Source organism: Marmota monax, unplaced genomic scaffold (assembly GCF_021218885.2).
Source record: "Marmota monax isolate L192 unplaced genomic scaffold, Marmota_monax_Labrador192_F-V1.1 WCK01_AAM20220418_F8-fsc00109, whole genome shotgun sequence".
NCBI classification, from domain to species: Eukaryota; Metazoa; Chordata; class Mammalia; order Rodentia; family Sciuridae; genus Marmota; species Marmota monax.
In genome coordinates, this window is record NW_026695229.1 from 2,045,695 (window position 1) to 2,168,646 (window position 122,952).

Sequence of the window (122,952 nt, forward strand, 5' to 3'; positions counted from 1 at the left end):
CATAAGGGAAAGTTTCTCTGGGGAGCTGGCCCTAAAGAACAAAGGAGAAGTCAGCACAAGAGACCCTGTTCATTCTGCCTCAGAGAAGCTGTGTGTTTGCAGGGAGTTGCAGGCAGGTTTATGGGAGAGACCAAAGTGGCCACACAGTATCCAGGTATTCCCAGCACTGGCAACTCTGTCACCCCCACCTCTTCCGCAACTTCTGCCCCACTACTCCTGCGAAAGGACATTTTGTGCCTGCTCCTTTCTAAATGGTGCTTTAATTGATTACTATGTACATTTAGGAAAATTTTATTTACTGGAAAAAAATCTGCCTTCATGAAATCTTCCCTCTAAAATCATTGGATTATTTGGCAGCTTTTCAGATATTAGAAGAAACTTTTTAAAAAAATTTTTCTTATGCTTTCATTTTAATTTGTCCTAAGAATTTTGGTTTATTTTCGTTTTGAAACAGGACTCACTATGTTTCCCAAGCTAGTCTTGAACTTCTGGGTTCAAGTGATCCTCCAGCCTTAATAGGAGTCCTGAGTAGTCAGGACTGTAGACATAGATGACATTGCCCAGCAAACATTGTTGTCATCCCCCACCACCACTGACCTAAACCCTAACCCCTCTTATATATCTTTATGTTGTAATTATGGTTTACACAGTCATGCCACACATAACAACATTTTAAGTTAAGGACAGATTGCATATTTGATGGTGATCCCATGAATCTATGTCACCCAGTGACATTGTAGCATTTTAGTTTGTGTAAGTGCATTCTGTAATGTTGGCACAATTAAATCTTCTAATGACACATTTCTTAGAATGTGTCTGTTGACCCAAGGCTGTATAGGATTTTTGCATCTTTATTTTTTCACATCAGCATAAACCTTTTCCTTCTTATAAACATTATCTGTAACCCTCATAGCATAAATACTTGAAAGATTTATTTACAAGGATGTTTGATATTATGATCTTGAAAAATTAGACACAAATTATATTCAATGATTCAAGGAGGTTTTTAAACATTTTATTTTTTTTCATTTTATTGGTACATTATACATTGTTACAAATTCATACATGCACACAATATATCAGTATAATTTGGTCAATTTCATTCCCCAGTCCCTTTGCTCCCCTTCTATTTTCAGGAGATCCCTCCCCAATATTTTTTCTTTTTTCTTTTTCTCTCTAGCTTCCACATATGAGAGAAAACAAGATCTGTGGCTTTCTGAATTTTTTTTTTTATAAATCAATTAGCTTGTATTTAGACACTTAAAATTTTGCTGCTATAAACAGAAATGACAAGTATGGTATCTTCTACAATATAGCCCGTAAGTTTGCATAAGGATTTACAGTTTCTAGTGGTGGACAGAGAGAGAAGGGGTGGTAGGATGTGATGTTTATGAGGTAGGATGTAAGAATATAGATGTATTGAAATATAAGATGAGTATGAGGGGAATCAAAAGAAGCTGGCTCTTAGCAGTAAGAAAAAAAATAAATGGGGGGCAACCTCATGCAAGTTCCCTATTGCCTCCACAGACTTTCTGAATTTGGTTTATTTCACTTAGCATAATATTCTTCAATTCCATCCATTTATAAGCAAATAACATAATTTCATTCATTATGGCTGAATAAAACTCAATGGTGTATATACGGCACATTTTCTTTATCCATTCATTCATTGACAGACATCTGGGATGATTCATAATTTGACTAAATTGTATTGCTATAAACATGATATACATGTATCACTCTAGTATGATGACTTTAATTATTTATGATAAATACAGAAGAATGGAATAGCTGGATCATATGGTGGTTTCATTCCTAGTCTTTTGAGGAACCTCCATATTGATTTCCATAGCGGATGCTAATTTAAAATACCCAAAAGAGTGTTCCTTATCCTCCAAATCTCTCCAGCATTTATTGTTGTTTGTGTTCTTGATTGCTGCCCTTTTAACTGGAGTGACATGATTCGTGTAGTTTTGATTTCATCTCCCTAATTGCTAGTGGTGTTGAACATTTTTTTCATACATTTGTTGGCCTTTGTACTTTTTAAAAAATATTTGTTTTAGTTGTAGGTGGACACAATAACCTTTATTTTATTTTTATGTGGTGCCGAGGATTGAACCCAGAGCCTCATTGTGCTAGATGAGCACTTTACCACTGAGTCACAATACACCTGGTACTTTTTTTTTTTTAAAGAGAGAGTGAGAGAGGAGAGAGAGAGAGAGAGAGAGAGAGAGAGAAAATTTTTTAATATTTATTTTTTAGTTATCGGCGGATACAACATCTTTGTTTTGTATGTGGTGCTGAGGATCGAACCCGGGCCGCACGCATGCCAGGCAAGTGCACTACCACTTGAGCCACATCCTCAGCCCCCTTTTTTTTTTTTTTGAAGAGTGTCTTTTTAATTCATTTACCCATTTATTGATTAGGTTATTTGTAGATTTTTTGTTTTGTTTGTTTGTTTTTATTTTTATTTATTTATTTAATGTTTGGTGTTAAGTTTTTTGAGTTCTTTATATATTCTGGAAGTTAATCCTCTGTCAGCTAACAAAGATTTCCCCCCATTCTGTATGTTCTCTCTTCACACACTTTTTTCCTTTGTTGTGCAAAAGCTTTTTAATTTGATGTCATACCAGTTATTAATTCTTGATATTATTTCTGGAGCTTTAGAGTTCCTATTTGAAGAAGTTACTACCTCTACCTATATGTTGGAGTATTAGCCCTACCTTTTCTTCTAACAAATTTACAAAGTTTCTAGTCTAATTCCTAGGTCTTTGATCCACTTTGAGTTGATTTTTGTATAGAGTGAGAGATAAAAACCTAGTTTCATTCTTCTACACATGGATATTCAGTTTTCCCAGTACCATTTGTTAAAAATACCACCTTTTCTGCTGAGTAGGGTGCACGCCTGTAATCATCGATTTCAGAGGCTGAGACACAAAGATCGCGAATTCAAAGCCAGCCACAGCAAAGGCAAGGTGCTAAGCAACTCAGTGAGACCGTGTCTCTAAATAAAATACAAAATAGGGCTGGGGATGTGGCTTAGTGGTTGAGTGCCCCTGAGTTCAATTCCCAGTACCAAAAAAAAAAAAAAAAAAAGCTATATTTTCTCCAACATATGTTTTTGCCACCTTTGTCAAGGATCAGATGACTATATTTATGTGGGTTTTCCTCTGAATCTTCTATTTGGTACCATTGGTCTGTGGGTCTATTTTTATGACAGTATCATGCAGTTTTTGTTATTATAGCTCTGTAGTATAATTTGAAGTCTGGTACTGTGATGCCTCTAACATTGCTTTTTTGTCTTACAATTGCTTTGGCTATTCTGAATCTTTTATTCTCCTAAATGAATTTTAGGACTGTTCTTTCTAGTTCTGGGACGAGCATCATTGGTATTTGGATGGGAATTGCATTGAATTTATAGATTGCTTTTGGTAATATGGTCATTTTGACAATATTTTTTTCTGCCTGTCCATGTGTATAGGAGGTCTTTTCATCATCTGGTGTCTTCTTCAGTTTCTTTAGTGTTCTATAATTTTTATTGTAGAGGTCTTTTTATTATAGAAGTCTTTCACCTCCTTGGTTAGATTTATTCCTAAGTTTGTTTGTTTGTTTGAAGCTATTGTGAATGGAATTTTTTCCTGATTTCCTTTTCAGCAAATTTATTATTGGTATGTAGGAAAGCCACTGATTTTTGTGTGTTGATTTGTATCCTTGAGATGTTTTTATTATGTTTGTACTCTATGCCTGACACTATTTTCAGTGCTGAAAAAATGACAGTGAGTAAAACTGAAATCTTCACTGTTTATGGAGCTTATGTTAGGAAGCTAATAATTACCCTCTAGTAGGTAATAGTTAAATGGAACACACTAATGGGTCTCTACTTTGGTTTGAATATAGGTAGTGTCCCCCAAAGGTGTTAAGGACTTGGTCAATATTGGGACATTGGGAGGTGCTGTGGAATGGACCTTTAAGAGGTGGAACCTAGTGGACAGTCCTTAGCTGGGGTTGGTGGCGAGGACCTTTAAGAGAATTGTGACATTCCAGTCTCTCAATCTCTTTCTCCTTTCTGATTCATGATGTCAGCAGTTTGTCCCATCATGTGCTCTGGGAACAGGAGGAGATTTTCCAGGAATTCAGGTGCCACCTCTTTTTGCTTCTTTTATGGTTCTTTCTGGTCATTGTCATGGCAATTGTCAAGTTTCGTGGCGCTGGGGTATGTCATTTATCAGATAGATGGAATTCTAACAAAGGCAGAAGTTTCTGGGTTACTCTGGCAGTCATTTTAAATCTAACCAGTTTCAGGGAGCCCACCTGAAGAGAAACTTCTTGTCTTGAGGCATCCTATCCTCAAAGATAAGCAAGATTAGGGCAGGGTAACAATGTGATGCTCAAGAGAAGACAAAGAAGCCTCCAAATGGAAGTTCCAGCCAGAAATGTCCAATCTGAATCTGATCATGAGGAAACAAATCCTAACAGAGTCTCAGTCCCAGAACTGGCCCAGACTGGAAATATCAGGCCTAGGGGACTGGTCCAGATGAGAGGAGTGTAGAGATAGTGTTGCCAAAAGCTCAGTCCTTGTCCTTCATGCCAATAATGAGGACATGGTTTTTGAGAAAAAGGAAAAAGAAGGTTTTTTGCTTTGCTGGCAAAGGAGAAACACAGGGGACTCCCATCCCAAAGGCTGTGATTCTGCATGAAAGGAAAGTGAGGAACCAGGAGACGGGCAAGTGAAAAATGAAAGACAGAGACCAGGCAGTGATACACACAAGAGTTATTTGTTAGAGATGACAAATAAAGGCCATCTCTCTACAGGAGACAGAGGCAACACAGGCTTGGGGTTTGAGACTTTTATGAGGAAGGCTCAGGGATTAGAGCCGGGTAGGTCCTAATGTGGGCTGTTAAGGGTTGCATTGGTATGAGGGAGTGGTGAGCCTTTCTCAGAAAGGCCCTTGGGCAGGAGAGTGAAGAAACTTTTTCTTAAGATGGTAGTTGTCACTTAAGATGGCCATCCAGATGCTAAGAAAGGACCTTACACTGAGCATCAGCAGGAACAGGGGCCTTTATTGAGGTGATTCAAAGGCTACATTCCGTGTATTTTCTGGAGTTATAATCCACTTGTTAATTTGGGAGACGTTCATTTCTGAGATCTTCTGGTGCCATCCCCAAAATCTGGATTACTTCATTACTATGGATGGTGTGCACTCAGGGACAGATAATGCTGTCTAGGATAGAGAAGAAAGGTAATCCTGTTTCCTCTGAGATTAGGGAGTGGAAGAGATTAGGAAGGAGCAAGGAGAGAGGAAGAGAAAGAAACATGTCCATTTTAAAAATCAGTTGCAGTGGCAGAGCATCAAGGGTAAGATTCAAAGCATAAAGTGGACCACTATTATAGTCACTTGACATAGAATGGGTACAGCGCAGTGGGGGAGGCACCGGGTACCACACCAGAGTCCCCTAGGCATAGTTCTGTTTTTGCAAGGATTGTGGAGGTTTTCTCAAAGTTATTTATGGAAAAGCAGTCCTCATTTTAACTCCTCAGATATCTCTGTCTTCTGACAGTTTCTGCACCCCTTCTCTCTTCTGCTTCCCTGTAGTCTGGCTCCACCTCCCCTGGAGGCCAAGGTTATGCCTCTATTCAACACTTTCATCTTCTCTCCTGCTAACTGGCTCAGTCTTTCCATGCTTCTTAAAGTTCTGAGAGAATCAGTGATTAGCTGGTTTCAGCTACTCTGTGGTCATCCACAGCCAGTGGTGAGGAGGAGAGAGGCAGACAGTGGACATGGGGATAGTCCACATGCACACCCATGGTACAAGGTAAGAAGTCAGGGGAAGCTGAAGGTGGCATTTGGAATGCTTTGTCTCATTCACCTTGTCACCTGAACTTGGGACCAGTGAAGTAGCTCCTAGCTGGCCTCCTGTTGCCTCCCTTCCTCTACACTTACTTCCTGTACAGATGGTTGAAGACCTGATTGCCTGTCACTGAAAGTCACTTACTGCCTTCATGGGGTCCACTGGGACCCAGCCTCTTTGGAAGATGTACCCTAAGCTTCACCCAGGTCCTACCTAGGCTTCCTCCTAGGAACTGTCTAGGCCCCCCTGCACAGGTTCCACTCATTCCCCACCCAGGCATGGCCCTAGTTCCACCAGGGCACCCTCAGTCTCTTCAAGTCCCACGCAGGACCTGCTCCAAACCTTATCCAGCACACCAGCCAAACTCTGCCCCAAGCCCCACCCAGGTCCTGTACTAAACCCACCTCCTCACCCACTCCCCTCACCAAAGTCTCAGACAGCCCTGTTCAATCCCCACCCCAGTCTTCCTGAGGCCCTGCCCAGGCTCCTACCCAGGCTGGGCACAAGGCTTCAACCCAGGCACCTCCAGTATAAGCTAAAGGTATCAGAATTTTTAAAATAGCGTTTATTAGTCGCATGGTGGCATACGTCTATAATCCTAGCCTCTCGGGAGGTTGAGGCAGGGTCGCAAGTTCAAGGCCTAGCTCAGCAATTTAGCAAGACCATAAACAACTGAATGAGACCCTGTGTCAAAATTAGAAACAACAACAACACATAATAAAGGTGTAGCTCAGTAGTAAAGCATCCCTGGGTTCAATCCCCAGTACCAAATATACATATGGAACTTTTATTTTTTTCTTCTTTGTCAAAAAAGTAATACATGTTCACTGTGAAAAACAAGTATATGGGGGCTGGGGCTGGGGCTCAGTAGTAAAGCACTTGCCTGGCATATGTGAGGCACTGGGTTTGATCCTCAGCATCACATAATAAACAAAATAAAGATATTGTGCCCATCTTCAACTAAAACAATATATTTATGAAAAAAACAAGTATATGAAATAAAATAACATTTACTACACTCTGTCTCTTTGCTGTTTGGACTGTATTTGTGTGTTCTTTTGATATTCCATGGGGAATATTCCTACAGCACTAGAACCCATTGCCTGCATTTATACAAATGGAACTGGCTCAGCACCATCAACCACAAGCTCCACCTGAGCCACTCACCCACTCCACCCATGGTGCCCTTCAAGTTTCCACCAGCAGGCCCCATCACTGTGGCCCCAAACTGGTGCTTCTTCATGTACTTCCAAACCTTCCAAAACCCAGGTTAGGCAAGAGGCCAGATGAGGACAAAAGTTAGCTATGCCCCAAACCCTGATGGCTGGTCACAGAGGTATGAAGGAATTTCAACCACAGCTTTCCGAATGCCATCAACTCCTGGATTAGTTCCTGGAAGGAGCCATAGCTGAATGAAATGCCGCTTCCCAGCACCATGAGGCAAGCAGCTCTGCCCTCTTCCTAGCCACTGGGCCTCCCATGGCCATGACCTCGCATGGCCTTCAGCCCTGGCCCTTCCTGGTGCCAAATGCACACTCTTGCTCCTGTGTACTCAGTCAGTGAAATTGGGCAGGAGAGGGGAGACGAGACCATGTGCATGCAGCTTAGTTCCTAAACATTCCTGTAATGCACCTGCAAGGTGAGGACATGCGGTGGAAGATGTATTCCTGTTTGCCAATTAAAATTTGTGTTATTTTCTAACATTTACTTCTAAGCCCTATTAACTCCTCCCTCTCCACAATAGACATCAACGCACAGGGTTGCATTGGGACAAGCACTCAGTTCTGTTCCCTGATTTCAATTTACCTTCCTGACTGACTTCAAGGGAGCCAGCCCCATATGCCATGACTGGGTGAATTGATTCCTTTACAGTTGTGGTCTGGGAAGAGACCACAACTCTTACCTCCTGTATCCACTTCATGGATGACCTTGCCCCTGATTTCTTGAAGATATACAGGTGATGCCGAGAATGTCTCCAGGTGCCCCACCACCCTGCCCCCAGCTGCCCCTGCACCAAGGTGCTTTGCTCACTGTGCTACAGCTCCCACCCCCAGATGTTGTTCCAGGTAGTAGGCTGAATGGTGGCCCCCAAAAAGTATGTCCACATGCTAATTCCCAGAACTTGTGAATATCACTTAAACAGCAAAAGATGTGACTAAGTGAAGAATCCCAAGAGGAGGAGCTGGTCCTGGATGATCCAGGTGGCCCCAATTGCACCCACATATGTCATCATAAGGGTGTGGATGAGGGAGTTTAGAGACAGATACAGACAGAGGTCATGTGAATTTGGGGCAGAGACTGGAGGTATGCAGCCAAAATCACATGATAGGTGGAGCCACCCAGAAGCCAAAGAGGCAGGAGGGGACAGGAGCACTCACAGATGCTTGGCCTGCCTGCCCTTTGATTTCAATCTTTTGGCCCAGAACTGGAAGACAATAAATGTCTATTGTTTTCTTTTTTAATTTAATTTTATTTTTTAATTGTTTTTATTTTTTAAATACATGACAGCAGAATGCATCACAATTCTTATTACACATATAGAACACAATTTTTCATATCTCTATATATAAAGTATGTTCACACCAATTCATGTCTTCATACATGTACTTTGGATAATGATGTCCATCACATTCCACCATCATTGCTAACCCCTGCTGCCTCCCTGCCCCTCCCACCCCTCTGCTCTATCTAGAGTTCGTCTATTCCTCCCATGCTCCCTCTCCCTACCCCACTATGAGTCAGTCACCTTATATGAGAGAAAACATTCGACAATTGTTTTTTGGAGATTGGCTAACTTCACTTAGCATTATCTTCTCCAACTCCATCCATTTTCCTGAAAATGCCATGATTTTATTCTCTTTTATTGCTGAGTAATATTCCAATGGGTATATATGCCACATTTTTTAATCCATTCATCTACTGAAGGGTATCTAGGTTGGCTCCACAGCTATTGTGAATTGTGAGGCTATAAACATTGATGTGGCTGTGTCCCTGTAGTATGCTATTTTTAAGTCCTTTGGGTATAGACTGAGGAGAGGAATAGCTGGGTCAAATGGTGGTTCTATTCCAGGTTTTCTGAGGAATCGCCATACTGCTTTCCATATTGGCTGCACCAATTTGCAGTCCCACCAGCAATGTATGAGTATGTCTTTTCCCCCACATCCTCACCAACAATTTTTGTTATTTTTCTTCATAATAGCTGCCATTCTGACTGGAGTGAGATGGTATCTTAGTTTTGATTTGCATTTCTCTAATTGCTAGAGATGATGAGCATTTTCTCATATATTTGTTAATTGATTCTATATCCTCTTCTGAGAGGTGTCTGTTCATATCCTTGGCCCGTTTATTGATCGGGTTATTTGGTTTTTTGATGTTTAGCTTTTTGAGTTCTTTATATACCCTAGAGATTAGTGCTCTATCTGATGTATGAGGGGTAGAATAAATGTCTGTTGTTGAAGCTACCCCGGGTTGTGGTCATTTGTTACAGTCATTTGTTACAGGACTCTGGTACACTCTTGAAATCTCTCCAGAAATCTCTCCATCTGGTTCCTGTGACATTAAATGTTTCTTCTCTTGTGACACATCATCAGCGTCTCTCACATAAACCTACTTCTCCTTTGGTCCACTTCCTCATTTTCTTGTCCCCTCAGGAGTTGTCTATCACTGTCCCTTTACCTGTCCCCGCCACCCCACCAAACACCTCCAGTCAGCCTGTGCCTGTCAAGGGCAATGAAGACAGATTGTGGCCACTATACCAGAGACCTACCTATAGCCCAACTCCAGGCTCCACTCTGTGCTTCTCCTCCTCGCCTTCTCCACAAGACATGGAGTACCCAGGCTCTATTCTCAGGGGTAGCCTCTTCTCCACACTTGTTCCCAGGGACTCCTGTGGTCCTATGGTGTGGGAGACCGACCTTGCACGTGACTGGGTTACACTCCCCGGCTGGGTGCTGAGGCGCTCAGTCCCAGAAATGTGGCAGAGTTTTCCCCACCCTTCTTGGGTGTGATGGTCGGTGTCTTGTGCATGGGTGTGACTTGCTACAGCCCCATGGGTGAAGCTACGCTCACCTGTTCCTTTGTAATATAACCCCTTGCCCTGTTTAGGATAGAATCTTCCATGGAAGCATCTTGTGTGTGTCTCCTTCTCTTACTGAGCCCTTGGGTGTGGCCTACCCAAATGTCAGTCAACCTGCTGACAGTGGACATCATTAAGATAGACTCAGCCCCCTGAGACCTGACCCCTTGCCTCATTTGAATAGCTTCTCAATAAAAGGGGTCAGCGCGTGCTCTCTATCTCTCTCTCTCTCTTTCTGCGGACCCTTAAGGTCAGAGGAGCCGTCATAGCAACCCCAAAGAAAAAGGTATTTGTGTCTCTTGTGTGGTTATTTCATGCAGCCCAGTTAGCCCAGTTTAACTGGAGTGACCCCTGAGCCTTTTAGTAGCAAGAACAGAAACCCAGCACTATGGCTTAGACACATCTTCATGAAAATGACTTGCACAAGAGCCATCCTCCCTTTCCTGAAGGTCTGGCCTGTATGTTCATCTGCTTACCTGACTAGTCCTCTATTTCTGATGCAAATCTCAGCATGTCCAAAATGGAACTCTGGCAGCTCATCTAGCTCCTGTTATGCCAGCTCCTTTGATGTCTCCCTATGAAGCCAGCTGCAACACTGTCCTTGCAGCTGCTAGAATGACAACAGGACACTGCTCTCCTCCCTCACCCATTGCTGTTCCAAATCCCAACACCTATCACCACCCCATCCTGTGCCCTTGCCTTAGCTCTCCGCAGCTTGCTCTTTTTGTTCTTAAAACAAAACAAAACAAACAAACAAACATAAAAAAAACACTCTTTTTTCCCCCACAGTACCAATTATTGAAGCCAGGGCACTCTACCTCTGAGTTATAAAAATGTAAAATTTTTAAAATTGTTATTTCCAGACAGGATCCCACTAAGTTGCCAAGGCTGATCTTGAACTTGCTCTCCTCCCGCTTCAGCCTCCTGAATCACTGTGATTACAGGTGTGGGCCACCATGCCCAGCTCTTTTTAGTCTTACTAACAGCTGGAGTGAGATATAACTCACATTCCATGTAATTCACCTATATAAAGTAATGTTACATATCTTCACAGGGTTGTACAATTTGAGAGCATTTTCATGACTGCCAAGAGGAATCCAGTAGCCACTAGGGGTCACATCCCAGTCTTTCTGCCCTTACCCTTGACAAACAATACCTACTTTTTCTATGGATGTGCCTATTTCATATATTGTATATGGAATCATACAATATATGGGTAGCTTTTTGTTGTTTGTTTTGTTTCAATACTCAGGATTGAACCCAGGTGCGCTCTACCACTAAGCTACATCCGAGTCCCTCTTATTTGGCGACAGGGTCTTCCTTAGTCTCTTAGGCTGCCCTTGAACTTGCAATCCTTCTGCCTCACTTAAGCCTCCTGAGTAGCTGAGATTATAGGCGTACACACTTGACCAATATGTGTTCATTTATATCTGGCTTCTTCACTGAGTGTAATATATCAAAATTCTTCTGTTTTATAGCATGGGTCAATGCTTTATTCTTTTTTATAGTTGAATAATTATATAAACATGCCACATTCTGTTTATTTGTTCATCTTTTGGGGACATCTGGAATATTTTTGCTTTCTAACTACTGTGAATAACGCTGTCATGAACATTTATACACAAGTTTCTATGTGGACATGTTTTCATTTCTCTGAGCATGTCCCTGACAGTGACATTGCTAGGTCATACAGTAACTCTGTTTAACCTTTAGAGAAACTGCCAGACCCTTTCCATAGCAGCTGCCCTATTTTACATTCCTACCATCAGGGCATGAGATTTTCCATTTTTCTTCATGCTGTGTCCCTCCCCAACCCCCAGTACAGAACTATGTCCCAAGACCTTTTTTTCTAATTTTAATTTTGAAAATGGGTCTTGCTAAATTGCTCAAACTGACCTCAAACTTGTGATCCTTCTGCCTCTGTTCCCCCAGTAGCTGGGATTGTAGGCATGAACCTCTTGCCTGGCTCCTACATGGCTCTTTGTTGTCTTTCTTCAAGACTGTTTTGGCTATTCTAGGTTACCTGGATTTTTTAAAACAACTTTATTTTTAATTGATACATAACCACTGTATGTATTAGGGTACAATGTGATGTCATGATATATGTATATATTTTGGAGTGATTAAATCAAACTATATCCATCAGCTCACACTTATTACTTTTTTATGTTAAGAACATGTAAAGTCTACTCTTATACTTTTGAAATATACATACATTATGTTAATGTACATTACATTATGTTAACTATAGTCACAATGCAACTTATTCCTCTGTCTAAGGAATAAGATGTTGGTCAAAGGGTACAAGTGGAAGGGGTTCCCTGTCCACCATTTCTACACTCCAGATTCTGGTACCCTCCATTCTACTCTTTGCTTCTATAAAATTTTATTTTTTTGGATTCTACATGTAATGAGGGCATGCAGTGTTTGCCTTTCTGTGCCTGGCTTATTTCATTTAATCATCCACGTTGCCACAAATGACAGATTTCCCTTTTATAAAATGTTGAATAATATTCCAGTGTGTGTATATATGTATATATGTATATATGATATAATATGTGATATAATATACATATTATATAATATATCTATATGTCTATATCACATTTTCCTTATCCATTCACCCACTGATGGACACTTAGGTTGACTTCATTGCCGCAGTCCGGCTGCAGCAAAATAACCAGGGGGTGACGAACAACTTGTGTAGAGTGATACAGCAGGAGTAGGAGCCGTTTATTGTAGAACTGGAGCGGTATATATACATTCCACACAGCTTATCTTAATTAACATAAACTCGATACAGCAGTCAACCAATAAGGAATCTCCACACTTAATGGCTCTCTGGAGTTACTTCACAAACCACTTCCTCTGGCATTTTGCCAGGTGCCATCCTGACTTGTTTACAGACTCTAACAATTCTCTGGCAAAATGCCAGGCACCATCTTGACTTGTTTACAGACTCTAACACTTCATATCTTGGGTATTATGAATGGTGCTGCAATAAACATAGGAGTGCAGATGTCTCTTTGACATATTGATTTCAGTTTCTTTAGATATATACCTAGAAACAGGATAACTGCATATTATGGCAGTTCTATTTTTTGAGGAAACTCCATACCCTTTTCTAAAATGACTGTACTAATTTATATTCCCACTAACAGTGTACAAGAGTCCCTCTTTACACATCATTGGAAAAAATTACCATTTATCTTGATGATAATATCCATTCTGAAAGATGTGAAGTGACCTAATCTTTTTTTGGCTTTAATTTTCATTTCCCTGGTGATTAGTGATGTTGAATACTTTTTTGTATCATTGAGCATCTGTATGTCTTCTTTTGAGAAATGTATATTCAGGTCCATTTCCTATTTTAAAATCAGCTTTTTTGTTTTCTTGTTATTGTGTTATTTGAATTCCACTGAGCTATAATCCCAGCCAGTAATTTCATCTTAATGATATCAAGTCATTTGACCTATGAACATGGGTCTCTTTCCATTTATTTAGATATTTAATTTTTTAAATAAGAGCTTAGAGTTTTCCAAGTATAAATTTTGTACTTTTTTGATAAATTATTCCTAAGTATTTTATTCTTTTTGATGTTATTGTGAATAAATTTTTTTCTTAATTTCCTTTTCAGTTTGTTTATTGTCATTGTGCAGAAATACAATTCATATATATATTGTGTGTGTGTGTGTATGTATATGTATATATATATATATATATATATATATATATATATATATATATATATATATTTTGTACTAGGAATTGAACTCAGGGAACTCAACCATTGAGCACATCCCCAGCACTTTTTTGTATTTTATTTAGAGACAGGGTATTACTGAGTTGCTTAGTGCCTCACTTTTGCTGAGGCTGGCCTCCTGCCTCAACCTCCAGAGCCACTGGGATTACAGGCATGCACCACCACACTTAGTCTTGTATATTGTTCTTATATCCTGCAACCTAGCTGATCTAAATTACTAATTCTAAGAGATTTTGTGGTGGGTTCCTTCGTTTTTTCTATATAAAAATTAGGTCATCTGCAAACAAAGCTCATTTTAGTTCTTTCTTTATAGTCTGGATACCTTTTATTTCATTTTCTTGTTTAATTGCCCTGGCTAGTATCTCTAGTACAATGTTGAATAGAAGCAATGAGTTGGGATTGGCCTATCTCTGCCCTTACCTTAAATTCAGCAACCAAAAGAGCCCTTTCAAAAACAAGAGTGTGATGTTCCTCTTCTGAGAAGAGGAACTGCCTGGTGCAGTGGCACATGCCTGTAGTCCCAGCAGTTTGGGAGCCTGAGGCAGGAGGATCGTGAATTCAAAGCTAGCCTCAGCAACTCAGCGAGGTGCTAAGCAACTCAGTGAGACTCTGTCTCTAAGCAAAATACGAAAAAGGGCTGGGGATGCGGCTCAGTGGTTAAGTGCCCCTAAGTTCAATCTTTAGTACCAAAAAAAAAGTCAGTGTAATGAGCTGGGTGTGGAGGTGTGTGCTTGTAATGCCAGCTTGGGAGGCTGAAGCAGGTAATCACAACTTTGAGACCAGCCTGAGCAACTTAGCAAGACCCCATCTCAAGATAAAGAAGGGCTGGGATGTAGCAGCCTGGGTTCAATCCGGACTACTGCAACCAACAATAAAAACATGGTAAAAACATGGTTTCCCATTGTGCTCCTGGTAAGATGAATCCCAAATCCTTATAGGTTCTCACATTGGCTCCCTACACTCACTGGGCTCCAGCCACACTGATTGACTTGTTAACTCCCAGCCCCATCACACTACTACATCCTGTACTCTTCCCTGTGTTACTCCTTTCCTGGATTTCTATATGAGATGTTGTCTCGTTTGTACCCACTGTATCTTAATTTTTTGGAAGCAACTGAGTGACAACACAGAGAGGTAAATGCAATTAAAAGAAAAAAGTAACGTTATAGTTTTCTAGAAATATGAGTCATAGCATATCATGCAAGGCCACGTGGGGAAGCACCAGAATGGCTCAGGAGGCAGGAGCAGGAGCCAGGGGAACTACTAGGCCCACGCTTTTAGTAGGAGTTTTTGTATGTAAAGTGAAGCAGCAGGACAGGGTCAGCAGCTGAGGGTTGGCTAGTTTGAACAATTCTGGTGAATTTGGGGCATAAAAGCTGTCTTAGACTTCCACACTCAGCCAGATTTAATGTGGCTGTCTTTCCCCTCTCTGCCAGGGTGGTGTGAGAAAACCCTTAGTGGAGTCAAGACTCTGACTACCCCTCAAGTGTTGATACTACCCCATACTCCTGAAATATCAGTGGAGGTCACATGGGGTACTGTTACCGTCTAGGGGTGCTGGGTTCATTGTCCCTGTTCAGCAAAAAATTGAAGAACAGGACACAGATAACAAAAAAAATTAGGTTTATTGAAAAAAGATTGAGATACAGAGACAGACTTCTCTGAAGAGAAGGAATCCCAGAGCTGGGAATCTGGTGGGGGAGTTTGGGCCTGAACTTTTTATATCTCGGAATTTCCTCCTTTGCTTATCTTCTCCACCCACTCCTCACTATTATTGATTGGCGTCTCCTCTGTCCATGTGTTTATTTGAGTTTTTCTGTTGGATCCCCTGCTTAGGAACATGAATACAGAAGTGTCTGTTTGATTGAATCCCCTGCTTGTGTCCACGAGCACTTCTATCAAGCAGGAAGTTGACCTCATCGGAAGACCCTTTGCATGCTCCTTTATTCTGGCCCTGCCCTGGACTTCTTCACCTGCCATCTTGCCCAGACTGCCTAAGCCCTTCTATATCTCCCTCAGTACCATAGCAAGATGCTCAGATCCAGTCAGGGAGATGTTATGTGGAGGCTTAGCATGAAGCAGGAATTCCCACCCCACCAAGCTGCAACAAAGAAAACTTCCATAGATTCCAAAACTTCCAAAAGCCAGTGAGAAATACCCACCTGGCAGTGCTTAGGAGGCACCCCACCATCTCCTGTTGAAATGGTGGCACAATATCCATTTAAAATACTGTTTAAATAGGATACAGAGTATCATAGCAAAATACTCAAAATGTTGGGTTTTCAATTAAAAACCATTTCATATACCCAAACCCAGGTAGATCTCAAACTAAATTTAAGAAGACCATCAACAGGTAACAATGCCAAGATGACAAAGATATTAGAATTATCTGATGAAGATTTTAATTAGCCATCATATAAATGCTTCAACAAGCAGTTATAAACACTCTCGAAAATTTTTAAAAAGAAAAGGAATGGAAATAAAGAAATAGAAAATCTGAAGAAGAACCCAGTGGGCCTGGTATAGCAGTGTATGCCTGTAATCCCAGTGATTTGTGAGGCAGAGGCAGGACAATTGCAAGTTTGAGGCCAGTCTCAGCAACTTAGTAAGACCCTATCTTAAAAACTGAAATTAAGGGCTGGGGTTATGGCTCAGAGGTAGAGTGCTCGCCTACCATGCTTGAGGCACCCAGGTTCGATCCTCAGCACCATATAAAAATAAAATAAAGATATTGTGTCCACCTATAACTTAAAAAATAAATATTTAAAAAAACTGAAATTAAGAAAAAAAAAGTCTGGAGATGTTTTTGCTCAGTGGTAGAGTACCCCTGGGTTCAGTTTTCCAGTACCCTTCCCAAAAGAAGAACCAAATGGAAATTTTAGAATTAAAAAAAATACAATAACTAAAAATTTAAAACTCAGGGGATGGCAGAATAGAGGGGACAGAGGACCAGGGAGTTGGAAGATAGAACAGTAGAAATTTTCCAAACCCAACAACAGAAAGAAAACACATAAACAGAGCCTCAGGGTTACATGGGACTATAATAAAATATCTAATATTTGTGTCATTAGAGTTTTGGAAAGAAAGGAGAAAGAGGGCAACTGAAAAATATATTCAAAGAAACAATGGCTGGAAACTTTCCAAATACCACAAAGATATAAACCTACAGATTCAAGAAATTGAACAAATTCCAAAGAGAATAAGTCCAAAGACATCAACATTAAGAACATCATAACCAAACATCCAAAACCAAAGAGCAGCAGGACTATGGATATCAGAGAGAATTTCCTATCAGAAAGCACAGAGACCAGCAGGCGTGGTGGTTCACGCCTGTAATCCCAGTAGCAATTTAGTGAGTCCCTAAGCAACTCAGAGAGACCCTGTCTCCAAGTAAAATATAAAAAAGGGCTGGGGATGTGGGTCAGTGGTAAAGTGCCCCTGGGTTCAATCCCTGGTGGAAAAGAAAAACAGAAAAAATAAAACATGGAGGCCAGAGGGAAGTGGCGATTTTTTTTTTCAAGGATTGAAAATAAAAGAACTTCAACACAGAATCCTATATACAGCAAAAAACACCCATCAAGAATTAAGGGGGCCGGGAGCGGTGGCGCATGCCTGTAATCCCGTGGCTTGGGAGGCTGAGACAGAGGAATCAAGAGTTCAAAGTCAGCCTCAGCAACTGCGAGGCACTAAGCAACTCAGTGAGACCCTGTCTCTAAATAAAATACAAAATAGGGCTGGGGATGTGGCTCAGTGATCGAGTGCCCCTGAGTTCAATCCCTGCCCGGTATTAAAAAAAAAAAATTAAGGGAAATCAATATCTTCTCAGATGAAAGAAAACTAACATAATTTGTTGCCAGCAGACCTACCTTAAAAGAACAATTAAAGGAAGCTATCTAATAGGAAGGAAGCCGGCATGGTGGTGCACACTTGCGATACCAGAAACTTGAGACCCTAAGGCAGAATTGCAACCAGCATAGGCAATGTAGCAAAGTTGTTATGGTGCATGCCTGTAATTCCAGCAGTTTGGGAGGCTGAGGTAGGAGGATCATGAGATCAAGGCCAGCCCCAGCAAATTATTGAGGTCCTAAGCAACTTAATGAGGACCTGACAAAATAAAAAAGGGCTGGGGACATGACTTAGTGGTTGAGCACCCCTGGGTTCAACCCCCAGTACCAAAAAAATAAATTAAACAAAAAAAGGAAAAAAAAAAAAGCTTAGATATGTAAGTTATTGACGGACTGCCCCGGGTTCAACCCCCAGTATAGGGGAGGGGAAAAAAATCACGATGAAGGAAAAACTTAACAAAGAAAGAGGAAAAAAGTCATTCAATAAACCTTCTTTCTTATCTTGGGTCTTTTAAATTATGTTAGGTAATTGAAAGAAAACTTATATGATGTTTATGTGGATTTAAAGTTTGTAGAGAAAGAAAAATTGTCTTATAAATGAAGCAGGGAAAAGGGATGTAAAAAAAGGTTAACACTTCACTTGAACTGCTAAAATGATGACACAGTAGACTAATGTAATATGTATATATAATGAAATACCTGTAGCAACCACTTGGTATGATATAAAGAAGCCATAGCATAGATGAATATCAATGGTCATGAAGCATCATAGACCCAGTCAGGTACAGTGGTGCATATCTGTAATTCTATCTTCTCCAATGGCTGAGGCAGGAGGATCACAAATTCAATCCTGGCCTGGGCAACTTTGTAAGACCCTGTCTCAAAATTAAAAAAAAAATCAGGGGCAGAGGGAGGAGCTAGGGATGGAACTCAGTGGTAGTCTTTGTCTAGAATGTGCAAGGACCCAAGTGCAATCCCCAGTATGGAGGGGGGGGGGGAGAAGCACCATAGATAAATAAAATGGAATTATAAAAATGTTTAACCCACAGGAAGGCAGAACGGAAAGTACAGAAATGAAAAATAGAACAGAGAACAAACACAAGTGTGAAGAGAACCTACAGAACTGGAGAAAACCTTGCCAGCTACTATTCTGATAGTGAATTGATAACCAGAATATATAAAGAGCTCAAAAAACCTAACACCACACACACACACACACACACACACACAACTAACAATCACTGAATGAATGGACAAACCATCTAAAGAGACATCTTTCAGAAGAAGAAATACAAATGGCCAACAAATATATGAAAAAATGTTCAAATCCTTAGTAATCAGGGACATAAAATTCAAAACAACTCAGAACAGAGCAGGGAGGAAGAGCATGAGAAGAAGATTAACATTAAACAGGGACGAGAGGTGGGAGGGAAAGGGAGAGAGAAGGGAAATTGCATGGAAATGGAAGGAGACTCTCATTGTTACACAAAATTACATATAAGAGGAAGTGAGGGGAAAGGGAAAAAAACAAGGGGAGAAATGAATTACAGTAGATGGGGTAGAGAGAGAAGATGGGAGGGGAGGGGAGGGGAGGGGGGGATAGTAGAGGATAGGAAAGGCAGCAGAATACAACAGACACTAGTATGGCAATATGTAAAACAGTGGATGTGTAACCGATGTGATTCTGCAATCTGTATACGGGGTAAAAATGGGAGTTCATAACCCACTTGAATCAAATGTATGAAATATGATATGTCAAGAACTATGTAATGTTTTGAACAACCAATAATAAAAATTTTTAAAAAAAAAGAATTAATCATGGGAAATACTAATAGAAAGAAGAAAAATGAGATATAAAATAAAGAACTTTCAATAAAGTGTTCATTATCAAGTAAAAATAAAACTACAATGAGATTTCATCTCACCCCATTCAGAAGGTCAATTATCAAGAATACAAGCAACAATAAATGTTAGCAAAGATGTGGGGGGAAAGGTACACTCATATATTGCTGATGGGACTGCAAATTGGTGCAACCATTACAGAAAGCAGTATGGAGATTTCTCAGAAAACTTGGAATGGAACCATCATCTGACCCAGTTATCCCAATCCTCAGCATATACCCAAAGGACTTAAAATCAGCATACTATAGTGATAGGACCACACCAATATTCATAGCAGCTCAATTCACTATAGCTAAGTCATGGAACCCACCGAGATGCCCTTCAACAGATGAATGGATAAAGAAAATGTGGTATATTGACACAGTGGAGTATTACTCAGCCAATAAAGAAGAATGAAATTATGGCATTTGCTAGTAAATGGATGGAACTGAAGACTATCATGCTAAGTGAAATAAACCAATCCCCCAAATCAAAGGCCAAATGTTCTCTCTGATATGCAGATGCTAACACACAATAAGGAGGAGAAGGAAGAATAGAAGTTCATTGGATTAGATAAAGGGAAGATGAAGGGAAGGGAGGGAGGATGAGAATAGGAAAGGCAGTAGAATGAATCAGATATAACTTTCTTATGTTCATATGTGAATACAATACCAGTGTAATTCTACAACATGTACAACCACAAGAATGAGAAGTTATACTCCATGTATGTATAATATACTAAAATAACTCTACTTTCATTTATAACTAAAAAAAAGATAAAAAATAGTGAATGAAAATAAAATATCACCCATGTCAAAAACAAATTGACCAAATTATACTATATGCATGTATAATTATATCATAATGCATTCCAATTTTATATATAACTATAATGCACCAATTAAAACAAACAAACAGAAGGAAGACCAATAGAGAAGAAGGAGATCAGGGAGGGAGTAGGTGAGGAAAAGAGAAATATTAAGGATTGAAATGAAGAAAACTGTTACATGCATTTATGAATATGTCAAAATGAACCCCACTAGCCAGGTATAGCGGTACATGCCTATAATCCCAGCAACTTAGGAGGCTGAGGTAGGAGGATCTCAAGTTCAATGTCAGTCTCTGCAATTTAGCAAGGCTCAATCTCAAAATAAAGAATAAAAAGGAACTGGACATGATAGCACATGCCTGTACTCCCAGCTGCACCGGAATTACAGGAGAGTTAAAGGAGGCAGGAGAATTGTGAGTTCAAAGCCAGCTTCAGCAATTGTAGTGAGGCACTAAGCAACTCAGTGAGACCCTGTCTCTAATAAAATACAAAATAGGGCTAGGAATGTGACTGAGTATTAGAGTGCCCCTGGATTCAATCCCCAATATAGCAACTTTCTTATGTATAACTATAATGCACTGATGAATTAAAAAATTTTTAAAAAGAAAGCATGAGTATTGGAAAGGAAAGAATAAAACCGTCCTTCTTGGAAATGATGTGGTTGGGTATGTAGAAAATCCCAAGGAATCTTTTTTTTTTTTTAAATTAATAGTTAATTCAGTCAGGTTGCTAGATACAAGATCAATGTTCAAAATTGAGTTGTATTTCCATATATAATGAGCAATGAGCATGTAGATACAAAAATTTAAATCATAATGTCAGTTATAATCACTTTTAAAAACCACACAAAATGAGGGGGATAGAAGAAAAAGGATAGGTAGAAAGGAAATTAAGGGAAGGGAAAAGAAACTGTAATTTTAAATCTGAAAGGCTCCATGAGCTTATTTCCCAAGTATGTTTTCCTCCAGGACAGATTCTTTAAAAACCTTTGAATCTTAGGTATTGTGAGTCTAGATGAATCAAACCCACATACACTGCTAGCTTACACAATGTACTTTCTTTACATTACATAAAATCAAGGAAAAAAAAAACATTGTTAGAAACTTAGAAGTGAGTATATTTCAAAAGTTGTCTATTGATTCTTGACATCAACCTAGAGATCTTGAAGGAAACAGACCATGGGACCCACCCTGTGTTCCATGATTAAGAGGACTGAGCCCCTCGGGCAGATGTCACCCACCCCCATGCACTTCTCATGCCCACCATTTTAAAGTTTAAAAGCAGATCCCATGACAGACGTGGTGGTGCATGCCTGTAATCCCAGTGACTCAGGAGGCTGAGGCAGGAGGATCGTGAGTTCAATGCCAGCCTCAGCAATTTAGAGAGGCCCTAGGTAACTCAGTGAGACCCTGACTCTAAATAAAATATAAAAAAGGACTGGGGATGTGGCTCAGTGATTAAGTACCCCTGGGTGCTTAACCCAAGGTGCCAAGCCCAAGACCCCAAAAGCACATTTCACTGTTTAGCCCCCACACACCTTCCTTTGAGTGTATTTCCTCTCTATTGCCTGCTTGCGTTCCTCAAGGAATCTCCTTGCTTTCTTAAATAAATCTATTTGTGCTTCTTTTGACATTTCCTGAAATTCCTTTCTGTGGTATAAGTCAAGAACCTGCCAGGGCTGAGTTGAAGTCACTTTCTCCCTTCTGGGGAACCTTTTTGGACCCCTTTCCTGTGATAAAAATTATTTAAGTGTAAATCTAACAAAACATGTGCCAGACTTGTAAGCTGAAAGCTACAAAATGAAATAAACGAGGTTTTTTTTTTTTTTTAGATACAGAAATGATTACTCTAAAATTTGTGTGGAAAAAACAAAGGTGTTAGAATAGCTAAAATGTTTTTGAAGTAATATACTTTATTACTTTTTAAATAAGAGTTTTGGGTTTGTAGAAAAATTAAGCAGGAAGTACATAGTTTCCATTTACTTCCCTTTTCTTCATGTAATTTCCTCTATTAACATCTTTTATTAGCATGGTCCATTTGTTACAGTTGATGAATCAATATTGATGCATTATTAACTAAAGTTCAGTTTATATTAGGGTTCATCCTTAGGGTTGTACAGCTGTATATGTTTTGAAAAATACATAATCTCATGTATCCGCCACTATAGTATTATACAGGGTAGATTTACTGTCCTAAAAATCCCTCGCTCTCCCTGACTCCTAGTAACAATAGGTGTTTTTACTGTCTTCATAGTTGTGCCTTTTCCAAGATGTCGTGTAGTTGGAGGCAAACAGCATACAGCCTCATAAGATAGGCTTCTTTAACTTAACAGTATACATTTAAGATACTTCTATGTCTTTTTGTGGCTTGATAGCTCATTCTTCTTTATTACTGAAGAGTATTCCATTGTGTGGAATGGTTCACGTGTCCATTCACCTACTGAAAGAGATCTTGCCTGCTTCCAAACTTTCGCAATTATGAACAAAACTGCTATAAACATTCATGTAGGTTTTTTTTTTGTGTGTGTGTGTGTGTGTGTGTTTGTGTGTAGATGTAAGTTTTCAACTCTGAGTGCGATTTCTGGACCGTATTGTAAGAGAAAGCTTCACTTTGTAAGAAAAGTCGATCTCTTTTCCAAGTGGTGGCACGAGTTTGCAGTTCCACCAACAATGAATGAGAGTTGCCATTGCTCCACATCCTCATCAGCATTTTGTCGGTGTTTTGGATTTAGGCCATTCTAACAAGTATGTAATGGTAGCTCATATCTTTCAGCTAAAATAATTTTGGAAAAGATATAGCAAAAAGATTGCTGGGTACCATGGCACATGCCTATAATCCCTGTGGCTGCCGAGGCTGAGCCAGGAGGATCACGAGTTCAAAGCCAACCTCAGCAACATAGCAAGGCTCTAAGCAACTTAGTGAGACCCTGTCTCAAAATAAAAAATAAAAAGGGCTAGGGATGTGGCTCAGTGGTTAAGCGCTCTGGGTTTCATTCCCAGTACTATCAAACTATCTGATTTCAAGATTTATTACAATCAAGGTAGTGTGGACTGCATTCAGTCTCAGTACCATAAAAAAGGTATTGTATTGGTGGAGGGATAAATATAAAAATCAATGAACAGTGGGCTGGGGTTATAGCTCAGTGGTAGAGTGCTTGCCTAGCATGTGTGAGGCTCTGGGTTCGATTCTCAGCACCATATAAAAAATAAATAAATAAAATAAAAGTCCATCGACAACTAAAAATCAATGAACAAAATAGCAAACTTAGAAATAGACCCTCACAAATAGTGCCCAACTGATTTTTTTCCAGTACTGGAGTTTGAACCTGGGGTGCTTTACCATTGACCCCAGCCATTTTTATAAAAAGTATGTATATTTTTAGTTGTAGATAAACACAATACTTTTATTTATTTTTTTATGTGATGCTGAGGATCAAATCCAGTGCCTCACATGTGCTAGGCAAGCACTCTACTCCTGAGCCACAACCTCAGCCTGTTTTTATTTTCAGTTATGGCCTCACTAAATTGTTGAGACTGGCCTCAATCTTGCAATCCTTCAGCTTTAGTCTTCTGAGTAGCTGGGACTACAAGGGTGTATGCCATGGCACATAGTTCCAACTGATTTTTGACAAAGGTACTAAAGCAATTCAAGGAGGAATGATGACTTTTTCATCAAATGGCCCTGGAGCAGATGGGTATCCATGGTTTTAAAAAAAAAAAGAACTTTGACTTAAACCTCACTTCTTACACAAAAATTAACTCAAAATGAGATACAATGGGCTGGGGATATAGCTCAGTTTGCAGAGTGCTTGCCTCGCATGCCTAAGACCCTGGGTGCAATCTCCAGCACCACACACACACAAAAAAAAACAAAATAAAATGAGTCACAAACTTAGTGTAAAATCAAAATTATAATTTTTTTAATAAAAATACAGGAGAAAATGTTTGGACCCTAAGGTTGTATGAAGACTTTTTAGACTTGATGCTAAAAGTACAATTCATAAGAGAAAATATCAATAAATTTGACTTTATCAAAAGTAATAACTTTTGCTCTGTTAAGAGGATGAAAAGTGGTCGCTTTCACAGCAAACATACTAAAACTGGGACAATACAGAGATTAGCATGACTCGAGTGCAAGGATGACATACAAATTCATGAAGCATTCTCTCTCTATATATATATAAATATGCATGGAGGGTATTGGGGATTGAACTCAGGGACACTTGACCACAAGCCACATTCCCAGTCCTATTTTGTATTTTATTTAGAACAGGGTCTCACTGAGTTACTTGGTGCTGTTCCTGAGGCTGGCTTTGAACTCACTATCCTCCTGTCTGAGCCTCCTGAGTGGCTAGAATTACAGGTTTGCACCATGGTGCTCAGCAGCATTCTACATTTATATATATATATATATATATATATATATATATATATATACACACACACACACACACACACACACACACACACACATACAGGAGGATGAAAAGACAAACTACAAACTGGGAGAAGACATTTGCAAAAAAAACAAAAAACAAAAAACTCATTCAATCATGGTTGGTTGGTTGGTTGGTTTTTTTTCTTTGCAGACAAGAGTTTTGATGTTACCCAAACTGAACTCGAATTCCTGATCCTCCTATCTCACCTTCCCAGTGTAGCTGGGATTCCAGGTATGCACATGGTTTCTTAAAAATGTTACTGTGCTATGGAATCTGGAACCACATCATTGCACATTTTGTACTGTTATATCAACAGCCATGTCCTGTCTTGCATTTATATCAACAGCCATGTCCTGTCTTGGATCTATACATACATAATATCACATATTGGTTATTTAGAAGATTGATTTACTGAGTTATAGAAATCTTCCAAAATTTGGAAGTTTCAGTATGTTACACAAAAATTACACAATATCATCACTAAACTAATCAGAAATGTTTTTAAATATAGAGAAACCACTAAGATGGTGGCAGTGATGCAAGTTTTACAAAATTCTCATTTTCTTACAAAAGCTTAATTATTATTCGTAACAAATACTGTTTGTTTTCCTTAAGGTGGCAGCCTCACTTCTCTGATTTTAGATTAAATGTTGGTCACACTCCCTGGGAGTACATAACCAGTTTGTACTTTGGTTGTCCTTTCAGTACACAATGACAGCTGTGAGGTGGCTCTGCTCAGGACTGCAGGAGTACCTTTCTGAGGCAAAATTTGGGCTTTGGTGCCTGGCACGTCCTCGTTCCCTTCTGTCACATGGAACACTGGAAGGATGTGTACTTAAGGATAGAGACTTAATAAAATTAATAATTGTATTGCTCTGTCAAGGACTTTCTGAAGTGAAGATAGAAGGGGTTAATGGATTTAAATTAGGCTCTGTGAGGGCATCTTGGGGCAGGACATGATGGGGATGCCTCAGTTTGGTGTCCTGGGCCAGCAGATTCCACCGGCACTCTTGCCTTTTCAGTATTAGTGCAAAGGTGCACACGGACAAGAAGCAAAGGTCTGTTTTGAAAATCAACTTGATTTTGTTGACCCCTGAACAAGCCACAGGGATTTCCAAGTATTTTCAAGTCACCCTTTGAGAGCCAGTACCTACTCTGGGCCTTTTCTTTACGGTCACCAAATAGGAGAGGCCATCCCTAATCCCCACTGAACACAACCCAGCCAGACCCATGGGAATGTTTAGGCCCCCCAGAGAACAAGTGGGCTAATGGGCACCATGGCTAGCCTATCTAGCCGTGGTCTTTGTATTTTTCTCATCATCTGGGTTATGGAGTTTTTTTTTTTTTTTTTTCTCATCTTCTCTGGACCCTGCCACTCTTTGTCCCTCATGACCTGTCAATTAACTGACCCCAGCACCCCCAGGCAAGCCCCATTCTACAGGGCCTATGTGTAATATTTAATAAGCTTCAGTCCTGGGTCTGTCTTTCCTGGCTTAGTGAAGAGAAACCGGTCATGGCTATGTCCAGCGGGAGCCCACACATCTCCCAGGATAGCACTGGATGCTGCTTCTAATCTACTTTCTCTGGAAGTCATTCTCACTCTCCCCTCCCTCCCTCCTACCCTTTGATCTTTCTTCTTCTTCTTTTTTTTGGTACTGGGAATTGAACTCAGAGGCGCTCAACCACTGAGCCACATCCCCAGCCCTTTTTTGTATTTTGTTTAAAAACAGAGTCTCGCTGAGTTGCTTAGGGCCTCCCCAAGTTGTTGAGGCTGGCTTTGAACTCACGATCCTCCTGCCTCAGCCTCCTGAGCTGCTGGGATTATAGGCATGCACCACCGCATCTGGCTTTTCTTCTCCATTTCCAGGGCTATGCACAATCACTGCTGGCAGTAACATGATCCAAATGTGAACTTTGCCCATGTGTTCCATCCTGAGTCCCCTAATTGTCCCCCTGTCTGATAACATGTGGCTTCTGGCCTAGAGTGCTCCTCATATTCCTCGCCCGCTGCATGGAAATATCTGAAAACCCTCCTTAGGTTAACCCAAGTCACCTGGGCTGAGTCATTGACTACGACCCCCATCCTAACTAACCTGCCTGTGCTGCAGTCAGTGTGGGCCTTCCTGGGAGGCTAGGCCATACCTATCCAACAGGTGCACACAACATAGGTATAGATGTGTGTTGCCTGCCTGGACTCTCTGTGAAGTTTCCAAAGGCAAGGATGTTACTTACTCTCTCTACTTGGCATATCCTCCATTGCCTAACATCTGCCAGCACCCTTGTCAAGACGACCACCAGTTACCTTTGCTAATCAGTGAGTAACTGTTCATTAATTGAAATGCAACATCTCAATCCTAAATCCTGGCTGGGCCATCCTAAGGGGCTTTAAAACAAAGGAAGGAGCAACATTGTCATCCTGCTGCAGAGTCAAAAATGAGCAGAGGGGACCACAGGATGATAGAGGAGAGAAAACCCTTAAGGGTGACCAAGAATTGGGCTCCAGAAAAGTGAGCACTGCATTCATACTCTGGGAGTGTCTGTGGGGAATTGGAAGTGACCAGCCTCTGGGTGATGGAGTTTGGAGGAAAAGGTTCTTAAAACATCCAAAATGAACGTGGTGTTTTGAGTCCCAAGAATAGGTGTCTGGCTCCCTGGTCCTAGAGCATGTCAGGCCTCCCTTTGTTCATGTCCCCCAACACTTATTTCTGTACCCAGCATGTATCAAGGAGGCAGCTTAGTGAAGTGTACTGGATGAGGTGTTGGGAGGATGCTGAGGGAGCCCATCCAGCTTAGGGAAATCTAAGCAGAACCTGGTTTGCTGTGATCCTGCATCTTGGAAGAAGCACAGGACAACTTGCAAATGTGAGGCCAGAGCCCTCTGCCCCTCTTGCACACACTCCTGGCCTCTGCTGTTGTTTCACCCTTGTTAACGGGAAACTCAATAGACAAGCAGTTTCCCTTTATCCTGGAGGCTTGAGGGAGTCCCTGACACATGCTAGGCACACTGCTTATTTGGGAGGACACCAGCCAAGCCAGAGATGGGAGGGAGCAGACTCTGCAGAAAGGGGAAGGGAGGGACCCAGGCAGAGGATGTGAAGAGGCCAGGACATAGTACCAGCTCCTCTCCAGAAATGCAGGATACTGGGCAGCCTGGTACCCTGTGAGAAGGGAGGAGTGAGGGGAAGGAGGGTTCCTTTTGTGATCCACTGGTGGGGAGGTGAGCTGCTGGCTTTCTACAAGTGACATAGAATCTAATTGGACTCCATATGGCCCTGGAGAGACCAGTAGAAGAGGGGCACTTCTAGGCCACTGGTCTGGCTAACAAGTGGATGAAATCTGGGGGTGGGTGGTACCTGTTCTTGTCCTTTTCCTTTTTGCCAGTCTTACCAGTCCCCGGAGCACATGCCTGGCTCTGATCTGACATCTCAAAGCCTCCCTGATATTCCTTCTTGCTTTTCTGCCACCCCTGTGATCTGCCTTTTGGTTTCTTGCAGCAGATTGAGTCAGTCTTCTTGCCGCTTGTCTCCCCTGTACCCGGCTCTACCTACTCCTTTCCAACACCTTGGGTGCAGGTGGCATCTGGTCCCTCAGACCTCAGGGCTTTTGAATGCATAAGATGTTCACAGAGCTCCCTCTTTACCCTCCTACTCTGTTCCTGAGTTAGTTGCTGACTCCAGAATTAAGATAATCTGTCCCTTGATCCATAACCCAGACCTTTCATTGAACTGAAATGCTTAAACCCTGTCCTTAAGGCCAAGAGTCAGCACTTGGGACATTAGAGGTGCCCAAAGAAAATGAGGTAAAGGGCCAGCAAGAAGGGAACAGCCCCAATTGCTGGTGCTTCCCTCAGGTGGCCACACCTGACTGCCTAGACCTCTCCTCAGCAGAACTTTTCCTACCAAGGTGGCTTCCTAGATGGACAGGGCAGAGGTCAGGGCAGGGCAGAAACTCCACTGGGCTGAGGAGCCCTAAGGACAGTCCTGGCCCAGTGGAGCTCCAGCTCTGGGATGTGAGGGTTGGCAAGGAGATGGTTTCTGTAGGTCCCAAGCCTGACAAGCTCCTTGACCCAAGTGGACAGGGTAAGAACACTGGCCAGGGGTTTGGACTTACCTGGGCATTTGGGGAACCTCAGTGGTTACTATGGCTACCTGACGCCAAGGCTGTGGCCCTGAGCCCATAGGCTAGGGTGGCGGGGGGGAACATGAAGAGGTGTGTGAGGAGGGTGAGGCCATAGGGCTTCAGGTAAAGCAACCCCTGCAGATGTGCTGGAGAGGATACCTCATTTGTGGAAGCCTCTGATAATTTGTTTTGGGGATGAAGTAAGCCAGGTATGCTAGTGTGAACACTGGATCTTGCAAAAAGGATACTTGTGTGGAAAATCGCTGGTGGGAAGATCACAGAATCCCTTTTTTTAGGTAGCAGGAGTCAAACTCAGGGTTATGAGGTCACTGAGCCACATCCTCAGTCCTGTTTTGTATTTTATTTAGAGACAGGTCTCACTGAGTTGCTTAGGGCCTAGCTTTTGCTGAGGCTGGCTTTGAACTAGAGATCCTCCTGTCTCAGCCTACTGAGCCACTGGGATTACAGGAGTGTACCACTGTGCCCGGCAATCATCTATTGTCTTTGTACAGTTCAATCCTGATTGAATTCTATTTCAATGGGGAACTTACTATCACCAAAGTTAGTACTACTAAGGAGTACTGAATATTCATTGCAATTGACTGTTTTCACTAAAGGAAAGGAAATTAGGGTGCTAGGCCTCCCAGTCAACTTCGTGGTGCCAGCATCCTTCTTCCTCAACTGTGGACAAACTGGGACAGAGTGAAGCCTAAGCTGTCACTTGGCTGCCCCCAGGCAACTAGGGCTTGGACCACACTTGAATTCATGGAACAAGTGGTGCTCTTCCTCAGCAAGGTGCTAGCTCATCTAACAGGTGTTACACAATGGGGTACTACAAGATCTCTGGCCTGGTTCTGAAGCCCCCGTTCTCACTGAGCAAGCTGATAATCTCACTGACTTGTATCTGGTCCACGTATTAAGGACCTTTGAATCCAGAAAAGAAAAAGGAAGTCATTTCAAGTCTGGACTCTGGTCCTAACAGTGATACAGGTAGGGCAGGTTTTTAGCATCCTTGTCTGCCCTACCCCACTGGCAACAATTCAGGAGCCTTGAGAACACCTCAGAGACTGAGATGAGGCCTCCCTGTACTTTCAGTTCAAGCAAAGGGTGGGTGCAGGTAAGTGGGCATCAGGTCCAGGCAGTGTGTCTGTGCTTTAGCCCCGCACACATAACACCCCTCATGCCTACCCCCACCCTATCTTTTGCTGCACCAAGGCCTTGCCCTGTGTCATACTGTTCTCTTCATAGCACACTTGCACACACAAAAGCCAATACCAGCCCGCATGTCTCATCTAACATGCAGAATGCTTCCAAGACTACATGGAATTTCTTCCTTCTAACAACTGTTCTTTTCCCATTTGGGGGAAGAGGACAATTGAAAACTGAAGCAGAGGACTTGGGGTGTAGCTCTGTGGTAGAGTGCTTGCTTAACATATGCACCCTGTTTGGTCCAGAATGGCAAAAAAGTGAAGCAGAACAAAGTCAACTGGGAACCACCTGATTGGTAATGTTGAGTACTCTGTTCAGCAGTAAAATCCATCAGCAATGGCATCTGACTGTATGGCCTGACAGTCCCCAGTCTCTCCGGAGCTCTTACCAAGTTCTCTTCTTGTGTATTCAGGGCTGCAGACCCACATGTAGAGAACTCATTGAGATTCCCCTGCTTACTCCAGTAATTCCAATTGGAAGGGCCTGTGGTCAGTGATCTAAGGGTCACCACACTGAGCTGCTTCAGTAATCAACCTGAGCCCCTTTCTGAGAAATGTTCTCAGGCCCTCAGAATCAGTCTAGGCTCTGTTCATGTGATGTCTTACATCCCTGCCAGCCTGAAAGGTGAGCCCCACCTTGGCTGTGGCAACTGCCTTAGGCCCAACACCCAGACAGAGGATGGAGTCTGGTGAATGTCATGATCCTCTGTAGGACTCAGGCCAGAAATCTTTCCAGGCCCAGGGCAGCTTATGTACATCTGATCCACCCTTGCCTGTGGACCATGTCAGATACAGGGAGTGTATGATGACCACAGCCAGATGCAAAGGAGTACCCTGACCTTTGTAGCTCTGCAGATAGGGCAGCTGTTCCCATACCAGGAACCTGTTTTTCCTGGTACAGTTGCCAGTCATGCTGTGATTGCAAGATCCTTGAGTCACACTGCAAGAAGATAGCAGGAGAAATAAGATTCTGAAGAGGTGACAGGGCAAGGGTCAGGACAGGTACTACCTAGAGAGCAAGGTGCTGGGTCCAGGACCCCATGACAGGCCAGGGCTTGGCTTGCTTGGTACGGGCTGGAGACTGGGCTCTTTACCAGGTGGAACTCTGAATTTGTGTTGGTATGAGATCTCACCTCCAGGTAGGAAGTGCTGTTTGGGCTAATAACTGTCAATAAGATAAGCCTACCAGGCATACTGGCTGAAACAGATGCCCAGAGCACTTTTTGTTTAGGTGGACCCAAGGAAGAGAAGGCTCAAAGAGGCTGCAATTATCTACACCTTACTCATGTGAGGGGTTGTACAGGGCCACTGGTGCACTGTGAAGCAGAGCAGGTGGTGGCTGGCACTCCCCATCCATTAAGGAGGGGCTGCTACCCAGGTAGGTTAAGAGAGGCTTGGCTGAGCCTGTTCCCTGGGGAGAAGTTGGAGCACACAGAACAGCAGCAGATAGTCCATGGATAACTTAGTTTATGGGTCAAGCCAATACAATGCAAAGTTATTATTTCTTTTTTAACCAAAATAAATAAATCAGATCTGTCCCTGTGAAGGTCAAAGTAAGGAACAAAGGGCAGCTGGCCCCTTGGCCCACCCAGCCCTCACCTATCCCTCTCTCCTGCCTCTGACCTGCTTTGGCACAGAAAAGAAAAGGATGCATTGAAAGTCTCCATTGTGTTTAAGGGAAAGAACAGAAACAAAAGTGGAGTGATTGGGGTGGGGGGTCTGAGAAGGAAGTTGGGGTCAGCAAGACCAATAGCTACAGCCAGTCAGTGCCCTGACTGTGGGACCCAAGAGGGTTACTGGCCCTACAGGGTGTCTGTGGGCTCCAGGGGCTGCCTGGCCCCGGGGCAGCATGGGTGGGGCATGACCCCCATGCACAGCCCAGAACCCTTGAAGGGAAAGGCAGCCGAGATGGTCACTGCACAATTGAACCTAACCCCACTGTGCCAGGTCAGGTCGAGGGCTCCCCCACTTCCCTGTTATCCTCATCTCGCCCCACGGCTGAGGCCTACCATGCCAGCTATGATTCCTCTGGGGCTTCATATATTAGGCCAGGCCCCAGTAAGCAAAGCAACTCCTAGTTCTAGTGCAGGATCTGTGCCTTGTTGGGTGACAAAGACTCCAGCACCCTGGGAAGTCACCTGAGGTCCTGCTTCTGCTTGGGAGATGATATGGTGGGAAGGGGCTTGATTAGAGCTGACCCTCCCCAAGGGTCATCCTGTGGGGCTCCCTTTCCTTCTCCCGTTCCCCCTGCCTCCACGAAAGCTGCTCAGCTTGAGAAGTCTGCACAGGCTGGACAGCATCTGGAGTGGGGGAGGGTCAGCAAAGCACTCAAGGGGGACAACAGTCTAATTCCTATGAGAGCAGGGCTGGGTGGTGGTGTGCAGCACAGCGAGAGGGGCAGAGGTGTGGGCAGCGCTGAGGCACTATTCTTTAGTTGAGAAGCAATGGGCATCATGGATGTGTGGGGGGGGTCTGTGGCCCAAGTAACCCCTGGAGCGTCTAAGAGAATTTTTTGAAGGCATCCAGATCAAAGGCTGTGTCCAGGAAGCGCTGCAGCTCCGTCAGATGGGTTTTCTTGTTGCCAGTAGCTGGAGCAGCTGCTGGATCCCGGCCAGCATACCTGAGAAGGAGCAGTAAGGCAGTGGTCACAGTGGGTACTTTTCTCTCTCCAGCATACTCCCATACTGCCCATCAGCCTGAGGGAAGGTCCTATAGGCCCTTCCTGCTCACCAGACAGGCTTGGCACGGTCGATGGTGGTCCGAAGTCTTGGCTTCACATAGTCGTAGTAGCCTTGGTTCTTGTGTTCTTCCTGGCACCAGGCCAGCTCAGCATTAGGGTACTTCTGCACCTCCTTCAGCAGGAGGTCGAAGGGGAATGGTGACAGCTGGGAGAGAGCAAGGTCAGATCAGATCAAGAAAGGGATGTTCAGAGGGCATGCAGGGTCAGGAGGGAGGCTGGAGGTTCAGAAAGGGCAGTCATTGTTCTAGGTGAGAAAGGTCAAGCACTAAGGATTCCCAACTTCAGTAAATAATATTCTAAAAAGGCACCAGATCCCTGATAGTCCAGAGGGAGGATAATAGCACTCAGATGCCATGTCTCCTGCCCTTACCTGTTCAATCCTTGTAATGGCCACCTGCTCTGCCATGTCCCTTGCCTTGCGCTCTCGGGTGAGGTCATAGTACACCTTGCCAGTGCAGAAGAGAAGCCTCTTGACTTTGTCTGGGGCCTGAGCTGCAGGGCCATCTTCTGGGATCACCCGCTGAAAGTGGGTTCCTATAAGACAATTCCCATGGACAGGGAATTACTGCTATGTGTGAAGGGAGGATCCATGAGATAGGGCTATGCTCATGATGCCCCAGATGGTTTCTGAGGGTTTGAGGTGCTTCCACTTCACCAGCCTCTGATGCCTGGATCTGCTCAGACCATAAGTGCTTTGCAAAACACATTGTGTATAACAAGTATACAGCACACTGGACAAAAATTAAACAACAAATGAACAAACTGAAAAACTAATCATACACAAACAGAAATGTTGGGAAAGATGTGGAGAAATTGAATTCCTCTTGTGCACTGCTGGTGGAAATGCTAAATGGCATAGCCATTGTGGAAGAGTTTGGCAGTTCCTCAAAAATAGAATTACCATATGGTCTAGCAATGCCACTTCTGGGTATGTACCCAAAAGAACTGAAAGCAGAGCTTTAAAGAAATATTTGTATACTCATGTTCAAAGCAGCATTATTCCCAAGAGCTAAAATATGGAAGCAACCCAAGTGTCCACTGATCAATGAATGGATAAACACAATGTGGTTTAGCCACAGAATGGAATATTGTTTACCCTTTAAAAGAAAAGAAATTGTACATGCCCATACTCCCAGTTACTTGGGAGGTGGAAGCAGAAGAATAACAAATTTGAGGTCTAGGCAAATTAGCGAGATCCTATCTTAAAATGAAAAAAATTTAAAAAGGACTTGAGCTGGGTGTGGTGGAGCATGCCTATAATCCCAGTGACTTGAGAGGCCGAGGCAGGAGGATTGAAAGTTTGAGGATAGCCTAAGCAACTTAGTGAGACCCATCTCAAAATAAAAAATAATAAGAGCTGGGGATGTGGCTCAGTGGTTAATTGCCCTTGAGTTAAATCCCCAATACAAAACAATAAAGACTGGTGATTTACCTTAGTGGTAGAGTGCTTGTATTAGTATGTATAACTAAATCTGGATTCAGTATAGTACTAGGAATGAACACACACACAAATACAGGGTAAACATTCCTATCTTTTTTTTTTTTTTGCCTGGGGACTGAAATTAAGGGTGTTCTACCACTGAGCCGCATCCCTAGTTCTTTTTATTTTTTATGCATGGGTCTCACAAAGTCACCCAGACTGGTGTTAAACTTGGGATTTTCTTGCCTCAGCTGCTGGGATTACAGGTACATGCATTGCATTTAGCCCTAATATTTTTTTCTTCTGCTCTGGTACTGGGGATTAAACCCAGGTGCTCGAGAGAGAAGAGGGGAGGGGAGGGGAGGGGAGGGGAGGGGAGGGGAGGGGAGGGGAGGGGGGATAGTAGAGGATAGGAAAGGCAGCAGAATACAACAGACACTAGTATGGCAATATGTAAATCAATGGATGTGTAACTGATGTGATTCTGCAATCTGTATATGGGGTAAAAATGGGAGCTCATAACCCACTTGAATCAAATTGTGAAATATGATATATCAAGAACTATGTAATGTTTTGAACAGCCAACAATAAAAAATTAAAAAAACAAAAAAACAACAACAAAAAAAAAACAAACCCAGGTGCTCTCTACCATTGAGTTGCATCCCCAGCCCTTTGTATTCTGAGCCAGGGCCTTGTAAATTGTCAGGGCTGGTCTTGAACTTGAGATCCTCTTACCTCAGCTTCCTGAGTTGCTGGAATTATAGGTAGGCATCACCATACCTGGAGAATATCCCTAATATTAAAAACTCCAAAATCTGAAAACTAAGTGCTGACATGATGCCCAAAGTGGAAAATCCCACATCTGACCTCATGTGATAGGCTGCAATCAAAATGCAGGTTCACTGAAAGTATTCATAAAAATACCCATAGGCCATGTGTACAGATGAAAGATACAATTCATTTATGAAACATAAATTTCATATTTATACTTGGGTCCCATTCCCGTCTATATTGTCACTGTACTATATGATTCTACTCACATAAGGTAACTTGGTGGCCAGGAGGAGCTGTGAACCCTGGGGATATCTGGACAGCTGCAGGCTGTCAATCCCTGCTTGCCACTGTCCATGAAACCTCAAGCCTTGGCCTCACTTCACACCAGAACTCACAGAACCACCTCCCATGTCTTTTCCTATCCCACAGGGCTTGCTAGGAAACCTGGAATTCTGAGTCTGGGGTGAGCTGCTGGAGGACACCATGGGCAACAGCCCTAACTTATAATAATCTTAGACTCACTTAAGTGTAGTCCTGGGGCACTGGGTCTTGACACCTTGACCAAAACCTCAGGGAGATTCATAAATAAAAGCTTTGCAAGCCCCACAGAATAGCAAAGAACCTTCCCAGGAAATGCCCATTCCCCTCACACCTACCTGGAAGCATCTCATCAAAGTTGGTTCTGGCCTCAGGGTGGCGCAGCAGGGATTTGGGGGTAAAGATGATTAACTGAAAGACAGAATAGGCTCATGATGGACTGGGTCTTAAAGATTCTACAGCAAGCTGAGCATGGTGGTACACACCTATAATCCTAGCAACTTTGGAGGCTGGGGCAGGAGGATTACAAGTTCAAGGCCAGTCTCAGTAACTTAGGCCCTAAAGCAACTTTGCAAGACCTTCTCTCAAAATAAAAATAAAAGACAGGTTGGGGAGGTAGCTCAGTAGTAAAGTGCCCCTGGATTCAATTCTCAGGGGCCCTGCCCCCAAAACGAAAATTCTAGAAGGAAGGTAAAAAGCAAAGGCCACCTAAGCTATGACCTCAAGACGGATAACACAGCCTGCCTTCCCAGTAATAAATAGAGCCTCAATCAGAAGAGGCAGAGGAGGAAAAAGCAGACGACACATTCTCTGTTGTTCACCTCCCCTCAATGGGTGTCCATTCTCTCCAGGGCAGTCTTGACCCAGTCCTGAGCCCTGAGGCTCTCCTTGGTAGTCACAGAGCAATTATACCCTCAGCCCATTTAATGTTATGAGAGGCCAAGCACGAGGCTATCCTGTCCCTTGGGATGCAAGCTGCTGGTGATACATGAGTTGCAAGCCCCCTACACTCCTCACCCTTGCAGTATTCCAGGACAGCAGGGTTCTCCCTGGACCTTTCGTCACACTCCTTCCTCTGCCTGGATCACTTTTCCCACTGGCCCTACTTACCTAGCTCTACTCACCCAGGAACTACTTCCTGGGGTCCCTCTACTCCCTTGGATCCTAAAGGGGCTCATCTCTATTCCAGAACTCAGTACACTACCTATGATGACCTGCTCACACATCTATTCTCTCCAATGTGTTGGGGCCTACACTCTCTTCTGATCTCTGCATGTTGTACTTAGCAGCATGTGAAGACCCAGCTGTGTATATGTATGTGTGTGGGAGATCTGGCTCCCTGACACCACATCATGTCCATAACTCCCTTTATAGGCACCAGCTAACCAATTCAGAGTAAGAGGAGCCCTTCTTCTCTGTGCCAATATAGCAGGGGTAAGGCCCTGGGTCATTCTGAGGCCAGACTTGGTCAAAGTAGGGGGACTCCACCACTGACCGGCTTCCGGAAGGGCAACAGGATCTGCCGTCGAAGCACATGGAAGAAGTTGCCCGGAGTAGAGCAGTTGACAACTACCCAATTGCAGTCATACAGCTGATTGATGTCAAAGTTGGATTCCATAAGGTCCTGCAATTTGGAAGGAATGAGAGGTCAGGCAGCAGCATTGCACATTCTGCTTGGGAGATTGGGACCACATGGGGGCAGAGAGGCCTCATAGCTCCACCCTCAGGTACCTAACTCACCTGGCGGCTCAAGCAGACACTAATGAGTACAGTGGAGCAAGCAAGCTCGCAGGACTATCTCCACATCCTAAGTCTTAGCCCCATTTAACCTTTTGTAGCCACCTGAAGGCCCAGCATGAACTGATGCTATTTTTTTTTTAAAAGGTCTTGGACACAAGACCTTTATTTTGTTTGTTTTTTTTAATGTGGTGCTGGGGATCGACCCACGTACTAGGCAAGCGCTTTACCACTGAGCCACAACCCCAACCCCTGGAACTGATGTTATTTTAGGAGACAATTCTAACATTCCTTTCAATAATTTTCTTTGAGCATTTTTTTTGGAGGGGGTGATGCTAGGGACTGAACCCAGGATCTCATGAATGTTAGGCAAGCACTCTACCACTGTATGTACTCTCAGCCCTTTCTTTGAGCTTTTTTTTAATTTTGGTCAAAATTTTTTTAGATGTAGATGGATACAATGTATGTATGTCTGATTGATTGATTGATTGATTGATTTATCTATTTATCTGTTTATTTATTTATTTGGTACTGAGGATTGAATCCAGTGCTTCCCACATATGAAGCAAGCACTCAACCATTGAGCTACAATCTCAGCCCTTCTTTGAGCTTTTTAATACTATCCCAAAATTTTCCCCTTTGAAGTCTGTCTACATGGCAATTTCTGTGGTTTCAGCAACAGAAGGAGGCAAATGGAAAATAGCTCTTGCATCTTTATTTTCTGTGCCCTTAGAAAGCCACTCATTTCATGGAGACCAGTAGGCATGAGGCCACACTGGTTCACCCACTTAAGCTCCCAGAACAAAGAAGGGACAACCAAACCAAGGTCTGACACCTCAAAACAACCAGATGAACTTTCCTTCCCAAGGTCCCCACCAAATGTCCCAGGAAGCAGGCCTACTCTACTCACTGGTAGGACATCTGGATCGTCATTGCACATTTGCAGGAAACGCTCTGGGCGGGCAGAGGAATGTTCTGGACCCTGGAACCAGACATACAAGTGAGTTTGGAAGTTCTTGCATGCCGATATCTGCTATACTTGCTGTTTCTCTTCCTTTATTAGCTTATTTCTGGTTTTTTCCTCTGCCAAGGGCAGAGTTCATTCAATTCCTCTCCTTCCTACCTACAAGGTGTGAAGGTGGGGGTGGGGGTGGGGGTTATGAGGAAAGCAAGTGTCCCTTGGACGCCTGCATGCATTGGAGGGAAGGGTCTGCATCAATATCACTATTATTCGTTCAGGGACAGACATGCTGCTTGCATCCAGATGAGTTGCTCTTGTCTTTCAAAGTGGCATTTCCAACTAAGATGGATGGAAAATGCCAGGAGAGCACTTGGGTCTTTGGGGTGGGGGTCCTAGGCAAGTCCTTCCCCAGGTCTGGGTCTTGTGAGAAAAAGTAGGGACTTACCATGCCCTCCATGCCATGAGGCAGAAGCAACACAATGCCATTCTGTCGTACCCACTTAGCCTGCCCTGGGCAGATAAACTGATCAATGATACACTGGGCCATGTTGTTGAAGTCACCAAACTGGGCCTCCCAGAGGACCAGCGCATTAGGGCTAGCCATGGCAAAGCCCAGCTCAAAGCCTATAATGCAGACACAAAAGAAAGACACGTCTGAGACATCAGCCACAAGGCAATGAGGACTGTGGATGAGGGGGATGGTGGGCACTCACCCAGGACACCATATTCAGACAGTGAGCTGTTGCACACAGTGTAGGGAGCCTGATTGGGCCAGAGGTGGTTCATGGGGATGCAGGTTCTCTTGTCCACATTCTGGTCATGAAGCACATGGTGGCGGTGGCTGAAGCAGAACATTAGGATTAATAAACAGGAGCAAATGATCTATCAGGCAACTGACAGATGCAGCACCAACAGACTCATCAGCAGCAACCTGGTATCTGCCAGCTACTGCAAGTGGCACCCTGCCTAGTATTTAACAGGAGCATCCATAATATATCAAGGAAAAGGTAAGGCAGCCTAAACAGCCAGGAATCAGTAACTTTTCTGGCAACAATTTTCTTCTGGAAAATAAACACCAGAGCCCCTCCATTCCCTCTGACTTTAAAAGGTAAAAAAGCCTCTAATTGGTACCTGAAGGTGCCCCGCTCCACATCCTGGCCACTCAGCCGGACATGGATGCCCTCCTTCAGGAGTGAACCGAATGCCATGTACTCTGCCAGAGCCCAATCCACAGTCCGGTTTGTCACTAGCTCCTTGCGAGTCTTCAAGATCCGACTCAGCCCTGGAGAGATATAGTATTCACAAAACTTCAGGCTCAGGCCACCTCACTTCCTATGCTCCAGTAAGAAAGGATAGAACCTTCTTTACCCAAAGTGTCAAGGTTTCCTGACTTGCTGAGCAAGTGGTGACTATGCAGTCTCTACTTTGCTACATAGCAAGTGCAGGACTTTGTTGAGAGCAGTGGGAGGATCATACCCCAGAGGCCTTGCATGCTGTGGGTCTCTGTAGGGCACCAGAGGTGTTGGCCTGGGCCAAGTGCAGCACTGTTTACCTCCATGGATGGTGAAGTTCTCCACAGGCACAGAGCTGGCCACATTCCCAATATGGGTCAGAACATCTTCCTCCAGGCCAGTGGAGGGGCAGGACATGCTCCTGGGCTGCCCATCCAGTGTGAAAAAGCCTAAGAGAGCAAGGACAGGCTAAGGCACACCACCTGCTTTAGAAGGGATATCTGTAGAGCAGATCAGAAGTGCTGCTCTCTTCCAGGAAATGAATTATGACAAAAACATGACTATGGAGAGACCCAGAGTGAGAGATAGTGAAGACTGGATGATGTTCCCCAGAGAGCACTCTGGGGCCCACAGGGGGCTTTGCTGCAATGGTAGACACACTGTATATTATGGTCACAGCAGGAGTGGGAGTTTTTTTTGCTGGGAAGAGGTTTCATGGTCCCATCAGATTCTCAAAGGAGTCTATCTGTGATGTTGCCTCCTCACTCACCAGGCCAGGGGGAGTCAAGCCAGTGCTTGATATGCAGTATCTTCTCATCTTTGGATCTGGTAAATGCTTCCTCACAAATCTTGTCATACTTGGAGATTTCCTCCTGCGGGGTCAGGCACAGAAAAATCAAGTGAGCACAGCACACCCCTACTGCACGGGCCCACCACACCCTGTCTGGCATACACTGCACCACTGCCACACAGACCCCTACACCCCCCTGCATATCCTCAGACTCACCGGCCTCCAAGCCAGCTCCTCCACAAAATGCACAGCCTTTTTAAGATCTGTGAGCACCTACAACATTCTATTCTTCTTGCTCCTGATAAGTTTCTTCCCTGTATTTGTTGGCTGAAGATCCTGCTGACTCTAAGCCCCTTATCCTAATTGTTTTTTGCTATTGTTTCTGAGTATTAGGGATTGCTCACAGGATGCTTTAGCACTGAGATATATCCCCAGTCCTTTTTATATTTTTAATTTTGAGACAGGGTCTTGCTAAATTCCCAGGCTGACCTCAGCTTCTGGAGTAGATGGGATTATAGGTGTGTGCCACTAAGCCCAGCTCTGACCCCTACATTCTTAAAATTGGTTCAATTCACACAGTTCCTATGCTGCCCTGAGGGGACTGGGCTCCAGATCTGTGTTGCTAGCAACTGTCCTTTATGGACCCTGGTCTGCTCTACCACCTCACAGTTTCTCATATGTCCTATAGGGGCTTCCTCACTTACTTTGCCAGAATTCCCTGTCCAGATCACATTGGGCCCTTCACCAAACTGAACTATTCACTTGCATCTCACCCACATAATCTGTGTCAACTGAGAAAATTTATTGGACAGTCACTACCTCATCTCTAGAATACCCTTCTCTTCCCCAAAACACTCCTTTGAGGGCTCATCTCCTTTGTAAAGCATTTTGGTAGTTTAGATGCTCTAAGAAGTTATGCACTGAAATGTTACAGTAGTAAATATTTCACATGCTTTCACTTGGGTCCTAGTGTGAGGCCTGCCAGAACACACCTCATATTCAGGCTGGTTGACCACACCCTGGGACACTAGCAGCTCTGCATACTTCTGTAGCACAGGTTTCTGCTTGCGGATCTGCTTGTACATAAGAGGCTGTGTGAACATGGGCTCATCCATCTCGTTGTGGCCGTTGCGCCGGTAACATACCTGGTTAGAGCAGCAAGAGAAGACTTGAGACACCATGCCTAGTCTCAAGAAACAGCGCTACAGGGGCAATTGCCCTATCTTACTATGTAATACCAACATGTCAGGTGTCTACTCTGCCTCAGTGTACTTCCTCTAGAATAGGAACCTTTCCTTCACACAGAAGAGTTGCTCTGACTATCAAATGAGATAAAAGGAAAGTGATTTGGGAGTATGAACTCTTTATTCACCATGCTGTCCCATGAAAGGACCAGATGGGCCCATAAATAGTTCTCTTCATCCCCACAGCTCCTACCTGGAGAGTATTTGGGGATGGGGCTTGGCATGAACATTCTGGAGCTAGATGAAGCCTGGCACTCTAGAGAGCCCTGAGGAGATTCAGATACTAATAGCAAGAGGGTAGGCAATGCTCTCCTTAGACATTCTCACCCTGGCATCACTTACCAGATCAACAACCACATCCTTGTGGAAGGTGCTTCTCCACTCAGCTGCCACCTTGCACACATACATGACAGCTTCAGGGTCATCTGCGTTCACATGGAAAATGGGGGCATTCACCACACGTGCTACATCAGTGGGGTAGGGGGAGGAACGGGCCATCCGAGGGTCTGTGGTGAAGCCAATCTGCAAGGAATACATGACCTGTCAAGAGGGCACCAGGCATGGGTGGCACAGGACCCAGAGGGTGGCAGGTAGTGCTGGATATGGTCTACATTTCCTAGTTGGCTAGTTTGAATGAACCCAAATGGCCATTAACTTTAAGTTGTTTTTCCCTATTGGGATGACAAAATTCATATATGTTCAACCTGAAGAATTTAGAAGACACATTGTAAAATATTAAAGTTACCTATAATTCCATGTTAGAGTATAAATACTTTTTTAAGAAATAACTTTATTTGGGCTGGAGTTGTGGCTCAGTGGTAGAGTGCTTGCCTAGCGAGGCACTGAGTTCTATCCTCAGCACCACACAGGAAAAAAAAAACAAACAAACAACCTTTTATTTTATTTATTTTTTATGTGGTGCGAGGATTGAACCCAGTGCTTCATATTTGTGAGACAAGTGCTCCACCACTGAGCTACAACCTCAGCCCTAGAGTATAAATACTTTTGACATTGTCCTTCCCACATTAACAACATAAGTATACATACATACACACATACACACACACACACACACAATTTTTTAAAAATATTTATTTTTCAGTTTTAGGTAGACACAATATCTTTATTTTTTAAATTTTTATGTGATGCTGAGAATCGAACCCAGTGCTCAGGCATGCCAGGCGAGTGCGCTACCACTTGAGCCACAACCCTAGCCCCCACACACAATTTTTAAAGTGTGGCATCTTGTTTCCATAATTTTGTACTTTATTTAATATTATGAACATTTTTTTTTAAATGCTCATGGTAGCTGCCCTACCTCCTGGCTCCATTTTTTTTTAATACTTTTATTTTTATTTATTTTTATGTGGTGCCGAGGATTGAATTCAGAGCCTTGCATGTGCTAGGTGAGCACTCTACCGCTGAGCCACAACCCCAACCCTGAACATTTTTTCTTTAAAAAAGAAAATATGAAGGCTTCATAATACTACCACTCAGATATATATATATATATTTTTTTCTTCATAATTTTGTAACTACATTTAAATTTTTATTTCAAACATAAAGTTGATAATACTATATTAATAATCCATGAACCTAGCACCCAACATAAATCTTAACAGTTTTGCCATACTGGCTTCTGGGCCTTTGCTCAGGCTGCTGGAGCCTGGACCACAGGACTTTCTCCACTGAAATTAGAGGACATTCCATCAGTTGCTCTTTATATTTCGTATGTCAATAAACAGCACAAAGCATCTTTTTTCACTTGTTGGTAACTGAAATTTTTATTACTTCACTCATGAAAAAACTTAACAGATACTGCAAAGAACCCCCATATACTCTTCATTACATTTGCAAAGTCTACATTTTGCCCTTTGCTTTATTATTCATGCTTTTTCCCTCACACAAATATCCTCCTTTCCCCTGAACCATTTAGGACAAGAACATTCCCTAACCTAGTCAGAAGCTCAGCCTCAAGCAATTTATATTGTATAGTATCATTATTCAAACCAGTCTCATGTGGTATCACATGACCACCATCTGATTCATAGTCCAAACATACATTCCATCATCCCAAATAATGTTTGCAGTATTGCCTTCTTTTCCTCAGTTCAGAGGAAAAAAGATGTATTTAGTTGTCATTTCTCTCTACTCCATGTTAATGTTGAAGGATCCTTTGCTGCCTTTGTTCTTTCATAGCACTGACATTTCTAAAGAGCAGCTGCATTTTTAAAACTATACAAATATAAATTCTTGTTCCTTATAAATGGTATCATACTCTATATATTGTGTAAATCCTTTGCAATTTGCTTTTAGTACAACATATGAGGGCTGGGGTTGTGGCTCAGTGGTAGAGCGCCTGCCTCGCATGTGTGAGACCCTGGGTTCGATCCTCAGCACCGCAAAATAAATAAATAAATAAATAAACAAATAGTACAACATATGTATTTATGATTTGTCCAGGTTGAAACTTAGCTCTATTCCTTTAAAACAGCCTAGTGCCGGGAGTGGTGGTGCATGCCTGTAATCCCAGTGGTTTGGAAGGCTGAGGCAGGAGGATCATGAGTTCAAAGCCAGCCTCAGCAATTCAGTGAGGCCCTCAGCAACTTAGTGAGTCCCTCTCTCTAAATAGAATGTAAAAAAGGGCTAAAGATGTAGCTCAGTGGTTAAGAGCCCCAGGGTTCAATTCCCAGTACCAACAAAACAAAACAAACAAATAACAGCCTACTAGTGAAATGTGGTTACCACAAACAATGTGGCTCTATCACATTTGGGGTAGTACAATTTATGGTTTTGACCAATATTCTTCTACAAGAATACTGAGTGTCTGATCTATAGCTTTTAGAAGAGATTTCTAGAAGGGGAATTACTATATATGTTTTCAGAAAATCAAGAACCTCAGCAAAGCAGCTACTTCCTCTCCTGCTATGGATCTTCCTAATCCCATACAACTCCACAAGCAATGAGTCAAAGCAAGAGAGAGAGAGAGAAAATATTAATGTGCTGGCTGTGGGGGAAGCTCAGGGTAAAGTGTGCATGTGTGAGGTCATGGGTTTAATCTCTAGCACTGCAAAAAGAGAAAAAAGACTATATTAAAACAAAACTGATCTTTAGAAAGGTCTACAGTCATGTCAATTGTTTTTAAATACTCTCCCTTCTCATATTGAATGAAGAAAAGATTAGCAATAGTTACACAGTGACAAGTGCATTAAGAAATGCAAAGAGTCTGGTATGCAAGAGAGCCTGAACAATCTCAGCTGGTACCAGAGCCACCATCGTTCATCTGGGTTTTGGTACTTAGGGAAAGAAGGGCCTATAGCAGGAGAGTTAGTGTCACAATATGCCTTACTTACAGTAGAGAAAACTGCTCTGAGAGGGTGAGAATAAGGGCCCAGAATCCCTTCCCATATCTACCAGTGTTCTGAGCTTCTGTTTTCAAGCATATATATATATATATATACACACATGGATGATACAGGAGTATCCCATGAGCACAGATACAGTAGGTTGCATACATCCAGATAATGAAAGTGTTCTCTAAATACTGCTCTGTCCTTCCTGCCACTACAAGTACATTACTAACACTTCTTAGTATACTTTCGAGGCATGCTGGTAGGAAAATCTTGCTAAGTGGAACTGCTGGTTCTGGACCTGAAAGAACCTTAGAACCAAATGACTTACCCTCTCTCAACCCTAGCTGAAGCTCCACCTGCCTCACCCTGACAACTTGTTCACTAGTTTTCCAACACTTCCAAGGAGGAAGAGAACATTCTCCTATTAAACAGGTTTGACTGCTGAGAGGTTCTTCCTCTCATTCAACTGAAATCTGCTTTGAGGTAACTGCCACCCACTGGCAATGACCTTGTTCATCATATTCTTTACTATATGAATCATTAGTATTTGAGAATAGCTTTCATGTATCTTAGAATTAGGCTACATATGCCCAGCTTCTGTCATTCCCACTTATATAGTTTCTGGATATTATGCCATCCTAAGGTGTGGTCTCAATTATTTCCAACCAAAAGCTATGACTTGCTATCATAAGAAGGTGGACAGCCATTGCTGCTGCCTCTGATTCCACTGCTGCCAGCCTGAGGTTGCCTGGAGGTCTTTTTTCTGGGCTGCTGCAGAAGCCGCTGCCGTGCCCTGAAGTCTTTTCTCTGGGCACAGCCTTGGTTACATCAAATGCAAATTCCGAAGCTACCTCCGTGGTCACTGCTGCTGAACTGGAAGTCTCCTGTCAATCAACCGCCAACCTGCAAGCTACCACCATTGCTGCTGCCTCTGATTCTGCTGTTGCCAGCCTGAGATCGCCTGAAGGTCTTCTTTCTGGGTGCTGCTGCCACAGAAGAAACCACTGCCCCAGATGCAACTGAAGCCAATACTGCTGCTGAACCCCAGAGATCACCTGGTGACGCTGCCCCCACAGCTGCAGTTACAGCTGCCTGCTGCCAACAACCACTGCTACTACCTCTGCTACCACAGCCTAGAGGACTGCTGTGAGGGAGACTCCAGATTTGGTTGCACCCATTTTGGGACGCTAGTCAGGGCCTGGGGCCTTAGTGCCAGCAGGTTTACCACCACAAGAGCCTCTGACTGGGACTCCAGCTGGGACCTGCAGGTCTAGTGTGGGAGTGCTTGCGGGTTTGGAGGAACCTGAGGTCTTCCTGCTGAGAGTGCTGGTGGTCCTGGTCTTGCTGCTGCATCTTGGGGTTGCTCCTTTGCATGAGTGTATCTCCTGGTGGTCTCTCTGCAACTAGGAGCAGCATTGACATCTTGGGACTGCAGTGTGGCCAAGCTTGAGGTATCTAAGCCCAGATCGGTGGGATAGAGACTGGGTTTGCAAGGGCTAATCTGGGTTTGGTGATCCCGAGAGACATCAGAGACAGGGCTGAGAACTGTTGAACACTGACAGAGACAGTTCGACTTTCCAGCAAGATTCATTTTATTTTTTGATTCACTAATCTCTCTACCATACTTGGAATAGGATTTTTTTTTACACATCAGTGTATGGAGGACAATGATACATGAACAGTGTGTTTTGCATTTTTGTTGTATTCTTATGTCTTTAATTTTTTGTCTTTGTATTCTTCCTCTCTTGTCTATTTTCATTCCAACTTTTCTCCAATCAACAGCCAATCTCTGCCAATCTCTGACAGCTCCTCTTCCACTCTTCCTGTGAATTTTTGTTTCTAGCTTCTCTCTTCCTCCCTCATGAATACTGCATACTCCACTACCTCTGTTCTCTCATCTACCATTTGAAATTGAAATCGTTTTAACAAATATTCTGTTTGTACAAGAGATAGTTATTGAATTTTGGTTTAATGCAAGAAAGCAGTAGATGCCTTAGTGGAAGCTATTAAGTTTAAGGCTATATATTGTGTTCACTGGTGCTGTTGATATTGGTCTTACCAATAAAGGCGAAGCTCTGGAGACGTTCAGAGACACTATAGTCTACAGGTTATAATTTATCCTGCCTTAGACCCATACTTTCAGATGGGAAAACACACTAACAACATGAAAAAACAAGGGAATAAAGCGCTCCAAATAAACCAAGATGCTTCAACAACAGAAGCCACTGATAACAAAGTAGAAGAAATGCCCAAGAAGGAGTTCAGATTGTATATAGTTAAATTGATATGTGAAGTAAAGGATAGTATAAGGGGTGAAATCAAAGAAAAAATACAGGAAATGAAAGACCACTTCATAAAAGAGAGATGATGAAAAAACAAAACAAAACAAAACAAAAAAAACCAAGCAGAAATCCTCAAAATGAAAGAATCAGTAAACCAAATTATAAATTCAATAGAAAGCATCACCAACAGACTAGACCACTTGGAAGACAGATCCTCAGACAATGAAGACAAAATATATAATCTTGAAAGTAGAGTTGACCATGCAGAGAAGATGGTAAGGAACCATGAACAGAACATCCAAGAATTATGGGATAACATGAAAAGACCAAATTTGAATAGATGAAGGAGCAGAGATACAAACCAAAGAATGCACAATCTTTCCAATGATATAACAGCAGAGAATTTCCGATACCTAAATAATGGAATGGAAAATCAAATACAAGAGGCTTACAGGATCCCAAATGTACAAAATTACAGCAGACCCACACCAAGACACGTTATAATGAGAATGACTAACACAGAGAATAATGATAAAATCTTGAAGGCTGGGGGAGAAAAAAATCAAATTATGTATGGGGGAAACAGATTTGGATCTCAACTGATTTCTCAGCCAAGGCTCTCAAAGCTAGGAGGTTCTGGAATAATATATTTCAGGCTTTGAAAGAAAAAGGATGCCAACCTAGAATTTTATACCCAGCAAAATTAAGTTTTAGATTTGAAGATGAAACTAAAACGTTCCATGATAAACAAAAATTAAAAGAATTCACAACCAAAAAGCCTACACTACAGCATTCTCAACAAAATATTCCATGAGGATGAAATGGGAAAAAAAAAAAGTGAAAACCAGCAAAGGGAGGATATACACCAAAGGGACATTCAACCAAATGGAGAAACTAAGACAAATAAAAAACCAGAAATAAATCAAAATGACAGGGAATACAAAACATATCTCCATAATAACCTTGGGGGCTGGGGTTGTGACTCAGAGGTAGAGCACTCACCTACCATGCGTGAGGCACTGGGTTCGACCCTCAGCACTACATAAAAATAAAATAAAGATATTGTGTGTTGAGGCTGGGATTGTGGCTCAGCGGTAGAGTACTCGCCTCGCACATGTGAGACCCTGGGTTCAATCCTCAGCACCACATAAAAATAAATAAGTAAAATAAAGGTGTTGTGTCCAACAACAACTAAAAAATAAAATATATTTTAAAAAAAGATATTGTGTGTTCACCTATAACTAAAAAATAAATATTTAAAAAATAATAATAACCTTGAATGTTAATGGCCTAAACTCATCAATCAAAAGACACAGATTGGCAGATTGAATTAAAAAGCAAGACCCAACAACATACTCTCTTCAAGAGATTCACCTCATGGGCAAAGATATCCACAGGCTAAGGTGAAAGGATGGGAAAAAAATTAGTCACTCATGAATTGTGTAAATAAGCAGGGGTTTCCATTCTCATTTCAGACAAAGTAGACTTCAAACCAAAATTAATCAGAAGAGACAAAGAAGGACATTTATACTTCTCAAGGGAAGTATATTTATGCCCCAAACAATGGAGCATTTATGTACATCAAACAAATCCTTTTCAATTTCAAGAGTCAAATAGACCACAACACAATAATACTGGATGACTTTAACACAACTCTCTCAGTACTGGACAGATCTTCCAAACAAAACCTAAATAAGGAAGTTATAGAACTAAATAATCAATAATTTAGACTTAACATATAGAATATTTCATCCATCAATGAGCAAATATACTTTCTTCTCAGCAGCACACAGTTCCTTCTCTAAAACAGACTATATCTTATGCCACAAAGCAACTCTTGGTAAATACAAAAGAAAAAGAGAGAGAGAAAAAAAAAAAAGCATTCTATCAGATCACAATGAAATTAGAAATCAACGATAAAATAAAAAATAGAAGCTAGTATAACAAATGGAGACTAAATAATACACAACTGAATGATGAATGGATAGAAGAAAGCAAGGATGAAATAAAATTTCTTAGAGGTAAATGAGAATTGATACAACATATTAAAATCTCTGGGACACTATGAAGGCAGTACTAAAAGGAAAGTTCATTGCATTGAGTGCATCCATTAAAAGAATAAAAAGTTAACAAATAAATGACCTAACACTACATCTCAAAGCCCTAGAAAAAGAAGAACAAATCAACACAAAAAGTAGAAGACAATAAATAATTAAAATCAGAGCTGAAATCAATGAAATCAAAACAAAAGAAACAACTGAAAAAAATGACAGACAAAATAAATAAAATAGATAAACCCTTGGCCATGCTAACAAAGAGAAAAAGAGAAAACTGAAATTACTAAAATACAAGATGAAGAAGGAAATACCCCAACAGACACACTGGAAATACAGAGGATAATTAGAAACTATTTTGAAAATTTATACTCTAATAAAATAGAAAACATGAAAGACATTGACAAATTTCTAGAGACATATGACCTAACCAAACTGAACGAGGAGGTCATACATGATTAAACAGATCAATAATGAAATGGAAAACATCAAAAGTCTACCAACCAAGAAAAGCCAAGTTGGATTCTCACCCAAGTTCTACAAGACTTTCAAAGAAGAATTAATATCAATACTCCTCAAAGTATTCCATGAAATAGAAAAGGAGAGAACCCTTCCAAAATCATTCTATGAGGCTAATATTACCCTGATACCAAAATGAGACAAAGACACATCAAGGAAAGAAAACTTCAGACCAATATCCCTGATGAACATAGACACAAAAAATTCTCAATAAAAGTCTGGCAAATCACATACAAAAACATCAAAAAAGATAGTGCACCATGATAAAGTGGGATTCATCCCAGGGACTCAGGGTTGGTTCAACATATGGAAATCAATAAACATAATTCATCATATTCACAGACTTAAAAACAAGAATCATATGATCATTGCAATAGATACAGAAAAAGCATTTGACCAAAATACAACACACCTTCATGTTCAAAACACTAGAAAAGCTAGATAGTAGGAATATATCTCAACATTGTAAAAGCTATATATTCTAAATCCAAGGCCAGCATCATTCTAAATAGAGAAAAATTGAAAGCATTTCTGCTAAAAACTGGAACAAGACAAGGATGTTCTCTTTCACCACTTCTATTCAACATCATCCTTGAGCAATTAGACAAAAAAAAAAAAAAAAAAAAAGAAAGAAAAGAAATTAAAGGAATACAAATAGGTAAAGAAGAACTCAAACTATCACTATTTGCTGATGATAAGATCCTATACCTAGAAGATCCAAAAAAATTCCACCAGAAAGCCTTTAGAACTAATAAATGAATTCAGCAAAGTAGCAGGATATAAAACCAACACCCAAAAATCAAATGCATTCCTATACCTCAGCGATGAATCCATTGAAAGAGAAATTAAGAAAATGACTCCATTCACAATAGCCTCAGAATAAATAAAATCCCTGGAATCAATCTAAAAAAAGAGGTGAAAGACCTCTCCAATGAAAACTACTGAAAGAAACTGAAGAAAATCTCAGAAGATGGAAAGTTCTTCCATGCTCCTGGATAGGCAGAATTAATATTGTCAAAATTGCCACACTACCAAAAAGCATTATGCAGATTTAATGCAATTCCTATTAAAATCTCAATGACATTCTTCTTAGAAATACAAAAGGCAATCATAAAATTTATTTGGAAAAATAAGAGATCCATAATAGCTAAAGCAATCCTTAGCAAGAAAAGTGAAGCAGGAGGCATCACAATACCAGACCTTAAACTATATTACAGAGCTATAGTAACACAAATGGCATGGTAGTGGCACCAATACAGACTTGTAGACCAATGGTACAGAATAGAGAACACAAAGAGAAATTCATGTAAATACGGTTAACTCATGTTAGAGAAGGGTGTCAAAAACATTCACTGGAGAAAAGATAGCCTATTCAACAAATGGTGTTGGCAAAACTGGAAATCCTTATATAGCAAAATGAAATTAAACCTTTATCTCTCACCCTGCACAAAAATCAACTCAAAGTGGATCAAAGACACTAGAACAGAGACCCTGAAGCTAATAGAAGAAAAATAGGCCTAAATCTTCATCACATCAGCCTAGGATCTGATTTCTTTAATAAGACTCCTAAGCACAAGAAGTACAATCAAGAATCAATAAATGGGATGGATTCAAATTAAAAAGCTTCTTAGCAAAGGAAACAATTAGTAATGAGAGGAGAGAGCATACAGATTGGGAGAAAATCTTTATCACATGCACCTCCGATAAAGCATTAATATCTAGGATATATAAAGAACACAAAAAACTTAACACTAAAAAAAACAAATAACCCAATAAAAAATGGGCTAAGAAATAGACACTCACTTCACAGAAGAAGAAATACAATAGATCAACAAATATATGAAAAAATATTCAACAACTCTAGCAATTAGACAAATGCAAATCAAAACTACTCAAGATTTCACCTCATTTGTGTCAGAATGGCAATCATCAAGAATACAGGCAACAACAAATGTTGGTGAGGATGTAGTGAAAAGGTACACTCATACATTGCTGGTGGGACTGCAAATTGGTGCAACCATTATGGAAAATAGTATGGCGATTCCTCAGAAAACTGGGAATGGAACCACCATTTGACCCAGCTATCCTACTCCTTGGTTTATACCCAAAGGACTTAAAATCAGCATACCATAGTGACACAGCCATGTCAATGTTTACAGCAGCTCAATTCACAATAGCTAGATTATGGAACCAACCTAGGAGTCTCTCAATAGATGAATGGATAAAGAAAATGTGGTATATATACTCAATGGAATACTATTTAGCTTTTTTTTTAAAAAAAAAAAAAAGTGAAATCATGACATTTGCCAGTAAATGATTGGAATTGGAGAATATCATGCTAAGCAAAATAAGCCAATCCCACAAAACCGAAGGCCGCATATTTTCTTCTAATATGTTGGTGCTAATTCACAATAAGGGGGTGGGGCACATCAGGGAAGAACAGTGTTACCTTAGATTAGGTAGAGGGAAGTGATGGGAAGGGAGGGAAAGGGACGTGGGGATAGGAAAGGTAGTAGAATAAAACAGACATTATTACTGTATGCATATATGTGACTACATGACCAATATAATTTTGCAACATGTATACTCAGATAAATGAGAAATTATATCCCATCTATGTATGATATATCAAAGTGCATAAATGCATTCTACTGTCATGTATAACTAATTAAAGCAATTTTAAAAAATTAAAAAGAGGGCTGGGGCTATAGCTCAGTGGCAGAGCGCCTGCCTCGTACGTGGTGAGGCACTGGGTTCGATCCTCAGCACCACATAAAAATAAATAAATAAATATATTGTGTCCATCTACTGCTAAGAAAAAGAAAAAAGAAAAAGAAAATAAGAAGATGGACAAACCTAAAGCCTTGCATGTATTTGCATAGTCTGACTATATAAACTTTAAATGTTAATATTGCCAAAAAAAAAGGGGGGGGTCTCACATCAATGATCTAGGAAACTATACAGAGAAGACAAAAATCAAACCCAAAACTAGTAGAAGGAATAGAATAACAAAGAACAAAAATAAAATAGAAAACAGGAAAACAAAGGAGGAAATACAATGAGACTAGGATTGTTCCTGGGGGAAAAGAAGATGAATCTATAAACAGACTAACAAAGAAAAGACAGACACAAATGAATCAAATCAAGAATGAAAAGGAATACCATCCATACAGATCTTGCAGATTCCAGTAACAGGCTATTACAAACTTTATGCTCATAAATCCTGTAGCCTAAAGGAAATGGATTCACTTTCTAAAAGATAAAAACCATCAGGGCTTACTAGGAAAAAAAAAAAAGAAAATAAAAAGAAATAGCCAGCCTACATAGTCCTGTTATTTAGTATAGAAAGTAAACTTATAAAGTTCTCACATGGATCTTCATGGCTGTTAGATGAAATATATGTATTTACCCTATTCCTCTTGCTAAACATAGCTAAAACCCCTGGACATCATATGCAGAACAAATATACAACTCAGAAGTTGGCCAGAAGATGGCAGCTCATTAGGGATCTCAGTTTTCTGGGTTTTCTTTTTGCCTTATTATCTCCCACTGAGCACTAGAGAAGTGGGCGACTTGAAAACACCAACAGGAATAGACAAAGGGCCAGGGAAAAGACAGTCTATCAAGATATGAAATGTTTAGACAAAAACCATGCTCCAACCAAGCATGACAAAAACCAAAAAAAACCAACCATCAACCCCCTCCCCAACAAACTGGTCTCAAATTGACAATAAAGGCCCACTATAGCCCAGATCAATGGTGATCAGGTCATTAGGTCCCAAGACCCCTCACTAGTATGAGATGGTATTAGAGGAAGCTGAGAAGAGATTGCACAACTGCCCAGCAGGAATAAGGCCATGTCGGGAAGAGTAATGAAGCACATTTATGTGCATCCGTAAGGTACCAATCAAAAACAAATGAAGACCAGCACATGCCTGTAATCCTAGTGGCTTAAGAGGCTAAGGCAGGAGGATTACAAGTTCAAAGCCAGTCTCAGGAATTAGCAAGGACTTGAGCAACTTATCGAGACCCTTCTCTAAATAAAATATAAGGACTAGGGATGTGGCTCAGTGGCTAAGCGTCCCTGGGTTCAATCCCTGGTACCACAAAAATAAAACAAATAAATAAGTAAAAGGAAGACCAGAAGAGGAAGAAGAATGTGGGGAGGGAAAAACAGGGATACCAGTACTGAAATGGAGTAAATCAAATTCCATACATGTATGATTCTGTCAAAATGAACCTATTATTTATAACTATAATGCATTAAAAAACCCACAAAACAACAACTGTGCGCTAGATGAACTTCTTTTCTCCAAAAGTATCCAGCCTCAAATATTTCGACATAGCAATAGAAAATCAAACTACAGACCAGAAGAAATAAAAATGAACAGAGCCACAGGTCCTATGGGACTATGACAAAAGACCTCATGTTCTAGTCACTGGAGTTCTAGAAAGATGGGACAAATGTCTAAAATTTTCCATACTAATCAAGACATAAAACTACATATTTAAGATGCTGATTAGTGTCAAATCAATTCAATGAGGGAACAGTCTTTTCTACACATAATATTGGAACAACTGGTATACATGTACAAAATACACAAAAACTTGTACCAGACACAAAAACTAACTTAAAAAGGAAGATAGAGGTAACAGATAAACATTATAGAACTCTTAGAAGAAAACATCTGAGTAAATCTTTGTGATCTTGGGTCAGTAAACACCTTTCTAGACATGACACCAAAAGGAAAAACTGATAAACTGGACTTGATAAAAAAATAAAACTATAGAGTGCTTGCCTAGCATGTGCAAGGGCCTGGATTCAATCCCCGGTATTACAAAATAAAATCTACTGTGTTTCAAAGGACACCAAAAACATCTATGAGAATAGCAGAAAATATTTGTGAATCATATCGCTGATAATGGGGTTATATCTGCAATATATAAAGAATTCTTCTTCTCCTACCCCCCAGGAGAACTAGAGATTATTAAACCAGGAATCTACATATGCTAGTCAAGTGCTCTAACACTGAGCTACATCCCTGGTCCTTTTGTTATTTTGAGACTTATAAAGTTGCCCAGGCTGGACTCAAACTTGACATCCACCTGCCTCAACCTCCCGAGTCACTGAGATTAATAGGAATGAGCCACAATGCCCAGTTTATATTAAAAACTCTTACAATGCAACAATAAAAAGATAATACAATTCAAAATGGGCATCTGCTGGGTGTGGTGGTGCATACCAGTAATCCCAGCCACTTGGGAGGCTGAGGCAGAAGGATTGCCAATTTGAGGTCAAGTGTGACAACTTAACAAGACTCTGTCTAAAAATGAAAAATAAAAAGGGCTGAGGATATAGTTCACTGGTACAGTGTCCCTGGGTTCAATCCCTAGTAACTGCCTTGCCCCTCCAAAAAAGCAAAGGATCCGAGCAACTTATCGAGACCCTTCTCTAAATAAAATTTAAGGACTGGAGATGTGGCCCAGTGGCTAAGCGCCCCTGGGTTCAATCCCTGGTACCACAAAAATAAAATAAATAAATAAGTAAAAGGAAGACCAGAAGAGGAAGAAGAATGTGGGGAGAGAAAAACAGGACACTGAATAGAAATTACCCAAAGAACATATACAAATGGCCAATAAACACTTGAAAAGATGGTAAACACTAGCCATTAGAGAAATGCAAATCAAAAAGCATCTGATAAAAATAACTTTAAGTTCATAATAAATACTATACAAGTTAGGAACAGCCTGGTAAATGACATCTACAAAATTCCTATAGCTACCATCATATTTCATAATCCAAACTGAATATTTTATCTAGAAATTAGCAACAAGGAAGGATTGTTGACTCTTCACCCACTTCAATGTTGTGTTGAGGCCCCTAGCCAGTGCAAAAAGGTATAAAACAGAAACACAAAGTGTATTTTTATTTCCAGTCTATAGACAGGAAAGTAAGAAATACAACTATTTGAGACCACATGCTCATCTATACAGAAAATCCCAAAAGTATTCTCAAGAACAAAAACAAAAGCGGGGCATGGTAGTACGTCAGTAGTACCAGCTACTCAGAAGGCTGAGGCAGGAGGATTACTTGAGATCAAGGAGTTTAAGACCAGCCTGGGCAATACTCTGGGTTATCTACAGATGTGGCTTTTTCAGTGCTTTCATCTGTCACTGGCAAGACTGTTGTACCTAACAGGACCCCAGGGAGAGGTATTGTAGCCACCAGACTGTGAAGCAAAGCTTTCTGAGTAGAATATTTAAATTACATGAGAAACCACATAACTACACCATGACCACATCACATTTCTCCACTGTATGTGCCAAAGATACATGAGGACCTGTCCAAGGCCTGGGTTATACATTAACCCAGGGCCACCCCCTCATCCAGGCTAAGAATTTACTCAAACCTTTTTCAGGGATTGACACGCATTCATTGGTCTTTGGCTTCCTATTCCTTAAAATAAGTATTTAAAGTCTTTGGTGCCTCTCCTATTTTTTGGACTTGAAGAGATTACTAAACAGATCCTGCTATCATAGTTTCCTGGGATTTACCTGAGTCTAGAGACTCATGGAAAATTCTCTCTCTCTATTTTTCAGCTGTATTTACTCTTCTTTCCAGGGCTTCCAATCCATCTGTATTATCTTTTATTTTTTCTTCTTTGACTACTACTTTTTTATTTTAGTACTGGGGATTGAACCTAGGGGCACTCTACCACAAGCTATATTCCCAGCCCTTTTTGTTATTTTTTATTTTGAGACAAGGTCTTGCTAAATTGCCCAGGCTACCTTGAACCTGCAATCTTCTGTCTTAGCCGCATGAGTCACTGGAATAATAGGCATGCACCACCACTCTTGGCTTTCTTTTATTGTTTTTTTTTTTTTTTTTCCAGATTAAAGACCATTCTCCTTATTAAACATTCTCCTGTTAAGATTTCAATCTCTACCTATTCTATTCTTGTTTATTTCTTTAAAATACAGAGTTCAATACATATACAAACTATGAAAATCCACATGCTAAATAGAATTTGAGCCTAGAATAGTAAGGCATGCTTGTAATCCCAGTGATCTGGGAGGCTGAAGCAGAAGGATTGCAAGTTTGAGGCCAGCCTAGGCAACTTAAGAGAGCACAACCCTGTCTTAAAATAAAATTTAAAAAATGATAGGGGATGCAGCCCAGTGATAGAGAGCTCCTAGGTTCACTCTCTGGTACTACCAAATAAATAAATAAATTTTATAAAAGGATGGATCTGGACTCAAGCCTATATAAGAATTAACTGGAAATAGTTCAAACACCTAAACCTAAGAGTTAAAACTATAAAACTTTTAGAAGAAAATAGGGCAAAAACTTCACAACATTAGATATGACAACGATTTCTTATATATTATATTAAAGACAGACAACAAAAGAAATAACCAACTGGATTTCATGACAAAAATTTTGTGCAACAAAAGGCACTAACAGGGTAAAAAGTTCACAGAATAGGAGGTCTGTAAATTGTATATCTGATAAAGGATTAATATCTATAAAATAGGGGCTGAGGCTGGGGCTCAGTGGTAGAGCACTTGCCTAGCATGTGTGAGGCACTGGGTTCGATTCTCAGAACCACATATAAATAAATGAATAAAATAAAGGTACATGCATCTAAAAATTTTTAAAAGTCATACAACTCAAAGACAAAAAAATAACCAGATTAAAATAAAACACTTTATGAGAATATGAATAACTGGAACCCTTGTGCACTGTTGGTAGGAATGTGAAGTGAAATAGCCACAGGGTAAAATAGTATAGTATTCCTCAAAAAGTTAAAAATGGGCCTAGGGCTGGGAATATAGCTCAGCTAGTAGAATGCTTGCCTTGCATGCACAAGGCCCTGGCTTCAATCCCCAGTATCACCAAAAAAAAAAAAAAAGAAGAAGGGCCTATTATATGATGTAGCAATCCCACCTCTGATTGTATAACCAAAAGAACTGAACGCAGGGTATTGAAGATATGTTTGTATATCTATGTTCATAGTAGCATCATTTTCAATACTAAAACATGGAAGCAACCTAAATATCCACTGATGAATGACTCCATAAGCAAAATGAGGTATATTTATGCAAGAGTATCATTCAGCCTTGGGGGCTGGAGCTGTGGCTCAGCGTTAGAGTGCTTGCCTAGCACGTGCGAGGCACTGGGTTCGATCCTCAGCACCATATAAAAAATTTAAAAAATAAAGATATTGTGTCCAACTACAACTAAAAAATATATATTAAAAAAAATTCAGCCTTGAAAAGGAAGGAAATTGTGACACATGCTACAATATGAACGGATCTTGAAAACATCATAGTTAGTGAAATAAGACATCATATACTATGGTAAATAAGAATGGATAATAAGCTGTTATAGGACCCCAGTTCCTTAAACAAAGAGAAAAACAGCTGCCTGAGTGTCTATGGGTCTAAAAAGGAAACATTTTAGAAGAATAATGCCATCTTAAACAAAATCTCTCTAATTAAAAATAAAAAGTAGTTTTCTGTGTTGTCCAAATTTGTAGCAACAGACATATCTTTATAATTAGAAATAGTGAATATTCTAAACAACCAAGAGAACCCTCAGGAGAGACTGATTAGATCCTTGGTAGGTACCTGGTTGTTGACGACCACATGCACGGTGCCATGGGTGGTGTAGGATGGCAGATCGCTGAGGTGGAAAGTCTCGTACACAATGCCTTGGCCAGCAAAGGCAGCATCCCCATGCAGGAGGATGGACATTACCTGCAAAGCAGACTCCAAATGTAACACATCTTGACCACAAAACTCACAAGGTAAGTGGAGGAAATCAGTCATAATTTGCTTTTCAAAAATAATGTTTTGAGATATTTTAAAACTTAGAAAGTGGCAGGAGAGTACAAAGGACTCCAGTCCCTTACTCACCCACCTTCCTAACACTTTGGTACATTTGATACTCATCTACAGAGCCCTCAATCTTGTCATCACCTATTCTGAACATGGGAAGAGCCACAGAGCCAGTCAACTCTCAGCACCCCCTCAGAACATTCTCCTACACACCACTAGACCCTCCCATTCCCAAGAGCAATGCTGGCCACACCCACTTACTTCAGACCCCATGGAGGATGGGCTTACACTTCTCCCTCATGTACTTGGTTGTAACACCTCTTTGGCTGCTGAAGCAGCACCTGTATTAGATGGGTTAACCCTGGTCACCTAATCAAGTCACTACCTGCCATTTCCCCTTAACTCACCAACTTCTTGGCAGTGAGTACAATGGTAGTATTTTATAAGGAGCAAACAGTATACAAAACATGTCCTCCTCATACCTCACACCCCCATCCCAGCTTCAGCAGCACTGACTGGTCTACCTAAGCCAGTTCCTTGGGTGGCTAACTGATACGACCGCTGATTTCTGTTACTCCTACATATACTGGCATTCTCTGCAAGAAAGAGCTTACCCTTCTCCCTCATATACTTATCTGTATTAATACATATTTATGTCTCCTATTTTGACAGGTTGTATGTAATAGATCAAAACCATTAGTTATTCAGATGATTGGGTTTTTCCAGCTGGCTCCAGTGTGCTCTGGGTAGCCTGTCTTCAGGGTACCTCCTTGCTTTCTGGAACAATTGTACTGCAGCCTCATACTATGCTATCCCTGTCCAATCCTGATTATTCCCGCAGAATATGAGATTTAGGACCAATACTTGTATGTTTTCACTAGGCCCTGTGAGCACAGAGCTAGAAAACACGGGGTATGTATGCATGTGTGCACACACACACAGGTTATTCCTGTATCTGTATGTATATATAAAACAAAATGAGTTCATACTAATACCTCCAAATTCCAACACATTTTTCTAAGCTGCCTCCTTCCATGCTTATCAACACCTCCAGCGGCCAGGCACTTCACTCCCACTGACTATAGCAAATGTGCTCAGTATCCTTGAGAACCCCTGCTTCTTGGATATACATGCTGTGCCTTTCCCAAATCTTTATATTAGTGAGGGTTCTTCAGAAAAATGAGCCAGTGGAGCTGGAGGCAGGTGGAAAGATTGCCTGACTTGAAGGAACTGGGCAAGCATATTCAAATTCTACAAGGAAGGGCAGGCTGAAGACCCATGTGAAGATACAATTGGAGGCTGCCAACTAGAGGCAGAATTCCTGCTTTGGAACTTCAGTCTTTCTTCACAGACTATGAGCTGGGCAGATGAGGCCCACCCACATTGTGGAGAATCATCTGCTTTACTCAAAGTCTGCTGATTTAAATGTGAATCTTGGGCTGGGGATGTAGCTCAGTGGTATAGTGCTTGCCTAGCATGCTTGAGGCATTGAGTTCAGCCCCTAGCATTGTGGTGGTGGGGGGAAAGTGATGAGTGTCTGGCCAATAGGTGACACAGGACACTGCCCCCTCACACCCTCTCATGCTGTGTCTCTGCCTATGGGCCTATGGACCTATGCCTCTAGAGTTTCCATCACTACCCTGGTCATCAGCACTCTGCCAAGTTCTCCTTGCCAGGAAGGGAAGGTCCATTATTTGATTACCAGGGAAAAAAATCTAGAAATTTTTTAAGCAAAATGGCATATGTTCTATGTTTTGGTGGAGGTAGTGGATGGTCACAAGATAGTTGGACAATGCACATAGTGTCCGATTTGCTCAAGGTGCCCTTGAGAGTATATAGCTTTGTCACAATGTCCAGATTGTTCTTGTTGAAAGTAAAAGCAGCTGGTATTAAATTTCACTTGCTCCTGATTCCCAAGAGTGCTGTTTCCTCCTGCAGATATTTTTCTGTATAAACTCCATCTCTGCTGACGAGGGTACCTGAGGTCAGTCTCCTTCACGTGATGTTCTACCATGCAGCAGCAACCAACCAGAATCACCCTGTACACAGGTGAGGACTCTCCTTGGGTCTAGAGGCCTGGCACACTTCCTGATTCTCCTTTTGCATAGATCACACCATTGCACTAAAGACATGCTTCCATGGACACACATCCCAAAGTTCACATTAGTATTGGGAGTCAAATCAGGTGAGTTTCACAATAGTGCACAAGGTTATGGAACAATCTAGGCCCCATTTACATGAAGTATGTAATTTTTCACAACACTGAGGGTTATATAATACACACACTAGTTTCCTGAGTTGTGAATTGAACAGAAATTGAATTATTAGAAGCAGGGAGAATAGGCAGGAGGATGAGACTTCTGTTGATGCTACTGAGGACATGCAAGGGTTTGGGACAAGGTGGACACAACTCAGAAGAAAAGCTGGGGCCAACTACATTGAGGTCAGACAAAACACGCATATAGACAGTACCACATCCTAAAACACAGGCATTGATAGCTCAGACTTGGATACATGTAGGTGTGCAACCGAATGGGGGCTAGCTATCCTCCTTGTTCTGACATCACAAAAGGACCAATTACTGTGACCACAGGTAGCAATTTTAAATATCAGTTGTCACTTTTTCTGTTATTTGATTCCTTTTCAAGATATCTCTAGCACACAAAGCTTTTTGCAAACTTGTCCCATTACTCAGCATGCTAGCAAGGTCATGGAAATGACACTGGTCACCCCAACGCTGGTCTGCCATGATAATTTCTCCTGGGACCAGCCCCTACCAGACATCCCATCCCAGTGTTGTAAAGTGGATGTGGGGGCTGCATGTCTCTCAATAGAGCTGAGGCCTCTCTGTCTTCATGTTCCTGTGGCTACAGACCATGAGTAACCTTGAGCCTGAAGCCATAGAATAATCTCTGGGTTCCTGTGACAGCAAATATCATCAATGAGTAATTGCTTCTAGCTCTCAAAATCACCTCAGCCTGCTCTACCTCCATTCTCTAAGCTTCCAAGCTTAACATTAATAGATTTACAGTATTTTAAATTGCAGAACCCTAGGAAACTAATCCTTGGTTTCACTCTATCAAAAGGCCTGTCCTCCCTCCTAGGCACCTTAACTGATCTGCTGCTCTGGTCCAATCTACCCTCCACCTCTGTTTGCACTTCTCATTTCAACAGAACGTTCTTCCCTTCCCTCCTACTTAAATTCTGCCATTGCTTCAACTAAACAGGACAAACACCTGTTCTATCAATAAGGAATCTGACTGCCTTTTATTCCTTACCCAACTAGAGTCCACTGCTATCACTCATCTTCTTAAGTTCTTTACAGTTATTCTGCAGTTTTGTTTTACATTGCATTTTTTTATCTTCCAGCATTAATTTCTTACATATATTTGATTAAAAAAGCAATATTAAAAATTATGAACACTTTTTAAAATATAGAAAGGTATATATGAGAAAGTAAAAACCCCATTATCCTACTACCCAAGAGCAAGTAGATTCATGTATGTGTGTTTCCGTGTGTGTACAGGTAGGTACATGCTCACACTGCATTCTTCTATTAGCTTCTTGATACATATTCTTTTTCTAAAAATACAAGAGAGCCTTGAGAGCACGTTGGTGGTACTACTTCACATATCCACAAGAAAGCACATAGTAGATATTACAAATATTTGATTTTTCTGATTATTTGATATTTTGGTTGGGATCTTAGTGTTTCCCAAAAGCTCATGTGTTGAAGGCTTGGTTCCCAGCTGAAGGTACTATGGGGAAATAGTGGAAACTTCAGGAGTGGTAGGTACCTAGTTAGAAGAAGCAGGTCAGTACAGGAGTGCCCTTGAAGGGTATGCTGGGATCCTGGACCCTTCATTTTTTCCTAGCTGCCATGATGTGACAGCTTTCCTTTGCCATGTGCTTCCTACCATGCTGTCTACCTTGTGTGGTGATGGATTGAACTCACGAGCCAAAATAAACTTTTCTTCTTTACGAGTTGTATATCTCAGGTATTTCTGTCACAGCAACAGAGAGTTGTCTAACACACTTGGTTTTCAGATCATCATTTAAATAATAAGAACTATACAATTTGTTACAAATAAGAATTTTATCCTGAGTTTAAATAAGGGCAAACAGTTGCCTATGGAGGGATTCAACAAGAGCAGGCTGGCCAGCCAACATTCAGTATTCACTGTCACCCGTAGGAAATGCCAAGGCAGGACCCCACCTGTCCTTAGAGCTATATCCACCTCCAATGTTGTATGGAGCACTCTCTGATATCTGTCAGTCCTACACTTTCTCCTTTAGGTTCACCCACACATTTTCCTTTCAAAGACTTTTTTTTTCAGTGAAAATGCCTTTTTCCATCAATGGTAACTAACACTGACTCCTCTAGACATGGCGAAGACATAAGCCAACTTCTTGTCTAGTTCTGATAGTTATAACTTGGGAGAAAGTATGTCTATAGTAGAACTGCTTTATTTACTACTGTTACTCTTTTTTAAAAAATTGGTTTATAGTATTTTAAAATTCCAGAAACTTGTGTTTCTTGGAGTCGGGGCATGTGTGAGACATGTCCAGGTCTCTAGCTACAGTGGTGAGCGGAGCTGTGTGTATAATGTTAGGCTCAAGGGACATGCCTCTTAGGTCTTGGGGGGAGGGGCTCACCTTTTTCCCTTCAGTGTCTCCACAGTAGAACTGCTCAGCTTTGGTCTTGCCCATGACCACAGGGTCAGCAGCCTCCAGATGGGAAGGGTTTGCCACCAGGGACAGGGTGATATTTCGGTCAGTCACCCGATTGATCCTTCGGTGATACATGCCCAGGTGATACTTCATGTCTCCGGAACCCTGACAATGCAAACAATAAATAAGTCTGATGCCTGGAGATGGTCACTTGTCATGATAGCCCTTCAGATGGATTTCTACAACCTGGACCCTACTATGGGAGAATGAGGCAGCCTTTTCCCAAGATTATCCCACCCAGGGCACAAGGAGAGGGCCCCCCAATCAGAGGGGATGTTCTCAGCCTCAGGAAGAGGAATGTGGGGCTGCCCAGGGCTGGGGTGGGGTGGCAGCATTGCCTTCTAATGAGGAAGGCAAACTGCAAATGATTCCAAAGAGCTATGATTCCACTAAGCCTGAGAAACCACTGGAGCTAGGAGATCCCATGTGGATTCAGGATACCATGCTGGATGTGTTGTCATGTGGGAATCTCACCTCATCCGCTGCCTCCAGCTTTGAATCGAACTGACAAAAAATCTGCTCCAACTCCTTCCTGATGACATTTGCAAGCACATTCAGCCGTCCCCTGGCACATAGGGCAATGTAAGTAGATCCTTAGGACACAGCTACTCCACCCCCTCTTTTCACCCAGCATCAGGCACTTCCTTGGTTTGCAGCCCAAAAATAGTTGTGATCCAGAGCCAATATGGGAACTAAGCCCCTGGCCTCTAGGCATGCAAGGTCACTCTACATGGGCAGCAGAAAGTATATAAATGCCTCTGGCCACATTCCCCTCTATCTTTTTCTTCAAGCTAGACCCTTCCAAGGGCACTGGGGTTTAACTTTTATAAAATTCAACACAAAGCCAAACATCAGTCTGAACCACATGTGGCCTTGGCTGTGAGAGTGACTTTCTAGTTACACTGACACAGGGGTGCAAGAACCCTACAGACCAAGACACTCTCATGTATCCCATGCATCCTCAGCTCACTGACAAGCACTTGAGGAAGCAGCTGCTCACTTAGGGTCCCCACTTCTGTGCCTCCAACATACCACAGAGCCCAGAGGTACCTGTGTGGCATTCCCATTATTACATAGTCCACTCCATTCTCACTCGACTTGTCGATGATGGTCTTGAGGGCGGGGATCAACACTTCACAGCCTTCTAGACCAAAGCGCTTCTCTGAAGACCACTTTCGGTGCAAGAATTCCTCAAACCTGGACAGGGAACCAAGCACCTTGAAGAGCAATGTCCCCAGGGTCAGTCCCAAAGTCACATTTTCCTAAATAATCAGAAAGTCCTTCAGAAGCCAATTATACTTGCCTGGATTTCCTTTCATGTACATGCAGCTGTGGCTACCACCCCCACATCTGCCCACCCTGGTAGAAAGGCCCACAAAGGCCACACCCCACAGATGGGCCATAGATACCCTGAGAGCTTATGCTCTATACCATACCTCGTGGACCGCACAAGCCTGGCCAGCAGGGTCCGTTTCTCCTCATTGGTGAACTGCATGATTCCAGGGGTCTCAAACTTCTGCCTGATCCACTGGCATTGCTCTAAGTCATTAATGAACATGAATTCCACTCCAATGTGCTGGCAGTAGGCCATCTGTCCCCCCACCACAAACAAGGGATACAGTCATTAATGAACATGAACTGTATACCACTGTGCTGAATAGGTCATTTGCGTACCCTCCTATGCCCCAGAAAAGGCATGTTTAACTAAGCACATAGCTGGATGATGAGTACCAATTGCCCACTCACCCAGAAAGCTGGGGAGGAGCTGGTGTGATCAAGAAGGCAAAGGTAGAGTGGGTGCAGTTATTGAGCAGCAAAGCAAACAGGCCCTACTATGGCCAGAGAGACTTCCCTCCTGGATGTCTTCACAATAGCCATTATGGCCCCAGCACTGAGAGTCCCAGCTTTTGGGTCAGTGGCTCACAGCTGTGACCCTATTTGGTTTTCATTTAAAACAAAAAAAAAAAAAACTGGCTGACACAGGCAGTTAAAAGACTTGCTGGATATGGGGTCAGGTGCCTGTTCTCTTCAGGGTGGAGGTCAAAAACAGACTGCCTGGTGGGGTGCAGGGATGCGTGTCTATAATCCCAGTGACTTGGGAAGCTAAGGCAAAAGGATCACAAGTTTGAGGCCAGCCTCAACAACTTACCGAGGCTACGCAACTTACCTAAGCAACTTGGCAGACCCTATCATGAGATAAAAAATAAAAAGAGCTGGGGGTACAGCTCAGTGGTAAAGCACCTGAGTGTTCAATTCCCAGTAACATTAACAAATGAAATAGAAAAAAACCCAGACGGCCTTAACTCACAAGTAAGGCCACCCACAATATTCTAGTCATTACTCAAAGTGAAAAGAAGGAAAATCATACCTAGAAATCAAAAGAAAATGATGCTGGGAAAATCCCTGGTTATTTAAGGTGTTTGTTTTGGTACTGGAAATTGAACCCAGGGCTTTATGCATGATAAGTAAGTGCCCTGCCTCTAAGCTACACCCCCCAGCTCTTTTTACTTTGAGACAGGTTCTCACTATTGCCTAGGCTGACCTGGAACTTGGAATCCTCCTGCCCAATTCTCATGAATAGCTGGGATTACAGGTGTGTACCACAGTGGATGGCTTTTAAGGGACTTTGATTAATCCCAAGCCATACCTTCTAATGACATCTAAGATGATAAAACTGGAAACTTCTAATTAAATGAGATGCTATCCCTAATCTCAGAACTGACATCAATCCACTGTCCCATCTCACCTTTGCAGACGTGAGGGGACCCAGCAGAAGAAAGTGTGCCTTTGTAGAAACAATTCCAGAGAGGCTATTAATGCCAACTGTCACAAAGGCATAGGCATGCTTTCTTCTGCTGGGGTCCATGTGAACAGCACACCTAGCAAGTAGCTCCCTGTCCACTTCCTCATCCTGAGTGGCCAGCTGGTAAGGAGTGCTACGGAGGGAGAACTCTTACCTTTGTCACTACTGTACCCACCTTCACATAAAATACAGAATTATGGGTCAGGGTTGTGGCTCAGTGGTAGATCGCTCGCCTAGCACAGGCGGGGTGCTAGGTTCGATCCTCAGCACCACATTAAAAAAAATAATAAAGGTATTGTGTCCAACTACAATTAAAAAACAAAATATTAAAAAAAAAACACAGAATCATATTTAGGGCATTGCTCAAGCCCCTACTTTCTTTCTTTCAACAGGCATGATTTCCATTACTGAACAATTAAAAGCTCAGAGGAAACTGCTGTTTAAAATCTCTAGCTGAGTGCAGTGGCAAACACCTGTAATCCCAGCTATTCGGGAAGCTGATGCAGGAGGATTACAAGTTGAAGGCTAACCTTAGCAACTTTGCAAGTCCCTATCTCAAAATAAAAAAAGAAAAAGGATAGGGGTATAGCTCAGTGGTAGTCATGGCTGGGGTTCAATTCCCAGTGCTGTGCAAAGGAAAAACAAAACAAAACAAAAAAACACACACCTCTAGAAATTGGTTTCTCTTTGATGTTATCAGCACCACTTTTCTTAACTTAGAAAAGATTCTAGCCAGTGGATCATGTGTTTTTCAATGTCTTTGGCTTAATACTCTGGAGTCAAGGGTGGCGAGTGCTGGGTGCTAATTCTTACTTTTACTCTCCAGTTAGACAAATCTAGGAAGCCAAGAAGTAGCACTTCCTCTAATTTTTTTCAAAAGTTGCAAGATGACCAAAGATTATATCACAACCTAACACACACACACACACACACACACACACACGCGCGCACGCGCGCACTCTCATATCAATGTAAATGAAGCATCACCATCAGGCAAGGTGGTGAGGGGTTTATGCACGTGTCCATATTCTATGCTGAGTGTACTCTGGGGACAATATCTGCTGTGGACTGGACCTTCTGGAGTTCAGGTTGAAATGTCCCAGACAGGAAAAAGCTTAACACCAGAGTTCTGTTCATCAGCTGTGCAGAAAGGAAGGCATCCTTTGAACATGCTGTTTGATCTCTACTCCTTCATACTATGGAATCAGAACTACTCAGGACTCAGGATACAGTGGAAGTTGACTATAGGGGATTTTACAACCTCCCATCCCTGATTATGCTCTTGGGAAAGAAGGTGTTGAGGGGCCTTGGAAGGAAATGGAGACACTATGGCTTGTTCTGGGATATAGCTTTCCAACCACAGAGCATACCTAAGGAGCAGATGCTGAGCTTCTTATTCAGACTCCTGGGAAGAGAAGGGAACTCTTGGTGTAGATGGTTATCATCTGACTGCTGTCCTGAGAGGACCAGATCAACAGGAACAACAACAGGGAATAGGGTGGGACATGTGTGCATCCAAGGTACTAGGGGGCAGGGTCACTTGGAGGATGACTGGTGTATGGGGCACTATCTGTGGGGACTAGGTGACAGGAGAACTTCCAGATCAGCAATAATGTGAACTACACACTGCTTAATAAACAACCTAAAAACCTTAGTAATTTAAGCTTTCCTGGTAGAAACAAATGGAATTAATTTTTCTACTTTATTTGACCCAATATATTAAACATATTATCTTTTTAACACTGAAAAAACTATTCAGATATTTTGCACCTTCCAAGTACTCAATAGTTATTAGTGGCTTGTGACTCCCAAGCTGAACAGGACAGGACCAGAGTGTAAGGTCAGTGCAGTGATGGTAGTACCAGTCAATGGGAGGACTCAAAGTCAGTTCACCTCAGCTGAGCCTTACACTTTCCCTCCACTGACCACTCTTTCTGGATGACTACTCCCTCCTGATGCTGGCACTGAAGTATGGTTTCTACCCCTTCCTCTCCCACAAGCTGAGAAGTGAATGAAGCAGCTCTAAGCTACTTGTACAGTTGTAAAAGGCTTGTCACAAACTACAGAAAGTGCCTCATCTGACATTCAGATCTTTTCTAGCCAGTGTGGAACCACTGATTAGAATTTTAAATCAAGCCTCACTAGCTAGAGTCTGGGTTAATATCTGGAGTGGAAGAATTCTGGCAGAGGGGACCCTGGCTGATTCTACAGAAGCCCCTCAGGGAGTGGGCTGGCAAGTGTGACTCAAACTGGAGTGTTAAGGACATCAGGTGCCATCAATGGGTTCACAACTATAAACACCAGGGGCAGCACTAAGTAACAGTTATGGCTAACACTAGGCATGGGGGCCTCTCATACAATCCATTCTCCCCTCTGAAATGGGCACAGCAGTCACCCTTTTACAGATGAAAGTGGCAACCACTAGCCAAGGTGGGAAGAATAGGACACAGGCAGCCTGATGCCAGAGCCAGACTCTTAGCTGCTATCTATAATGTGCATGTAAAGGTGTCCCCTGAGGAGGCAGAACACCAAGAAAGTCCAGAAAGAAGCGGGGTGGGGGACCAGAGAAATAGAGGGAGTGAGCAGAAAATTAATAGTCATCAACAACTCTCCTGAGACCAGTGATTATGGGAAGTGATCTCTGCTCCAAACCTGTTTCTTGGGTGGACAGGACTCTCTAGGAAGTACTGCATGTCTGAAATAAACTCCTACTGGAATTTGTAAATACAGGGCTTCTTTTTTTTCCTCTATGGCTAATCAAAACAAACAAACAAAACCACTGGGTTTCTATCTATGAAATAGTAAAAAATAGTTGCCTTTTACCTCACAGTTTTTAAAAATATGGAACCAGGGAAAGGGAAACTAGTCTTGAGGGCACCCAACCAATGCAGGCTCTTAGCAAGTCTGCTATATTCTCCTAAAAACTGTATGGCGTTCTTACCTCCAGTCGACGGATGATTTCCCGCAGAGGAAGTGCTGACTCCTGTCCACCGATGAAAGTAGTAGTGGGTAAGTGGAAGACCTTGTCAAGGTCAGACTCATCCAGGCCATAGAACCCTGCAGATGATGAGGGACAAGGCACAGCCATGCAGGGACCACAGTTTACATAGAAAGGGGAAGGGATGCCCCAGGGGAGCAAAAAGAGAAAAAAAAAATCTAAAAAAAAAAAAACCCTGATATACATGAAAGTAAGTAATATTTTACAGCCAGAAACAGAAACTTTAGCAGTAAGTGGGAGCTGAAGACTACTACTGGGTGTCACAGGTAAACCAGAATAAAGCTCCTATTATTCATGTATTAGTCCAATTATTTATAATTAGTGTACCAATTATTTATAATTCGAGATAAATTTATTTCAAAGTCCCCAAAATAAAAACCAGTTTTGAGAGTGGGAACAGAGAGCCATGAGAAGGCATTGAGAAAGTCAATCAAAAAGCAGAATTAAGAAGGGAATTAAAGTAGGAAATGAGGAATTGATAGAGAACAGCACATCATATATGAGTTACATAACAATAATATGTGTGTATGGTGAGAGAAAGAGCTGGGGGACTAAGAAATGGGGGAGAAACAGTCACCCAGGGGCCGAGCAGCCTATGGAAGAACTGCCAGTCATAGCCACACAGGGCATCAGAAAAGGGGTAAATAGCCCCCACCGGACTTAAATATGGGCCTCTTCCTGGAATTCCCAAACTGAAGTCCTAAAGATGCTCTGCAGAATGTGTTCATAAACACAGGCGTACCCTTTCTCTCCCAGTCCAAAACACTCTGCAAAACTCACTAATGTTCACTGGAGTACTCTCTATAGGGAAGATGCCTCCTCATCCAAAAGCATCTTTTTCTGATAGAGAGCAACAATAAAAGGGCTCTATTTTTGGCATTCCATGCTTGTTTCATCATTATTGAAAGAGACTGTAAAATGGTACCAAAGGTTCTTTTTCCAATTTGACATCTACTCTGAAATAATCTATTGACTAGAAAAGGGCAAGAACACACTATAAGAGTTACAAGCACTTGCATACCTCACACCAGCACTTTATGAGGCTCTGGAAATGAAAATTGAACCTGAAAACAAGGAATCTGCAGAGACTCCAACTACTAAATGGATGAGATGAAATATTCTGTTTCTTGGCCAAATTAAGTGTAAATAAGAGCTGCTGTGAAATAAACATCCACAACTATGGACATGAATCTTTGGGATCAAGTCCAGGTCACCACACATGTTGAGCATATGCTCTACCACTGAGTTACATAACCCAGCCTTTTTTTTTTTAATTTTGAGACAGGGCCTTGCTAAGTTGCCCAGGCTGCCCAAAAACTTGCAATCCTCCTGCTTAGGCCTCCTGAATAGCTGGGAATACAGATGGACACCACCAAGCCCAGCTTTAGGGTAGGTGTTAAGTCCTAAAAGCAAGCTCTTTTTTGAGTGTTCCCCCCCCCCCCTTTATTAAAACAAAAGCCAATCTACTTTTTTTAACCTGGAGAATGGTGATGGTAGAAATGGCTTAGTTAAGTTTATCCACCTGCTTCCTCCTGTTAACTCTACCAACAATAAGGACATAACAATCACTGTGCCTGAGTGAAACAAACACCTCTCACCACTTATAGCCCAGCTTGCAAATAATAGTCTCATGGTATTTATGGAGGAAAAACAAAATTATCTTTGAGAAACTTCTAGCTGATGAAAAAACTCAGGCCAGGGAATAGAGTATCAAAGCAGTGTTTTCTGTTTTGCTTTCCTGGGATTGGAACCCAGGGCCTTACTCATGCTAGGCAAGCACTCTATTACTGAGCTACATCCCAATCCCTTTTTGTTTTATTTTGAAATAGGGTCTTGAAAAGTTCCTGAGGCTGACCTCGAACTTGCATCCAGCCTTCCTCAGTCTCCAGTAATCCCCTAGTTGGGATTACAGACATGCCCCATTGCACCCAGCTAAACTAGTGCATAGTTTGTTTAGAAAATAACTGGATTGCAAAATTAACTAGTCAAGTACATGCCCCTGGGTGAGAACTGAATATTTATTGCACTCTCACAATATAAAGAAATGATAAAGGGGACTCAGCAAATGACAATCTTCTACTTTTAACACTCTGAATTCACAGTTTCTGGGCTGTGTAATGAGCTTCAGAACCACTGGCTCCATTTCTAGTGCTTCAGCCATTTGAGAAATCAAACCTACAAATGGCTGCTTTGGGAAGGTGGAGGTGACATATTTTTCCCTATCCCCCCCTTAAGTATAATTCAAAACCCTGGACATTACATGCAAAACAAACTTAATTCCCTGAAAGGTAGAAAAGGGCAAAACAGCTAGGGAAGTCCCTGGGTTTCCTTCTGCTCCAATATCCCAGATTTGAAGCAGAAAAACCAGCATCTCAGAAATTCTCAGACGTACAAATAACCAACACCCAAAAAAGTTGCTCTCTATCCAAAAGGCCAGGAGTGGGACAGCCTAGCAATACAAAAACCTTTTAGACAATTACATTCTTCATCAGCCAAAACCCCTCAGAAAACACTATGGTCCTACTGCTACACTCACAAGGCTCTTATGAGACCAACCTCCAACCTTTACCTGGGGGTTTAAAAGATGGTCCACGAGGTAGTCCACATTTCCTCCCTGGGAGATAATGCAGCAGCTCCAAGCTTACCTACAGGAACAAGATAGTGCCTCCTTTCTCTCCCAGCAGAACAATATCCAGAGGAGGTCTGCTACTAACAGAAGATTTATATATAAGATTCTAATGCTTATAATTCCTGAAATATCCTAGTTTCAACTTTAAAAAAATCACAAGAGGAATCAGGAATATCTCGGATTGAATGAGAAATGATAACCTACAGACACATCATGATGATGAAGATATTAGAATTACCTAAGATTTTAATGGAGCCATCATAAAATGATTTCTATGAGCACTTTCAAACATAACAGTGACAAAAAGATACTGAGTCACAAAACAAAGTCTTAGGAAAAATTTCAGCTTTGTAAAAAACAACTCACTAGAGAAGTTCAACAGAAGAATCAAGGGTTAGAGAACAGTGAATGTGAAGTCAGAGGAATAGAAACTAATGAATACAAAGAAAACAAAAAGTGAACAGAGCCTCAAAGAAATGTGACACACTAATAAAAAAACTGCATACACATATGGATCAAATTCTAGAAGAGAAAGAAAGGGTGGCTAAAAAGGTACATGGAAACTTGCTAGAACAGCAAGCTTAAATCCATGGATTTAAGAAGCTGAGTGAATTCATAGGATAACCCCCCCAAAATGCATGCCAAAACACAACATAGTTAAAATATCTGAAAATTAAAAACAAAGAAAAACTCTTGATAGCTCCCATCATAAATAAAGTGACACCTTAACTATAAGAAAAAGCCAATTTGAATGACAGAAAACCTTGGAACATAAAAGGAAGTGGCATCCTTTCCCCCCTTTTTTGGGTAGTACACGAGATTGAACCCAGTGCCTTTGTACATGCTAAGTACATCTTCTACCACTGAGCTATACAACCTGCCCCAAAACATGTTATTTTTAAAGCGACAGTCTTACCGATAGCATGTGATTGGGTCATATAGTTTTTAAATCTACTCTTCTAATAAATATTAATTAGTATATATTTAGACTATCTATCTATCTATCTATTTATTTATTTTGGTGGTAGTGCTGGGGATTGAACCCAGGGCTTTGTGCATATGAGGCAAGCACTCTATGACTGCTATATCCCCAGCCCTGCTATTTTATTTTTGTTTTCTGTTCCATTTTTCATTTCTATGTGTTTCTCCCCTAACTTCCTGAGGCCCAAACATCTTTTTCATTTTCATTTATCTACAGTGTTTCTTTTTTCACATACTAGAGGTTGAATCCAGTGCCTTATAGATGCTAAGCAAATGCTCTATCATTGAGTTATACCACCAACCTCAACATTTTATTTATTTTTAAACACAGACTCCACACATTTTATTTATTTATTTTTCTACATGGTGCCAGAATTGAACCCAGTGCCTCAGACATACTAGGCTAGGCAAGCACTCTACCACTGAGCCACAACCCCAGCCCAGCAACACATTATTTTTTAAAAATATTTTTTAGTTGTAGTTGAACACAATAGATACTTTTATTTATTTATTTTTATGTGTTGCTGAGGTCCTTGCATGTGCTAGGTGAGCGCTCTACCACTAAGCCACAACCCCAGCCCCTCAGCACGTTATTTTTAAAGTGATTATCTTAAAATAGTGACCGACTGTCTTATTTACGGTTGGATCATATATTTTTAAAATCTACTCACATATATTTGCCTTCTAATTAATGCATTTAGATGATTTATATTTAATATAGTTGATACTATGTTGGGACTTAAGTATGCCATTTTATTTTTAATTCTTTGTTCCATTTTTCATTTCTCTGCTTTTCCCCCTGCCTTCATGTAGGTGGGTTAAACATTTATTTGTTTTTTGCTTTTGGTACCAGGGATTGAACTCAGGAGTGCTTTACCTCTAAATCACATTCCCAGCACTTTTGATTTTGAGACAGCTTCCCTAAGTTAATGAAGCTGGTTTTGATGTGGAATCCTCCTGCCTTAGACCCCTGAGCTGCTGTGATTACAGGCATGAGTGAATTAAATGGTTTTTTAATAATTCCTTTTTTATTTATGTATGGTGGGCTTTTTTCTTTTGTTTTCTTTGTAGTACTAGGGATTAAATCCAGAGACTTGCACATTCTAGGAAAGTACTCTACCACTGTGCTACATCTTCAGCTCTTTTTATTTTATTTTGAGACAGGGTCTCTCTAAATTGCCCAGGTTGGCCTTGAACTTGCAATCCTCCTGTCTCAGTCTCCAGAGCACTTTGGATCACAGGTGTGTGCCATCACACAAGACTAGCAGCACACTTTTCAATAGCTGAAGGAAAATATCCAAAAATATACTGCAGGAATGAAGAAGAAATCAAGAAATTCTTAGACGAAGGAAAATTAGGTCTGCCCTAAAAGAATGGTCAAAGGAAATTACTTAGAAAGAAAACAACAAATTGAATTGTAGAAAGGATTAAATATACATACACACACAAAAAAAAAAGAAAAAGAAAAGAAAGAAAAAAAATGTGGGTAAATACAAAGATGGCTCCTTTTCTTATTGGGAGTGCTGAATTATGTCTGGTGGTTGAAGCAAATGTACAACAGTCTGGTGTGACCTAAAAGCATGCATAAGAAATATTTAAGGAAATATTATATTACAAATTGTGAAGGATAAAAAACTGTAGAACTATAAGAGGAGGTAAGGTTTCTACATAATCTGAGCTGGTAAAATTAACATCAGTAGTTACTGATAAGTTTTGTCTATGTAATGTAATACCCACGTCAACTAGAAAAGCTACAGAGATTTTTAAAAAACACTATCTGTAAATAAGTAGAAATAAAATTTTAAAAATACAGATATAAAAAGCCATAGGAAGACAGGGAATAAAAGCAAAAAATGAAAACCAACAAAAAGAAAATAAAGAATAAACTATTAAACAACTAAAGAAAATAAAGAATAGGGTTGGGGATGTGGCTCAAGTGGTAGCACGCTCGCCTGGCATGCATGAGGCACTGCGTTCGATCCTCAGCACCACATAAAAATAAAATAAAGATATTGTGTCTACCTAAAAAAAAAAAAAAAAACAAAAAACCTAAAAAATAAATACATAAAAAAGAAAGAAAAAAAGAATAAAACTGTATCAAATATGATACAGTATGAAAATAAAAGGGTGGACAAAATATACTATGTAAACCTTAATGAAATGAAAGAACAACAATTAATGTCTGATAAAAATTACCAGAGACACAGAAGACATCACATTATGAAAAAAGATCAATCTAACAAGAAGACACAGCAATCCCAAATGTGTATATATCAATTAAGAGAGCTATAAAATATGTGAACCAAAAACTAATAGGACTGAAAGGAGAAACAGACAAACCCACGTTTATAGTTGAAGACTTCAATACCTCTCTCAACCAATGTTTAAAAAACCTATACAGAAAGGCAGCAAGGACATAGATGAACTCAATAACTATCAACCAACAAGTTTTAACTGACAACTGGGTGGGGGAGCACAACCCAGCTACTCAGGAGGCTAAGGCAGGAGGATGGCAAGTTTGAGACCAGCCTGGGCAACTTGGCAAGACCCTGTCTCAAAATTAAATAAAAAATGCTGGTGATCTAGCTCAGTGGCAGAATACTTACTTAGCATGCCTGAGGCCCTGTGTTTAATACCCAGTACTGCTGCCCACTTCCACCCCACCGCAAAAAAATACTTAAAACAAACCTGACATTTATTTGTTTATGCTGGGAATCAAACCCAGGGTGTCATGCACAATAGGCAAGTGCTATATCATTGAGCTATACCCCCAACTAACAATAACATTCAAGTTGCCATGGAATATATGACAAAAATTTTATACTGGATCAAACAAACAAATGTGGTAGAACTGAAATCATACAGGGTACATTCTCCAACCATAATGAAATCAAACTAGAAATTTAATAACAGATGACAAAAAAAATCCCCAAACACTTAGATACTAAAGAACACACTTCTAAATAACCCAAAGGTCAAATAAGAAGTACCAAGGGATACAAACTAGAAACAAAGAGCATAAATCAATGAAATTGAAGAACAAAGCAACACAGAAGCACAAAATGATACCAAGTACAAGTTCTCTGAAAATAACAAATTCCTTACAAGACTGACAGAAAAAGATACAATTCACTAATATAAGGAATGAAAGAGGATGTGACCCCAGACTCCCAAGATATCAACAGCCCTATGACTAAAAATGAAATATAATTCATAAATAAAAAGCTCCCAAAAAAGTAATCTCTAAGTCCAGATGGTTTTGCTGGAAAATTCATATATTCAAAGAAATAACACCAATTCTATACAATATCTTCCAGGAAACAAGGAACACTTCTCAACTTCTCCTAAATGGATCAGTAAGTTTAACACAATTCCTATCAAAATGTGGGCAAGTTTTTAAGCAGACACTTATTCTAAAATTTACATAGAAAGGGAACAGCCCTAGGCTAGCCAAAACAACTTTGAAAATGGAAAATAAAATTCAGCAGCTATGATAATTGAGACAGTGTGATACCATGGAAGGATAGATACAAGAATAAGAGAAAATAGAAAACCCAGAAATAGATCCATATGAGTCCTACTGATTTCTGACAAAGATACAAAAATAACTCGATGAAAAATATTTGGTATCTAGGGCTAAGAGACTTGACAACAAAAGCACCATACCTAAGAGGAAAACTGACAACCTGGATGTCAAAGTTAAACATTTTTGCTCTGCAAAAGACTCTATTAGCCAAAGAGTGGAAACAATCAAGAGGTCTTTCTGTGGGTGAAGAGTTAAAAGTTAACCGCATTACATTCATACAATGGAATTCCACTCAGCAGCAAAAAGGAACAAACCATGATACACATCAATCTGAGGTTATCGTTAGAAAAGTACATTGACTGAAAAATGCCAATCCCAAAAGATTACATACCGTGTTTCCATTTGTATGGCATCTGAAAATGATGGAATTACGGAAATGGAGAACACAATAGTGGTTGCTACTGGTTAAGCATGGTGTGTAGGGTGGAAAGGAAGGGATCTGCCGTGTCCTGCCACAATGTGTGCTGCAGTTTTACAAACTAGCACCACTGAGTGCACCAAACTGGCTAAAGCACATAAGATCATTCTTTTATTTCTTAGAACTGCACATGAATCTATAATTATCTCAAAATAAAAAGCTGAATTAAAAAATAGCATCTCACAGATATATGTCTAAGACAGAAGAAAAAGAGAACATCTTAAGGGAAGCCAAGAGTGGAAGGAAGAAACTGGATACAGGTTGGGGGGAGGGTAGGTGGGAGGAGATGACAGCAGGCAAATGGCCCCAGCACTTCAACTCTGGATTCCTCAAGGGTGTTCTGCCCAGAACCAAGGAGGTCATATGAAAAGGGTTCCTAGAAAGTTTTTATTAATACTTTTCTTGTCCTTCAAACATGGAACATTTTGGAAATCTTGTCTAAAATGCCCAGAAAACAGAATCTGGAAGAATCCAGGGTCAGCCAAAGCCACAATACACAATGTGGAGGATGGGAAAAGCCACCATGCAGAGCTGATATAGCCTCAGGTTCCCAGCTGGCTGCAGCAGGAGCTAAAGGTGAACTATGCTGAAGATGGAAGCTTACAGTGAAGCAATGAAGAAATGCAAATCTAGATGAAGGATGCTCTTCAAAACACAAATTGAACAGAAATAAATGACACCAGATACATAGCTCCACTTATTGGTTAATAACTAAATAAAGGGGGGATAAAAGGTATTTCCAAACAATAAACTTTAAAATGCTAATAGAAGTTGTGTCAACTTTCCCCAAATGACATGCTAGGAAAAGTTGCACATCCTATTCAAATGAAGTCCTGAACTCCAGAAAGGTGAAAGGCTCATTATTTTCATACCTCCTACTGTTAGCATTCGAAGTCGTTCCTTGAAAACTGCAAGATCTGAGAGGCAGAGTGGGGTAGCATGGGTGAGCGCAGAAGGAAAAAGACAGGTGAAAGTTAGTTTAAAACCCAAACACCAAACCCTATACCATTATCACAGTTAACAGGTAGCACAGACACAGCCACATGGACACACACACTGAAGGAGACAAGGGTGGGTTATGTAGTCAGGGGATCAAACATTGAAAGTTGTTTTGGTAAACGTGGGACTCGTTCATAGAACAGCTGGAACAAGGTGAATTAGAAGGGGCAGCCCCTCCACTGACACTGGGAAGCCATCAGGCAGCGTCATTTGATCTCCTCTCCTAGCCTGCAGAAGGTGCGAACACAGTGCTTTTCTGGGAAGTTACATACACTCCTGTTCTAGGCAACTGTGGGATGAAAAACGGAGGAAAAGAAAATGAAAAAGACTGATTTGTAGGGTAGCCATTTATCAGAACAGAATTCAGATAGCTGTCTAGACTCGCAACTTTAAGATTCTGAAAGATTCTAAAGAACAAAGAGAGTCCTTGGTCTTGCCTCACAAGATGGCAAAACTGGAATAGAGAAATTGGTAGTTGAGAATATCCTAAGAGTCCCAGATATACACAACTGGGCATAGCTGCACATTTTCTTTCTACCTGTGAGCTTTTCAGCACATTTCTACCCTTTCTATACCATTAGTGAAAATCAAGATATTTATCTAGATACATAAAACACCTGACCCACATCCTGAATCTGGTGGCTAAGGGTCAGGAAGGTAGGTGGTAATGGATGCATAGAAGGACTGATGGTTCAGCTCTGAGCCATGGTCACTGACACTGTGAATGCTCACGACCTTGGGCATGCAGAGAAACGTCAATTAAATGCTTCCTTTCATGCTAGTAGTGAACAATAGTTGAAGAGTACAGGTGTATCAGAGCTGGAGGAGATGGAGCTGCTGAGGATGTAGTTATGGCAGTTCCAAATGAAGCACAGGGAAGTGAAGTTGGAAGCTAGTGTAACAAGGTTAACTAGTTCCTGGTGTCTAAGTCAAAGATCTTCTTAAACATTAGGAGTTGCTGAGTCCTTTGTCACTGTAATCCCAGCAACTCAGGAAGCTGAATTAGGACAACTGTCAAGTTTTGAAACCAATGTAGGAAACTTAGAGATTGTCTCAAAAAAAAAAAAAAAAATAGGGGCTGGGGAAATAGCTCAGTTGGTAGAGTGCTTGCCTCACATGCACAAGAGCCCTGGGTTCAATCCCTAGAAGGTGGGGAGGGGGATGTCTTTGAGGCCAGGACTCATTCACCCGAGGGGTACCACACCCATCATGCACTATGATTTCAACCCCCTTGGGTATGACCTTAGCTTGGCCTGTCTCCCAAGGCACTGAGGAAAGCTCCCCTGGTACGCCTCATTAGTTCTCTAAGGCTGCACAGAAGAAGCAATGTTTGCTATATGAACTGCTATCACTTGAAATTATAAGGAACAACTTTATTTTTAGCTAATATTTTTTATCATCAAAGAGTAAACAAGAGAGCCCTAGAAGGTCAAGAGGATATATGTAAATGTTGTCATTATTCAATAGACTGGTAATGACACAGGGGCAGAACTAATTCATCTTAAGTAGCTAAAATTCTGCTACATTTTTGAACTTTTAAGTTGACTTTTTAACTATTAATTCAAGTTCACTTTCTGAAACTGGGTGGGTATGAGATTACATAACTGTAATCCCAGCTATTCCAGAGGTTAAGGTAGGAGAATCAAGAGTTCAAGGCCAGCACCGGCAACACAGCAAGATTCCATCTCAAAAAGATTAAAAGAAAAAAAACATTTCCTAAAACTGTTTTAGGAATTTATACACACTAATGTATCCAAGGGAAAAAGAGTCATTTTCCTCAGAAATATTTATAAAATTTGTTATCTGGGATTCTTGTTTAATAATGTCTGAATCTCACAGTAAAAGAAAACCTCAATTTTTTGTCATTGTGAAAAATTACATAGAATTTGAATAGAAACCACAAATTATGGCATTTTTAAGTAGGAATTTAATTCAAATACTACACTTGACAAAGAAAACTCAAGGCAAGAGTTAATGGGAAGCCAGGCACGGTGGCACACGCCAGTAATCCCAGCAGCTCAGGAGGCTGAGGCAGGAGGATCATGAGTTCAAAGCCAGCCTCAGCAACAGGGAGGTGCTAAGCAACTCAGTGACACCCTATCTCTAAATAAAATACAAAATAGGGTTTGGGATGTGGTTCAGTAGTTGAGTGCCCCTGAGTTCAATCCTCAGTAGCAAAAAAACAAAAAAAGAGTTAATGGGAATAAGACACCACCTGTTCCCATCTTAATATGAGCAAGGAAGAGATGACTAGCATAGAATACAAACCCTAAGGCAACAGTGTGTAATCATGCCTACAAGTCAATCTGTTTCCAAGAAGCAGTATCCTGCCAAAAATGGCAATGAACCCCCTGGGACTCACGGTCTGGAAGTTTCCATTCCTAACACTCCAAGCTGGCATTTTGCAATATACTCTCATCTCTAACTTGGCATCCTGACCCATGATCCTTCATTAAGTCCAGCTGGCAAATTTCTCCCTATGAACCTTCCTACTAGACGACCTTGGGGTGCCCAATCCTTCTTTATCTCAACAGGGCCCACACAGGATACAGGAGAAAAATCTACAGAATCTCACCCTGATTCGTGGGTGATGGAAAATGTGTAGTCAAGGCATCTCATATCGGAATGCAACCCTCTTTTCCAAGGGAAATATGGTCCACAGTACAACCTGGCACAAATTAATAAGTTCTGTGTGCACACAATTATCTGGTGGTGAATCCCGCTATCCTGCCCTGAGTCTGCTGAGGTTCTTGGAACTGTAAGAGTGACTGTTAACTCTGTTACTTTGGAGACCTGGGGAATTTCTGAGAAGTGAGGCTAGGTGCTGTGCCCTAAATTAGCTTTCCCAGTTTTTTTCAAAATTGGTTTAAAAATGAAACTCAAAGAAATAAATTCCACCTAATTAAAAAAATTCAGGGTGGACACCGCCCTGTTTGCACCACCTTCCACTGGATGCTCAGCTAATCTAGGGGGCTTCTGAAGTGGCATCCTTCTCCTTTCTTCATCATGCATAACATGCTCCATGGGAGCATGAAGAACCACATTCAAAGGCAGTCTGTGATTGCTGTTCTGAGCCTCAGTCTCCCCTAAGAGAAGAAGAAACTGTCCAAAGGAAGCAGGGAAGGACAGCTAATAAGAGGAATGGGAGCAAATCCAGCTCTGGGAAAGCATGCATGCAACTCAGGACATGTTGCACTCAGTCTCTAATCTAGTTGGTCATACTCACCTCATGGCCCTGTGATATCTCCCACACAGATCATGACCCAGTCACATATGCTCATTGCATGGCCCCCTGACACAATATGCTATCAGCACGGTTCCTGACCAGTCACACACACTATACGGCCCATGACAACTTCATTACATGGTCCCTGACCCAGTCACACACACTCACTCTGTGGCTCCTTATCCCACCTCGTTCTTACTGAGCAGTGGGGGTGGAATTTGCTGTAGTTTTCCTGGGCCTCAAACCTCCGCCATGGTGCCTGAGTCCTCACTTCTTGGTTGTAAGTTTCTACATTCGATGCTCCATTGCTTCTTATAATTCAGGTGCAGTTCAGCTTCTCCACTACTAACTCCTGTGTGATCTGGGCTCCTTGCCTGACCTCTCAGTTTCTGAGTTCATCTCATTACCAGTGAGTCCAGCAGCTACTCATCTGGAGACTGTTCAGGGCATATACAGCTCACACACAGAGCATGGTAATAAATTCCAGGCATTACTCTAAGGTTTATTGTTTAAACAACCTTAGGAGGTGATTCCATCACTTCTGTCTTACAGAAGAGGAAACTGAGGCACAGAGCAGGACTCCAACCCAGGGACTGTGCCCTCAGAGCCAGGTTCACTGAGCTAAGAATTGATGCAGGATGTTCTGCAAACTTTCTAGTGGTCACACTGGACCTGTATAGAAGGTAAGCATTCAAGATCAATTTTCCTACAGACTCAAACATCTAACATGTTTATGCTATTCCTATCTTTTGTACTTAAAGAGTTTATTATTTTTAAATCATACTATTTCAAATTTACAAATAGGGACTACATTCTAACTCTTCCTTAGTAGTTCCATAGGATTCCTCAAAGGACTTCAGGGCCACCTTGTGCATTTTAGCTTCATAGTTTATAAAGTCCTCGGAACCACTCACGCTCATTGTGTCTTTGCTGAATTGGGAATCACAAACCTCAAAGGAGTACAACTGCCTAGACCATTATCCCAGGTTAGACTACAAGCTGAAGCCTCAGGATGGCCTAGAAGAATGATGGAGAATGATACCCAGATTCTAGCCCCACCTCGGCCACTGATCGTATAAGAACTTAAGAGACTGGGTTTGACCAAAGCCCTTGGGGTATCCCTTCCAACTTGCCTTGATCTAGTTAGTCTGAACAAGACAGGGAATAGTTTTAGTGCTCCCTAGGTAACTCTAAATGTACAGAGTGAAAACCCTGAGAAAGGTCCATTTTAAAATACTGAACAACTGGCAACTTATGATGCCACTAGCTGAGACAATACAAATTTGGACAGGAGAGGGGATATGGTCCCCTCACCTGCTCCCTCTGGTTCAAAAGTTTTGCTGCTTATGAAAACTAGCATTTTTGGTCCCCACCCTGACTGATGCTATGGGAGGTGCTTCTCTCACAAGAAAGGGGTCCTGGAAGGTTCCCAACCTCTTCATGAGGGAACAGTGTGCCTGGCATCCAGGAGTTCATTCTGTTCTGAGCACCTGGAGGAGACTCAATAGTTCTGGAAGGTTCTGGAAGCAGCCACTGCACTGATGGAACAGCAAGAAGAGGAAGTTGGAGGGGCTTGATGCCATCAGGCTATAATGAAACTGATAAATGGGAAGGGAGGGTTTCTATACTAAGGATGAGGCAGAGGAAAAAGGCTCCAAGATCTCTTGGGAACACCATAAGGAGAGGTCCACTTCTTGGAAGCACACACTTTTCACCATTGAATGATGGAACAGAATTCAACTCATGCCAACTAGCCTTTAAGATTCAAAGGTTTCTCTAAACTTCCTCTGATATTATGATTGATATATATATATATATATATATATATTTTTTTTTTTTTCATCAGGGTTTCTGGTTCATGATTTCCTCCATAAGGCAAGCCATAGAAACTGCATTTCTTCCTCAAAGAAGAATTTTCTGTTTTGGAGTTGTCCATAAAAGAATTCTCTAACCTACTTTGTCTGATAACAGATATAACTCTCATTTTAGATGGGGTCATGCCCCATACTCAAGAGGAAAGAATGCTGAAGAATCTGGACAGACAGACCTTGCTGGGTTTCTCCACTCAGTCTATTATCACTAGATTATACCCTTTTAGTCCATCACATTTCTACATGACTGTCCATGCTTTGATCATGTCTCTGAATGAAGTCTCTATAAAAACTCACAAGGATGTGGTGCTAAGAGCTTCTGGACAGCTGAACACATGTAAGCTCACAGGAAGGTGAATAAGACTCATCCACATCAAAGAGGGTGGTACACTCTAACTCCATAGGGACAAAAGCTCCTGCACAGGACTCTTACAGAACCTGGCCTATATCTCTCTTCAGGCTACTTACATGTATACTTGAAAATATACTTTATAATAAACTGGTAAACTTCTCTGAGTTCTTTTGAGTTACTTAATTTGAGTTCTGTGAGCAAATTAATCAAAACTAACGAGAAGGCTGAAGGAACTTCAATTTGGAGCCAATTGGACAGTAGTTCTAATGGTCCAGATTTGCAACTGGGTTTGAAATGGGGAAAGTCTTGGGGACTGAGTCCTCAACCTGAGGGATCTGATGCTATGTCCTTGTTGATGGTGTCAGAACTGAATTAAATGAGAGGACACCCACCTGGTAACCAGCACTAAAGAAGCAACTGCTTGCTTGTGGATGGGAGAAATGCCCACACCACTTGGAATCACAGAAGTCTCCTGTGTTTTTGTTTTGGTGTCAGAGCAGGGGGAAGATGGCTTGTTTTTCTTACATACTTCCTAAATTTGCCAAAGGGCTGGTACAATGTAGAGGATACCCTACATTATCTAGGAAGGTTTTTTAAGAGCAATTACAAACTGCTAACATCAATTCCAGAATCAACAATATTTGGCATATAACTTTACCTGATTAATGCCAGGCACAACTTGATAATGCCTGTAGGGGAACTGGGCAATTGGCCTTAGGGACCATTTCTCTGCAACCCTTCTACAAATGTCTGCAAGAAGGCTAATTCCATTCCCTCCCCAAAAGCAGTATTAGCAATAGGTGATCATCAATTTCATTAGCATGCACAGTGCCTGTTGTGAACACCCTGGCCATTTCACAATTAGTCATATCATCATTTCTTTAGTACAGGTTAGCAGCACAATGATGTAAAGCAGATTAACTCTGGAAGCAACTGCAGGTGAGTGCCCAGCCACAACACCCATTCACCTCTCAAGGAGGACAGAGTGCAGGAGGGTACACCTGGTACTGTGACAAAAACCCATCTGTGCTCCACACATGCACCTCCCAAAGGCCCTGGCCTCCGGACGCTGTGGGAATGCCTTCCAAAGTTTCCTCGGTGTGATCACCAGCATTTAAGAATTGGGAGACCCCAACTACACACCTTGCTCTAAAATTCACTCTATGGGACGCAAGTGGCCTCTGGCCACAGGTGGGCCCCACCATGCATCAGAACAGGACAGTTGTGATAGTCGCTCCCTTGCAAGGCTCACCAGTGGCCTTGTGGAAGACAGCACTGCACAGGGATATGGAAAGGTGAAGCCAAAAGAGCTGTTCTCTAAGCAGCTTCCAATTCACCTGCCCAGGTGGGCCAAGATTGAGACTTAGACAATCTGGCTGAAAAAAATGGGATAAAAATAACATGCCCAAAATACACTAAGGCTGTATTACCAATAAATTTCAAGTGATCAGAACGAAGGAAACTTAAGAGCCTTTCCCTCCTGCCTGGACATCCTGGCTGCCACAGGCTGTGGCACAGCGAGAGGAGCTCAAGCAACGCAGCTGACTGCTCTCAGACCCTCACCAAGTTTGTCTGTGGATGAGATAATGTCAGCGGGCACGGAGGAGTCCAGATCAGCATCCAAAATCCCCAGGGGGTCCAGCTGTGCTACATGGTGCCCTCGTATCTATGAGTGGGCCAACGATGAGAGGGAAGGACACACACAAAAGGACAGGAGAAAAAAAAGAGGGAAGGGGTAAAAAAAGTAAAATTACATTAAAATTAGCATTTACATATTAATTCTCACCCACGTTTGAAGAAACAGTTACTGGAGCATCATCAAAATTTACACAACTAATTCCGAGAGGATCAAGTTTTGCAATGTGGTGACCCCTGACCTGGAATAATAACACAAGCAAGTCATTAAGCAGATCCAGTGAGCTGTGAGGAGGGGTAAAAGAGTTATACTTCATGCAAATCTTTCCCAGAGGGGAACACAGCACTAATAAACCCATACAACAAAATTAATTTTAAGAAGTCAATCTTGGAACAGCTTATTTTAAAAGCACTATTGTGCATAAAATTACTTTTATTAAAAAAAAGGTGGGAAATATAAGATTCTCAGGTTATGATAAATTTGAACAGTCTGAAAAGATCTATTTTGTGGGAGCTTATGGTTTCAATAAAAATTATATATACTGGGAAACTGTTAGCCCAGTGTGAAAGCTTCCTTTTGGTAGAATATAAAGATTTCCCTAAGGAGGAAATGAAGGCTTGGGTGTTGGATAAAGCTGAGGAAGGGTACAGATGAGGCATCTTACTAAGAGATTTGCCTTTATTATATCTACATAGGGAGTGAGGATGCTGGCCCTGATGCTGCATACAGGTCAGCACACACATGGTAGTCAGAACAAAAAAGCCCACAACAACATGGACTTAAAGCATTTGGTCTGAACTGTTCAAAAAAACAAAGGAGGGGCTCAGGATGTAGCAAGTAGAGCATTTGCTTAGTGTGTGAGCCTCTGGGTTCAAACCCCAATACTACAGAAAAAGGGAGAAAAAATAGAGAATTCCAATTTTAAATTTCTTTCAATTTTGGATATTTTACTCATAAATTTCTTGCTAGCAATTTGAGAGGGAAGCAGATTCTGAGAAGTCACTACAAGATCATAGTAAAGATGTTACTGAGGCCAACTACATGAAGACAATAGTCAAGAAGGACTAGCTGTGCCTCCTCTTACCTCTGGACAGGTGTGCTGTGAACAGTGCCTTAGAGGTTTAGGCTATGTCATTTACAGCATCCTGCCCATCTCCTTACAGGCAGCACATGTAATACTCCAGGCAGAGAACTCTTCTATAAGATCATGGCCTGAAGGACCCAAGGACCTAGGGTCCTCCCAATTCTGCCTTATTACATATATACACCTTAGACTGTCTGCAGGATATATCTGAATCATCATCTCCAGGAAAGAGAGACATGGGCAGAAAGGAGAGTTCAGGGCATAATTTCTCTGGTTGTTAATGCTGCAGCCACATAAGAGACAGTGAAGCCTGGGATCCAATGGAAGCTCTCAAGAGGTACTTTTCTCTTCTTAAAACTATTCATAGATCAAATTTTAGGGCTTTCGCTGACATGAGGTGGATGCTGCAAGATTCTTTTCAGAGAAAAAATGAAAGGAAAAGCTTAGTTCTGCTCAACAAGCCTGTTAAGGGCTCAGCTGCCCTTACCCCTTCTCCTCCCTGCTTCTGTGTCTCCAAGCACTATAGATTTCTTATAGTATTCAGTTGTTAACAACTGAGAACGGGCATCAACCCACTCAACAGCATCACCCTTCCCAGCCAATGCCTCCTGCCGGGTGAGTAGCACTTCTTCTCAATGGCCAGGCTTGGGGTTAGGGCTGTGGCTCAGTGGTAGAGCACTTGCCTGGCATACTTGAGGCAATGGAGTCCATCCTCAGCACCACATAAAAATAAAATAAAGGTATTGTGTCCACCTACAACACTGGGGGGATGGGGGGAGATCCCAGTTTCTCTGCCCAAAAATCTGTCATGCCAATTTATGAAAAGAAATAAAGAGCTATTATGAGGCAGTTATTAAAGACAGCAGAGGATCTGCTTAACTTTGGTTAGCCTGGTTCCCATTCTTTCGTATACTTGACTTTTGCCTCCCTAAGACCCAAAGGCAGGAAGCAAGCACCTAGAACCTGGAGGAGGTAAAAGAAAATTACTATAAACACTCAGAAAGGCCCAAGAAACACTGCATCCTTTTCCACATGGATGGTCAGCTCCTGCTCACCTGATATGCCCTGATGAGAGATTGTACCGCCAGGTGGTCCTCTACAAGCTTGTCGACGTTGGGTTGTGCATCCACCAGGGATTGTGCATGGGCCACGGTAGCCAGGGAGCCTCGGCTCAGGGAAAGGGGGCTTTGGTAGGCAGTGCCCGGGGGAGCTCCAGCATTGGTGTTGCGGAAAAAAATATCCCATGACTAAAGACAAAAAAGGTACAGGGTTATCTTGCTGCTCCCCTAAGTGGCCAGAGAGCTGCTCTCCAAAATTAGTTACATATACTACAAGCTGGCCAGACCCATCTCCTCCTACTCTGGACAGCTTAGGTCCCTGTCTGCCACCAAATGGTGGGTTCTGAGTTTGGATCCCAACTTTCAATCCTTCACTTTGCCCTCAGAGTGCTCCTTCTATCAACACAAAGGCTCCAAACCATATGGCTCTCCTTCATGGTACATGCAGGCCTTGTGGCCAGGTACTGAGACCTGGAGACAGAAGTGCTCAGGAAGAAGGTACATGCTTCCTGCCCCTGCCCCATTTGTCTGTAGCTCTGCAAACCCTGCCAGTTCTTCTTTAGGTATGCCAGATGTGCACAAACTGCCAGAAGCACTTGGGTAGCACCAATGGGATTGAGCACCTCCTTGAAGATCCTAGAGGCTTGGGGTTAGGGCTGTGGCTCAGTGGTAGAGCACTTGCCTGGCACACTTAAGGCAATGGGGTCCATCCTCAGCACCACATAAAAATAAAATAAAGATATTGTGTCCACCTACAACTCTGGGGGCTGGGGGGAAGATCCCAGAGGCTCAGCATAGCCTTTGGGGTCCAGGGCCCCCTGATCACACTCTCTCACTGTCTAAATACAAACCAGAATCTGATCCTTTACAAAAGGCAGTTCCTCAGAGAAATAATCTCATTCCTATGTCGGGGTCAGAGATTAAAATTAAAATTGAGAGCTCTGTGACCTTGACAAGTTACTTAACATGCTGTGCTTAGTTCTCTCATCCATGAGGACAGAAATATATATTCTCCACAGGTGTGCTTGTATAGACTAAACAGAATAGTTAAAATAATTAGCAAAGTCTAGTAGGTAGCAAGTACTTTAGGAAAGCCAGGTGTTACTACCAGCACTTCAATTTCCTCTGTTCTACTAAAAACTGACTACTTTCCTTGAATTCCAATTATGTTTGGTTATTTCATGTTTAAATTATTTGATCTATAAGTTGCATAGATACTATGAATTATAATAGTTTATTCAAAGATGAATTTTAATATTTTAGAGATCAGAGATACTGATAAAATTCCATTACATTGCAAAAAAACAAAACAACAACAAAAACAAAAAAACCCCAAAACTGAAAAATTTGAAAGATGAAAAAATTTTCAGTTTCTAAGATTCTTTCATCAAAAAACTCTGATTGGACTGAATTGAAAAATTCAGGAGAAATTTCATTAGACTTTTGTATTCGCCTTCTAGGAAGCCCTGCCAAGATACCCACATATGTTCCTGTCTGGGGCTTGGGTAGATATCAAATGGGTCTGTTTGTGTCTGGAGACAGAATGGGTAGAGATGGCTAAAAAAAAATACAGTGACACTGGTCCCTAAGTTCTTCTGGCTTTTTTCAGACATGGAATTTCTATAACACCAAGACACAGACATACCTGACTTAGAAGGACCCCACTATAGAGAGCACACTATATGCTGCAGCCAGCCACAAACTAGAAAGCTCCCTAACACCATGTGCAGCTCCATCTTCAGCCTTAGACAGGGCATTCTGGCCTCTCACTAAAAACTCTGTGAAGGAGTTTTGTGTTTCAATTTTAAAATGTTCTACAATAAGAATATATTCCTCAATGGATGTGTAACTGATGTGATTCTGCAATCTGTATACGGGGTAAAAATGGGAGTTCATAACCCACTTGAATCAAAGTGTGAAATATGATATATCAAGAACTATGTAATGTTTTGAACAACCAACAATAAAAATTAAAAAAAAAGAATATATTCCTTTTGAATTAAGATGAAATACTTTTTTTTAAAAAAGTTAAACTACTGGGGGGATATGATTGCACAACCACTGAACTGTATACTTTTAAATAGTGACATTTATGCTATGTGAATTATATCTCAGAGACAATTTTTAGATGTTTTAACAATCATTAATCTTTCTGGTTAAATTTCAGTGTGCCAGTTCACAGAAGAAGAACAATCTGAGGTTGTCTTCTGGTACCTTCCATGGCAGTATTTTTACCAGGGAAAAAAACTATTTTGTGAGAGGAAACAGAGGACCCCTCAAGCATTGACATGCTAGGAAAGGTCTGCATGCCTCCCACTTATCCCCTAACAGATTCTGTGCAAGGACAAGGGATCTAGAAGGTGGCTATGTATATACTTGATGTCTCCAGATACTTTAAATTTCATTGAGGTTTTCCATCAGACTCAAGGGAGTTCCCTACATTCTGGAAGATGTAGTGATTAAGGATAGCACACCTTGGCTGTCCATCCTCCTGAAGATAGAGATAACTAGAGACCACACACCTTGGTGTCCATCTTTGTTCTAAAAACGACATGATTAGGGACAGCACACCTTGGCTGTCAATTCTTATTTTAGAAGCACAGGTAACCAGGGACCACATACCTTAGTCATCCATTCTCAAACACATGGCTTTCCCCTGAAATTCTCCCTGGTCTCCAGGACTTGGAGGCCTGGCCTGAAGGGAAAAACTCCTCTAATACAGCATCAAACTAGACAAGAGTCAACCCAACCATATCTCATCCTTACCCAGCAGAACTAAGAGAAAACTGCTCCTGCTACACAAAACCCAAATCAAAATTCTTTACCCCAAACTTGTTCTAGCACTAGCACCCCTATTCAGTCTAATCCTGACACTCATGGCCCCTGGAGAGTGAAGGGAGAGAGGCTGGGGTTGTGGTGCAGTGGCAGAGCACTTGCCTCACACATGTGGGGCACTGGGTTCAATCCTCAGCACCACATAAAAATAAACAAAATAAAGATAGTGTGTCCATGTATAATTCAAAAAAATTAAAAAGTGAAGGGAGGGGCTGGGATTGCAGCTCAGTGATAGAACGCTTGCCTAGCATGTGTGAGGCACTCGGTTGGATCCTTGGCACCACATAAAAAGAAATAAACAAACAAAATAAAGGTATTGTGTCCATCTACAATTAAAAAATATTTTTTAAAAAAATAGAGAGTGGAGGGAGGAAGCTGGGAATGGTGGCATACACCTATAATCCCAGCTACCCACGATGCCAAGGAAGAAGGATCCCAAGTTTGAGGCCTGCCTGGGAAACTAAGCAAGACACTGTTTCAGAATAAAATAAAAAGGTCTATGCAAGGCGCAGTGGTACACGCCTGTAATTACAGCTACTCAGAAGGTTAGGACAGGTGGATTGCAAGTTCAAGGTGAGCCTGGAAAACTTAGTGAGATTCTGTCTCTAAATAAAAAATAAAAAGGTCTGGGGATGTAGCTCAATGATAAAGCACCCTTTGGTTCAATCTCCTGTACTGCAAAAACCAAAAATCAAACAAAAAAAGAGTACAGGCAAAGCATGATCCTTAAACCAAGCAGCTTCTGGAGAGGAACACAATCCAGACTTCCCTTAACTCTTAAAATGTATCTTTCTTGGGTTGGGTTTGTAGCTCAGTGGTATAGCATTTGCCTAGCATATGTGAGGCAGTAGGTTTGGTCGTTGGCACTACATAAAAATATATAAATAAAATTAAGTATTAAGTATTTTGTCCATCTATAACTAAAAAACAAAAAAATTTTAAAATATATCTTTCTTCTTCTGCTGTGGCTCCCGTTTTTTGGGGGTAGTGGGTGGAGATTGAACCCAAGGGCACTTAATCACTGAATCACATTCTCAGCCCTTTATATTTTGAGACAGGTCTAAGTTGCTTAGGGCCTCACTAAATTACTGAAGTAGGCCTTGAACTTGCAATCCTCTTGTCTCCAGAATTGCTGGGATTACAGGTATGAGCCACTATACCCAGCTTCATCTTTCTTTTAACATTCAGAACACACTAAAAAGTGTCCAGAAACACAGGACAAAGTCATCCAAGAATAAAAACCTTGGATTGAGGGGGTTCCTCCAGGCTACACTGATTCGATTTTCTTGCCCTGGGGAACAACAGCACTTTCAAATCCAAAAAAAAAAAAATCATAGATGGTAAAAATCATAACTTTCACTCTGTGATAAAATTCTCTTTGAATAACAATAAAAATGGTAAAATAATCAGCATCAGCGGGTTGTACTGATGGTCTCTGTGGGCAGGTGTTTCTAACTGATTTCCAATTTCTCCCCTGGTAGAAGGTTCAGCTCAGGCAGCAACTGCCAGACAGTGTTAATGTGACTGAGTTGTAATAACAGAACAATTCTTAGAGAAAGAACTCTGGCCTCTCTAGTAAAAGTGCCACAGACCTCTTACCCTCCTCCAAAACAAGCTGGGAAAACAACACTGTTAAACTTCAAGGGTTGACAATGAAAGGAATTTGCACCCACTGAAGCCCAGGCCTGAGGTCAGGGAGGTTAGGGCCAAGGCCCAGAGAATATAAAAGCTACAGGACTCTCAGTCCAGGTCCTGCAGAGAAGGCGGGAATGGCCATGATCATGATCATTGGGCAGGTCTCCTCTCTCTAACATTCTTTTGTGCTTGGAATAAAACTCCAAGTGATTTTCAAATGGCTGCGGACAACAGCACAGACGAAATTCTCCTCTTCTCCACCCTAGCCCACATGCCCCAACTCAACCCTCCAGAGTCAGCCTAGTACACAGACAAGGGCCCTCGCTGACAGGGTGGCTCCTGCACTGGATGGAACTGCACACCCAACAGTGTGCATCATGATCATTTGCATCATGATCTGGTGTCACATTAAAAGGTTTTCTGATGGTACAGAGGTTCTGTATCCAGCAAACAAGTGCTCATATTTGGCATCATACTGCACAGTTGAAGTGGATTAAATTTAAATACAAAAATACCTCGAAAATGTTGATTTTTTTAAAAAGGACTATAAATGTGAAGGTCATCTTTTGGCCTGCGGACTTCTCCCTTTAGCATGTACAGCAGGAAGCCAAAAAAACAGTTGCCCCACCCCACTTGTGCCTGAGTCTTCCCCACCAGAACTGAGCTCACTTAATTCTGGGCAGGGGCAATGGACCATAGCCCATCCCAATTTCTCCTTCCACCTGTTTCACTGCAATCCTGCATCTCTCCCAGGGATCCCATTCCTCAGGAAACAACTCTTTTCCCAGTTTCTCAGCTTGCAGCTCTGTCTACATCATCCTGCCGAGGACATGAGAGCTGTTTGCCTTCCACAACCCTCTGGTTTTAAGTTCTTTGGAGCCCCCTGACCACCTGCCTTGGTGCTTCCCTTCTGCCCGTCCCTCCCTCAAGGCCAGACAGCTGCCTTTCTTCCTCTTCTCATCCCTTGGCCTTTCTGCCTCACTCCAAAATGGCTGATCCCTGTCAGTGTTAACACTTGGCTTTGTCACTAGAGTTTCCCCTATTCCTAATCCCAGGGCTTATTTGTCTCTTCCTATACTTATCTCAACCTGATATTTGTGTATTCACTACTGGTCTTCCCCTACTACCAGAATTTAAGCCATCCATTTCCATTCTGGAGGATAAATTGTGTCTAGACTAAGACAAGTCAGTGATCAGCTAGCACAAGGGAAAAGCTTCAAAAAAAAAAAAAAAAAAAAAAAGAATGCCAGCTCCTGAACTCCCTTGCTCCTGCTGAGTGTGAGATAACACCTGGGAGATAACAGCCCACCCATTAAGGAAGGTGGCACCTGGCACTGGCATCATGACTGAGAATCTATCTGTGCAACCCCAATCTCTTGGTGGGTGAGGAAATAAGCTTATCTAAGCTGCAAAGCTGAGTTTTCTGTTTCTCCAAGTCAAATTTACTCCTAACTATTCCGTTACTGTCTGAGTATCCCAGAACCCATGCTCAGTGTGGGCAGGGACAGCAACTTCTACTTCCAAAGTTTCCAGTGCTGGGAATGTTGCTTCCCTATCATGTGCAAGGCCCTGGGTTTGATTCCCAGCACCACACACAAAAAAAAAAATCCAGAGACAAGGCAGAAGCAGAAAAAGAGGGCAGGAACTGGCTCACGGGTGAAAGAGATGATTTAACCACATAGAAAGGGCAAGGTGTGGTGACACACACCTGTAATTCCAACTACTCTGGAGGTTAAGGCACGAGAAATTCCAAATTCAAAGCCATCGGGTAACCTAGTCAAATCCTGTCTCAAAATAAAATTTAAAAGGGTTGTGATTAAGGGGCTGGGGTTGTGGCTCAGCAGTAGAGCGCTCTTCTAGCACGTTCAAAATGCTGGGTTCAATTCTCAGCACTACATCAAAATAAATAAAATAAAGGCATTGTGTCCAACTACAACTAAAAAATAAATATTAAAAAAAAAAAAAAGGATTGTGATGCAACTCGGTTAATAAAGCGCTTGGCTAGAAAGGACCTAGATTCCATCGCTAGTACCACCAAAAACAAACAAACCAAACAGTACAAAAGATAAAAATTTCCGTAGGAAAGCCTAAGGAATAGGAATAGTTTTTCACCCTGGAGCACAGAGATGAAGTTGGACTCTGGCTTCTGGGGGAGATTGTTGGTGGCAAAGATTTCTGAGTCACAGTGACATAAACTATGTTCCCAGCTCCACCACACCCAGCACTAAAGTCATTAGCCTCTTCAACCTCTTAATTGGCTTGTTACATAAGTAATAAGGAAAACCTGTCTCCTTACCTAGTCTTGAATGCAAAAAGGTTACATATACACACTCAACTCTCTGACCACCAGAGGATGAAATCATTGATAAGAGGAAAAAGGTTAAAAGGTTACAGCATTTTAATAAGGTGAATAAGGATGCAAGTGACCCTGAAGGGACAGTTGCCAGGAAAGGTGAGTCTGGAAGACAGAGGAGTTCTGGGCAACAAACTCTGCACCTGCTAAGGGGTTGTGGGAATCCTGTTAAGTTCTTAATATAACATGTTTTTCCTAAAAGAGTATCAGGAATGCAGAATATACCATGTGAAAAAAATAGAGGACATTATTTCTCAAAAGCTCAAAAGCCAGTTCTGTCTAAATTAACAAGTATAAAGGCTAAATATACACAGCATTCCATAAGGTGTGGGACAAGGAAGGCAACTAAAATAAGCTTCTTACTCTCAAGAAGAGTAAGACAAGCAAACATAAATTCACAGAATGGACATGTGTTGAGGAAGCAAGGGCACTTACAACAGGTGGCCTATTGCTTGAGCTCTCAAGAACAGGTAGGTCACAAGAAGTGAGGCGGGGAAAGGACAGAAAAGTCCCCAGCCCCATCCTGTTATCAGGTACTGAGACCATGGTGTGGCTATATAGTAGGATGTGTAAGAAAAAGACTGGGAAGGTGGCCTGGGACATGGGAGAAACCTGGTTATCCACACTCTGGGAACAAGGACCAGGACAGTGGCTAACTATTATTACCAAGAGAAGGGAGGCTCACCGACAGAGAGTTCAAGTCCCCTGCAAACTTCTCACAGTGGACTTAAGGTCATCACCTTACTTCCAGATGACTTCAATCAAAACACAACAGATTTCAAAACATAAATAATTTTAACACTCTGAAATGAAACCAGAGTTCCTATTTAATTGAAACTAAAAGCACTGAACTGTAATACATGAAGCTTTTTAACCATTTCCTGCCTAAAGTTGTTGCTGCCCATGCTTCCCACTAACCTGACCTTGACTTTCTTTGCAGTGGTAGGGCTCTTTCTCCCAAAGAGAGAATGCTCTTCAAAGGCTAAAGGCATGTTAGTGCTTTGCATGAGCAGGTGATCAACTTTGACCTTTGCCAAATTAAATTAGAAGAGACTCAACCTCCTTTCTGTAGGAAAGCCTGGCAAGGGTGGTATATTCTATCAGGAGAGTCCTAAGGATGGGGCAGTTGACATATAATTCCAGGGGGTTCCCCCTTGCCTCAGCACTGACCTCAACAGGTTCAAGCTTCTGAACAAGGGGCACTTGTGTGTTGCTACACATCCACAGCTCAAGAGAGGCATATCTAAGTCTGAAGATTTAGGAGTCTCAGGGCCAAGCTCCCCTTAAGTTCTCAGTTGTTAAGTCCAAAAAGACAACACTCATGGAGGACTTTCTACTTCTGAGGGGCATCCAACAGACCATCTGACAACTCTTCCCACAAATGTCTCTGACACAGACCTTCTTGTGGGATGATCCTCTCCAGTTCCTGATGATTGTTCTACTACGAGCTACAGGCAGGTGCCAGGTATGCTTCCCTCAGGCTTATGAGATCAGGGATGTCACTTCAGTTTTCTGGCCTTTTTCCTAATCTATAAAAGCAAGGAGCACAGCTATTTAATATGACAGCTCTGTATCTATCTTTTCAACTTCTTAAATTTTAAAAAGCACTGGTACCAGGCTGGGATTGTGGCTCATCGGTAGAATGCTCGCCTAGCATGTGTGAGGCCCTGGGTTCGATCCTCAGCACCACATAAAAATAAATATACTGTGTTCAACTATAATTTTAAAAAAAAAATGTATACACACACACACACCCACACACACACCCCCACATAAAAGCACCTGTATCAGATGCAGTGTTGCGCACCTGGAATCCCAGTGACTCATGAGGCTAAGGCAGAAGGATCATAAGTTCAAAGCCAGCTTCATCAACTTAGCAAGGCCTTAAACAACTTAGTGAGATTTGTCTCAAAATAAAAGACAAAAAGGATTGGGAGTTTGACTCAGTGGTTAAGCACCCCTGGGTTCAATCCCCAGTGAGTGGATAAAAATAAATAAATATTTTTAATATATTTTAAAAATATACTAAAAAATATTTTTATTAAAAATATAAATTTTTTTTAAAAAAAATAAAAAGCAGAGGCTGGGTTTGGCTCAGTGGTAGACCGCTCGCCTAGCATGTGTGAGGCCCTGGGTTTGATCTTCAGTACCACATAAAAATAAATAAATAAAATAAAAATATTGTGCCCAACTATAACTAAAAAATAAATATATATTTTAAAAATAAATAAATAGAATAGAATAAAAAACACCTGCATCTACACTTGTATCTGTTCAAGAAATGGATGGTGAACATGAGGAGGTGCCAGAATTTAGTCATGTGTCACTAAAGTTTATTTGAGGGCCCAGACTCTATGACTGTGATGGGCCTCATCAACTGGCCACCTTTTCTTGTTCAGAGACAAAAGACCCAATCCTGCAGCTGTCCTTTCCCATGTGACCAATCTTGGTCACTATGCTAGTGCCATCTTGTCTCCAGCTGGAACTAGTCAAGGACTCACCAAGGACATGTGACAATCACCCAGGGGAATGGGGTAGGGCAGGTTCTGGTCTCCTCAGTTCAAGGAGCCACAGCCCGGGCTCCAAAGGCCATGACAAGGCTATCATATATAGCCTCACCTATTAAATTTTGATACTAACAATGCTTTATGATTGCTATAAATGTGAACTACAGGACAATGAATGACCAATAACAACTAATAATAGCACAGCCCTCCTTTAAGCTTTCTTATTCAGCAAAACCAATAAAAAGGCAGTTCCTGAGCATCCTGGTACTCTATGACTACCCTGTCTGGAGGGAGGCTACTCTGAAGGGCAGAGAGTCAGTCAGCATTCGGCTTTCCAATTCCTTTCCTGCTCACACACAGTGCCAGCAGCATGATCACTCTCTATGTCCTCCTTCCAATGTTACCCATAAATCTATTCTGACTTGTGGGCCCCAAGCCCTTCCTGAAAATGTCCTAGAAATAAATTTCAAATGTGACTCTGTCTGCCCTGGCTTTCTGAATCATCTCCCTAATGGGAGGCCTGTGGGTGGATTGCCTACCTCCAGAGCCTGCAGTGACTAACTCCTGCTAGAGAGCTAAACACAATTCTCCAAAGACAGAGCTTAGGATGGGAGAGCTAGACTTTGGACACAATCCACACAAGCCTCATCCAGACTGTTACCACGTAGGACAGCTTTTTCATGGCCTGGGTCAGACTACTGCCCACCACCATTCCACCAATGAAGCAAAACCTCAGGTGCACCAAGATCCAGGTCTGCTATTATGCCACCGTGAACCCATTTATACTAAGCCAGTTAAAACTGGGGGTTCTTTTTTCCTTTTTGTCAATTTTAACTTGTTATGTATTACAGCAGAATGCATTACAATTCATGTTACACATACAGAACACAATCTTTCATATCTCTGGTTGTACACAAAACTGGGGGTTCTATTTAGGTATTTTGGGGGGATAACAGGGATTAAACTCAGGGGCACCCAACCACTGAGCCACAACCGCAGCCTTATTTTGTATTTTATTTAGAGACAGAGTCTGAGTTGATAAGAGCCTTGCCATTGCTGAGGCTGGCTTTGAATTTGCAGTCCTCCTGACTCAGCCTCCCGACGTGCTGGGATTATAGGTGCCTGGCTCTATTTAGGTATTTCTAAGTTAAAGAAACTGATGCATGCATGCTCCCTTATCACTAATGCTGTCATTTAGTATAGATGAGAGGATATTTTAAAACAATTTGTATTATCTTCTCTCTGAATGAGTATATAAATTACACCCATACATACCCAAGATTATCATAGTAAAACTGCCTTAGCTCTGCTGTATGGAATTCACTAGTATCAGGACTGCTACAGTAGACTAAAGGCAACCATACTATCAGATCCCTATGAAGAGGCTGGGGGTGCCATCCAGTCCTATACAGTCTCCCACTCCATACAGATGTCCTGCCTCTCTATCAGGGGTGGAGTCTGGAGAAAGCTTTCAAGCTGTTCTAACCAATGTAACAGGCAGCAATGTGCAATCTGGGCCTAGGCTTCAGAAGGCTTGCAATAATCACTTCTCCCTAGAGCTAACCTGAGACTAGGCACAAGGGTAGTTCTGATCTCCCAGAGGATGGCAGGGCCCATTAAGCAGCCAGCACCACCTGCCAGACACAACAAAGACCTTCATAGCCCCTGCCCAGCTAAGTCTCAGATGTACAGAGGTGCCCTGGGAGTCAATAGGGGGATGCCAGACAACCCACAGAATCAAGAGAAATACCACATTGGTGCCATTTTAAGTTTGGGGTGGGTTATTTCACCAATGCTCTCAGGAAACAGGCTTTTCCTGTAAGGGGGTGGGGGAGGATCCAAGATACCCCAAGACCACTCTCTTAAGCAGCTTTGTGACATTCCTCAGAAAAGGAGAGCACTTACCTCTGCCCTAGATCTGCACATTCCCAGAGTGGCAATTCTCCAGGGAGGCCAGACAGAAAGAACCACAGCAATCACCTTGGGGTCATCTGACTAGGGCTCACTGAGCAAGTATCAACCCTCTCTATCCTCCACTGCAATGACTCAGCAGCCCTTTGAAGAGGAGCCTTAGTCCAGCTCCACAAAGCAGCTGCTTCAGAGTTTTAAGTACAATGCCTCTATCTTCCAATCACAAACTCCTCTCCTCATAGCCAAAACAGAGATGCATAGTGCTAGGAAAGATTTTCAAGGGCCCAAAGATCTCCCACAAGGCACCCTTGGGTAGAGAAGGGAACCAGAGAGCAGGGCACCTAGAGGCTGAACAAGGTGTCTATACAATGTGATGACTTCTCCTAAAGCACTGGCACTTTTTAATTTTGTTTTGTTTGAGGTGGTGGGGATTGAATCCAGAGATGCTCTACCACTTAAGCTTCATCACAACTCCTTTTTTGGGGAGTAGGGTTGGGTGCGGGTAACGGGTATTGAACTCAGGGCACTCGACTTGAGTCACATCCCCAGCCCTATTTTGTATTTTATTAAGAGACAGGGTCTCAATGAGTTGCTTAGTACCTCGCTTTTGCTGAAGCTGGCTTTGAACTTGCGATCCTCCTGCCTCAGCCTCCTGAGTCACTGGGATTATAGGCATTCGCCACAGTGTGCAGCTTCACCCCCAATCCTCTTTATGTTTTATTTGTGAGGGGGAATCTCACTAAGTTGCCCAGGCTGGCCTCGAACTTGCAGTCCCCCTGACTCAGCTTCCCTAGCTGCAGGGATTACAGGTGTATGCCACTATACCCCGTGGCACTGGCTCTTTTAGAAACTTCTCTTCACTGCCACCCTGAGCAAGAGAGGCAGAGCTGCTTTCCCTCCCATGCTGCACAACAATGGTGCACAGTCCATCACTCAGCACAGGCCTCTAACAAAAATGTCAAAAGCTGTGAACTGGTTGGGTACAATGGTGCACCCCTGTAATTCCAGTGTCTTGGGAGGCTAAGGCAGGAGGATCACAAGTTCAAATCTGACCTCAGCAACTTAGCAAGGCCCTAAACAACTTAGCAAGACTCTGTCTCTAAATAAAATATAAAAAAGGGCTGGGAATGTGGCTCGTGGTTAAATGCCTCTGGGTTCAAACCCTGGTACTAAGAAAAAAAAAAAAAAAAAGCTGCAAACTACTCACTTAGACAGGTGGATATACTGCTTTATGCTGTTGCTTTCAGAGTTTTTAATTTATCCACTAATTGAACCATAAATGCAAACCCATTAAGAGTAAAATATTGTGATGTAGCTCAATGTTAAATCACAAATTCATGCATTTAATCCCTAACATCACTGCCCCCAAAAACCCCCAAAACTCTCTAGGACGTATTCCAAGCACCACACAGTAACCAAAATGCCTTCTGAATTTCTCCCAAAAATAAATCATTGAAGTAGCATCAAAGTGTTCCACAGATATTCCAACACAGCTGCTCCTTGTCATGTTGAGAACAGTGGAAAACCACCACCCTGCACCAAGAGCAAAGCCATTGTAAGGGTAACTTAAGCCTCAGATCAGTACAGAAAAGAGCATGCCAGGCTCCTATTCCCGTAAGTGCAGCCAAGTCAATTTCACTGCTACAGAGTAAAAAGACCCATATCACTGCATGATAGGGACTGTGTGTATGTTTTTCAGCTGATTCATTCATAGAATATAGGAGGATTATGTTTCATAAACATAGAAGGAAGAGCCAAAGGGCCAAATGCAGAGGTGAGAATGACAGCCCGGCAGCATGCCCTGAATACACAGAGCCCTCACTCCTTCAGCAACCACGTGTGAACCAGAGTTCTTACCACACTTTAGGAGTGGATAAGCAAAAGGCACAAGAAAAAGTCAACAAGAAATGGGCATCAATTAACAAGAACCAGAAGACAGGCCTTCAGAAGTAGAGAGGGGTTCCAACAAGAAGACACAAAACAGGGAAAGAGCTCTGGAGTCCAGGAAAAGTTATGGGAAAGCCAAATAATCAGGCAAAGAAGGAAAGAGGAGCCAATGGCTGGAATTCTCAAAGCAGGTACTGGAGCACAGCAGAGAGGACAACTGCCCTAGTTCCTTCCACCCTCTCAGGACCAAACCTCAGTCCTCCTTAGAAAGGTCAGAACCTGCTGACCAATGCACTGGGAATAACTAGATGCTACTCCAAACTTGGGAGTTGGCCCCTGTCCCTACCAAACAAAATGAGACCAATATCCAAACCAGTGTGGGCTTAACAGTTCCCAACTATTTATCTTAAACATTAACTGTTTCATTTGACTTTTTTGGTTTTTCTTTTTAGTTTTATAGTCTGGGACTCAAACTCAGGGACTCACAAATACTAGGAAAGTGTTCTACCACTAAGCTATCTCTGAGCTCTTTCCGTTTTTTTTGTTTGTTTGTTTGTTTTTTTCAGACAGAGTATCTATCATAAGTTGCCCAGACTGACCTCAAAATTATAATCCACCTGGCCTTAGCCTCCTGAGGTAGCCAGGATTATAGGCATGTACCATAATGCCTGGCAGTTTTGACTGTTTTTAAGACAAAAATACAAATAGTCACCATTCCATGTGTCCTGCTTAGACCCTCAAAAGGCAGGACTTGATCTGCTGAGGTACAGGTCACCCTCAAAGTTTCCTAAGAAAGTTCAGTGAGGAGTGCAGATGCCAGCCTAGAACAGAGAAAACAGTCTTGGATAAGATCAAATTCAGAAACAAATGGCAGGACAGTGAGCCAGGTGCAGAGGAAGACTCAGCCAATTGACAGTACTGCCTAGGAAGCAGAACCAGAGGAAGAAGGAATGTGCAGTTTTGATTTGCTCTAATACTTTATGACAGACGAAATGTTTGCAAGCAAACATTTTCTTTTTTTCTTTCTTCCTTTTTCTTCTTGCAATCTGGGGATCAAACCCGGGCCTCAGCATGCTAAGCAAACATCTGCCACCGAGCTACATTCCCATCCCTAAATATTTTAAAAACAAGTTTTCTTTAAAAAGAAGAATGGGTTAAGGGTGTAGCTAAGTGGTAAAGCACTTTTCCAGCATGCTTGAGGCCCCAGGTTTGATCCCAAGCACCAAATGTTTTATAATTGAAAAATAAATAAATAAATAATGAAGAGGGGCAGGGATAGAAGCCAGGTGTGGTGATATATACCTGTTATCCCACACACACACACACACATACACACACACACACACACACAAGAAAACAGGGATACAACAACCAACTATAAAGTTTAAATCCAAATGTAAATGGCAACTTTAAGCCAGATATTGTAGCATATACCTGTAATCCCAACAACTAGAGAGGCTGAGGAAGGAGGATCGCCTATTCAAAGCCAGCCTCAGCAATTTAGCAAGGTCCTAGGCAATTTAGTGAGACCCTATCTCAAAATAAAAAACAAAGGACTGGAGATGTAGCCAATGGTTAAATATTCCTAGATTTAATCTCTGGTATCAAACAATAAAAACAGGGTAGGGATGGGATGGGGGGAAGCTTTAAGATTGCAATGATTTAGTCAGTTAAGAGCAGTGGCACATACATACCTGTAATCCCAGCGGCTCAGGAGGCTGGGATAGGAGGATCAAAAGTTCAAAGCCAGCCTCAGCAAAAGCAAGGCACTAAGCAACTCACTGAGACCTTGTCTCTAAATAAAATACAAACAGGGCTGTGGATGTGGCTCAGTGGTCAAGTGCCCCTGAGTTCAATCCCCAGTACCTCTTCCCTCACCCCAAAAATTACAATGATTTAAATACAGACCAAAGATGAGATTCAATTAGAGAAATACCCTATTAATTTTATTTGGTATGGTTATGAAAACATCTCATTATCAGTCAGAGTGATGCATTTCATGCCAGAAATGACACAAGTCTGGGATTTGCCTTAATATAATCCAGTGGCTAATCATGGTAGCACACCTTATAATCCCATATACTCAGGAAGCTAAAGCAGGAGGATCCCAAGTTTGAGGCCAGCCTCAGCAACTAGTAAGACCCAGTCTCAAAACAAAAATAAAAAGGGCTGAGGATATCGTTCAGTAGCAAAGTGCCCCCACCCTGGGTTCAATCCCCATTATTATAAAAACTCCAGTGGGACCCCCACCCATAACAAATCAATCAACAAAAAATAAGTGGGTCACAAACTGGGTTTTAACAGACTAGCACAGGGTGGAGCTACTGAAGCTGGAAGATGGGTCTCCTCAGGTGCTTCCTTTATACTCCTCTCTATTACCTGACTTGAAGACACAGTGATACGAAGCTCAAAAATTAGTAATAAAAAAGCAGTGCTGGGCAGAAGAGGGAGACACTGAGTTTGTTCTGCTTCTACTGGATGTGAAAGGTCAATCCCAGAAGCAGTTGAGCTTTCTAAAAATGTATATGGAATCTGACCTCAGGACATTTCTGAAGTGGAAGTGGGAGATAAGAAAGATGATCTAAATCTTACAGTAATTGTATTATCTCTACCTAAACTATGTGTTCTAAAAGGGCATAAATTAAGCATTCTTAATAAAGTAAAGCATTTCTAGGCTGTGAATCCTAACCCTCTATGGGTCACAGATGCTTTTCAAAATTTGAAAGAAATTATGGAATATCTTGCTTGAAAAACATGCATGCACCAAATATGGGTTTAATTCAGTTTGAATAGGATCCACCTCACTGTCTGCAAAGTAGACGAGAAATGAAATCCCACTAGATCAAAATGAAATCCCACCAGGATCCCTGAATCAGTCCTCCTTCTATTCTCAGGCTAAGAGGCACAGAGCACATACCTGATAATGAAAGAGTTCCTCAGAGACTCAGAAATGGTCATAAAATCTGCCAAGGACCTACACACACCTTCTGATTAAAGTACAAAATCCCTTATAAGCACAACCCCTCCAGTGGACCTCTCCTGAATGTGATCATTTCCCCAGCAGCCCTTATCTGTGTGTGTGTGTGGGGGGGGGGGGGGGGGGCCTTGGCTCAAGCTAAACTGGGTACTCTTACCCCACCTTAGGGACACAGCAGGTATCCTAACCAGTTCCCTTACTCTCCAGCCATCACATTCTGCTTTCTCTAATACCATGTGGTAAAAAGAATTTTCAAGAACTAGTCATTTACACATCCAAGGAACACAAAGCCACCATGCCTCCACAAAACTCTGTTTAAAAGCTACATCAATAGCAGCTACACTAGTATCAGTCCCATGTGGAGAAAACTGTGGCCATTGCTACTGTGTGTCCTACCACCCAGAGGCCACTCAGGAATGGGCACCATGACCACGTAGCTCACAGCCAGGTCCTTTTTATCTCTCTCACATTCAAGGTGCTGTCATTCAGGAGCTGCAATCTCTACATCCTAACACGACTTAAAATGAGTTGGTTGGTCACAAAAAGGTTATTTGAGAAAAGACTGGCACAAGATGACAGTCTTTGACTCTGAAATGTTTGGGCTATGTTATGTCAGACACAATCTGTACCTGCTGTCATCAGGAACCTCCAGGATTCAACATAACTAAAGCAGAAGCACGTTCATAGGACACTTCTTTTTGGGGAAAGGGCTAAGCAAGGGGTGTTACTGCCAATCCAGGGCCTGGTGGATCCAGCTATCTCAAAAACAGTTTCACTCTTCAATGTCACTGACACCTGAAGGTGAAACATATTCACAGGCCAATGAGCACATACTATTGGTAAGATAACCTCATGATTCAAGGGTGGGATAAAGGCACAATTAACAGTATGAATAAACAATGCTGGCTGACCATGCCCTCCATGTAAATGCTGAGCACCATGCCTCTCATTTCCTTCTACTCTTCCAGAGACCAGACAGATGAGATACAGATGAGGAACTATAGAATCTACCCTCCACCCACACTGCACTGCAACCCCACCCATCAAGTTGGCAGCCTTACCTAAAAACAAAGAAATGGCTACTGGCACCTATAAATATTCACTGGCCACAAACTGAATAAACACACTGTTCCAGGTGTAACTTATATCAGCAAACATGTAAAGAAAGTGATCTAAGAAGAAGATGCCCCTATAAGTAACAGAGAAATCAGAAAGAAACAGAAACACAATGATCTAAAAGGTCATTTAGGGGCTGGAGTTATAGCTCAGTGATAGAGGGCGTCCCTAGCATGTGCAAAGTACTGGGTTCGATCTCAATACCACATATAAATTAAAAAAATAAAGATCCATTGACAACCATAAATAAATAAATAGAAGGTCATTTATACAGAAATTGCATTAAGCGACTTTAAGGTATATCATATGTAAGTGTCTTCTCAGAACAGTTAGGATGGAAGAGCTTCCTGAGGTCCCATTCTTTCCCATATACTTTCTTTCCTCAAAGGCTTCATCCTGAAGTAGCCATGGGGGAGATCCTGGAAGGCCACATGCATGCTTCCTCAAGTCTTTATAGAATAAACACGTAATTGCTCACATCCTCACAGGGCTTCATACGTGTTTTCTCTTATCCTTGTAGGGCCATACAAGTGCTTCTTCACATCCTTGCAGGGGTATACATGAGCATCCTTTTATCCTCATATGGCCATACATGTGCTTCTTCATCTGCTAGTTGGATTGATCCTGTTGTCAACTACTGTACATCAAGCAAGGGAACGAATTCTGTTGAGGCCACACTGGTTTAATGCAAACGGTGTGGTGGTCGGTGCAGGGCTCCAGTCGCCTGTCTGTCTGCCCAATGACTGCTCAGGATGCGCACACTTACCTGGGCATCCAGTCAGCACTAGAACAACACACCAATATGGAAGATCATCCTGTGAAACTTACCTTATGTACACTTTTGGGATTCTCCAGCCAAGCACAATACATCTCCTCCACATAGTTCGAACTAGTTCCACTCAGAAAAGGTTCAGCAGCGACAGGTGCAGAATAGCACCGAATCTGTTGAAACGTCCTAATTGCTGCTGGTTTGTTTTGTGAAAATGTCTTAATAGTCTGGGAAGCCGTCAACGGCCTCAACTTAGCAGCACAAGTCCTTAAATGAAACATTTTTGTCCTGAAATCTTTCCCAACTACCTGTAGGGAAAAAAACAAGAAAGAAAAGTTTTAAAACAGCATTATAGAAACTTAGGCTACAAAAAAAAATTAAAAATCCCTTACCCTACTCTGGACAAAGATCCTGATCTATAAATGCATTTGCAATAGCATTCTGCCTACTCAGTGCCTGAATCCACCAGCCAAAGAGCTAGACAGAGCAAGACTATGTCAAGCTGACACACATACTTGCAATGCCTACTAGGAGGCATGGGCTAGCCCAAGGGAGGTTGGTACACAGTTGTAGATGTTATCATCTGCATTGAAAAAGTGCAAAACTAGTTTGAGGGGTTTAACAAAAGTGACTTTCTTTATGTTTATATATTATATAAAACAACCACAAAAAAGGCAAGGACCAGGCATGGTGGTGTACACCTATAATCCTAGCAGCTCAGGAGGCTGAGGCAAGAGGATCCTCAAGTTCAAAGTCAGACTCAGCAACTTACTGAGGCCCTATCTTGATAAAATAAAAAAATAAAAAGGACTATAGATGTGGCTCAGTGGTCAGGTGCCCCTTGGTTCAATCCCTGGTTAAAAAAAAAAAAGGGGGGGCTGGGGATGTGGCTCAAGCGGTAGCGTGCTCGCCTGGCATGCGTGCGGCCCGGGTTCGATCCTCAGCACCACATACAAAACAAAGATGTTGTATCCGCCGATAACTAAAAAATAAATATTAAAAAAAAAAAAAAGGCAACAAGGATTAATTAATTTAGGATAAGGATTAACTGCAGACGAGAAAGACATTTTCTAATCTATTAAGACCCTACTGAATACTTGCTATCCTCACAGTGCTCTGGAAAATTCAAGGAAATTAGAAAAAATAGTTTGTTTACACTCAAGTAATTTACTCCTGAGACATAAAAATGGCATAAAGAAAGCCTTGAGTACTTGAGTGGCACAGAACATGCCAAGAAAACCCTCTGAGGTGTGGGTTCCTTCCAGGTAGAAGTGTCTCAGACAGTAAGGATATAGACCAGAAGGAAGGAAGAGAGGCACTGCATGTGGAAGGACTCAGGACTTGCAGACAAAAAGACAGAAGTAAAAAAGTGGTAAGAGACTGAGAGAAAAGTCAGATCTGTGGTGCCAGGAAGGAAGAATGAGGAAAAGTCAGACTGTGACTGGCATTTAGCCTGTCCTTAAATCCTGTGGAGGCAGATGTCTAAGCAAATGAGCACAAGGGCTCTACACAACTGAAATAATAGAGCAGTTAAGTAATCTGTGCAAAAACTGTGCATAAACCCACACACTCTACAGATAGCCTGAGTGGGTGTTCCTTACATCTTATCAATGTCACAGGATTACCAGTAGTAGAACCAGGATCCCTATCCAACCCTCTTAACAGTGGAATCCTCTTCTGCTCTACAACAACCTGCCAGGCCCACCAATCTCTTATATCCACTGGACTAGAGAGAGGGAGAAGCTGAGTCCAGGGGCAAGGGAGGTCTGAACTAGACAGGAAGGAAGGCGCAGAGAGGAAGGAGAGATTTAGATTCATCCACTGATTTGCTTGATCTAATTTATAATCCTCTATCAAAATAGTCATTTTATAAAAGTAGTTATATGTCCACCGGAACTTGAAAGAGTTTAGAGATATTATACTGTTCCCAAAGAGTCTCAAAAACGACTTCCAGCCACTCCCAGGAACCCTGCTGCCTCTAGACAGTGACTCTCTTCCAAGAGAATGAAGATTGCTTCTCTTCCTCTGAGTTCTAGCTGCCAATGGGCAACCAGTCCCAGCAAAAGGGACCCTGGGAGCGCTTTGGTCTCGGGGTCAAGAGGCTGAAACATCAATGGACAAAGAGGAAAGTTCCATGAAATGACACTGCCTAAGAGGGCTGGGAGATAAGTGTGTGTGTGTGTGTGTGTGTGTGTGTGTGTTTGTGGGGTCCTACTGGACTCAATGATTGCTTGTTTGTTCATGATTCTGCTCAAAGCAGATTCTCTGGCAGTAAAATTGAAATTACATACCATGTCCAGAGCTTGGGGTGTAGTTCTGTGGTACAGCATGCACTTAACATACTCATGGACCTGGGTTCAATCCCAACACCAAAACAATAACAAATACACCTCATTTCATATGTACCTGATATAATCCAAGTTCTGAAATTATAAAATGTATGGAAATAAATGTAACTCCCAAAATCGTCTGTACTTTTTATTAGAGCCTTCTTCCTGGCCCAGATATACTCAGACTATACGTAGAGACAATGAAAATATAACATGTCCTTCTCTGGCTGCTCTAGTGTTGAGTTAAAAAAAAAAAAAAAAAAGGTCAGTAAAAAGGAAAACAGAATAGATTGTGTAAAAACAAACTAAACAAGCAAAAAATTTGCTCCTCCTGAATTAATGGTGAATAAGCAATATATTTCTAGATTAATTACAGCATGTGACCTTAATTCCTGCATTTTCTTTTACTTTAGAAATCAAAAGTTTTTTGTTAACTCAACAGTAGTTCTTCTGACTTCCCATTATACTCTAATTTTTCCCACTAATAAATTTAAGGCAAACAGCTACTAACATTAGTAGCAAAAATACTACTGTTGTTGCTAAATTTTTTTATTACTCAGATCCAGAAGAAAACACTCATTCATCTAACATCCTTATTATCAAGGCAGCAAGAGATATCCAACTACCTCTAATATAGGGTTTTTTCTCCTGTAGTCACTGAGTCTGATAGTTTATTGCTACCCAGCAGTCAACAGGACAGCCACAGATCTTCAACTTCCCTTACAATGATGACTCATAGGAAAGTTGCCCTTCAGCAGATGGCGCAATACCCCTTCTCCACCCAGGAATGGCCAGGAAAGTTGCTTGCTGTCTATACTCTGACAGACCCATAGAGCTGACACTAGATTTATACTGCCAATTCTGGTAAATAGCCTGTCCTTCACCCTTCTCCCTTACATAATGTGGTAAGGAGATACTAAATGTGAAAAGAAAGAAAACTACCGGCCAATCAACTTTAGGTTTTAAGTCACAATATTAACATTCTTTTGAGTGATACTAGTCAATATTAAGGATAATATATCAAGGGTGGGAGACGTAGCTCATGGGTAGAGCACCTGCTTAAAAAAACAGTTCTACTTAACAAGTGCACCAAGTTAGGGTTAGGGTTAGGGTTAGGATAAAAATAGTTTTAATAAATGATGCCGGGACAACTGTAGTTCCACGTGTACAGGAATGACCCCTAACTCACATCACATACAAATTTAATTCAAAATGGATCAAAGTCCTAAGTACAAGAGATAAAAGTGTCAGACACTTGAAGTTTTATAACTTTCAAGTTATGATGGAGTCTATCTTCTAGTAAATCTTCTACCAATAGAAGATTAGTCAAGACATCAAAAGTACAAAGAACACACACACACACAAAAAAAAAAAAAAAAAAAAACCAGACTTGATCAAAATATTTGTGCTTCAAAAGATCTATTAAGAAAGAAAAGACAGGGGCTGGGGTTGTGGCTTAGTGGTAAGGTGCTTGCCTAGCATGCATGAGGCACTGAGTTTGATCCTCAGCACCACATAAATATAAAATAAAGATATTTTGCCTACCTAAAACTAAAAAATAAATATTTTTTTTAAAATACAGACTAGAAGAAAGTATTTGAAAATCATTTATCATTTATCTGATATAGAACTTGTACACAGAAAATATCAAATAACCCAATCAAAAAAGAGGCAAAGAATTTGAATTGCTATTTCCCCAGGGATATACGAATGACTAGTAAGCACATGAAAAAATGTTCATGGCTCAACACCATGAATCATTAGTGAAATGAAAAAAATCAAAACCACAAGATGCCACTTTATACTCATTAGATATAATTAAAAAGAAATAACAAGTTTGGGCAAGGATAAGTAAATGGAAACTCCTACATTTCTGGCCGGAACATGAAATGATACAGTCGCTTTGGGAAAAGAATGGCAGTTCCTCAAATGCATAAACATAAAATTACCATATGACCAATTCCATGCCTCAATAGATAACTAAGACAAATGAAAACATATGCCCACAAAAAAACTGGTACAGTATTTTTTGAATAGCAACACTATTTGTAAAAGCAAAAAATATAATCTGAATATCTATTAATTGAGGAATACATATTGTGGTATATCCATATAATATAATATCATGTAATAAAAACAAATGAATTTTATGCATGCTACAATGTGGATGAACCCTGAAAAGATTACACTTAGTAATAACCACATATTTTTATTCCATTTATATGAAATGGTTATAACAGGAAAATTCATAGGGACAGAAAGTACAAAAGCGGTTGCCTAGTCCTGAGGCAGGGGAAAGGCACAAGGATGAGGATTGACTCTTAATGGATATGAGAGTATCTTTCCAGGGGAGATGAAAAAGCTCTAAAACTAGATTGTGCTGATGTTGTACAACCATCTGATATTCTCAAAAGTATTCAACCGTACGATTTAAGTGGGTATCTGGGTACAGTGGCACACACCTGATAAACAGGGCTGGGGATGTGGCTCATTGATTAAGTGTACCTGGGTTCAATCCCCAGTACCAAAAAAAAATTAAAAATTAAAAAAATTTAAGTGGGTAAATTGTACATTATGTAATTTATATCTTAATGAAGTTGTTTTAAAAGAATGATGTCTGAGAAAAAAATCCAAGAGAATTGATCAATAAAGTATACAAAATGATATAATCTGTAATCTGTTGATTTCAAGACTTATAATCTGTAATCTGTTGACTTCAAGAATAAATTTATACATTCAGAACAAGATATAAAAACAAAAAAGTAAAAATCAAAGAAAATTTTTGTTAAATGCCTTGCCTTATCCTTAAGAAATTATTACTTTGGGGCTGTGGTTGTGGCTTAGCAGTGGAGCTCTTGCCTGGCATGTGTTAGGCACTGGGTTTGAACCTCAGCAGCACATAAAAATAAATAAATAAAATAAAGGTATTATGTCCATCTATTTTATTTATATATATATATATATATGTGTGTGTGTGTGTATATTTTTTTTTAAAGAGAGAGTGAGAGACAGAGAGAGAGAGAGAGAGAGTGAAGAGAGAATTTTTTAATATTTATTTTTTAGTTATTGGCGGGCACAACATCTTTGTTTGTATGTGGTGCTGAGGATCAAACCCGGGCTGCACGCATGCAGGTGAGCGCGCTACCGCTTGAGCCACATCCCAACCCCCGTGTATTTTTTTTAAATGTAATTTTTTTTCTGAGTATGAAGCCCTCCAGGTCTGTGTCTAGAATTTCCTCTATATCCAAGGGTCACCTCTAAGTCCCTACTGCAGAATGCGGGAATAGGAGAAATATGTTGATGCCTATCAACATAACATTCAGAGGGATAACTGAAAAGGCAATGTCTAGCGAAAACAGCTTGTGCAATATCTTATCAACTGAGTCTTTGAGAAAAAAAAAAGCATACAAGCTTACCACCTATGTGTATTGGCTGGCAACCATTTTAAAGAACAATTTGAAAATATATTCCCTTTTATTTTATGTTTGTTTCAGACTCATTCTTCTTATGATTCAAGAACAAATACCTGCTTCATACCTGTGGCTGTTATTCCATGTTTGCAATTACTATAGTTTGAGCAGTGATACAAAGAACATATGTGTACAGAGTAAAACTATCAATTCTCCTTTACTGACTGAGAATCTCAAGCAATTCAACATCTTCTGCTAGTGATAATAATACCTCTTATTAAAGACAAACTGGGGGATAGGAGATGGAAAGGATTACATTTGAATGGGAAATTTATCAGTGTGACACCAATTCAGTGTGTGAGCCTTAATACCACACAGCTTGTGCTCAGTGTCTTTGAGTCACAAAGCAGAGACAGAAATTATTCTAATCTCATAACTCATACTGTGTGTTTGTAACTATAACACAAACATAAAAACACTTTTCAAACTTCAAAGTTTCTGTGATTAAAGAATTATAAATTACCAGGAAAAAAGGGCCAACCAGTGATATTTCTAAAAAGCTAAAAGTTCTAAGATATCTAAACATCAGTTAATTTAGTATAGCAGCCACTCTAACTTCTGAAACATTTGTACTCTATCTCCATCATTTAGCACAGAAGCCCACCTAGCTCACCAAATCACATTCCTTCATCACAGGAAGACCTCCAAAGTGAGTCCCCCAAATGAGCTTCAGTACCTGGGTATGGCCCTGCAGCTTTAGAGGTGTCAAGGGCTACAGGTGTCTGAAGAGGTTAACTTGTGAGAAGGGAGGTAGAGAGGTAATTTTTCAAGGTGCTGAAAGAGTACAAATTTTTAAATCTTTATGGAAAGTAAGATAATATGTCAACATTTTATTAAAGCATAGTCAAGACTGTTCCTTTCTGGTAAATATAGCTAAAAACATGAGATATTACATTTAAAACAAAATAAGACTCTAGAAGGTGAATAGAAGGAAGCAGATTGGTTAGGGATTGTGGCGCCCTAGAGGGGGACAGAGCAGTGAGTTCCCAGTTTTCTTTTTACTTCATGTCCCAGATCAAGTACTAGAGAAGCCTGAAATCCAAAAATGCCAACAGGTGTAGAAATAGCCACAACAAAAGCCTGTTCTCTCTAGCCAAAGAACCAGGAAAGGGGCAGCAAGGTGGAAAATTTAATTGCTCCAACACCAGAGAAAACACTGGGGGCCCCACCCTCACCCACTCAAGTGATGTCAGAGTAGAAACCAGAGACTTTCATCCCCCTCCCTGCCCCCACAATATTATCAGTGGGAACCCTATTTCAACCCTGCCCAGGAGTAATGAGGTCGCACCCCACCATCCCAGGCAGATTGCAATCAGTGGGGAACTTTCATCCAGAGCAGTAACAAGGAGTGCCTGCTCTGTACAGATACCCCTACAGAGCAAAACTGAGGCAGTTTTGCCCCCCAAGCAGTTCTACTCTGCTGAGAGATTTAAATAAAACTGTGTCTCATAACTTGACCCCCTAAATGTCCCAGCAGCAATCAAAGATCTCTCATTAAGAACCAGAACAATCTCAACTTAAAGAAATGACAACCCCAAGATGACAAAGCTGTTAGAATCATCTGGCAAATATTCTAAATGAGCTACCATCAAAGTGCTTTCATGAACAACTATGTACATGATTGAAACAAAGGGAAAACAGTCTCAGCAAAGAGAGAGAAAATATAAGGAAGAAAACAAATTCACAACTGAAAAAATGGAATAATGGATGGGTTAAACAGCAAAATAGAGAGGACAGAAGGTAACTGGTGAACTGGCAAAAGAAATTACCTAATCTGAAGATCAGTGAAAAGAGACTGAAAAAATATGAACAAGGCCTCAGAAAACATGGGACTATAACAAATATCTAATATTTGTATCATCAGAGTCCCAAAGAGAGGCTGAAAAAAAAAAAAATGGCTGGAATTTCCCTAAATTTGGCAAAAAGAATAAATTTAAGACATTCAAGAAACAGACCCCCAAAGAAACATACATAACCAAACTTGAAAACTCAAAGAAAAACCTTGTGAGAATTAAGAAAAAGAATGCATTATATACCAGAAAATTAAAAATTAAAATTAACTTTGAATGACTACAGTTCTCATCAGAAACTATGGAAGTCAAGAGGAATTAAAACAGTATTTTTTTTTCCTTTTCCTTTCCTTTTTTTTTTGGGGGGGCGGGTACTAGGGATTGAATCCAGAGGTACTTTACTACCGAGCCACATCCCCAGCCCTTTTTATTTTTTATTTTGAGACAGAGTCTTGCTAAATTGCTTAGGTTAGCCTTAACTTGTGATCCTCCTACCTCAGCCCCCAAGTCATGGGATTACAGGTAAGCACCACCACCTTCAGCTTGACACAGTATTTTTCAAGTGCCAAAGGAAAAGAACTGTCAATCTGAAATCATGTACCCATCAAAATATCCTTCAGCAATGAAAAAGAAATCAAGACATTCTTAGATGAAGAAAAACTAAGGATTTGTCATCAACAGACTTACTCTAAATGAATGGCTAAAATAAGCTCTCTGAACAGAAAGGAACTGATGAAAGAATCTTCAGCCTTGGCAAACTTGAAATAAACAAACAAACAAATAAGTAAAATGGGCTGGTGATAGGGGATATAGCTCCGTAGAGCACCTCGGGTTCAATTTCTAGTACCACACACAAACACATATACACACACTGAAAAGAAGAACCTTGAAACACTGATGAAGGGAGAAAGAACAATGAAAAGAACAAATACATGGATAAATACAATATCCTTGAGTTTCCTAAACTATGTTTGACAGTTGAAGCAAAAATTATGTCACCAGGTACAGTGGCACACATTTGACCTCAGGAATCCAGGAGGCAAAGTTCAAAGCTAGCCTGGACAACTTAGCAAGACCCTGTTCTCCCCAAAATTTAATAAGGCTCAGTGGTAGGTCACTTCCACCCCAGGATTGAATCCCCAGCATCAACAAAACAAAAACAAAGATAATATAAATATTATTTTAATATAATTTTAAAAATCAGAAAAAAAATCCAATTACAAAATGGGCAAAAGATAAAGACAGGCATTTTAAACAAAAGTATATACAGATGGACAAGTAAACACCTGAAAAGATGTTCAATATCATTTACCATCAGGGAAATGCAAATTAAAACAAAAATGAGACATTACTACATATATATTAGGATGGTTAAAATAAAAAATAGTAATATCACCAAATGCTGGCAAGGCTGTGAAGAAAATGGATTGGATTATACATACATTGCTGGCAGAAATATAAAATGATGGCAGAGTGGCACACACTTATAATCCCAGGTATTTCAGAGCCGAGGCTGAGTGATTGCAAGTTCTAGGTCAGACTCAACAATTTAGGGAGAACTTCATCTCAAAATAAAAAATAAAAAGGGCTGGTGATATAGCTCAATAGTAGAGCACCCCTGAGTTAAATTCCCAGAAAGAATGAAAGAAAGAGAGAAGGAAGGAAGATAGTATAACCATTCTGAAAAAGTTTAACCATTTCTTTGAAAACTAAGCAGGCACTAGAGATCTAGTGATTGCACACACACTTGGGCGTTTTCACAGAAAATGTCAACTTACATTTACATAAATACCTGTACATGAATGTTTATAGCAGACTTATTTGTACTAGCTAAGGAATGGAAACAGCCCACATGTCCTTCAATGGATGAATAGTTAAACCAACTGTGGTATATCTACAGCTTGAATGCCAGAAAAAGGAACAGTCACCAATAACACACAATCATGTGGATGAAACTCCAGGGAACTATGCCCAGTGAAAAAAAAAGACCATCTCAAAAGGCTGTATCAGTGCCTTTATTTGGCATTCTTGACACACCAAAATTATAGAAACAGTGAACTAGTTACCAGGAGCTGAGGGCAGCAGAAAAGTGGATATGGCTATAAAAAGGCAAGAGGGGGAATCCTTGTTACTTCTGTATCTTGAATTTTATTAATGTCAACATCAGCTTAAAATATTTACTGTAGTTCTGCAAAATGTTACCAATGGAGAAAAGTGGGAAAAACAATAGTGCAGGATCTATGCACTATTTGTTATGACTATGTACAATAGATTTGAATGTATAATTTCTCAAAATTTCATATTACTCAAATTTTTCAATAATTGGTACACTCATCTCAAAAACTAAAAATGATACTGTAAAACAGCACTCAAAGGAGTCACTTTTAATTGATCTCACTCCTCATGCCCTAGTAGGGGCACATACTAGACATATAAACATGGTAAATATTTGGCACTTAATAAATTATGCTTTCAAATTTAAAACCAACAAAAATTCATATGAGTATGAATTTCTGAGACTCAAGTCAGGAGTGGTGGCACATGCCTGTAACCCCAGCAACTCAGGAGGCTAAGGCAGGAGGATTTAAGTTCAAGACCAGCCTCAGGAACTCTAATGAGACCCTGTGTCAAATTTAAAAAAAAACAAACAAAAAAAAAAACCGTTAAAAATAACTGAATTGGGGCAGTGCTTGCATAATTGTGAATTTACTACAAACTACTGAACTGTGTGCTTTAAATGGGTAAAATGTAGTAAATGTAAATTATATCAAGTGAATTATACCTCAATAAAGCTGTTATTTAAGGCAGGGAGTGAAATATTAAAAGTACTCTCAAAAAAAAAAAAAAATAATGAGGATACTCTGATCTGTTCCAACTTCCCAAGATCCAGTCTTGAACTATTTTACAAAGCTACTATAGTGTTAAATATTTCCCTATTTTTGACTATTGCACCTAGTGTCACTCAACCTAATGTAGGCTCCTGAGAGCAACGTAACTGAATAGACTCCAAGTGCAGGACTATAAGACCAGGCACAAGGAAATCCCTATACTGTATGTTCTATCTGACTAGTATCAAGGCAAAGGGGCCCACAGACAGAGGTGGAACATGCCAAGGTCATGAAACCAAGGAAAAACTTGGAAAAAACCCTTTACTTTACTTGCTTTTACTTAATGCTTTTATCACCAACTTCAAAGGTCATGCAGCTGAAGCAATACACTCCTATCAACTTACATAACATCTGACATATGCGTCACGAAGCCTACAATGTTTTCAGGAATTTCTGTGTATCTGAAACTGTCTAAAAGCATCGATCCTATACTTAAGCCTGCACAGGTGTCCGATAAGTGACCTTTTGACGTCAGAGTGAAGAAATCTCCACCCTTAGACAAGGCTAACGCCGCCATTTTCTGAATATGCGTCCAATTTAGAGCCAGAAGTTTGATAACGCCAGCGCGAAACCACTGATTACCGCATTTCCCTCATCTCTAATCAGCTGCCCCATGGCCAAACCAACCTGCTTCTTTATTCCATAAGTATCCTAACCTCTATTCCCAAGGCACAGATTTGACGCCAGATCTCCTGTCATCAGAGCTTAGCCGCCACATTAAGAGACTCTTGCAAAACGTATCACTTCAGTGATGGCAGACTACCAGGTGGGCAAGAGGGGCCTGGCGCTGCAGCAATCAGGGTGAGGGCACCGCGGCAGAAGTCCCCTTAACTCTCCGCAGGCAACTCTCCAAGTTCACGTCGCACACCCTTCCCAAAGGAAGGGAGCGCGAACAGTTTCTATCCGAACTTCGGCCAAATCTACATAGCACCTGGCAGCCAGTGGGCCTGGCAAAGAGAACCGTGAGTGCCGTGAAGTGAGGCCGACAGGCCAGCGCCCCTGGACAAAGGACAGCACACTTGAGGCCGCGGCTAACACGGACCGTCACGCGACGGCAATGCGACCTTGAGGTCACCCGGGACACCGCCCGCTGCCAATGGCGCGCGGCACTGCGTCCCGCGCGACCCCGGCGCCAGCCGGGCCCGCCAATCTCCGCCCGCCGGGCGCCCCCGCCAGGTCATTGGCTGCCAAGCCCGTCCGTCAGGCCCCGTCCCCTCCCACTACCGCCGCCCTCAATCAGCCCTCTCCGTCCGCTCAGCTCAGGGCACCTCCGCTCCCGCAGCTCCAAGGACGCGGCGACCTCGCTCTCGGCCGCGACCCGCGGTTGGCAAGCGCTTGGTCCCCGGCGCGGGGATGGGCCCAGCAGTAGCGAACAGTTACCTCTCTCCGGCTCAGCTCCACCCGAATGAGACACCTACACCCCGCTCCGGGGCACCAAACTCTCGGCCCCGCCCCAGCGTATGGCGTCAGCACGCAGCTTGGTCTCGGGGAGGCCCGCCCCTCGTTGTGGGCGTGGTCGTGACGCTACAAAGCCTACTGGCGTCATGACGCCGACCGCGCTATTGCAGAAGCTGCGGCGTAGGATCCTACCTGTGTTCGCACCTAGAGAATTCCAGCTCTTCCCTGGTGATGACAGTTAAATAAAAGTATGATGTTTTCAATATCTGTTAGGAGCCCGCTAAATGATAGTGAGGTTTATGTAAAATTTATCACTAAACAAAAATAAATAATTTGAATATCAAAATCTACGTCGACCTCTCATTTTGCGTGAAGCTTTGTGACGAGCGCTTAACCTGCGCTATTGTGTAACAGCCGCAGTCTGCACGTGACAAAAGATAGTGCCGGGACCCAGCCCGGTTTGTCCTGGTTCCATACCCAACTACCGAGAGAGGGAAAACGCCACTAATCTATCGCAACCTGAACCCTATTGATCGTAAGACGCTCCCAATTTAAAAGTTGAAATTTGGAAAAAGTTGTTTCAGAATTAATATGATTCAGTAAATTATGTTGAATTACGTACGGATAACGTGTCCTTTGCAGTTCGTCTTCACCACAAGCCTGGAAAAGCTTCATTTCGTGCCTATGTCTTTAACTACAAGCTTCTATCCTTTTGACAGATCAGACGTTGAGTTCAGAGATTTTAGAGGACAATAATATAAAGCTGTGCCTTAAAGTGCTTTGTTTTTTATTTTATTTATTTATTGTACCGGGAATTGAACCCAGGTCTACATCCCCAGCCCTGTTTTGTATTTTATTTAGAGCCAGGATCTCTCTGAGTTGCTAAGTGCCTCACTAAGTTGGTGATGGTGGCTTTGAAATTGTGATCCTCCTGTTTTAGCCTCCAGACCCGCAGGGATTACAGGCGGCTGTCTTGATTTTTGACAGTTTATCTTTAATATATGTAGCAATGATACTGGTATTCCCATTAATTATAAAGTTTTCTTTTGTAATAAATGGTTCTATTTAAAGAATATATTAACTAGGGCTGGGGTTGTAGCTCAGTGGTTGAGCGCTTGCTTCACGGCATGAGACACTGGGTTCGACCCTCAGCACTACATAAAATAAATATAGATATATATTACTTCTACAATTAAAAATTTTTTTAAAAAGAATATATTAACTAGATGTTAGTATGGAAAGGTCACACCCAAATGACAAACAGGGAAACAATGTTCCAGGCTCTATTGAATATTCTCTTAGGTATACTTTCCCCACAAAATAATGAACTACTTTAAGGACTGTGTCCTGTAGTACAGTAGTAGATATTGGGGTCACAAAGGGCATGACTATGACTAGCAGGATAGTTCTATGGAGGACACAAATATATGATTCTGAGCCGGTATTACAACCACTTATTAATGTTATAGACTTAGAACAATTTCTAAAAGGAAAAGAAAATTCATTTTTTTTTGTTTTGTTTAAATGGGGAGTATAAGTGCTTGTGAGAGCAAAGTAGAGCAGATGTATGGGACAAAGATCTAGAGACTAGGATAAGGTGAAAGGACCAAAAACCAAACACCAATATGCAGTTTTCCCAATTTTTATAAGAGATCATGGTATATATTAAAATTGGGCATTTTAGCCAGGCACAGTGACACACACCTGTAATGCCAGCAACTTGGGGAGCCAAGGAAGGAGAACTGGAGATTCCAGGCCAGCCTAGGCATCTTAGTGAAAGCCTGTCACAAACTAAAAAAAATAAATAAAAAGGGCTGGGGATATACTTCACTGGTAGAGTACCCGTGGGTTCAATCCTTAGTACTGGGGAAATATTGGCACTTTAACTAATTTAAGTATTCAACTCAGTGACATTAATTGCACTCTATAACCATAAAGTAATAATTTTCCATTTACCTCCTTCTTTCCCTCCCTTATCAGCTCTTTAAACTTTTTATAAATTTGAATATTTAGTTATATCATGTAAGTGGAATCATGCAGTATTTGACCTTTTTGTGTGACTTAGAGCACTCAGCATAATGTTAGCATTCATCCATGTTGTAGCATAGATCAGAACTTATTTTCTTTTTATGGCCGATAACATTCCTTTGTATGGGTATACCAATTTTTTTATCCATTCTCTATTGATGAATACTTGAGTCATTTTTACCTTTTGGATATTGAGAATAATACTGCAATGAACACAGATGTGTACATATCTGAGTACCAATTAAAATGCTTTTGTATATGTATATCTAGGAGTGGAATTTCAGATCATAATGGAATTCTGTCTAGCTTTTGAGGAAGTGATAAATGTTCACAGAGCAACTACACTATTTTACATTCCCATCAGCAAAGAATAAAGTTTCAGTTTCTGTACAATCTCACCAATACTTGTTTTCTTTTTAAATAAATAAATAAATATATGTATATGTGTACATATATGTATTTTTTTAAGTAGTATCTGGACACAATGCCTTTATTTTTACGTGATGCTGAGGATCAAACCCAATGCCTCACACATGTTAGACAAGCACTCTACCACTGAGCTACAACTTCAGCCCCCACTTGTTTTCTTTTTAAACTTTTATTATAGCTATCTGGCTGATGTGGTTGAGTGTGTACCTAGGATGTGAGAGGCCCTGGATTCAATCCCCAGTACTGCAAGAAAAAAAAAGAATATTATAATAATATTTTATTATAGCTATCCCAGTGGGTATGAGCGGGTATCTCATTTTTTTTTTCTGTTATTGATGGACCTCTTTTTTTTTTTAAATTTGTTTATATGCGGTGCTGAGAATCAAGCCCAGTGCCTCACCCATGCTAGGCAAGCATTCTACCTCTGAGCTATAACCCCAGGCCCTCATTTTGGTTTTGATTTGCATCTCCCTAATGACTAAAATATGGAGTATCTTTTCATGTGCTTCTTAACCATTTGCATATTTTCTGTGAACTGTTTAAGTCATTTGCCTATATTTAAATTGGGTTGTTTGTCACTTTGTTATTGAATTGTAGAAGTTCTTTATATGTTATGGATATCAAACCCTATCAGATGTATGATTTACAAATATTTTCTCACATTTTGTATGTTTTCTTTCTTTTTTTTTTTTTTTTTTTGGTGGTGGTGGTGGTAGTGGTGAACCCAGGGCTTGAAGCATGCTAAGCAAGTGCTCTATATTGAGCGAGATCCCCAGCCCATATATATATATATATTTTTTTTTTTAACCTTCTTGCTAATGTTCTTTGATGAACAAAATCGTTTTTTGTTTTGTTTGATGTGGGGGTCTCACTTTGTTGCCCAAGCTGTGCTCAAACTCCTGAGTAGCTAGATCTTCAGGCATGTACCACCATACCCAGATAGTTTTTAATTTGCTGCTCTTGTTCCTGAGAAGCGTATCTGGACAGCCCAGGACCTACAAGAAACTGATGGGTCTCTTGGTAGTGAAGTATGACTTTGATGACATCACAGGATCAGGGGGTCAATAAGAACATAATGGTAGAGTGGTGGAACTGTTTAACCATGACCAGTGGTGATCTCCTCTTTTTATGATCTAGATGGACTGAATGAGGTACCTGTCATTGAGCAAGATTGTATATGCTGCTTCAAGAGAGCACAGCCGGGCTGGGGATATAGCTCAGTTGATAGAGTGCTTGCCTTGCATGCACAAAGCCCTGGGTTCAATACCCAGCACCACAAAAAAGTAAATAAATAAATAAAAGAGAGAGAGTGAGTGAGCAAGTGAGAGCACACGCATAGCCGCCATATACCCAAGTTCTTACCAGAGGAGGCTCTTCAGCACCTGCTCATTAGAGACAATATTCTGGGAAGACTTATTCATATGCCATTGAGATGTAAAGACTAGAGTTGCAAAGATTCACAATAGAGTATTGGTATGTGGCTTTTGGAGGTGGACAGAAAGCATCCCTTCTACTCACTCTAAGGCTTTTTGTGGCCTCTCTGCACTTGATCTCACCCACAAAAGGCCAAAAATTTATAATCCTGATGTTGCTCATGTCATTTCTGAGAATCCATTGCCAAATCCAAAGTCATGAAAATCTAACCCTGCATATAGGAGTTTTATGGTTTTACCCCATATTTAGTTTATTTATTTATTTATTTGAAATGAGGTTTTGCAGTTGCTCAGGCAGACTTTGAACTCCTAACCTCAAGTTATCCTTTTGCCTCACCCTCTTAAGTAGCTGGGACTATAGATACATGGCACCACAACTGGCTTATTTCCATTTCAAGTTAATTTTTTGTATATGATGTGCAGTAAGAATCCAACTTCATTCTTTTGTATTTGGACTTTAGCTATCTCAGTGACATGTATTGAAAAACTATTACTTTCCCCCATTGAATGGACTTGGTACCCTTTTTGAAAATAAACTGGCCATAGACATTGAGCTTATTTCTGGACTCTTGATTCTATTCTATTGATCCGTATGTCCTTTTGCCATTAGCATTGCTCTGATTACTGTAGCTTTATGGTAATTTTAGAAATTAGGATGTATGAGTTCTCCAATTTTATTCTTTTTCAAGATTGTTTTGGCTATTCTGGACCTATTGAAATTCCTTGTGAATTTGATGATTGGCTTTTCCATTTTTGCAAAATGTTGTTAGAATTTTGACAGGAGTTGGGAATAATGATACACTGCTATAATTCCAGTGACTCTGGAGTCCAAGGCAGAAGGATGACAAATTCAAGGTCAGCCTGGGAAGCCTGGTGAAACCCTGTCTCAGAAAAAAAACAATAGCTAGAGAAATAAAAAAGGAGATATAGCTCAGTAGTAGAGCACTTCTGGGTTCAATCCCCAATACTACCAAAAACAAAAAAGGTTTTTTGACAGGGATTCTATATAGCAATATTAGGTCTTCTAGTCCATGAATATGTCTTTCCACTTTCATTTATTTAGGTCCTCAATTTTTTTCAGCAATGTTTTATAGTTTTCAATTCACACATCTTTCACCTGTTTGGTTAAATTTATTCCTAGTAGGGCTTGGGCTATAGCTTAGTGGTAGAGCACTTGTCTAGCCTGCATGGGGTTTGATCCCAATCATAGCAAATATATGTATATTTTAGGTATTTATTCTTTCCAATACATTTGTATTTGGAATTGCTCTGTTCATTTCCATTTTGGGTTGATCTTTACTAATTGTATTAGTCAGCTTTCTGTCACTGTGACAAAATACCTTGGCAGAAATCAGCTTAATGCTCTTGTGAATTGTGCTGCTATAAACATTGATGTGGCTGTGTTCCTCAATGTTCATAGCAGCACAACTGACAATAGATAAACTGTGGAACCAACCTAGATGCCCCTCAGTAGATGAATGGATTAAAAAAATGTGGCATATATACACAATGGAATATTACTCATAAAATAAAAGAAAATAAAATCATGACATTTGCAGGTAAATGGATGGCTTTGGAGAAAATAGTGCTACGTGAAATTAGCTAATCCTTTTTTTTTTAACACAGTACCTTTATTTTATTTTTATGTGGTGCTGAGGACTGAACCTAGTGCCTCACGTGTGCGGGCAAGTGCTCTGCTGCTGAGCCAGCACCCCAGCCCCATAGTTAATCCTAAACAAACAAATGCCGAATGTTTTCTCTGCTATAAGGTAACTGACCCATAATGGGGTAGAGATGGGGGAGCATGGGAGGAATGAACTCTATATAGGGCAGAGGGGTGGGAGGAGAAGGGAGAGGGAGCAGGGGGTTAGCAATGATGGTGGAATTTGATAGACGACATTATCCAAAGTACATGTATGAAGACATGAAGTGGTATGAATATACTTTATATACAAACAGAAATATGAAAAATTGTGCTCTATATGTGTAATAAGAATTGTAATGCATTTCTCTGTCATGTATTTAAAAAATAAAATCAGTTAGGGCTGGGATTGTGGCTCAGCGGTAGAGCGCTCACTTAGCACGGATGGGACCCAGTTCGATTCTCAGAACCACATAAAAAAAAAAAAGGTATTATGTTGTGTCCATCTACAAAAAAGATTCTCTCTCTCAAAAAAAATCAATTAAGTATTAAAAAAAAAAAAGAAATCAGCTTAAAGCAGAGTGAAGTGGCACATGCCTATAATCCCAGCTACTTGGGAGACTGATGCAAGAGAATTGCAAGTTCAAGGGCAGGGCAACTTAGCAAGACCCTGTCTCAAAATAAATGAAAAGGGCTGGAGATGTGGCTCAGGGGCCAGGGATATAGGTCATTTGGTAGAGTGCTTGTCTCACATGCACAAGGCCCTGGATTCAATCCCCAGCACCATCAAAAAAGAAAAAAAAGAGAGAGAGAGAGGGGGGGGGGAGAGAGAGATGTAGCTCAGTTGTAAAGCACTTGCCTGGCTTATGTGAGGCTCTGGGTCCAATCCAGTAAAGGAGTTGGGGGACG

At 41.4% G+C, this 122,952-nt stretch overlaps 1 protein-coding gene and 1 pseudogene across 6 annotated transcripts; one reads left to right on the forward strand and one right to left on the reverse strand.

Annotated features, from left to right (window-relative positions):
- Positions 1-24,316: 24,316 nt before the first annotated feature.
- LOC124088354 (U6 spliceosomal RNA) lies at positions 24,317-24,416 on the forward strand (annotated as a pseudogene).
- Positions 24,417-31,458: 7,042 nt separating this feature from the next.
- Ogdh (oxoglutarate dehydrogenase) lies at positions 31,459-116,628 on the reverse strand. Of its 6 annotated transcripts, none has more exons than XM_058576856.1 (24): positions 116,494-116,628; positions 104,695-104,943; positions 86,643-86,834; positions 84,431-84,533; positions 77,292-77,336; positions 68,749-68,864; positions 64,441-64,595; positions 64,055-64,201; positions 63,479-63,569; positions 62,930-63,109; positions 58,064-58,192; positions 41,567-41,746; positions 40,973-41,125; positions 39,960-40,062; positions 39,511-39,639; positions 39,090-39,240; positions 38,672-38,799; positions 38,404-38,582; positions 37,908-37,979; positions 36,756-36,884; positions 35,599-35,671; positions 33,119-33,282; positions 32,739-32,893; positions 31,459-32,628 (listed from the first exon to the last, which is right to left on the reverse strand). In XM_058576856.1, exons 2-24 carry the CDS (start codon positions 104,914-104,916, stop codon positions 32,508-32,510), a joined length of 3,117 nt encoding a protein of 1,038 aa, XP_058432839.1. In that variant the 5' UTR covers positions 104,917-104,943; positions 116,494-116,628; the 3' UTR covers positions 31,459-32,507. The 6 variants fall into 6 exon arrangements, with proteins under 6 accessions (XP_058432839.1, XP_058432842.1, XP_058432840.1 ...); XM_058576859.1 differs by lacking the exon at positions 84,431-84,533 and adding an exon at positions 84,654-84,744; XM_058576857.1 differs by having other exon boundaries at positions 116,382-116,517.
- Positions 116,629-122,952: the final 6,324 nt, after the last annotated feature.

What these genes read in the sequence shown, in the direction of transcription:
- Ogdh (XM_058576856.1), bottom strand. Translation starts at nt 104,916, where the DNA reads ATGTTTCATTTAAGGACTTGTGCTGCTAAGTTGAGGCCGTTGACGGCT. An exon ending in ATAATGGGAATGCCACACAG is followed by an intron (nt 63,570 to 64,054) that starts GTACCTCTGGGC and finishes CCTATGTGCCAG; the next exon opens with GGGACGGCTGAATGTGCTTG. An exon ending in AGGATGTGGTTGTTGATCTG is followed by an intron (nt 41,126 to 41,566) that starts GTAAGTGATGCC and finishes TGCTCTAACCAG; the next exon opens with GTATGTTACCGGCGCAACGG.